The 133,352-nt window shown below is 42.1% G+C and overlaps 2 protein-coding genes across 9 annotated transcripts; both read right to left on the reverse strand.

Moving 5' to 3' along the window:
• Nucleotides 1–47,951: 47,951 nt before the first annotated feature.
• Nucleotides 47,952–81,880, reverse strand: FECH (ferrochelatase). 8 transcript variants are annotated; one of them, XM_001488915.7, is made up of 11 exons: nt 81,521–81,880; nt 76,782–76,908; nt 71,151–71,270; nt 70,175–70,323; nt 62,829–62,963; nt 59,816–59,922; nt 56,385–56,483; nt 53,250–53,357; nt 52,657–52,821; nt 49,723–49,782; nt 47,952–49,253 (listed from the first exon to the last, which is right to left on the reverse strand). In XM_001488915.7, the coding sequence occupies exons 1-11, from the start codon at nt 81,585–81,587 to the stop codon at nt 49,119–49,121; spliced, it is 1,272 nt and encodes a 423-aa protein (XP_001488965.4). In that variant the 5' UTR covers nt 81,588–81,880; the 3' UTR covers nt 47,952–49,118. The 8 variants fall into 8 exon arrangements, with proteins under 8 accessions (XP_001488965.4, XP_023503633.1, XP_070131836.1 ...); XM_023647865.2 differs by having other exon boundaries at nt 76,782–76,905; nt 81,521–81,768; XM_070275735.1 differs by having other exon boundaries at nt 53,250–53,477; nt 76,782–76,905; nt 81,521–81,751.
• Nucleotides 81,881–90,159: 8,279 nt separating this feature from the next.
• On the reverse strand, nt 90,160–112,067 carry NARS1 (asparaginyl-tRNA synthetase 1). The gene is made up of 15 exons (XM_001488219.7): nt 111,825–112,067; nt 110,704–110,786; nt 108,317–108,382; nt 108,124–108,216; nt 107,947–108,036; nt 106,928–107,006; nt 106,074–106,144; nt 103,945–104,031; nt 102,507–102,728; nt 102,198–102,397; nt 101,647–101,782; nt 94,710–94,823; nt 92,250–92,381; nt 91,812–91,943; nt 90,160–91,275 (listed from the first exon to the last, which is right to left on the reverse strand). Exons 1-15 carry the CDS (start codon nt 111,865–111,867, stop codon nt 91,144–91,146), a joined length of 1,680 nt encoding a protein of 559 aa, XP_001488269.2. The 5' UTR covers nt 111,868–112,067; the 3' UTR covers nt 90,160–91,143.
• Between the last annotated feature and the right edge of the window lie 21,285 nt (nt 112,068–133,352).

The following is a 133,352-nucleotide window of genomic DNA, read 5'->3' on the forward strand; positions in this document are numbered from 1 at the left end:
TGCTTAGTAAGACTGCAACTACTTACCTCTGACAGGATGCAAGGCACATTTTTTTTTTTGAGGAAGATTAGCCCTGAGATAACTACTGCCAATCCTCCTCTTTTTGCTGAGGAAAACTGGCCCTGAGCTCACATCCGTGCCCATCTTCCTCTACTTTGTACATGGGACGCCTACCACAGCATGGCTTTTGCCAAGTGGTGCCGTGTCCACACCTGGGATCCAAACCAGCAAACCCCGGGCCGCCGAGAAGCAGAACATGCAAACTTAACCACTGCACCACCAGGCCAGCCCCACAAGGCACATTTTGTAATCAACGAATCTGTCATCCATGTTATCTGTCCCAAAAGGTGAGGGATGCCCCTGTAAAGATTACCTTATTATTAACCCATTAAAGCTTTAGAGGTAATCTATCCTAACCTTATTCTTGAACAGATTCCATATGAGGTCACATGTGGTGAGTCCAAAAGGATGATGTTGTTGTCACTATATAGAAGAATCGAGAAAAACAAACAAATTTGGAACCAGGAAACTTCATATGGAATCTAGGCTCTGCCACAAATTGGGTATATGGCTTTGAACAAGTCATTTAAACTCTTCTAGGCTGGAGTTTCTCCAACAAGGTTAAGGTTAGGATGGGTTTTATCTGAAGTCCCACCTTTTGTCAAAAAATTTTGAATTTTTAGTATAGGTCATATCTTGGCTTATTATTTTCTAAAAGTTAATGAGTTAGAGAGTTCTTTTATTCATTTTAAACTTATATATTCCCTAACTTCAAAGGAGTTCCGTTAGGTAAACCATGGTCTAAGTGAAAAGACCCACCTCTAACCCAGCCCGTGAAGCGCTAAGTGCCTTTATCTAGACTAGGAGTTTTCCATTCTGGATATATGGTAGAATCACCCAGAGAGCTTTTAAAGTATACTGATACTTAGGTCCATCCCAGGCCAATCAGATTTAACAGAGGTGGACCTCAAACATTTATGTATCAGCTAGCTTTTGCTGTCTAACAGACCCCTCTAAAACATAATGACTTAAAAGAAACAACCATGTTATAGCTCATAATTCTGCTGGTGGTCAGTTAGGGCTGTTCTCAACTGGGTGGTTCTTCTGGTCTTGGCTGGGCTCACTCTTGCATCTGCAGTCAGCTCCCTGGATGACTGGCGACTGGCCGGTCTAGGATGGCCTTTGTTTGGACAATCCTTGAGGCCTAGGCATGGAACTGGCATAATCACTTCTGCTGTATCCTACTGAGCAAAGAAATTATAATAGGTCCAGCCCAGATATACTGAGAGAGGAGTAGAAAGACACTCCGCCTCTTGATGGGAAGAGCTGCACAAGCACGTTGCCAAAGGAGGAGTGAAAGACTGGGGCCATTTTTTACAATCTGCCTCAATCTACTACAACCTATATTTTTTAAAGCTCTCCTAGAGATTCTAATGTCCAGCCAAATTTGTAAAACACTTCTGTAAAGCCTACTGTTTGTCCATTTTTTTCCCCACAACTCTAACCCTTATCTGTGCCAACTCTTTCAAATGCCTTCATTGTATAGCTTGGACTCATTTTATGAAAAAACAATCTACAACTCCCAAACTTGCAAAGTGGGTATCACCCCTAGGCTGACTTTATATGGTTGAAAAAGATCCTATGCAAACCGGAACGATTTGGACACTTGTTTGGTTGGCAGATGAACTGCCAGCCCCAGCTACTGGTGGCTGCTCACTAAGCCATTCCATGTGCAGGGCTGGTGGGAAGCCCTGGGAAGGCAGGAGCCACGTGTGGAGTTCTTCCTGTTAGAAGACTCTAGAGGAATCCTGGGCTTCCTCAGGCACATGCAGGGATCAGCACTGGGCCAAGCACTACCTGGAGGCCAATTGTGGAGATCTTGAAGGCCAAATAGCATGACCTTTGGTTCTAAGATGGAATCCCTCTTTTCTGCTACTGGCATCATGCTTCTCCAAATGGTAGTCCTTATTTAGTCAAGCCTCTTAGAGAGCAGTTGAATAAACATGCTATGCCAAGTCTAAACTAGATGATCACTGATAACTCTTCCACCTCACCATCTTCTGCCTCTAATAAACCATCACTGTTACTCAGAAAGGGAAACAGTGGCTAAAACTGCAAATTTCAAAGCTAAGAGAGCTCCAGCCTCAGTTTAGCCCCATTAGGACAGCAAAAACGAGAAATTTCATGGACTAGGTGGACCCTTTGAATTGAGCTCATTGGAGAAAAATACTTTCTCTCTTGGGAAGCTTGTTGGCTTGAGGCCATTTGTCTAGCCTTTGGTTAAAGCCATTTGATGGTATGGAGTATATTTAGTCAAAATACCCAAACTTATTAGCCACAGCCCTTGCAAATCCCTTCTCTTACTTTTATCTGCTCCCTGGACTCTTCCCTCCTTAATTGGGGCATTTTTAAGAACAGGAGGCCCTTGCAAAAGGAAGATAAAAAGAAAGAATAAATCCCTGTAGACCCGTCAAGCACAAGGAAACATTGGTCAGTCCACAACTGTTCACTGAGCATAATTATTTCCGGAAGTAATAACAATGGTGGTAGCCAACACTGGAGACACTGTGCTGTCACCTCCATAATCCTCCTTCGTTGCACTGCACAACAACCCTGTGCAGTAAGCTGGGGCAGGGATCATTATGCCCTTCTGACAAATAAGAAATAGGATGCAAAAACCCAAGGACAAAGTGGTAGAGCCGGCATTCAGACGCAGAGGTCAGAGTTGATCCCCTTGCACCTAGTCACTCTGTGTTGCACCACGGGGACCCTGAGATTAGAGGGGCATGCTTCCTCTGGTTGGAGTGATAAAACAGATACCACAAAATTACTTCTACTGTCAAGGAATCTCTGCTAGATTTCAAATGAGTGGCACAAGCAACCAAAAAATGCCAAGTGTTCAGAAGAAAAGGGGATCATAACAAACTGGGCTGCTCAGAAAAGACTTCTCTCATCTCACAGAGATTTCCAAGCATTACATTTTATTAACAAGCCTCACTGAGCACAATGCAATGCGTGGCTAAGTAATCTAGGTTTGTGGGAGTAGATGACATCCCTCCCCCACACAGCTAACCTCAAATGTGCAGCATGTTCTTCACATTATTAATATTTAGGTGTCTGAATCATGCTTCCATTTATATATCTAGCTTTGATTTGGGAGAGAAACTGGGGTTTTGAGTCAGATTAGAATTTATGCCCTAGGACCACCTCTTACTAATATGTACAAATCGCTTAAATTCTCTGAACCTCAGTTTTCCCACAAATTAGGAATAAGAATATAACAATGTGTTACTGCCCAGCCTAGTTCACAAAGTTATTGTGAATATCAGTGTGATATATACAGATGTGAGCTGTTAAAGATATATACAGATGTGAACTGTTAATGATAGCTCCCATTTTATAAAAAAGAAATCTGAGGCTCAGAGAGGTTAGGTAACTTCCCCTAGGTAACACAGTAGTGGAGCCAGGATTTGAGCCCAGGACCATCAGCTTCAAAGCCCACATGAAAGGGTCTATTAAACACGGATTCCCCAAGTGAAAGGAGAAGAGCCAGGTCATGGCACTTGGGGCAATGCATACCTGTGAATACCAAGTCATAAGGTATTATTTAAGAATTAGCCTTGACAATAGAAGTGTAACTAGTAAAGGAAGAAACTTCCTTGCTCTGCCCCAAAATCACTGTTCATAAAAATTGTCATGAACTGACTAAGCCAATTTGGTTATGCATAACATTTAGGCTCTTCCTGGTAGCTAATGGTAGCCCCCTAGAGGCTTTGAGATGGGCAAAAATTACCCACTTCCCCACAACACTCTGCTAGATTTTAAAGAAAGTGAGTCCAAGTCCAAACACGGCCACATACAGACATTTGTTTAACAAATTCTATTTAGCAGATAAATAGGCCCAACACTGTGCAGACTACTTGCTATGTGAGCTCAGTGAAGGCTGAGCTCTAACCAGCTCCAGATAGACCCAATGACATTCCAGAGGCAGGTTTTTTTGGCCCTTGGGCAGCATCAGGCAACAGGCAACCTCTTAACCTGAGGACGGAACACAGGGTCTTGTAGGGATCAGACCTTCCATGAATTCCATTCCCCAACGGTGCAGGATAAAGTTTTCACTGAATTCTTACACCCTGTGCATGCGAGGGAGGGTGAGAGGGGTTATCTAGCTCTGGTTACCAAAGTCCATGTGTCACGTTCCTCCTAATAATTGATAGGCTGCTATTCTCAACATTAAAACTCCACTTCCGGCATTCAGGATGCTAATTAGTGGAGCCTGGTGTTGACTGAGATGATTGCTGAAGCATGGTGCGTGGCTGCCCTGGGGGTGAGACCCTTCAGAAAGAATGCTCACTGACCAGCCAGGGCTGAGCACCTTTGATTAGGACAACTTACTGTCCCCAGATTGAAGCTTGAACAAACTGACACTCACATTACACCGAACTATGCTAAGATCAGTTAAAATAAGTCATAGCCATTACAACAAAAGGTCATGTTTTATCTGCTTCCTGTGTTAGAAAAGAGGGAGAACATACGTTAAATTTTGATGTAAATAATGATACTTTTGCAGATTAGAAAATACTTTTCTATTCTTCCATTCATTCATTCATCTCATTTTCCCCTGCGACCTGACGAGCAGGTATTATTATCATTCCCATTGAATAGTTAAGTGCTCCTCAAGAGTTTAAATCATCTTTTTGGTACTCTTCTAATGGTAACAGCTTACATGTATAAATATTTACAATGTGCTAGACATTGTGATAAACACTTTACATAGTTTATCTCATCTTGTTCTCCCAACTACCTTGTGAGGTAAGCACTATAATTATCTCCACATTACAGATGAAGGAAGTGGCATTTAGAGAGATTAAGGAACTTGCTGCAGGTCACACGCTAAGCAGCCTGACTCCAGGGCTAAGATCTTATTTATGTAGAGTTTCCTTTAGTTAATGGCAGAGCTTAGACTAGTACTCACAGCTTGGGACTACTCCTGTGTTCTTTCGAAGGGAAGTCCTGATTGCTAAGCAGCAGAGATGGGTAGAAATGAAGGTAAACAGTTCAAGCGCCCTTCTAACATCTCCAAAAAATGCGTTCACAGCTGTGATGCTGTAGTTACTGCTGCTCAGAACTTACTCACATTTCCAAGTCTTCATTTCACCTTTGGGAACTCCCTCCAGGACACGTGCATGGAACTCCGTGGAGCTGACAACTAATGGTTTGGGACTTCCCAAACCACATAGAAGGATGTTGAAGTGAAGGTAAGATTTCACTGTTGACTGTGTGTACTCAAAGTGCCCACAAAAATGAATTTTTAAAAGATGCTAAGAGCTGCAAAACTGAAACCACAAAAAAAGTACCAGGTATCAGTATGAACCAGTTGCTACAGATACATCTCCTAAAAGAATTATTTTTGCATAACCTCATTCGAGTTTTAAATGGTCCTCATTATCATCATTGTCACTGTTATTGTCATCATGACCTTCGGCTTCATCATGCTGACTGGATTTTCAGGAGACCAATAAACAAGCCTCCTGTCTTCTCCTCCTGAGTTCAGAATTAATTGAGAAATCAGACACAAAAATTAAAGTCTCTCTTTTTTTTGATCCATTTTATTGAGCTGAATTGGAGGACATGGATTGGATTTGTGACCAAAGGGGCCTCCTAATATAATCCTCCCGAGTTGAACTTACCCCAAAACTGCCAGCCAACTTTTCTCTCTGATCAGTCCTGCGCTCCTGCCTGCTCTCAGGGGTTGTTCCCAAGACCACTGCCCAATAAACCTCCTGCATGTGGGTCTTAGAGTCCCAGAGTCTGCCTCCCAGGGAACCTAACCCAAGACACTTACCTATCTGTCTTCCCCCACTCCCTCCTCCCTCCCCTAAAAAAAAACAGCATTAACTGGGAGAGGAGGAAGGAAAGAGGAGGAAATCTAAAAGAGTCAGCTATTTCCTAAAACAGATGGTTTAAACAGCAAGAAATTGAGATATGATAAAATGGTGAAACTACGTTTCTACCTCGTTACCCAGAAGAGCTGGATAGAACTCTTGAAGATCAGAAATAGAAAATTAAGAGGCTCTATTCTCTTTAAATATCTAAGATGTAAGCTGAATTAACACTGTGACCTAGCTACACGAGAAGGGGGATCAAAATTTAATGAAGGCTGACAGCCCTAGGTGTTCTGGGCCACCAGTAGGTGGCAGAGCTGTGGGGCAGGACTTCCTACCAAAGAAAAGCACAGCCACCCTCAGCCTGTGTGTAGGTGTTGAGGATGGGTCAGTTTATGAACATGGCATGCAGGCTGAAGGTAGAGACAGAGTTGGGAAATAGTTGTTAACCTGGAGCACATCTTCCAAAACTGGTACCTTTCCAACAACTTTTTTTTAGGTAATATATTAACATGATGGTTAAAACTATGATGAATAGATGTTAAAAGAAGCACTGTGAAAGCAAATTATGGAAGTACAGACAAAATCATCAAAGGAAGTGGCCCCCATTTTTACCTGATCACGCTCCCAATTATCAATGGCTCAGGCCACCCCATCTTGCTCAGCCTGGCTCCCTCCCACTTCCCTGTTGGAACATGACTGGTCATCTGGGAATGCGGATTGGGGTATGAATTAGTATTCAATTGCTGCATAACAAATCAGGGCAAACTAATAAAGAAGATGTGGTGTGTGTGTGTGTATATATATATGTATATATATACACACACACACCATGGAATACTACCCAGCCATAAAAAAGATGGAATCTTGCCATTTGCCACATTATGCTACATGAAATAAGTCAGATGGAGAAAGCCAGATACTACATGATTTCACTCATATGTGGAAGATAAAACAACAACAACAAACAAGCATATGGACACAGAGAATAGACTGGTGGTCACCAGAGGGAAAGGGGGGAGGGCAGAGAGCGAAAGGAATAATAGGGCACATGTGTACGGTGACAGATGGCAGTTCAACTTTGGGTGGTGAACACGATGTAGTCTACACAGAAATCGAAATATAATGACATACACCTGAAATTTACTTAATGTTAATAAACCAGTGTTACCTCAATAAGAAAATTAAAGAAAAATACAATAATAGCATACATTTATTATCTCGCTGTTCTGGAGGCCAGAAGACTAAAGGTATGGGCAGGGCCATGCTCCCTCTGAAGGCGCTAGAGGAAGGTCTGGTCCAGGCTTCTCTCTTGGCTTCTGGTGGTTTGCTGCAGTCTTTTGCGATCCTTGGTTTGTAGACACGTTGTTCCAATCTTTGCCTTCACATGTTCACAGGGTGTTCTCTCTATACATTGGGTCTAAAATTCCCCTTTTTATAAGGACACCAGTCGTATTGCATTAGGGGCTTTCTCTACTCCAGTATGACCTGATCTTAACTAATTATATCTGCAATGACCCTATTTCCCAGTAAGGTCACATTTTGAGGTACTGGGGTTTAGGACTTCATAGGAATTTTTGGAGGACACAATTCAACTCGTAACAGTCAGTATGAGAAAATACTCCTGGGTCGGGACCTCGGTCAAGACCCCTCAGTTCTATGGTTAATTAATTTGTCATTTATACTTTTCTGCTTCACTTTACATAGTCCTGTAGTTTGCTCTTAACATTTTGTGGAAAGAGGATAGAAGAGAAAGAGAAGAGGAGAAACAGGAGGCAGGGAAGGAGGAGGAGGAAGGGAAAAAGAGAAGAGAGTGAAGGAGAGAGATAGTATGTCATTTATCATAGTATCGTAGGGTCTAGAATTGGGGAGTAAGGGCTTGGGTTCAGCAGCCACTTCTGCCAGAGGTGCACCAAGGGTAGCTGCCCCAAATCTGTCTTCAACATTACTCCAACCACAAAGCCCAACATCATCCATATGGATTAAATTTTATGACGTTATATGTTTGTAAGACTTAAATTTCACAAGATCTAAGATCCTCTCCCACTGGCTTTTACGGCAAAGGAAGACTGAGCAGGAGTGTGCTGAAAGGCCTCTTCTCTGCAGAAACTGGCCTATGCTACAATTAGAGACATTTCTTTCCTAAGAAAAATTGTCCAAAGTGAAATACCAATCTTCTCTAAGATCTGCTGTGAGAAGGTCAAATCCAGAGCCACGGGCAGCTTCCAAAACCATCCTCTGCCCACAATTACTCATGACTGGCCACCGCCCCTAGGCTGCCTCTCTCTTGGCTGGGCCTCTGCTTGCTCAGCATTCTACGGCGGGTCCAGCGGAGGAGAAGGAAGGTCAAGAGTGTGAGTTCTGTAGCATTTCTGTTTGGCAGGGTTAGAGTGGCCCACCTCCACCCATAGGGCAGAGCAGAGCAGAAGACAAGAGGCCTTGGGTCCTTGTCCTCAGTAGGCTGAGGAAGGACAATTCATGGCCCACTGGACCAAAGGTGCAGCTCCTCTCCCCTCAGAGAAGCAGCTGCATCTCCCAGACCAAATCTAGCCATGTAGTACTCAGGATAAAGCCACGCTCCGACAATTCCTTCTGGCACAGCTTCTTTACAACACCACCAGCCCAAGAAGCAAAGAATAACTTTGTCCCTCCTGCATGCAGTGGAAAACCTTGTGCACAAGCAGAATGGACAGTGCCCTTATGGCGTGCGGTAGAAAAAATGCTAACTGTTCTGACATTGGTTCCTGAAACTCCACCATACAAATGTATTCTTTGGGTTAAATATTGGCCTCTTTTGAGTGTTTATTTTTATTTGTTTTCCCTTAAGGCCCATCTCTTGCATATACATTTTCATTCAATTCCCTTTATCCTTGCTCTCTATACCAGTGATTCTCTGTTGGGGTGATTTTCCCCCGAGGAGGCCTTGCAACGTCTAGAGACATCAGTGAGTCTCACAACTAGGGGGAAGGGGCTCCTGACATCTAGTGGGTAGACGCCAAGGATGCTGCTAAAGGTTCTAAAAGGCATAAGACAGGCCTGCACAGCAAAGAATCCTCAGTCAGCAGTGCCAAGAATGACACACTCTGCTCTGTCCCCATTCCCTTCCCTCAAACCCATTTTATAATTTTGTTTGTATGTGTTCATACAAAATGTTTATTGTTGGGGGCGTGTATTTTTGATTTATGTAAATGACATTATATTAGAGATCTCATTCTGTTTCTTATAGTTTTCATTCATTGCCCGATTTTAAAGGGGCGTCTAGGTTGCTGTGTATGCTCTGATCCATTGCTTCTAAGTGTCATCCACAGAGTGCATCGCCACATTTAACCATCTACCACCCCCAGAGATAGACCCCAGATTGTCTCCCACTCCTGCCACCATAAACATCGCTGCAGTGAGCATTCTTGTGCATGGCCACGTGTGGCCCCGTGTGAGACTGTCTACAGGGTAAATACTGGGAGTGGAATTGCTGGGTATAATGTAGGTGTATAGTTAATTTGACCAAACATGAAAGGACTGCTGTCCAGAAAGACAATCCCAGTCTACACTCACACCAGCAGTGCACAAGTCTTCCTAGAGCCCTCATTTAAAAGGTATTCTCTTTGAAAATGCACCTCACCTGTGCCAAGGTTAGTATATTCAATCACCTTCACATTCAGGATGAACTCATTTCAGCAGACCATCTTCCTCCCAGGAGATAACTTAATTGGTCTAGGCGCTTTGGACGGAAAGGCTTAAAGCAGGGGAAGCAAATAGAAAGAGGAGGTGGAGGGACCCAAAGACAGACCTTCCACCCCAGGAGAATTGCCTTTGCTCATGAATTTGCTACCATCCATTTTGGTGGGTTGTTTGGTATCTTCTCTTATTAAACTTTTTTCCTTAACTTTTAAGATGATTTCAATTTGAAGGGTGTTTCCTTTTTCCACAAACAGCTTCAAGCATAAATCAAGAGGAACAACCCAGAGAATCAGAAGCACATCTGGGTCGAGGCTCTTTAGAGAGGTGTTGATGCTCCTCCATGATCCTGCTCGTGCTTCTTCAGTCATTCAGCTTGCCCACGGGCAATAGGGATCAATAAAGTGATATAACCACAAATAACAGAGCCCTATCAATGATATATTAGCAAAGAGTGTTTGAAAGCAAATTTTAAAGAAGATTCAATGACTTTCCACACTGAAGTTGGTCATCTCTGATGTCCCGAAGCCAAAGTCCATTCCTTCAGAGTTAGTGAGTGGTGGACAACGAGCCCTGATTGTCAGGCAGATGGGACTACACAGCTGGGGAGGCCATCTAGGGATGTCGGAGGGGCTGGCCAGACAGCAGAGAGCCCCAGAGAGAGGATTATGCTCCTGTCGGCAATGCTTTTGAGGGCCAAATGTTCTCAGAGGTGGGTAGGGACAAAATCTGTTTAGAACAAACAGACCCTTCAGGTAAGAAAAGGGATTTTGCAAAAACTCCAAGTTAGTTTCTAGCAAGTTTTTTCTCTCAAAACAAGAGGTAGCCACTAGGTTATCCCTTTTCATCCATTCCCACATCTTTAGGCAACTGAGCTGAGCCATGGGGATCCCACTGGGCACCCCCACAGGAGTCCAGGTCAGAGGCAGGGCACCTGCTGTCTGCTAGGTACTGGGCTCCATGTTCAAGAAGCAAAAACTAACGTATATAAACCACTACAACTGGCCTAGCGCATGATGTGAGCTGTGTAAGTGATGGCCAATGTTACTGTTGACCATCATCATCATCATCATCATTAGATCCTGAGGATTCAGAAGTAAATAAGACCAAGTCTTTGCCTGTAGGGAGCTGATAGATAAGTAATGGGGACATATGTAATAAATCATTAAGCCAATAAACATGTAGAATAATAATTGAAAGTTATGATAAGTGCAGTAGAAGAAACAGGGCTGAAGAGATGATGCAGGAATAAGGACGACACAGGGAGTTTAAACTGGGATTAGGCGATAGAGAAGAGCGCTTGGAGGAGATGCTAAGGCCTTCCGGTGGATTTGAACTATTTGCTTACATCTTTATTTCCCAGAATTTGCTTCCCTACTTAGTTCTGGGTTAGCCTGAGGCGTAAGAGACATTCTGCATAAAATTTGGAAGACAGAAGGAAAGCAGCTGCCTTGTTTTGTTTTTAATGCTAGGAAGGTCGGCACAGGGCTCCAGCACTGTTGCAGATCAAATGTGGGGCTACCCATCTGCTGACTCTCCTTGCTGGTGCGGGGCGGTGGCCCAGCCTGCAGCGCCTGCTCCAGATCTTCCTTTGGCTGCTCCCATCCCGGGCTGCTGGCTGTGCTCCGTGCTGAAAGGTGCCAGCTTTCCCCACAACACCCGCATCATGGAAGCTGGTGGTCTGCAGACAGTGAGAGACAGGTGTGGGTTCCAGCTCACCCCATGGGTTCTAGTTCATTCTTGCTCCCCCTACTTCACATCATACTTTTCTTCAATTGTTTGTGTTCTAAGAACTCATTCCCTAAATGAAGATCATGGAGATTTACACATTTGTTTTCTTCTGAGTTTTATAATTTTAGCTCATACATGCAGGTCTTTGATCCACTTTGAGTTAATTTTTATATTTGGAGTGAGGTAGGGGTCAAACTTCATTCTTTTCATATTTTCCTAGCACCATTTGTCAAAAAGACTATGTTTTTTCATGAATTGTTTTGGCGGCTGCGTTATCTTACATTCCCACCATCAATATGTGAAGGTTCCGATTTCTCCACATCCTCGCCAACGTTTGTTATTGTCTGTCTTTTTGATTGTAGCCATCTTATTGGGTATGAAGTCACATCTCATTCTGGTTTTGATTTGTGTTTCCTTAATGACTAATGATGTTGAGCATCTTCTCATGTGTACATTTATTTTTTAAAATAAACTTTATTTTCTAGAACAATTTAAGGTTTACAGAAAAATTGCAAAGATAGTCCTGAGAGTTGCAAAATACCCCCTAACCAGTTTCCACTACTATTAAATCCTTACATTAGTATAGTACATTTGCTGCAATTAATGGGTCAAGAATGGCGCATTACGGTTAATTAAAGTCCATATTTTATTCAAATTTCCTTGGTTTTTACCTAATGTCTTTTTCCTACTTTAGGAGCCATTATCTTTAGGTATCACGTCTCCTTAGGCCTCTCTAGGCAAAGACAGTTTCTCAGACTTTCCTTATTTTTGATGATCTTGACAGTTTTGAAGAGTACTGGTCAGGCATTTTGTAGACCGTCCCTCTATTGGGATTTGTCTGATGTTTTCTTGATTAGACTAGGATTATGGGTATGGGGGAGGAAGACCACAGAAGTAAGGCACCATTCTCATCACATCAAATCAAGATTTAAACTATCAACCTGACTTAGACTGTTGATGCTAACCTTGCTCACATGACTGAAGTAATGTTTGTCCATTTTCTCCACTGTAAAGTTACTTTTTCCTGTCCCCATGACATACTCTTTGGAAGGAAGTCACTACGTGCAGCCCACACTTAAGGAGTGGGGTACCTTTCTTCTGACCCCCTCCCTGCCCCCAGTTTCCCACCTTTTCAGAATCTCCAGCTCAGCGCAATTCTAGACTGAGGGCTAAGAGCCCACCTGCAGTGACACGGAGCTGCAACCAGCTTCCCTTCCGCCCTCAGGTCTTTCCAAGCTTGGACTCAAGAGGAGCAGCCCTATCTTTGAGAAAAATTGCCTGTCTCTGTTCATCTCCCATTACAATGGAGACAACAGTCCCAGAGTTCCCAGGAAAGTTCCAGTCTCAGCAGTTTGGTCCAGCATTCCCTAAATATGCTTTAATCTTCAATGCAGAAGAAAAACAAGTCACCAGATCACACACACATGCACACACACTGTGTGTATGCAGAGCAGGCCCTCAGCAAAATTCCAAAGCAGATGGAATTTATCCTTGATGCCCTTTCTCTTGCCTTTCCAGGCTCTCCCCAGGGGCCCTCCAGGCCCTCCTGCTGCTGAGAGCCCATCCTGGCTGCTCTCCACTAGCTTGAGATCTCTTCGCTTCTCCCTCCTAAGCCAGGAGACCATCTCAAACCGATTAGGAGCTGGGCTTGCAAAACTGTATCCAGGACTAAAGGGTTGGACGGAGACACCAAACCCTCTGCAGGGGAGGAAAGAGGCCAGGGAGGGTGGGTGGACCAAAGGATTTTTAATCTATTTACCTGTCATTTCCTGAGAACTTTGAAAGTTACCTGCCTTGGCGCTTTCAACCTATAGAAAATGCAGTCATCAGGCAACAGTGAAAAATTGATTCTGCCTCTAGGTGTTTCTGTTCAGCCAGGGGATGCAGAGGGGGCCCTAGATTTGCATTTCTATTGCTTCCATGCCTGATTAAGGTAACCTGTGCTTCCCAATTGCCCCATTATTTTTCACAACCACCTCTGGCTTCTCACATTCCTAATCAAACTCTGTTTTGGAAATACTAGTCATTGCTCAGAAACTTGAGAAACTTTCTGCTTTCTCCCTGTGTGAAGTTTTAGAAAAAAGTTTATTTTCCCCTCTAGGCTTATTTTTACTTAGCTGAAGTCATCGGAGACAGCATAAACTTTGCATTTTTATCAGACCTCTTTGAAATGTGCTGGCGCTGTAGCTGAATTTCAATGATTGTGTTCAATGATTTGCAATAGAGGGTATCAAAAATGCCCACTCCCAGAGCTTTCTTGTTGATAAGAGTCCAGACAGCACAGCATTTAATTTCTATTTATTCTCAAGACAAGGACTTCGTCTGCTTATTCCTTTCACGAATGATTATGAGCACTCTCATTTGGGCCCAGCATCTATGTTAGCAACCAAAAGTACACAAAAAGTATAAAATAATCCATTTTCCTCCAGAAGCTCCTAATCCAATTGGGAGTCAAGGTAAATACGTAATAGTTAAATAACATTATAAAGTAATGTGAATGTGTTTTAAACAAATACTCTAAGACCTACTAATTGGGTTCTACATCCAAATTCCAATGTGGGAGGGGGTTCCCCACACATCCAACAACAAGCAAGCAATTCTAGAACACCAAGCTGGGTATCCTACAATCTAACTCAATTCTGACACTATCTATGCAGAGATAGTGATGCGGGGTCGGTGAGCCGAGGAGTCGAAAGAAAGATTTCTTGGACTCTCAAGGTCTGGCAGTGGTGCTCTTTTACTTAGAGAATAGTACAGAATAGCATGGGGACAGGACCCATGGGCAGTCAGAGCTCCTGCTGCTGCCCTGAGTTGAGGGTTAGGGCTAAATTTATAAGGCATGGGTACGTGACTTATTTTTACTGGAAAAAGAAAAGATGATGTAAAAAGTCATTAAATGATTTCAGTGCAGATGGGGTCTGGTTATTGTGCGGTCATATAACTTTAGACACGAATCTGGTCATATAGATCGGCATGTAGGTGAGGAGGCCCTAGGTTTCTCTCCCTGGGGCAGCCCTAATTCATACCATAAAAAATCCACTGGGTCATATAGTTCGGCATGTAGGCCAGGTCACCTTGGGCTTCTCTACCTGGGGCAGCCTTAATCCACATCAATAGCATCGGATCTCACAGGTTAAGGGCTCAGTCCTGTAAGACAGTCCCCCCAGCTTTAGCTGCCAGTTAACCACCTGTGCTTCTGACCAACCAGCCATAGGCTGGAGGTTCCCACAACCCCTTCACTGGGTTTGATTAATTTCCTAGAGTGGCTCACAGAACTCAGAGAAACATGTTACTCACTTGACAAACTGCAAAAACAGAAACCAGTTTCAGAGGCAAAGCGTTTATTTGGGATCAAAGAATTACAATTTGGGGATCACAGATTCAGGTAGAAACCCAAACAGTGCCCTGATCACAAGAGAGGGACTCAGGGATTTTATGGGGAAAAGGGAGGGTGAGGCGAGCTGTATTAAAGAAGAGTTCATTGGTGGTAGGTGAGGTAAGGCTGGGTTTGTACTTCATAGATTGGCTTGAGGTTCCAGCATCAGGCAGAACGCGAAACGTGTACTTCACTGATTGGTTAGCAATCTGGACGTTAGTAAAGTCCAGTTCCATCAGTCCTTACAAACAAGATATCCCAGGGCTGGCCCGCGGCCGAGTGGTTAAGTTCGCACGCTCCACTTAGGCAGCGCTGGGTTTCGCCAGTTTGGATGCTGGGCGTGCACATGGCACTGCTCATCAGGCCATGCTGAGGTGGCATCCCACACAGCACAACCAGAATGGACCTACAATTAGAATATACAACTATGTACGGGGGGCATTGGGGTGAAGAAGAAGAAGAAGAAAAAGAATATTGGTAACAGATGTTAGCTCAGGTGCCAATCTTTAAAAAAAAAAAAAAGATATCCTTGTCCTTACTGACTTACTGACTTCTTGGAATGTTAGTGGTTTGGTCCAGTTTGGAAGATAAAGAAAACAAGACGTGCAAAGCGGTTCCTCTGAAATGGCTGCTCTGACTCTATTTTTTTTTTTTTTTAAAGATTTTATTTTTTCCTTTTTCTCCCCAAAGCCCCCCGGTACATAGTTGTACATTCTTCGTTGTGGGTCCTTCTAGTTGTGGCATGTGGGACGCTGCCTCAGCGTGGTTTGATGAGCAGTGTCATGTCTGCGCCCAGGATTCGAACCAACGAAACACTGGGCCGCCTGCAGCGGAGCGCGCGAACTTAACCGCTTGGCCACGGGGCCAGCCCCTCTGACTCTATTTTAATATGGCTCCACTCATGCCATCTTTCACAAACTAGACCCAAGAACAACCAGATGAAAGGGATGCATAAGACAAGGTATGGAGAAAGAGCGTGGAGCTTCTGTACTCTCTCCCAAGGCACCACTCTCTTGGAAACTCTACCATGTTCAGCAACTCGGAAGCTCTCCAAACACTCTCATTTTGGGTTTTTATGGAGCCTTCATTACATAAGCATGATTGATTAAATCACTGGCCATTGATGATTGGACTCAATCTCCAGCCCCTCTGCCCTCTCAGGGGGTCTGAAAGTCCCAATCCTCCAATCACATGACTGGTTCTTCTGGCAACTAACCCCTACCCTTAGGTGCAGTCCAGAAGTCACCTTATTAACGTAAGAGACATCTTTGGGCTCTCATCACATCGGAAATTCCAAGGGTTTTAGGAGCTCTGTGCCAGAAATGGGAGGAAGACCAAATAAATACCTCTTTTTACAAATCACAATATCACACGTACATATCCAGAGTAATCAACCTGACGGAGAAAACTCATTCCAACAGTACTGCCATGGTTCAAATGTGTTTGGATCTTTTGTAGGGTTCGTTCCAGGGCTATTGGAACAATCACAAAAGAAAACCAATTTCTCTACGTCAACACTAGAGCTTGGTTTTTGTGATTGTTTTTAATCCTATAGCTTCCTGTTTGATCACCCACCTTCTTCAGCAAATTTGACTAGGAATGACTTTAAACTACCGTCAAAAATAATATCTATTCTTGAAGGAGCTTTTTCCAATCTATTCTATTCTCTCACTCTATCAGCCTCCTGCCATCTTGATTTCACTTGCTATCTGGTCTAGAGCAGTGAACTTACTCTCTAGTGTTACTCTTGTCAAGCTCTTCAACTCCTTTGCCTCTCTTAGCTTCCACGCCACATACCTTGAGACAACCAGCCTAGAAATCATCCTACTCTCTGCTCTCTCTGCTACATGCTTGGGTCCTTAGGCTGAAGAAGAAAACCACGGAGCAGTGCATTTGCTGCCACCACGCAGTCAGGGTTTCCAAAATCAGCAACCTTCACCTTGGCATGGCACGCCTTCACTATACTTTGGGTCAGCTCCACTTTCTGTACTGTGGCCCAGGTTTTACAAACAGTTTTTACTCTTCTCAAGTCTGTGTACTTCCCCACCTACCCTCACTCTCAGTTTCACCAACATGCTGTAAAGAATTCTCTTGACTAATTGCCAACCTCCAAACTTATCCGTATTCGCTTTCATTCTTACGTTCCACCAAAGTGAATACTACCTATCCGGTCTAAGCCTAAACCGTCCCCTTGGGCTCTGGATACCTTCTCTCCTTCCCTGCATATCAAGATATTTGAAACAATAGTTTACTCTCATGGTCACCACTGCCTCAAGACTCATTCACTTCCTAACCCACTTCAATCTGACATCCATTTGACCACCCTCCTGAAAAACTGCCCTGTCAAAAACTCTAAAGACCTCCTACTTGGTAAACCCAGTAGACCCTTTCAATTCTCATCTTACCATAACGTTATGTGGCACCTGACACTGTTGACCACTCCCTCCTTTTTGAAACACTCTTCTTCTTTGGCTCCCCAAACACCATCCTCCTCTGGGCTTTCGTACATCTCTGACTCCTGCTCAGTCTCTTCTCAGTGTTCATCTTCCTTAGACCAGCCATGAAAACCCCTAATGTTCTGTCTTTTCTAAAGAGTCTTCCTGGCTGATCTCACCCATACCCTGACAACTCCCAACACTTTATATACAGTCCAAATCTTTCTCCTGGGTTTCATATAAATTTATCTAATTCCCTATTAGGTACTCCATAGATGTCTGAAACTCAGAAACCCTACTTAAAATTCAACTCAACATTTTCCTCCAAAATCAGCCCTAATTGTGTTCTTCATCATAGTGAATGGCACCATGCCACTCAATTGCCCAACCCAGAAACTGGGAGTGCTCCTTGCCTCCTTTTTCTCCCTCATCCCTTTACCTAATTGGTCACAATTCCACTTGCTCAATATCTCTCAGATCTGCCCCTTTCTCTGTCTCTCTGCCCTGGTTCAAGGCTTCACACCCATCATTTCATTATTGGATCTTTTAAAAGTAGCTTGTCTAATCTTCTTGCCTCCGGAACTATCTCTCTAATTCACTGTCTACATTGCAGCCTGATCACTTTTTCTAAATCATTAGTGTAATTTTGTCCCTCCCTTACTTAAGTTATTTCAGTGTTTCTCCAATGTTTTAGGATAAATTCCAAAGTCTTCAGCATGTCTTTCAAAGCTTTTCTTGATCTGAAAACTGCCCACCTCTCTAGCCTCACCTCTTACCATCCAGCCTCCCACCCTAGAGCCCAATCTTAGAGAGCCATTTTCAGGTACCTTAAGACCCCATCCACAAGCCCATAGCCCTTTATACATGATCTTCCCTCTTTCTGGAATACTTTTATTGGGCTGATGAACTCCTACTTATTTAAGACACATGTCTGGTTTAGGGGTCTCTGCTGTGCATTTCTGTGTTGCCCTATGTTCCTACTAGCCTGAGACCTACCCCACGACTCGCCATCTTCCTCATGGCCCTGTGAGCTGCCTGGAAGCGAGGGCTGAATATTATTCAGTTTTGTATCATCAGCATCCTGTCTTGCACATAATGGAACATGAGATTTAGAGGCAAGTGGGAAACAATGAGAATGGGAAGGGTCAGGTGCAGGGGAGAGAGGAGCCAGGAGCCACCCAACAAAGCAAGAGAAGTGAGGTCAGGAACTAGCCAAGGGTGAGCAGCACATTCATTGGCAGAGAACCAACTGAAGCAGAGAGGGAGCATGAGCAGTGCTCTGCTGGAAAGAGGGGCCCTAAACCTCAGGTCTGAGCCAAGGAAAGTTAGCTTCTGGTGGAGCACACCATTCTCTGGCCAGGGCAAGTCCCAGTGCTGGCTAGAGTGGAAAGGGAGGGAGTTTCCCTCCCGTGGGAAGGCTCTGAGAAGCGCACAGACACTATGGCCTCTGAGCAGTCATACAACTGAGAACGTTCAGGGGCTACAAAACAAATGAAAGGAGGCAGTTTTAATTGGAGCCGGGAGCATGAGCCCTGGGCAATCTAGAGAGCCCTTGACTTTTCTCCCAGTCCCAAGGAAATGCAAAAGGACACCTATAAGTTTTTCCACGAAGTTTTCCAAAGTCTCAGTGAAAATTTGTTTCCTCTTTGTGTCCATCTCTGACAAATATACTTACAATGGCCCCGACAAGAAAAGTCCCTCTCTCCTGAACTCCCATCTCTCTTCATACCATCCCCCGCGAATGTTGATACAATATTTATTAAGGCTTAAATAGCACTGTTAAGTGCACATGTTGATTTAGAATGATGGAGTGTGTCAATGCAAAGAACAGGAACTCAGCCGCAGAGCAGGGACCCCCAAAGGACAAGTAGAAGCATCATTAGCTAAAGATCCACGCTCGCAAATGTCACCAGCAGGGAAGAACTATTCTTTAATTAGGGCTTTCTTTACACCTATTGTTAACTCCATTTTTTTATAAATAATTTTCAAAAATATTATAAAATAATAAATGCATAGAATTTAAAAATTCAAACAGCATAGACTGGCATTAAATAAACTCTCCATATCAATCGCCCACTTCATAGGAAACTCATTTTAACCTTTTGTTTTTAATTCTTCTGATACATTACCACCATAATTCTAACCTATGTGCTTAGATTTCAATTTCTTGATTTACCAGCAGCAGATAATATCAAGTCATCTCCGTTCTCTTTGATAGAAGAGGAATTTAGCTCACGACATTTCCACTCATCTCTCTCTCTTCTGGGTTTTGTTAGTTATATTAGTGTGTCTAGTTTTTTTGTTAGTTGCCTTTTATACTTTTAAATAATATACATAACCCTCTATTTTTATTCAACTTCTTTACACAATATTTCTTGTCTCACCTGGAAGTAAAATGAGGAAAGTTGCACCCTACACTCACTGCCCACTCCTCCTGCCCTCAACTTGAATTCCCCAGCTACAGCATGACCTTGACAGTGTCAATTATTACATGCACATTCTATTCTACAACTATAATTGTCTTCTGTTTTTATTATAAAAACTGAAACTAGTAACCATTGAATTATAATTATGTAAATGTGCCTGTGTAACTATTAGTCACTGCAGAAATAGTGTGATTAGATCCACTGAAAAAGAAATATGATCATTTGTCACTGATTCTCTCAGAGGAGAAGGCCCCAAAGGCTAAGGTCAAGTGGATTCTCTTATGTTCCATCAGGGGCTCCAGATCAGGCCACAGTTTTGCTGGGTTTGTATTTGAATCAAAATTTTCTTCTCTAACTTTTCAATTTTTTTTTTTGGCATTTCTAATCGTGCTTCATTTTTCTTATTGAGAGAAAAAAAGGTAAGTCTTCCTCCCCATTGGACTAAGAACTCCCAGCTTCTTAATTATCTGAGCTGCTAAATGATCCTCACTCTGAGAAATTCTTTTTAAGGTCCTTTGACTTTGTGTTTTAATTTGAGCTGTGTTTTTAGGTCTGCTGCAGAGGCTTCATCCTGCAGTTCCTTTCCGTTTTACATCCTGGATGCTATCCCTGTTTCGTGGACCACAAGCTGCTTCTTTCTCTACTGTACTCTCGGGACAGTACATCCTCAAATAAGTTTTTTGAAAGAAAAGTTATTTTGATAAATAAAGATTCTAAATTCGTTCTGAATCCAGCATAGCTGGAAAAGTGTTTTTTTAAATCTTCATACTTAATTGATAGTTTGGCTAGATATTGAATTCTAGATTTAAGGTCTTTTTTCCCCCCACTCAGAAATTTAAAGACCATTATCTTCTGTCCTCCAGTGTTTCAATAAGAAGTCTGATGCCTATCATACTCTTATTCTTTTGTTAGTACTCTCTTTCTTTCTCTCTCTCTCTCTGGATGCTTCTAGAACAGCACTGTACAACAGAAATAGAATGTGAGCCGCATATGTAATTTAAAAATTTTCTAGCGGCCACATTAAAAAAGGAAAAAGAAGGGCCAGCCCCATGGCATTGTGGTTAAGTTTGGTGCCCTCTGCTTTGGCAGCCCAGGTTCACAGGTTCAGATGCCAGGCACGGACCTACATACAAAGTAGAGGAAGACTGGTACAGACGTTAGCTCAGGGTGAATCTGCCTCAGCAAAAAAAGTAAAAAGAAACAGGTGGAATTAATTTTGTAGTATATTTTTATTCACTTCAATATATCCAAAATAGAATTTCAACACGTAGTCAATATTTTAAAAGTTATTTAGAGGGGCAGGCCTGGTGGTATAGCGGTTAAGTGCACATGCTCCACTTCAGCGGCCTGGAGTTCACCAGTTCAGATCCCGGGTGTGTACATGGCCCCGCTTGGCATGCCGTGCTGTGGTTGGCGTCCCACATATAAAGTAGAGGAAGATGGGCATGGATGTTAGCTCAGGGCCAGTCTTCCTCAGCAAAAAGAGGAGGATTGGCAGCAGTTAGTTCAGGGCTAATTTTCCTCAAAAAAAAAAAAGTTATTTAGATATTTCACATTATTTTCATAATTCTAAATCTTTGAAATCTAGTGTATATTTTACACTTGCAGCACATCTCAATCTGGACTAACTACATCTCAGGTGCTCAAATGTGGCATTTGGCTCTTCTCTTGGACAGTGCAGGTCTAGAATCTTCTCTTTATTTTTGCGGTTAATTGCTTCACCTAAAGATATGGGTCTTTCTTCACCTTCCTGCTCAGAAATCATTGTGCCTTTTGAATTTTAAAACTTGTGTTTTCCTTTCATTGTTAGACACACGTTGCTAAAATTTATGTCATCATTCCCTCTCCCTTAAGTTCTTTCTTTATGGACCTCTCATTACTTGAATGCTGGATCTCTTGGACTGATAATTTGTCTAGTAATTTTCCTCTTATATTTTTCATATTTTCACCTTTTTTTCTCTGTGCTTTGAGAGATTTATCAAATTCATCTTCAGCCATTTTATTGAATTTTTTTATGTTGGCAGTCATATTTTTAATTTCCAATAATTCTTTTTTGTTTTCTGGAGTTTTTTTTCATAGCAGCCTGTTCTTGCTTTATGGGCATAAGATCTTGGATCTCTCTGAGCACTCTAATCAGATTTTCAAAAATTCTATCCACTCCTGAGATATCTTTTTCCTTTGGGTTTTGTTTTCCATGTTAGTTTTCTCTGTGTGCTGCTTGTTTCCTTTATTGCCTGCTAATCTTGGATTGTCCATTCATATTTATGAATGGAACATGAAGTTGGCTAATGTGGGAAGCCATGATGGGTTTCCTCTAAGAAGATGTGCATTTCCACACATGACCTGGCCTCTGACCTGAATCAGGGCAGTGGTAGTGCCTGATGGTGAACTCAGTTCTTGAGAGCTGACACCTCCTTATACCCTTTCCCCGCTCAGTGCCAAAAATTTTCAAGAGTTCTATTATAGGCACCAGCACGCACATGAGGAAACCTGGCCTTCTCCAGACAGCTCAGTTCACTCCTGCATATCCCTCTGCTCTGGTTTATTAATTGAATGTCTTACAGAAATTAGAATCTCTGGGCCACTGATGCCCTCCCCACTTCCATTCTTAGTGCTGTTATAAATTTATTCTTCACAGTCATTTCACTGCGATTTTGTGTTCATTTGCCATGTTGAGCCAAAAGGCCAATCATCTTTAAGGGAAATATTCCTCCTATCCTAAAGCCATTTTTGCCCATAAGACAATGAACAAGAGTTTGACTTTTGAATTTGATTTTCACAGTGGCCAAAGGTCTATTGGCCAAAACGTAATTTTTTCACTGTCAAATGAAGATCTGTCTCAATGGAAGTTTAAACAGAGCCCCAGCACATGGATGTCTTTTAATTTTCCTCTCCAAAGATGAGACATTTTTAAGCTGAAATATTTTTATGGAGTATGTAGAGACACTGCCAACACTTTCCTCTCCTCTTCACCCTCAACAATGAGGGCTTTGGTGGAACTGAGGAATAAGGGTTTGTCTGTGTTTTGTTATGTACAATATAGCAGGGAAACACTGGCCTAATGGTGAAGAGACATGGATTCTAGTCTCTGTGTAGTCACTCAGTCCTGGCGATGGCTCCCTAACACTTCCGAGCCTCAGTTGCATTATCTGTAAAGAGGGCATAAACACTCTTCCTGCATGTCTCATGGGGCCAATATAAGGAGGAAAAGAGCGACTGCACTGACACATATTCAGCTCTCAATAAATTTTGTTGGTTGGTTAAACGAGGGGTTCAAGGCAAGTTCAAGGGTCAAAGTCTCATTTTAAAGTCCTGGCTGCTCTGTAGGTAAAGGCCAATAGGGATGATCATTCTCCCCACCAGCATCCAGGCTTTGTTATCTCTCCCAGAGAACTTTCTCAAATGACTTTGGTGATCACCAACAAAAGCAAAGGAGGCATAGATAGCTCTGGTCATGGCCTTCGCTGGCTCACTGGCCACTGGCCTTCACAACCAACAGTTTCTCACGTGGTGGAAGGGAAACTGCCACCATGTATAAGATGCTCAGTCACCACCAGGAAGGCTGGGGAGAAGACAGTAGTCTACAGGAAAAAGTGGGAATTATGAAAGGGCCCTTGGTTGTTTAGTCTCATGTCCTCCTTCAAGAGGTGAGGAACCAAGTGGCCCTGAAAGGGAAAGGGACTTGCCCAGTTAGTGACAGGGCCAATCTAGAGTTTCTCAGGCCTATGTGCAATCATCACATACCTCATCACCGGGGACCATCCCCACCCCATGAAAGTCTCATTTTGAAGCAATTCCTGGAGGTCAGTGTCTCTCTCAACATTACCAAGCTGGGTTTGGGGAAACTGACACACACCTCAAGCCCAAGAACGCTTTGGATCCCAAATCCATGCAAGCACCTGCTGGAACGCACAGCTTGTAAGAGATCTCTTGGGCGGGGGAGCAGTTCTACTTGCCCAGTCCCCAAGCCATTCCCCTCCCTAGTGACCTCCAGGGTCCATTCCAACTCTGAGTCCTCACCTGGCAGGAGTGCGCATGCCCACATTTCGTGCCAAAGCCCCAAAGTGCCTGGCACATTCCAGGCTCGCACTGTCTCCAAGGGGCCCTGGGGCCCTGCCAGACAAGGGTAATGGCAGGAAGCCATAATATATTAAAACAGTGGATTAAAACAAACAAGAGCATTTTGGATCGTGTTACACATCACTTTCCTCACGTCTGACAACAGAAAAAAATCAAAGACGGTAAAAGACAATCGTAGACCATAATGGTCTAATAACTTGGTGATAAAAGTGCTTGTGGGAGCAGCATGGGAGTAGTCTGCTCCTGGTACAGGAATCAAAGCTCTCCTCCAAATCCACAGTGGTGTGCTCAGAGGCATTACTGCTTAAGTGCTCGTTTAAGACTTCCTCCAAAATGCTGCGCGCCCGCTGGAGAATCGTAATTAGGCCTCAATTGTGGGCCATATTCACACATTGTGCATCATCCTTAAAGATGACAGAAAAAAAATTACCCAGGGCTATGTGGAGTGGATATTAGATCTCTCACCATTGCCCTCCACGAAAAAAAAAAAAACCCACTTAATAATCCCCTGTCTAGACTCACAGCTTTCTGAATACTGAGCAATATGGCTTTGTTTTGTTTTGGAAGAAAGAAATTCGGGAAAGCAGGAAAGCTGGGAGCACTAGAACCCTGAGATTGGCTGTACGGGGATGGACGTGGTCAAGTCCGTGGGACAGTAAGAGTGTCAGTCACTTTCCACTCCTGGGGTGCTGTCAAAACCCAAGGGAGACAAAAATTCCAGAAAAATCTCAGACCAGGTTTGTCAGGAACATACCAGCCCAGAGCTGATTAAACGTTTGGAGCATGTAATCTTTGGAAAACCACTTTCATCTAATAGTTTGAATGATGAAATGAAACACCACGAAAATGTTCAGCCATTTCTCCATGACTCCTCCTTCTTTTCCTCCCAACCTTCACCCCACAAACCCATCTCCATCCCTAAGTTTCTGCTCACGGGAAATAGCTTTTTAGGAATTGACTAACAAATCTGCCCATCACTCCAGCTCTCCACCCCAGCATTCATCCCTAGCTTCTTGCTGCCTTTCCCTCCGAGAGCCTATTTCCTTCAAGAGAAGAACTCCATTTGCTCTGCTCCCTAGGGGAACAGACCTAACTTTGATTTCAGTCGTCTTTGTTTGTATTCTGAACCCGCCTATGGCCGTCATTTCTTCATCTTCTTTTCTAAACTGATCACACAAACAAAGTGGCATATATTTAGCGGCCATCTTGTTTTTTCTATTTCCCATCACCAGGAGCACTTATGATTCCCATCGGCTCTTCTGTGACCCCATTTGGCCCTTGGCCATGTATTGCCTTAGTTCGCTTGGCTTTTTGGTGGGTTACAGTGTTCTTTCCTTAAACACGCAACAGTCTGTTCCATTTCAGTGTATCTCTCAGAAAGACCTAGTGTACTGCTCATGGCGGAATCTCAGTTCAGTTGACTGGACTGTTGAATCCAGCCAGCTCTCATCTGGGGACCCAGGGGATAAGGATAACGAGAGAGAACTGAAATCTCTAGACAGTGCCCAAATGTAATTTCTGTTGTTAATTTTTTCTTGTACTGTAACTTCCCACCCCTCATCTTTACTCCCCCCCAAAAAACATTCCCTCCCCATCTTTATAAAACTTGGGGTAAAAAGCAGTCCATCCTTTCTTCTCCTAGCTTTGGCAAGATGTGAATATGAGTAAAGAGAGACATGAGCATGAAAGAAGAAAATATGAAGGGCCTTATAACCCTCACAGTGGTTCAAACCCAAGCCAATCAATAGTTGACTGTATGTTATCATGTATGTTTTCTTTAGGAAAATGGTAAGCATTTTGGCATTTATTTTTTCTTTTCTTTCTGTTTCAGCAATTTAGTAACAGAGCTGGACCGCAAACTCCAGTTGTCTCCTTAACCTAGTACCTACTCTGTTCTATACTGAAAGCATGGACGCACACCGGCAAATTCTCATGAGCTGATAGTGCCTCTTTTTGCTGAGGAAGACTGGTCCTGAGCTAACATCTGCGCCCATCCTCCTCTACGTTATATGTGGGTTGCCTACCACAGCATGGTTTGATGAGCTATGCATAGGTCTGCACCTGGCATTTGAACTGGTGGACCCAGGCCGCTGAAGCGGAGTGCATGAACTTAACTGCTGTGCAACCCAGCTGGCCCCTCTATTTCTTAAGTCTTATTAGCCCCCAAAGCATTTGTAGAATGTTCCAGAATTTGAGAAACCAATTTTTCATAGATTTATCTCATTTGATTTTCATGACAACTCTGTGTGCTAACAGATTATTATTTCCATTTTACAGATTATAAAATCTGCACTTTAGTAAGAGCCTCATGGCTAACAAAGGAGGTATTACAGGTCAGTGAGGAAGGAATGAATTATTCAAACGTGATTTTTGGAAAATCGGCTCTCTTGGTGGTGGGAAACCCCTAAATTCTCATTTCGCATCATAAAATAAAATAAATTGCCGATATGTTCAAATTATAATACCACAAAATTATAGAAAATATAAGAAAATATAGGTAAATATTTATTTATCTGATCCCCACAATGAAAGAATGTTCCAAGCATAAAATAATGCAAGAAGTCACAAAGGAAATGACTAACAGATTATATCACACAAAGATTTTAAATATCTAGATATAGAAAATAAAACAAAAGCAAACAATAAACTGGAAAAATATTAGCCATATACAATACAGGTAAAAGGTTAATATTCTTGCTATATAAGACATCTATACAAATCAATAAGAAAAAATAGAAAAATGGGTAAATGTTATAAATAGACAATTTACAAAAGAGAAAATATAAATATCTGCCTAATACACATAAGAAGAGCTATTCAGACACAAAAAGCAATCAAACGAATTAAAAACAAAGTTACCAAATATAGCTTCTTGCTTATCAAATTAGTAAAAAAATAGAAAGATTGATAGTACCAGATGCTACAGAGGTGAAGTGAGAGAGGAATATAAATTATGTGACCTTTCTGTAAGGCAGTTTGGGAATGTGTATCAAGAACCTTGAAAATAATGATATTCTCTGACCTGGTAATCCCTCTTTAAGGACTCTGTCCTAAAGAGTAATCAGAAATGTGGGCTGAGACATAGGTAAGACATTCCTTAGAAAGGAATTTATGCCAATAAAATATGGAAACAGTGTCCCTCAATAAGATAGTAGTTTAAATGATGGCACATCTATAAAATGTAATATTATAAAGGCATTAACATTTTTGAATAATTTTAGTGGCAAGGGGAAATATTTAAGAGATGATGTTAAGTTAAAAATGCTGGCTACGAAATGGCATACAGTGTAAGACCTCAAATGCAGTCACACACAGCATAACAATGTTTCAGTCAACAACTGGCTGTATATACGACAGTGGCCCCGTAAGATCAGCACCATGTAGCCTAGGTGTATAGTAGGAATACATCTAGGTTTGTGTATGTACACGCTATGATGTTCGCACAACCACGAAATAACCTCAAGCATTTCTCAGAATGTGTCCCTGTCGTTAAGCGACGCTTGACTGTATGTAAATATAGGCCTGGAAAAAAGACTGGAAAGCAATGTCAACAGTGGTTACCAGTGAGCTGAAAAACGATTAGATACTTTAAACAACATATTTCTAATTTTCTACATTGAAAGGCATTTATTTTATAGCCAGAAAAAAAACATAATTGAGAAAAAGCCTCTGTGTTTTTAAAGAACAAGTCTCAAAAAGGTAAACGGCACAATGGGACTGAGTCTCCAGTCACGTCCTTCCACGTTCACGGTTCTTTTTACCCGATCACACTTTCTTCATTTCACAAGAGGAAAAAAGACCCCCCACAACTACAAAGCCCACAGTACTCTAAAATCGCTTCTGAGTTGGTGAACATACGTAGTTGCAATTACATAGCCATTAGTAATAGTAATAGTAATTAGTCCTAATTAGTGCTTCTGTGGTCTGCTTTTTCTGTTTAATACAACTTAACATTTGATTTCCCATGTGTCAGCAGAGTCAACACGCATATCGTTTTAATGATTGCCACATGTTCACCAAACCCTGCCACCCTTTCATCCTGGACAGGTAGTGAGACGACATCTCCCAGCCCCTCTGGCAGTTAAGTGCAGCCAGATGACTGAGTTCTGCCCTCTAGAATGTGGGTAGCAGTAATGTTTCCAGGCGTCCAGATCTGGTTCATGAGATCTCCCTTGCACTCCTCTGTGATCCCTCTGTTCCCTCATCCATCTGGCAGATACAAAGAGGAAACGGTGGAGCCACTAAATGGCAGGAGCCTGGGTCCCTGAGTGACTGTAGAGCAGGGAAACGCCTTTCTCCTCCCCACCCACAGGGGATGGGGATGTGGGCAAGAACAAACTTGCACTGTGATAAGCCACTAAGGTTTAGTGTTTGTTAAAGTAATTATCCTTCCTTGACCCCAAAGACTTAGCTACAATCCCACCATCTTAACAGATCATAGTCTGCTTAGCCACTTTCCTGTCTTGGGTGTTTTCATTCTTGCTAAATAATGCCACAATTATCTTTGAACAGGTTATGGTTTTTCATTTGCTTCTTCTGGTTTAGATTCATAAGTATATGGCCCAGAGTGGATTTCCAGGGGCGGTATCAATGCATCATCGGGAGATTAACTATTGCGTGGCTCCTGTTACACTTTCCTAGACTGCTCTCTAGGAATACTGGAGAAAATGGGCGCAGTATCAGCAATGCATCATGTTTCCCCACATCGCCAGCCACACTGGGTTTTATTATTTTTAGTTATATTTGTTAATTCCCTAGCACCAATTAGAAAGTGCCGTTAAAGAGATTTTACTGAGGTTATTTACACTTGCAGTACTTAGTGGCAGGTCCTCTACTTTAGAGTATGTGGCAGATAATATTGTGCTCTACTAACCCCACCCAACTCCTTACCCTTTGGCCTGCCCTCCGATATAGGCAGCCACAGGGACATTCACACGTCCTGCATTAAGAAAGCGATGACATTGCAAAATGCAGTAAAAGGAATCAAGTTTTCGCTTCTACATTACAAAATATGCTTTTGGAAACTCACAGCAGAGACTGAAGTTTTAAGAGGGGAAAAGCTTTATGTATTTCAAAGCCTGGCTTTTGAGCTTAAGAAGCCTCAGGCCTGAAGGACTCAGGGCATACGGGTGAGGCATAAATAATAGATTTGGAAGAATACGTGATCAGTCAGAGCCAGACAGCTCTGCCCCAGGCTAGATAAAGTTTCTCTGGGCTGAGGGAGTGGAGAAGTTGAGAAGGAAGAGAGGGCTTAAATGGCAGTCCCGGAGGCAGAGGTGTGTGACAGCAGCCCTGAGGGGCAGATTGAAACCAAGTCCCCTGAGCTCCGCGTGTGCCCAAGCAGGGGAGTGGAGCAGTCTGTGTGTTCGTGCGCATGCACTCTTCCCAGCACTGTGGCTACAAATAGTACTTGCTCTCGTGGAGCTGACATGCAAATGAGGGGAAGGAGACAATAAACAAACAAATATATGCATATATATATGGGGGCTTATATGACATATACATATATATACATACACATATGATAGGATACATATGATACATGTATCTGTATAGATATATATAGATACATGTATCACGTTAGTAGTGATAAATTCTCCGAAGACAAATTAAACAAGACAGAGTGATGGACAGTGGTGTTATTTAAATAATGTGTCAGAGAAGCCTCTTTGAAAATGTGACATTTAAACAGTAAAGTGGGGTGGGAACTTGAGCATATTTGGGCTTAGAGCATTCTAGGAAGTGAGAACAGCAAGTGCAAAGGCCCTGAGACAGGAGTGTGTCTTGGCATACACAGATTTGCAAGGAGACCAGTGTGGCTAGAGCAGAGAGAGATTGAGAAAAGAGAGAGAGATGGTGGGAGAGATGAAGTCAGAGAGATTGCTGACAGGCAGGGCACAACCAGCCTTTCTGGACAGACAGGATGGAGGCAGCTTTACTTAATACAGGGCCTCTCTCCTCCTTTCCCAGGATAGTGTCTAAGTTCCAGGCTATGAAAGGCCAACGCAATGAGGGTGGGTGTCACAAGGGGAGCGTTTGGGCTGCAGTGACATCAGATGTGACAGATGGTCCCTGAGGTCTCCACACCATCCTCCCGGCTCCCCACTGCCAGGCACCTGTGCCCACTGTCCTCCACCCCCTCCCCCAGGGCTTCTCGTAAGCACGCAGAAGACTGTTGCCCCCTCCCCCTGTACCTTGTGGAGGGGTGCCTGCAGGATGCTGGGCAAAGTCCAGAGAAGCTGGTCTTTGGACCCTGGTGCCCCCTTCTCCCCTGCTTTGCAACCTATTAGCTACTTATGTTCTCGCTGCCACAGCCCTGTCTTACCAGGGGTGTGCACCAGGTTTCAAAATCCCCACCTCTTCCTGGAGCTCAGGAATTCAGACTAAAGCAATTTGATTATGAGATGAAGTACCATGTACATCAAAATATGAATTAACCTTCCATGGAAATCAGTTGCTAACTAACGTAAATAAGCCTGAAATTTGGTGAACATGAAAGAGGAGAGTTTTTTTCTTTTTTGGCAGTTTCTTACCTATTTTTTCACTGGGACAGGTGAACAGAGCCACATACACACACACATACACACACACACCTGCATGCTCTAGAAAAACAGGGATCAGGAATCTGGCCCCAGCTATCGACGGATTGCCACTCGTCTTCCAAATGAACTGCCAGCCTGGGCCTCCTTTTCATCTCAAAGGCCGTTTGGCATAACCCCATTCATCTGCACGGACTGTCAAATTCTCTCTCCCGGACTTCTCCTGTGGCCTTCATTTTATTCTCTGCTCATGTCTGAGTGTGGCAGCTGAACTGGATTGATTAAAGTTTTAGCCCTGTCTTGTTTTAATTCAAGAGCTAAACGGAGCATTTAAATGAACTTGTAGCAGGACCGACTGTCAGGATGCTGAAATCTGGTTAACATTTCTCCCTCGGCAACCCCACCCCCTATTATCACTGCTCTGTCTCCAGGTTGGTTTCTGGGTGATGTTCACGGTTGGTTAAAAATGACATCATTGCAGTGGGTGAGACTAGATTAATGTTCATTTCCACCCATCCATCCATCACTGGAGATCCTGAGTTCATTAACTGTGCTCCAGTCACAATTTCCCTCCATTTCCCATAATTCATCGAGGGGCTAATGAACTAGGATTGAGTTTGTCAGTTTCCCCCAGTTTTGACTAGAAGGGACAACTGTTCTTCGGTGCCAAGTATCTTTTATCCCGGAGAAAGAATGTGAGAAGAAGGGGAGAGAAAGTCCTAGCACCGTGACATAAATGTCAGAGCATGCTCATTCATCATTTCTATTTACAAACCCTCTGAAGGGCTCCCACAAGATCAGGGATGCTAACCTCACACCTTTTCTTCTACCCTGGATCTTCAGTCTGACTGCAATTCTTCAGGGAGTTACTGGTCCCTCCATTCTGTTATTCCACTGTAATTGCCTATGTTCTTCTTATGATGGAGGAAGCAGCATGGGAGAAGAAGTGCAGAAATCCATCACTGAGGGCTGGATCAGGCAGAAAATGTCACACCCATGCCCCCACTGAACTCTCAAGAGTCTGCTCATCCATCCATCCATCTATCCATCCATTTATTCAATTTAACAAATATTTATCACTGACCTTCTATGTGGCAGGCACAGTGCCAGGCGCTGGGGTGTTTTACAATGTACCAAGGATTTTGCTTTTACTCTGTTACGGTGAGGCCAACAGATCAGGAGACAATTGCCACTGAAAAGGTAGTTTGCTACACCCCGTGAGCAAGTCCTATAGGTTCCATCTTGATTCAATGGAATACTACATAGCAATAAAAAAGAACAAGTTACAAATACGTGCAACAGCATAGAAGAATCTCGGAGACATAAGGATGAATGTAAGAAGCCAGGTGCAAAAGAATTTCATTTACATGAGGTTCAAGAACATCTAAAACTTATAGAAGTCAGAATAGTGGTTACCTCTGGGTGGGTGGGTGTTGACTTAGAAGGGGTACCGGGGAACCTTCTGGGGTGCTAAAAGTGTTATATAAGATGCTCTGCATGGTTGTTACATGGGTGACTACAAATGTAAAAAAAAAAAAGAAAAGAAAAGGTAGTTTATTACTCACAGTTCCCAAGAAGAGGGTGCACAACACACCACACCACACCACTCAGGGCCACACAGGGAAGCACCAGGGTTAGTCAGAAGCAGAAGGAGCGAGGGGAAAGCATGGGTAAAAGCCTTTATTGCAGTTTTCATGGGACGGAATGGGGAGGCAGGGTGAGCAGCTGAGCAAGCTTGGCATTGGATAGTTTGAAGAACTTCAGCTGGCTCTGGGCTGCTGGCGGGGTCCCCAGTTGTCCGGGACCCAGCTCTTGTGTGATTTGGGGCAGGATGATAATGTCCTGGACCGCCAGCACTGGATGAAAGGAGGCGGATGGGGTGCATGTATTTGGGATTAGTTGGTTTGCATATCAAAGGAGGGTTTGCAGACAAGTTGTTTGTGTCTCTAGGAATCAGCCAACCCTGGGAGGGGCAGTCCCTCCCTGGGTCTGCAAGGCCCCAAGGTGTCAAAGCATCATACCATACAGAAAGCGAAAAATTTGATTCGTATACGGGGTTTCCCAAATGGCAGCCTCTGCCCTTGAAGAGTTCACAGACCTCAAAGCAAACAATCGTAGTAGAGTTTGATACCATAACGGCAGAAGGAATTGTACCAGTTATCTCTGGGGATGTCTGCCCCGCTCACAACATCCCAGTCTTGGGAAATACACTCCAAATTTAAAGGAGTAGCAACAGCCAGCTTTGTAATTCATGGCTTCACCACCCTTCACTGGACATAGCCAATTGGACCTAAGTGGACACGTGGTCCCAAGCTGAGCCAATCAAATGTCCTCTCCCACTAATCTGGAGTTGATATTCAGAGACAGCAGACCTGTGTGGGTGGGAATTGTGAGGGGTAAAGCTGGGAGCCAGGAGACGGTCTTACCTCACCAGATAGACCAGTGATCCTCAACCTTGGCTACACATTAGAGCCATGCGGGGAGCCTGTAAGAAATACTTATGCCAAGGTCCCAACTTGGACCACTTAAGTCAGAACCTCTGAGGGTGGGGCCCAGGTGTCAGAGCCCCTGTTCCCAGCCTGACCTACCCTTTACATCCATCAAAACTCAACTCTTGTGCCCTAGGCACCACCTGAGGCCCCTGTCCCATCTCGCTGTGTAGAGGTGACATAGGACAGTGCTGTCATTTGTGTGGATATCCTACACATCCATGGACTCATGGAGAACTGCAGGGGGGAAGCTGGGGAGGAGTTTTAATCATTGTTCTCCCACTAAGCTTCTAATAAAATCAACGTCCACCAAAGGAAGATGTGCGGTGCACCCAAGAAGTCAATACAACAATTCTCCAAGACTTTTTTTTAGAGAGGGGATGGATGAGAGGCAAGATGAAGTTCCTGCTCTGGAGGAGCCTTTAGTTGAGCTGCGGAAGGGGGTTAGATGTCGAGGAGGATACAGACACGTAGAAATGCATATGCACATGTGCGGTCCATTTGATGGACAGCAGGAAACCGAGCACAATGCACACTAAATGAATGGTACTCCATGTGATCAGAAAGGGAAGATCACTCTGGAATGGCTGGTCCAGGAGGACTTCCTGGAGGTGGGGGTAATTAACCAAGACTTTTGAGGAAACGTGGGCTTCAAACAGGTGGAGAAGGCAGACGGCCCACCGAGGGCCTACGGACCAGGGTAACCAGCTATGTGGATGCTTGAAGGAGCATCTTCCCCATCCCTCTGTGAAAAACTGGCCCTACCAGAGGTGTTCTCTGCCCTCTCCCCAGCCCGCTTCCAGCAGCTTCCTCAACCTAAACTGTCCTCTGATCATTACTCTCCTACAGCCTTGCAGTTTACTGCCTTCCACCCCACACAAAGTGACTTCCTTTTCCAAATCCCTCCCCAGCTTGAGAAGAAGCAGCCACCCTGGAGAGAGCCACCTGCCCTCTGAAGCTCTTCTCATCCCCTCCAGTGGCCCCATGCCCCCTGTTCTCCCTCTCGCCATCCCTACCTGGACCCCTCATTCCTTCGCTGTAGTCGGCTCTCAGTATTTAGCCTAAAATTCTCAGGCCTTCAAACCCACAGCCTCTGGTCAGCATTTCAGGTCAGGAGGGTCCCCTTCTGTGCCCTTGGGGGGAAGCTCAGATTTCTACACATCCGCTTCTCCTTTAAAAATGTCCCTCCCCTCCACTCGGTGTGGGTGTGAGAATAACATCCGGGGACAGATGTCTCTAGGTCACCTTTGTTGTGGGGCTCGGTATCCCCCTCTGTGCAATCCAGAGTGGACCCTGACCTCTCCAAGGATGCCCCCTCCCTCACCTCCTAAGCCTGTCACGGGCTTTTTTCCACGAAGGCAGCTGATTTGCAGCTGTAGGCTTTCAGCCCCGCTCAGCCGGCTCCTTTCTGCTGCTGTGCAACATTTTCCATGCCACTGGGGAGCGTAAATGCTCCTCACATGCATTTTTGAAAGACCTTGGAAACCTCTGCATAAATCAGTAGAAGTTCATTTATGGTTTTAGAATATTCTGGATAATTTATTTGGTGTCAAGGATCCTGAGCCTGAGCCTTCACTTTTCAACCCGGCCCTACAGAGTTCCATCGCATTTCCCCGGCATGTTAGTTTTGGTTTGCCCTGAAATGCTAGCCAGCCACAAGGAGACCGTTATCATTATTCCAAATAGATTTTTCCCTTTTTTAATGACACACTCTTTGTAGGTTTGACACTGAGCCAGGGCTTCTTCCCCTTTTAAAAAACCAACAGCTAATCTAAAGCTCTTCCTTGTAAGCCACGCAGGCCACGGGTCTCACATTTCAGCCTCGCTTTGCTGTCCTTCCTGAGGGTTCGAATGCCGCGTGCCAGCATATAGGACTCCTCCCGATGACTTCCTGCTGTCTTTAGGCTGGCCCCGGCAGGCAGCACACAGAAAAGGGAGCCTGCTTATCATGACACAATTGAACAAATAACCTAACAGTCTGCTGATCTGGTATGCTTGACATTCTCGGGGCTGTCCCACCAGAAATGGCTGGAGCAAGATACAACTGACATTTGCAGCAATTTGCACAGTGTGCATGCCCTGAGACTCTTTTCTGTCCTTCCTGGCTATAGATTGAGATTCAGATGTGTTCCCTGCTTTTTGCTCTCAGGGTTTCCTCCACCCTGAATCATGTGATCAAGCCTTAAACTCCTGTCCTCAGAGGACAATCAGAATGACACCTTTAGTGTTTGTGCCTGATTTTATGGCCTCATGATCTTGTGCCCTTTGGAGTTCAAAGGTCACACCAGGCAGCAGGCAGGGAGGTTTTTGATGTAACCTCTGAACCCCAGAAAACAAAAGGACAGAGGCCCACAGAGACAATCCATCTAAAAATGGTCATATAAAGAATGCAACTCAATCAGCCCAGGGCATGCAAATCAGCGGACATTTTTATGAAGCACCCCACTAAATCCAAACTCACAGCCAGAAGAAGGGACACAGTCCCCATCATCCCAATCCATAAATCAAAGCACAGGAAAAGCAAAGAAATGAGTTTACGACCACCTCGGAATAGAAGGATTTGCAAGATGTGATTTATAAATTGGTTTCCTCCCCGCCTCCCGCCGTGTCCACACACAAGCACACACACTCACACACACGCTGGTCAATACCACGCCACCATGGGGAAAATAAGGCACTTTCCTTTCTGAAGGTTTGCTCTGTGGCTAAGCCTGCCCTGGATGGATGTGTGAGGCTCGTCAAAGGCCCAGTGCTTTCTCCTCAGCCACCAGAACCTCCCAGAGAGACAGACTGAAAGTCAGTAGAGCAGGAAGCCAATGTGAAAGATGAGGACTCATCACACAGGTGAAAGCTTGGCCCCACGAGGCAGGCCACATTCTGCAGAACAGATGTCACCTCCCGTACTACACAGATTGTCCCTCAACAGCCCTTAATATCTAGCACACAGCCCCCAGGTAAAGGTCAGACTAATTTCTGAATTGATGAGAAAAACTATTCCAATAGTTAGGGAGCTGAGCAAGTCGGGGGTCGGGGGGGGAGGGCTCATATTTTTCATGAGTATTGAAGTTTTATTTCTCTAAAAAGTAAATACCTAAGTGTGTGTATGTAGCTCAGGTCGATAAGATGCTGATGCTGGAAAACAGAGCTTGAGAACTTTGCCAAATAAGTCTGCATGAGCGAAAGTCCTGTTCAGAGACCAGACTGTGGGAAGAAAAACATAGATGTGATTTATCCTCTTAAATCAAGATTTGGTTTGCAAATAAAATATGTGTCCTCTTCTACAGTGAGACTGAAAAATTGTGTAGGAGCGTCCAGATCGTCATCCCAGACCTTCCATTTGGAAAGATTTCCCTCTGCTCTGTCTCATCCAGGCTCCTCCTGTCCTTTGAACTTTGCATCAAATCGTAATTTCACTGGGAAGAGTGAATATATCTTTTAACTATATCTGAAGAGTAGCACAACGGTGTTTAATAAAAATGTGTTCTGACCAGTGGGACCCAAAAATGATTTCAGATGAAATAATCTTAGAAAAAAAGAATTCTGGTCTAAGAGTTGGAAGACCTCTCTGTGTGACCTGGGACAGGTCACCTGACCTCTCTGAGCTTCAATTTCTCAATCGCTAGGTTCCAATCACACTTGTGCTTTCTGAGGAAGAGCTCTGCACAGGCGCTGCCCAGGTGCCTCTAACCTGTTACGATTTCTCTGTTTCTGGACGATCTTATCCGGACACGAGAATGGACTAAATAGAGAATCCTATTCTCTAACTCAGGGATTCCACAACCTGTTTCCTTCTCAGGAGAAGTGAAATGCAACCCACTGAAACCATTTTCCTAATGAAACCTGAGCAAAAAAACATTCTTTTTAAATGTGCTGCGAAATTCTCCATGCTATTTTGGAGGCCCAGGCTATGAGATGGTATGAACTAAACTCAAGCCAGTCAAAATTGGGAGTTGCCAGAGCCTCAGAGGGCTCCTGGGCACTTTCTGCCTGATTGAGGGCTCAAGGCCACTGTGGCGGGAAAGGCTAGAAATCATTTTGTCAGATCACCTCTTCTGTACCCATTCCACAGACACTCAGAGAGGGTGAGGACCCCCCAGAGGTCACAGGCAGGACCAAAGCCCAGGTTCCTCCGTTCCCAGCTCATAATAATGGCTACACGGCGAGGATCGCTCTGGTCCAGAGTATTTGCTTTTTACGTCATCTCGGTCGTCTGCACAACAAGCCGAGGGGAGAGAATTACTCTCTCATCTTAGAACGGAGGAACTGGAGTGCTGAGAGTTTTGATTATTTGCTCAGGTCTCACATCTGGCACAGGGGGAGCCAGGACTGGGTGCCAGGTTCTGCAGAATTCTGTGCTTGTAACCACCCACCTCAGCACTGACCCCATTTCTATGCCCTGACCATTTGATGCTGCCTCATAGGCAGGAGATGTGAGCCCATCAGACCAGGAGTGGTTTCTCAGAAAGGCAAGAAGAAAGTGCCTAGGGGGTTAAATGGTCCTCCCCTCCCCAAGGAAGATACATCCATGTTCTAACCCCCAGAACCTGTGATGTGATCTATTTTTGAAAAGGGTTTTTGCAGATATAATTAAGGATCTCAAGGTGAGATCATCCTGGACTATCTGCGTGGTCCCTAAATCCAATGACAAGTATCCTTATAAGAGACAGAAGAGAAGACACAGACACAGAGGAGAAGGCCACGTGAAGTCAGAGGCAGAGATGGAGTGATGCAGCCACAAGCCAACGCACACCTGGAGCACCCAGAAGCTGGAAAAGACGAGGAAGGATTCTCCCCAGGGCCTTGGAGGGAGCGCAGCCTGGCCAACACCTTGACTTTGGACATCTGGTCTTCGGAACTGTGAGAGAAGAAATTCTTGGGTGTTAAGCCACATAGTTTATGGACTTTGTTAGAGCAGCCCTAGGACACTAAGGCAGGGTGGAATAAGGATTTCCTTTCAGAAGAGCTGTGTGCCTTTTTAGGAGGGGTGGCTCCAGACGGAGTCGACCCCACCTATCTGCCGCATCATAGTTCTCATTAAGCCAGAGTAGTTAGTTACTTAGGCTTCTGAAGCCAAAGCAGTGGGTCCTCTCAAACTGAAATGCCCAAACTTCTGGGAAGGACAAGAGCTGAGAGGTCACCTGGTAAATTAGCACCAACCCCCAGCCCAGACCCCCACCGGCCATCCTCATGTTCTTTACCATTATAAAACTTCCAATAATGGCTTTTGGGACTATTATTCCATCCACTTTTTACCTAATGGAATCCAGTTTCTTTCTCTTAATAAGACATGTCAGCGGAACTCAGACAGGTTCTAGCCTGAGTCAAAAATCTAGACTTACAGATTAGCCAAGGCAGGAGTGTGTTAGAGAAAGATTCTTTACCTCATCGAAGCTCTCCTTTAGATTCCTATCCCTCCCAAATGTATGTTAAATGTAATTAGATTTACAAAACTTCTGTCTCCATGGAAACTTTTAGGAATGTGCCTCTTCTTGAAAGCATGGTCCGTGGTACAGAGGGGCTGTTTGCTCACGATGAGCCCTGGGGTTATGAGATGAAGGGCGGAGGGAGCTGGACTTCCTTATATGACGGCTCTGCGACAGAGCACGTCCGCAGGCAGCACGTCTGCAGGTGGGGCGAGATGCATCTCCTCACTTCACCACTGAGGGACTGAATCACACTGCCGGGTACCTATTCCTCCCATCTATAAGCTGAAAGGACCATCTCTGCCACATCAGGGAGGGTTAAAAAAGGAACGGCACAGGTTAGTTCTCACACAGTGTGCTGCGGACACAGATGTTCATGTGATTTTCATCCTTGACACTTTCTTCCAGCGTTTCCCAACCTTTTCAGGTAGAATGCAGGTCAGATCCTGCTTTGCTTGTGCTGCTCTGAGGAGCATGGAAGGGCACTACTCTGGGCGGCCAGAGGTGAACAGCCTGGGAGGTCAGGCCACCTTGGGCTACACTTGGCCACCCCAAGGGCAGAGGGACCAATAAGCAAGCAGAACACCGAGAAACCTGTCGAGCGCAAGAGTCAAGAGGCTCTGCTTTATAGATGTTATTTTTCTAATATATTTAATATTTAATAAACCGAATTAAAAAACAATGAGTCTCAATCCTCAGAAGCAAATCTTAGAAATATGTAAATAGTTGAAGATACCTCCAAAGCAGGTAAAAGGAGAGTAGAGGTTTTTAAAAATAGAAGCTTATGCGAAGATTTTTGATCAATGAAATCACCATAACAAGAAATTCTCTGGGACTCTGCTTCGACCTGTGAATCATGCCAAGAAATACCGACCCCTCCTTGGACACTGGAAAATCCTTGTGGCTGCGTAGTTTGGGGAATCTATAACAGCCCAACTTTCCTTCTTTTTCAGAACGAAGAGTCCTTTCCTCCACCCTCCAACTCTCCCAACCTTCAGGCGCACACATACGCACTCGCAAGTGCACACACACATGCACACACACATGTACACACAATGAACCAAGAAAGGAAGGAAAAGAGATCAGTAATGAGAGAGCCCACTAATGGATTGGCTTAAGTATAGAACAACATCACATCACTGTTCTAGAAAATAATCAATCAAGCACTTAATTTTAAACATAAAAGTAAGCTGCCAGGAGACTGTTAATAGATAACCAAATAAATTAACAGTTGTAGGTGGGATTTGAAACCAGGTCAGATTCCCCACTCCCCTCGGCTCTGAGCCCACGCACACAAAGCCTCTGCCCAGCTTGGCACTCCATCTCACACTGTTCCAAAGCGGGGCATCTCCTTTTAGCCAATATCTCCTCTCAGCGGGCTCGTCACTTCAGGGAATTGTCCTTTGTGCGTCTTCCATAAATTTTATAACACCGCTACTTTAATATATTGATGGCAACTTGGCCTTGGCCCAGGCCCGCAGTGGGTTAGTGTGGACATGAAAACCTTCAGGAGCGTAAACAGGAAGGAACACATTCCCCGCTGACCCTTCTTAAAGGGACAATGGTGTAAGTGCAGTGGTTACCTGAGCTGGAAGCCTGCCCGGTTTGGATGGACCGCTCTGCCCTCTGGGAGCCGGCTCTTAGCCATGTGGGGACAGGAGGGCGTGCGGGACACACACAGGCGATGCTCAGGGACCTGCAGACCCGTAAGGGCTAAGTCAAATCCGCATAATCCCCCAAATTGCTTTCACCTGAAACTCAACTTTCTCCCAACGTTCAAACTCTTTGCGAAGTTATTGACGAATAAGGATTGACAGCTCTTAGTCTGTTTCTTCTCCCTCTACCCATGACCTTCTCAGGGCAAGTGACCAAAAGCACACACAACAAGGAACATGAAAGGCAGGGCTAGAATTGATCCCTGATTCCTGGAGGCTCTGAACTTTCTGCCACCACACTCCCTTCATAACACCCCCCGAAAAACAACACAGTGAAGCTCCAACTCCTAGAATAAAGCGACCGGCGAGAACAACGCAGCGATAGCCTGCCAACCAAACGCATAACTCAAGTTAGTAACAGCTGCCATCTAACACGCACACACACACACGCATATCAAGCACTGCACTGTGTTAAGCACACTATGCACGTGACCTCATTTAATCCTTTTTTAAAAATCTGCAAAAATATCCTTTGATCCAGAAAATCCACCTTTAGGAATTTTTCCTCTGGAAATGATTGAGGATATGTCCAAAGATTTTGCCAATGAGGATGTTTTTCAAATACAAGCAACGGAAACAATAAAAAGTTCCAATAATTGAGAGCTGGTAAACAAATTCCAATATATCCATACAATATAACGTTGTGTAGCTATTTAAACTATGTTGCAATGTAATGACAGATACAATATGTCCATGAAAGAGTATTCAGTAAGCAACACAGAGTATAGAAAAGTAGGAACAATATGAGTATTTTTATAAATTTAAAGTATGTAAGATATGTATGCATAAAATACGTGGTATGAGATTCATCAAAGTGTCATGAAATTATGGATGACTTTTTCTGTTTTATTTATCTTTCTTTTCATAATTTATAATAAGAAAAATATTTTTTAAATGTATGTCCTCAGTACCATGTCCAAATAGTCATAGATGTTAGTTAACTTATCAGTAGCTCGTTACACACACAGTGCCATCTTACACACGTTGTCTCAGCTGACCCTCACCGCAACCTTTGCGGGTGGACTGAGCAAGTGTTCTTCAAACATCCAGACAAATTAAAGAGCACGCGCGGCGTAAGAGCCCCGAGCCTCCTGTCGCCCCTCGGGCCAGCCGCACTCAGGCCTCTCTGGAGGAGGGCCACCCCTGCTGCGGTCCACAAGCCGTCTCCTCCAAGGTCTCACATCCCCTGTGGGGAACCCAGTTCCAACAGCTGCATCCGAGGCTCTCAAAGGCATCTGCCCCATTCCTCCTTTAGCTTTTCCCTCCATGAGTGCTTAGGTTCTCTGGGATTCTGCTCTGCACAGGACAGGATGGTAGTGGGGTGGAGGAACATTCCAGAAGACATGGTAAGCAAAGTCTCTGACAAGGAATAGAGTCAGCAGTGTGATGGAGTTTGCTCGTGCTGGCTCATAAAAGCCATTTATTGGCATCTCTTCCCAACTCTGCCATCTGTGACATCACAAAGGTAGATTGGAATTGGCCATGATGGGAGTATTTACACCATGGAAGTCGGCCAATGCTATAAATTAGGGTCTTCCCCCCATCCTAGAGAGCCAGTCATTAAGCAGGGACCAGCACACCACTGGATAGTCTCAGAAATAGAAATCTGTATACTAAAATGAGGGTCAACCTATCCAGGCCCCTGCTTTAAACAGGATTCCACCTGCACAGACTAAAGCAGGAAGTGAATATTGTTTTAAAATGATGACATTTCTCAGAAACTGTTTCAATATTTACAAACCTTCCCAATTTGCCTACTCTCCACCCTCCTCACTGTCACTTAAATTTGTTTCCTTTGGCTGTGCCCTATCCAGAGTCAAAGACCACCTAGTGCACGTCTCTTATTGCTAAACTTGATGGGCCCAAACGATGACTGAATCAAGAACAGTGGCCTGCTCGCCACTTAGGGGCCGTGTCTGTGTCAGACACCTCCACAGTCTTGGCCCCAAGACTTCCCGCAGGGTCCCTCAGGTGTGGTGGCTTGTCTGCTTCTGCTCTGCCTCCCAGTCCTCAGGCCACCTCCACTGGTGCTTCAGGAACAATCTCAGCTTTTTCTGGCACTTGTGGGCAAGTCAGCTGGGAGTGAAACTTGATCAGGAGATAATTTGGTCCAGATGGTGCTAATGCAGACAGAAATAACAGGCAGAAGCATTCGGTGGTGCATATCCTTAGTCTGGGGGAATCCATTTAAATTTCTTTGAGAAGTGACTGTAACCGAGCTGCCACATCCCCTCAAAATGCTACCTCGTGTTGCGCAGCCACAATCAAACGTCTGAGCACGCTCCCGAAGACACTCAGCTCTCAAAAAGGGCAGGCAAGGCTAACCTTTCGTATGGGACAGCACCCCCACGGCTCAGCTGGACACTCGGCCTTCAGGGGATATGGAAGGGATCAGACATAAGACCCTGAAGATATCCTGAGCTCGCAAGGATCAAGGGATTGAGGCAAAGGATAACATGGGACTGGAAACAAAAGAAAGCTTCGCAGAAGCCCAGAAGGCCAAGTGGCTGCAGAGAGTAGTTGTCTTATTTTGGTCAAGTTCTGAGTCGTAGGAGGACGTTGCAATTCACAGTTTGACATGGGGTTTTCTTTGCTGGCATGGACTCAACATAAGACACAAATAAAATAAACTGCTGGTCTGCAGAGCCAGTCCTGAGAAAAGATCATTCTGATTCAGGAAAACCAGCAACTGTGAAAGAAGAGGCACTAGGGTACAGTGACGACACTGTGGTGAGTGGGTCGCTCTGGTATCAGTGAGGACCCTGGGCGGCATTCAGGGCCAGCCCTGGACACAGCGCTCAACCTCACTGTCGCCAGCTGTCACGGACATCAGGAGGTTCGGCCTTACGTGAAGAAATGGCCCCTGTGAAACAAGAACCGGCACTCAGAGAACCAGTACCCATCTTAAGAAAGAGCGATTCATCTTCCCTGAATAGCACAAACTGCCATGTGTGGTCCTCCCTTGCTACGATTCTCCTGGGCCGAGAGATGGGGAGAACAAAAGCCCGCTCTGCAGAACTTCGCCACTGGGAAGTCCTTCCCCCTCCAGCCCTCTGCCTGGAACTGGTTGGGAGAGTCACACATTCACTCTTCAGGGATTCTGTTAGTGCAACGGGCCCGTGGGATTTTGCTGGAGACAACTGGAATCTTACTAAACAGATTAAAGTATCTAGTGACCACGAAGAGCTTCCATTCTAAATAGACAGTGATAGAGAGTGAGAGCTGCCTCTATATGACTGTAGAACAAGGTAAGCATGCAATCCACATATTCCATTTCCATCATCCCAGAAAAGGTCCTCTTCAGGCAGCAGTGTGCTGCTAGATAGTCACCAACCAGCCCTCTCAGAAAACAATCTATGCATGTATGTGTGAGAGTACTTTTACGATAAATTTTACCCATGTAAAAGAGATAGGACGCACAATTTACAAATAACAATAAAATACACAATACTCTTTACTGAAAATTCCATACAGTCAACTGATGCTCAAAGAATGCTTCTGTTGATTTTCACCAAGCTCTTGCATCTGTAGCCAATCTACTGTTGCAAGTGATCAACAAGTATAGTTCCGACATGAATGCTGAAGTTTTTGCTTACGTTGATGAGTGAGACAAACATGAAACAACTTCTTTATATGTAGAAACTTCACTTGGATAAATCGGATAGCAGTTGTCAAATAATGGGAGAATATTCCCCAAGTTTTTGTGCTATGCACAATGTAACAGCTACAGACACAACAACTTTTAATCTGTACTATTAACATTTTTCCATCACTTTCTTAAGTCTAGATAATCAGCAAAACCATCAATCAAGTCCTAATTTGTAGTATGTGCTGATTTCCATAGTGTAAATAGTCCTATCACAGCTCATTTCAAGCTACTAACGTGATGTTGCTGAACAAAGTTGGCAAGGGAGGCAGAGCAGTTCATGTAATTTAAGTATTTCCACCTTATGGGTACAATAAGCATAAATAACCTCTAGAATAAAGATAATAAAATATAGTAAAATGATTGGGAACTGATGAATTTTGAGTATTTGTTACTTTTGTTTTTGATATAATTTAATTGTAAGATATAGAATTTTTAATGATTGCTGTGTTTAACAACCTGAAATTTTAAAACGAGCCAGCACACTCCTGCTTCAAAATCTCTTATTTGTTAACATGTCAGGAAAGGAAAGCTTGGACCCAGAGGGGAGACCGGAAGGAGAAGGCACTTGGTCATGTGTTCCCATTTCAGGAGTTCACTGCTACGAGTGACAGCTATCAGGCAACCAGAAACCACACCCGATTCCTGCCCAAGCGCTTATAACTACGGCTCAAACCAGGCTTTTTTCCAAAAATGTTTTTAATTCCAGCATCCATCACGATGGCTTACTGTAGACTAATTTAGCCAGTAGCTGTTATACTAAAAATGGAAGCTAATGATTTCAGCTAAAAACAACTAAGCCGATGCTATCAAAGTATATTGTAAGAAACTGATTGTCATGGCCGCATTTGTTTTCCACTTCCTCTTCTCTGTAGAAAGGCTTAATAAGATTCCCACAGTGAAAGCAAAAGCATTTCCTCCTCTCCGGGGACCCCAGATTAGCAGCGTGTTCCCTTGAGGGCACCCACCTCCCAGAGGTCTTCTAAGACTCACTGCACGCAGGGAGTGGAGGTCCCACTAGGCAGGACCACCCGCTATGGCTCATCACGTTAGTGCCATTCAGCAAACGTTGGCAGCATCAACCTATTTCTCTTGAGCACTCACCCGCAATCACCACTCCGCTCGGTGCCATATTGTTCCGCACACTTTATACTTTCCGAAATAAGTGCATTTTGAAAAGAAACATGAGTTTTAAGACAAAGATCATATAATAGCCATACAATTGTCTGCCTGGAAGGAATTTTGCAAAAAAAAATCAAGTTTTTGGGGTCGGCCTGGTAGCATAGTGGTTAAGTTTGCACGCTCCACTTCAACAGCCTGGGAATCGCAGGTCTGGACTCCAGGTGCAGACTACATACCACTCATCAAGCCATGCTGTGGCGGTGTCCTCTATATGAAATAAAGAAAGACTGGCACAGATGTTAGCCCAGTGACCACCAAAAAAAAAACAAAACAGGTTTCCAGGTGCCACTGTTTGTATTAGCAAGGAATGTTAGAAGGCAAGCATGTGAAACTTCAATATAAGTATGACACGATTAAATTTCTGTATGTGTGTGAGGAAGATTGGCCCTGAGCTAACATCTGCCACCAATCCTCCTCTTTTTGCTGAGGAAGACTGGCCCTGAGCTAACATCTGTGCCCATCTTCCTCTACTTTATATGTGGGATGCCTGCCACAGCATGGCTTGACGAGCAGTGCTAGGTCTGTGCCCGGGATCTGAACCTGTGAACTCCAGGCCACTAAAGCAGAGAATATGAACTGAATCACTACACCACCAGGCCAGCCCCAATTAAATATGTTAACTGGCAATGATTCAAGAAGAATTCAGGTTTCTTGAGCCATTCAATATTCAGATTTAATCCACTGATGTATGTACCCTGAGATCTTACAACGCTAGTTTCCATAAAATGAAATCTCAGTGTCATAGAAAGCTATCTGGACTGAAGGGGCTTCTTAACAAAGAAATCTCAACTATTAAGCAGTTAGAACAAACTCCTAGAAATAATATTAACAAAGTCTTTCTGGGGCACAACCATGATTAAATGTCTCTAATTTTATGATTCTTAGAAATAATAAATGATTAGCTTTTGTCTTCATCAAGGATTTCCATATTACTGAGAAATTGAGGGGGCTGCCCCTTGGCCGAATGGTTAGTTTCAAACACTCTGCTTCAGTGGCCCAGGTTTGAGGGTTCAGATCCCAGGTGCAGACTTTCCACTCATCAGCCATGCTGTGGAGGCATCCCACATACAAAGTGGAGGAAGATTGGCACAGATGTTAGCTCAGGGCTAATCTTCCTCAAACGCAAAAAAAAAAAAAAAGAGGGTTGGCAATGGATGTTAGCTCTGGAAAATCTTCTTCAGCAAAAAAAAAAAAAGACTGAGAAATTGAATGATCTGAATTTAGGGCACTAGTTTTGGTGTCAATTCAGAATTTTCTTTTTCCCGCTTGTGACATCTCAATGAATTTCCCATTTCCAGCTAACGTTGGGAAGCATGTTCCTGGGCCATCTTCAGGATTCTGACAGAAGGGTTTTTACAGGCTAGGTTAAGAGCCTAGAAATGAGGTGCTAAGGACAGGGTCAGAGGCTCCAGCCTTATGCACCTGGGCATGCACACACACACACACAGACGTTAGTTCTTTCTTATGGCTGCCAGCTTTAAATTCTGCCCTCCAGCTAGAGCGACACAATTTGGCCCCCTACACCTTCCCCACCTAACCCCAGCGTGGCGGAGTGAGCACAGCAGGGTTCCTAGGACTGCAGCTCCACGTGGCTAACTACACTCTGGGACCGGTCTCACTGTGGCCTCTACTCAGCCGTGAGGGCTGACCCTCGGGGTATAATACCATATTGTGGATAAACACAATGGCATCAGATTGAGCAAACGATCTCTCTTGCATACTTTAAATTAGGATTTCTTGAATTAAATACCCAATTTATGAGAACAGGTTAGCTGAAGGGAAAAAAAGTGCAGCAACTTTATTCTGAGACTCACCTCAACAAATCAGTGTATTTTTCCCAAAAAGAAATCAACAAAAAAAAAAAGAAAGAAAATGTATTTATGCATTTTTAAGATCAGCTGAATACATAAACGACCTAACGTAAATTTAGATTTGTTAATATAATATGCCTTCTGACAGGCTTAGTTTGGGCCACTTGGAGCGGAAAATCCACCTTCTGTTCATACCTACATAACCACCAGTGTCCAAATAATTTCAGCCATAAAGAAAAACTTAACAGAATCCTAGAGAAATATTACATTCTGCTCATGGGATTACTTGAGCAAGGATGGGTACTTTGAGGTATTACCAGGAAATTAACAGACATTTACTACTTAGTCAGCACCAACAAGCCACTGACAGACATTTAAAGGGAAGAGCTCCCTCCTCCCGAGCTAGTCATACAGGGACCTGGGCCTCCTAATAACCCTGACGGCTACACTGCCTAGCATCACAGCTCCTGCAAGCTAAGTTGACTCACGAGTTCAAGCCAGGTCTGTCCGGGAGTGCCGCCTGAAGAAACTGCCAGCAGTGAGAGCTGACGACCAGGGCAAACTTTTGTATTTCAAAGTCGACAAACAGGACAACAATTCTCAAGACTATTAGCTCTAAAAAGAGCAATCATTGATTTCTGCCCTACCAAAGGCTACCTCGTGTACGACCCTTACCCATCTTTGGTTACTAACAGGCAGAAGTGACACTTATGAGAACAAGAAATGCCATGGACAGTGATCCCAATAAATCCCCCTTTGCCTCTCACTACAAAGGCTGATCTGGTCCCAACTCAGAATCAAGGATATCATTCCAGACAGCTCAGTCACGTTGATCGGGAAGTTTCCTTAGCAAATGAGGGGTGTCAGATACCCTAGAAAGAACTTAATTGTAGTTTTCTGCAAATTCTCCAAAATAATGTATACTCAACTTTAAAACAGTTGGAGTGAAGCAAGCCCTCAGCAAATTTCCTGGAGGAGGGACAATGGCTGCAAGCATAACCCGCCCTCTGGCATCACGCCACTAACCCAGAGAATTCACTGCACTGAGTGACCGGACAGTCAAAGTCCACTGGAACCTACTCCCCAAAACATGAAAGAAACGGATAGAGGAAAATTCTAAACAACTATCTATGCCTTGTACCTTTCTCTGGAAACACAATCTACTAATAAGAAAAGCAATTTGAAAAAATAAAAAGTAGATGCTACTCCAATTTCAGAGCCGTTCTCAGTGTAGGAAAACTATTAATGAAAGTGGATGGCATGGCTCTTTTCTTGTATTACAAAGTAAGTTCCTGTTTAACAACTTTTATTATTAACTAATTTAGATTAGTTTTTCTGTTTAACAGAGAGCATGAATCATGCCGGTTAAAACCTTAATGACGTCATATCTATTAACACAGCGAATTCCGAATACAGAAGATCTATGGCTCCTCTAATACGCCCACTTTATGCACTAGCGTTAAAAAATCAAAGAAATGCTCTTTTGAGGAACAAAGTTTTAGGCAATGAGGAAAGAGAAAGTAACCATTACAGACTCATTATGGATCCATCAGAGACTTTTTAATCCATTCAAACCCAAGCATGGAAGATCAGATTCTGATCCTGCAGTACTTGTACATTTTGGAACACCTTTTCACTCACAAACTCAAGGTTACAGTGGCATCAAAAATATCCACAGGAAAGGAAAAGGCTGACGTGAAACACAATATCGTTAATAGCTATTGCATTAGAGTGGTTAGTTGTCTTTTCTTTATTTTTCAAAGTTCCTATAGCATGTTATATAATTTTTATAATAAAAAATTATAAATGAAGAAAGAATCCAAGCTTACAAAACACAGTTGACTTTATAATTCTTCAAACAAATATGCAGAAAGGAGACATTCAACCAAAAGAAAGATGCTCAATGGAAAGCTCGCTGGGGTCCTGGGAGGAGCTCTGCAGACGAGGCCCGGCATCCTTGTCCTTGGAGGCAGGGAGCAGCGGGAGGCCCCAGGCTGCGCTCCACAGCTTCCCCCCCGGGCGGGTACGACACACGCTGGACTTCCACACGTCTATCAGCCTTGTGTGCCTGGGAATCTCAAAGCACTTTTGAAATCTGTACTCGATTTGGTTTGATGGTGAGGAAAGTGCGGCTCATACACAAGTACCAAAATGGTGACAGCACTGGCAAAAGCAACCACTGCAAGCAACCCCACCGCTCACCGGCATTCTGTGGCCCACAGCTTAGGAAAGGTTAGGTAACACTTCTGCTTCAAGCTATATCTCGTTTACTCAGCTGTGTTCACATAAAAAAAACCTATATGCATGAGACTGTAAACATATTCATAATGACAGCTCACGGAGGGGATTCTGTACCCTTGCAGGAGGTTTTTTAGGTAATAAAAAACAAAATCTGTATTTAAAATACACGTGCATCTCATAAGATAAATTTTTAAAACTCCTTTTTAAAATAGCCTAGTGGACATTCCAAAGTAGTCTCTTTGCCCAGAGCAAGTGACTATAAATGCTTACTGTTTCAGTATATAAAACAGAAAAGCCTCAATAAGGATTTCAGAGTCTGTTCGTCAAGAAATCACACAATTTGTGCCCAAAGTCCGCACATATACTAATGTCACTTCCTTCCTTGATCTCTAAATATGTCCTCCTCCATGTCGGAGGTATCTGGAGGTTGGGCATTTGCCTAATCCCAAGGGTCCTCTGCGGGGTCACAGCTGCTGGTTGGTGAAGAAGGATTTAGTCTGCCTGCAGACAGGATTCACACAGAGCGGACAACTCAGAGTCAACTGCTTGGAGCACAGCTCGTTGGACTGGATGTGTGAGTGCACCAAATCTGCCAGGGCCTGGAGGACGCACGACAAGAAGCAAAGATTCATCAGAGGCAAAAAGTCTACTGTCTCCCCATGCACTTCCCCCACCCATCTGCCCAGATAATCACTACGGCTTGGGGATTCTTTTAATCTGAATTATGAATCCTTTGAACCAAATTCTGTAATATGTTCCTCTCCTAAGAATCTCCTCAGCTTAGAGAAAACTTAAGACAGAGATTTTAGGAAATGAAATCCTCTTACCCCACCTGCTAAACCTTGTCTCTGAAAGGCAGATTTTAAATTAGACATAGATGGGTAGAAATAAGAAAATTGGGCCATCTAAAGGAAAAAAGAGTGAGAGTATAAGGAATTCGATTTTACTTTTGTAATTAATTGGAACTCAAAATGTTCTAATATGTGAGAAAACCAATATTCGGTAGGAGTTTCTCAGAGGATTACTCTCCGATATGTTCTACTGAAGTGGTTGTAACACTGCGGATACCTTAGAGAACAATGGATTTCCATTAAGAGACTCTGCTCTTCTGATGTTTTCAGCTCCACACTGAATCAAATGAGAACAGGGAGGAGAAACACATACACATTTTATTTTTCTTTTGTTTTTTTTTTTAGAGAAACTGATTGCTGCCAAAAAAATAAATACAAACACAGATTCACAAACACAACTCAAAGTCTTACTTCAAAAGCGTCCCCCAACTGCTCAGAAATGAAAAATGGTCATGGGGTGAGCACATCCGTTGATTTCCACCTCTGTTACCGTAAAATTGCTCTTCAATTTCTATTCTTTCCCCACCCCATTACCTTCCCACAGGTGCTTTGTTTCCAAACCGTTTTTGAGGTTGTATTTGATAGAATTCTCAAATAATTTAAATCTACCTACCATCCTTTTGTTACTGTATCTTTCTAATGCATGCATTTACAGACTCCACCTAAACAGAACGTTGCTTTAAATTTTTATGCTTCCAGTGTCAAAAGAAGTAAATTACAGTCAGGTGTGACCTAACAATGGAGATATGTTCTGAGAAATGCGTTGTCAGGCGATTTCATCATGCACACATCAGAGAGTGCACTTACACAAACCTGGATGCTCCAGCCTGCTACACACCTAGGCTGTATGGTACTGATCTTACGGGACCACTGTCATATATGCGGTCGTCACCGATCGAAACATCATTATGCTGTACATGACTGTAATTTAACGTATGCTGAACCTAGATTGGATCCAATTCAGAGTTGGGATTTTAGATAGATCTTACGTAGAAAAACCTGAAATAAAATTCTGAGGATTATTTCATTACCATCCCTGCTTCTCTCTCCAAAAATGTCCAGTTAATTATCCCTCAAATAAGTGAGAAATATCTAATTATCATTTACTCGGATAGTTAGGATCTTCTTTCCCTTTCCAAAATGTTGATGACTTTTCAGTTGCTATGTATTTTAAGCCGGCATCAACACCAGAAGACTGGCATGGGAAAAATGCTGAGATTCAGCAAACACATAGTCCTCAACTTAAAAAGAGACTGTAATCTACAACTTCACGGAGAAGTCAGTGACAGCAAGATAACCAATGCTGGAAACATTTAAAGGAGACACTTCTGTAGGGCAATCCAGTAAAATATGCACCAACATTTAAATTCCGTTTCTAAGAATTTATCCTAAGAAAATACTGAAAAAATAAAAAAGAAAATGTTTACTACAGAGCAGTTTATGATAGTAAAAAATTAGAAATAATGTTAAATGTATACTAATCAAGGATTTGTTAAAAATAATTACATAGATCTAATTATATTTATTGATTTGGGTGCATAATATATTCTTAAGAACAAAGTTACAAAACAGTATGAAGAAAATGCTATTTTTGTTAAACGTGTAGAAGAATATCATTTTAATTAAAATACACATTTAGAGGAGAAATGGGACTTATTTTTATCAAAATATTAACGTATTCTCTCTTTAGGGGTAAGATTCCAAGTGAGTTCTACGTTATACTTCTTTCAACTGTTTGAGATGTTTACTATTTTTATTATCAAAAAGCAATAAGGTTATTTCTATTTGGGGAAAAAATTCAAACCATTTTTTAAATAAAGTTAATTGTTTTAAATACAGTGTATTCTCCCATCAAAATAATGAAACAAATTGTAGCTAGTTGGTCTCCTTTATTCTATGGATTAACTTATTAATCACTAATAATCCATTTGATTACTAAGGAATGACCTTAGCTTAGTAATATGAATGAATGTGAATTATTATTCAATACAAACAATAAATTATTTTCCAAACACTCTGCTATGAACTATATTTGGACTTAAATCTTTTTAGCCAGCTCATAATAAGCCAAAGTCATGGTGGGATACAGGAGGCACCATTAAGTAAAATCCACAGACAACCCTGCAACCTCATTTTAGCCAACTATGACTCTCCCATAAATTCTTTATCAGAACTACTGACAAGTAATTTAGGCACTCCTGAACTTTCATTGATGTTTGATGAGCAGCATGAATACACAAACACCTGTGGGGTTGGGTGTTGGCTAAACTTCCCCACCCACTCTCCACCCTGCCCTGCACCTGCCATGCAGGCCTGGAGAGGGTGAAGCATCCTTTGAGGCCAGGTCTCCACCAATCACACGTGGGATGATCAGGGCCAGGAGTTCTGGCAGAAGATGAGGAGGGAAGGGCTTCTTGGGTCCAAGGCTTCCACAATTCCCATGGAAACAATGCTATAAATCAGACTCAAGTTTCCAGCAGGCCCTCAGAAGCCATGAGATGGGTGGGAAATAGTTTTTCTCCACCCTGACTGACAATTCACATCCATCTTACATTACAAGACACTAAGGATGGTATTTGTTATTTCAGTGACCACACTGATCACAACACAGTAGCAAACAGCTAATTAAGTGAATGTATAAAAGAGGTCAAGGAAATTAAAACATATACTGCTTCATTCATTCCATGCTCTTCTCTTAAATGACAGTGACTCCTACAAGCCTTGAAAACCCAATGAGAAGCAGTGTAACAGCCCGAAAGTAAGGGCACTATTAGACTAAGAAAAGGAATTATAGAACAATAAAAACTTTTCCCTCCAAATTGATGAGAAGTACAATTATTTTTTTTAAGGAAATGTAGTTTTCATTACTTTCAGTAGTACAGTAACTCAAACTAAACAAAATGACATTGCCTGCAGTGGGCCACCTGGTTTTAGAAAGGCACAAAACTGCTTTCCCACTGCTGACATGGAATTACCTTGATGTGTTCAGACCATTACTCAGATTAAGTGTTATTCAGAACAATGAGGACACAGTACATGCAAACAAGTATACCAAACAATATTTTTGAATGATACAATTAGATTATTGCAGAGAAAGTTTTCTTTTAAAACAAATAACAATGGGATTGATGAGCCAGATGGGAGCATTTACCTCTTTGGCTAGAACTTGTGAGTATTCGATATCCAGTTCATACAGTGTTTCAATGTGATCGCTGGTAAACGCAATTGGAACCAAAAGGATATTCTTCCTTCCCCTCTCACAAAGTCCTCTGATAGTCTCGTCTGTTTGAGGACCCAGCCAGGGCATAGGACCAACCTATGAAAAAGGAGAGTGAACACATACTGGGACCCACTGCTCCCACCATGTCTATGACCCATCACAGCCCACTGCCCTGGGCACACACGAACCTCCCTGTAGGAGCGAGAGCCATTCTTTACACCTGCTTTAATGAGTTCTGGTATTTCTACATTAAGCTTGAATACTTCTGGAATTTGGCAAAATATAAATAAATAACAATTTCTGTCATTACCACTAAAAATAATGTATTAAATCAACAGAAATCAACTAGTCACTTGATTTCTCCTCCTACCCAATTTGCTTGCTGAGTTCTTTCTGTCCATGGTGAGCAATCAGGCTACAGAACATTCTGTCTATAAGAGCCAAATCTAATCGTTTTATAACTAAGTCCTAAACTAGACTTCCTCAAAAGAGCTGACTGCCTCCAACCTGTGGAAGCCACCTACCTTGGACTGCCAAACCAGTCGGTAGGGGTTGGAGTAACCCAGCTTATCCATGACTCTCTGCACAGTGGCACCCACCTCCTGAGGATAGGGATCCCCTCTGTTGACCACCTGCAGCAAAGACACATGGGCGTTCAGTCGCCAGCACGTGAAGGGTTCCGGGAGCCTCCAAGTGTGCGGGAGACGATGGGTGTGAGGGCAGGACCTAGTCCTCCCTTTCTGTCTTCTGCACTAAGGAGGACACAATCTGAGCTCAATCACCAAACTTCCTGGGATCCATTTGTTCATCAGCCAGAGAACACAGCACTCAGTCATCTCTGAGGTCCCAAAGAATATGTCAGATTCTCTGTTCTACGTTATTCTTGGGAAACCAACAATGTATAACGCTGGACGATGGTCTCAGTCCCCCATCTGAAACAGGGCAGGAAGAGGCAATGGGGGATGGGACTTCTACCTTAGTAGTCATTTGAGTGGCTGATTTTTAGAACAGGAAACAAGAGTGTTGTATGGACAGTGTACAGAACTACTGAGTTTATGGGGACCAGGTAAACAAAGGGGTAGATGCTAGTGGAATAAGAGGGAGGAAAGCAGCAGCACATGGTTCAAATTCCAGGCTCCTCAAGAACATGACCTGTGCCTTCTAATCCCTCTTCTCTCCCCACTCTTCCCACAATGGACTGTAGTCCGTGCTTCGAGCACAGCGACTGTCTGAAAAATGCTCCTGAGCGTCAGAACAGCTTGTTATAGCTTTAAAATGTTCAAAGAAATTTTATTTCTACTGCTTTAATATTTAGTTGTGTACTAATTCCCTAACACACACACCCTGCTTTATTTCTTCCTATAACACATATTACCTCCTAACATAGCACACTGTTTTCTTACGTTGTGTGTTTATTATCTGCTTCCCCCCCTGTGGGGGCAAAGATTTCTGTCTATTTTGTTCATTCCCATATCCTACGATAGCGGGTAGAACAGCACCCGGAACACAGTAGGTGCTCAGCAAATCCTGTTGCCATGAAATACTGATGAATTCAAAGTTAGTTAACAAGCCATTAGAAATGTAAATATGGAAAGAATGAGGAAAATACGAAGTCACGTGAGAACAGCACAGAAATAACTGCGACCGGCAAGATCCACCGATAGAGGCTAAAATTAGCAGGCAAAAGTCTAAGGAACAACAAGACATTGGCATGGTCTCAAAGCAGCTCTCCAAGATATTTTTAATTAGAAAGAGAAAAATAGTTACTTTACAATGGACAAATCCAGCAGACAGCACTTTAGACAAATGACCAAGGATCACACCAGCAGCAGTAAGACAAAGCGACATCACACACTCCCGGCAGGATGCGCTGAGGAGGACAGATCACCCCTGGGTATTCTTCCCAATAATACATAACCTCAACCTGATCGTGAGAAAATACCAGACCAATCCAAATGGACGAGCGTGCTACAAAATAAGTGACAGCCTACAAAATCACTCTTCAAAAATATCAAGGTCACAAAAGACAAGGAAAGTATGAGGAACTGTCCCAGACTGCAGGATACTGCAGAGGCATGACAACCAAATGCGATGTGGGATCCTGGATTGAATTCTGGAATAGAAAAAGGACAACTGTGGAAGAAGTGGTGAAATCCGAGTAAGGGCTGGCCTTTGGTTAATAGTGTCACACCACTGCTCAGTTCTTCCTTTTCATCACTGTACCATGGTTACGTGAGATGTCAACATTAGGTGAAGCTACGTGAAGGGTATATGGCAACTCTCTGTACTATTTCTGCAACTTTTCTGTAAGTCTAAAATTACTTCAAAATAATAAGTTCTTAAAAAGTCATTAAGGGGGAAAAAGTCATTAGAAAGCAAATGTAGAGGAAAAGAAAAGTTCGCTAGATCAGTTTTCTTCCTCAACCATCCCACTGTCTTCCCTACCCCTTCCCTATCCTCATGACTTCATGGCATTCCTCAGTCCCACACAGGACCCGGGGCAGCAGAAACCTGGAAGCAGTATGCTCAGTCCCTGAGGGGAAGAAAGGGAAATGAGGCCGCGGGTGAGAGAAGAGAAGGCAGCACCTGGAATCGTTCATGTATAAAAATGTGTTTCCTCCCTTCCCAGTTCAAGAGCTTCCCTTCTGGCACTTCAGACATGGCCTCATCACATGAAGGACAGTTATACAAAGGATGAGGGTGGAGCAGGAGGATGGGCATGTGAAGAGGCTCTGCATGACACCAGAAAAGAGAATATGAACCCGTTAAAATCAACAGGCAGGCTTCCAGAAGAGAGAAATTTATCTCCAGAGCCACCTACTGCTTAGTTGAGATATGGGAATGGAAAAGCTGCGAAGGGCTCCACCTTGGTCACCACCAGGTGGCAGTGAAGACCAACTAGAAGAGTAGCCCCAGACATCCAGGTTAACTCCATTAACCCTGGAGTTAAAACCTTAATAACACCTAAGAAAAAGTAATTCTCTACCTTGCTGGCTTTGAAAGTGATGTTTTTAGGACACAATGATAGTTCTGAGCTGATGAAACTAGCTGCTTATATCAAGCACATCTATACTGCACACTAGCTTGATCATTCTTGTTTCCAAAAAGGCAACAGCTATGGCAGATGGAGTATTTTCATGAAGACACAGTATACTATGACAAACCAACGACCAATCAGATCACAACTTGATATACTCTATATTCAATTGCCAAAATGTGATCCCAAGTCTTAGCAAACTAAAAACTGTGATTACTTCCTGGATTTCAAACAGTCCCTACCAAGTCTTGATGAAAGAATGGGATGGAGAGCACTCGTGTGAATGGAGGCCCAACAATTCAACGCACTGAGACATCGGGCGGAGCCCCTTCAACAGGGCAGGCAAAAGCAGTGAAAAGAACTCTTCCACTTACTAAAAATTCCTACATACAAATACATCTTCAAACTATCATTTTAAAGGGGTTTATTAAGACAGTATCTATTCACAATATTATAATCTGAATTACTTGTTATTAGGTTTCAAGAAATGAGTCTAGTTAAATTAGCACCAAGTTAAGTCTGCGATCTTACAGTTCATCCTTGCACAGGGCTCAGGACGACGCGGAAGCTGCATTTAGAAATCCTCTACCCCTAGATCAGCCAAAAGAACGTTCTTACTTACAGACATCGGCAGTGAGTGAGCAGAAAAAAGAATGACCACCTCGCTTCTCTTCTCATGTGGAAAATGGTCCAGTTCTTTCAGAATGTGGTCTGCAAAGCACTTCGCAAATACCAAGAAAGGAGGATAAGGAAGAAGTAGGAAAAAAGAAACAGAAGGAAAAGAAAATATTTTTTAAATGAGAGCTACAAAAAAAATCTCACAGCAACCATCAAAAACTGGAACTCTCTTTTTAAAAAATTACAAACAGTACAGTCTCCGCTTGCTTTGGTTCATCATCAAAATGGCTCATAACAGTTTCAGGGGCCTAGGGAATTTGATGGGAAACTTCTAAAGCTCACTAATGGCTCACTGAAAATGAATGCTCTGGATCTGCTTCCCCTCGGGAGGAACAGGGCACACTTCCAGATGGAAAGGAAACACAGATGGGAAGGAGAAGTTGTTTTAAGACCTCTCATTTGCTCGGTTAGCAGGAAAACAGCTTACAGGGTCTTTCTAAATCTCCGTTAGTCTGGCTTTTAGGTATATCACATTAAACTACATTAGACAAAAATAGTAGAGGAATAAGAAAACACTCTTCTATTTTTATGACCTTTTCGTTCTGAGCTCAGTATCTTCACTAAGTCAATCTTCATAACAACCTTCATAACAACAGATGAGAGGTAGTACAACTCTCAGTAAATTCACGGGGGTGCGGGGAGATGCGGCGACCTGGGGGCCCATTCAGTCACATCTGCAGAACTTGGGCTACAACGCAGGTCCCGCCTCCTCTGAATCTCTGTCCACCAGACCAGTGAGTTCCCATGTCTAGTTGGCACTTGCTGATTCACAACAATAGGTGCTGAAATCTCAGATCTGAAGAGGCTTTCTTTCATCTTACGCTTTAATCATTCTTCGTCACTTAACTTATAAAGCAAATGCTACAAAGGACATATTAATATCAATTGACAAAGCCGGAATATAAATGTAGGTCAGACAAATGTAAGCATCAATGTTAAATTTACTGAAGTTGAACACTGTACCACAGTTATGGAAGAGAATATCCCTGCTACGTAGGCGTAAAGGGTGATTTTATATATATAAGTTACTCTCAAAAGGTTCAGAAGAAAATATATGTATGTATATACAAACATAAACACACAGAGAGGATGCAAATGATAAAGCAAGTTGGATAAATGTTAAGAATATGTGAATCTAGGCAAAGAGTAAAGTTGCTTATACTGTTCTTAGTCTTTCAACTTTCCTGCATGTTTGAAATTATTTCCAAAAAAAGGTTTTTAAAAACTTATAAAGGACAATTTACCAGAACCATGTACATTTGTACTTGTTGTATTTTGATATATCAGTGGTTAATACTACAGGAAGAGAAAATTATTCCCTAATCAACACTGAGACATTATCAATCTTTCTGGACTCTCAAAATTTGGTAAATAGATGCACTAAGGTACAAAATGTGCCTAGAGGGTTAGTTCCCTTTTCAAAATTTATAATTTACCTACAGAGTAAATATGGTAAGATCAGATACAAACCAAAACAATATTTTCTGGTGGTCTTTGCAGTGCTTGGAAACTAAGGATGCTCAGAAAGGACTGTTTCTGGACCACAGCCTAGATCAGAAGGCCCACTGCAAAGTTTGCAGAGGAGCTTGGCACATTCACTTACTCCAATTACTCCTCCAGCTAGACAAATAGCAATTTTAGAGATGACAGTAGTAAAATGACTATTTTGAGTAATTACTACCTATAACAAGTAGAAATGTAGATTAAAAATATTCTTAGTTTTTAACTATATTTCTAGTTTTAGTTTAGGGTTTGTTTGTTTTTAATTTCTGCTAGAAATCAAATCTCCTCGTGTAATCTACACAATATTAAGAATAAGGCCTATTATAAACTTTTGTTTCCAAAAATTTTGGTATTTTTCCTTTTCTCATCTCGCAAAACCACAAGTAGAAACACAATTATTTATGGCTTACAGCAGACTCTAAGCCATCATCCAAACTGAGGAGCTGGGGTAAAGTAGAAGTGCTACTCAACTCATCTAAAATCCATCTGCGGTATTTCCTACACGCAATCCCCCTGCAGAATGAAAGCGGCAGGCGGCTCTCAGAGCCTTCAATCACATCATCTAGGAGGGTGGATAAATGCCTCTAAAACTCCCTTTCATTTTATGAACGGAGATTTCCTCAGTTAAGAGACCTTTCCATCTTTCTGCTTCCCCCCTTTTCAAAGGGCTGAATTTTAATGCAAATCTAATTACTCACTCGATCAGGGCAGGCAGATGCTGTGCAGATCCCTCGTTCTCTGCTACCACATGTCAGTGCTGACCTGAAACACCCCTCGTTTCCAATCACAGGCCTCCAAGAGCAAACTATGGCACTCTGGAGCTTCAGGCGGTACTGACTGGATCCAGCAGCAGAGAAAATGAGCAGGGGAACACCACATCGAGACCAAAACTACACCCATCCCTAAGGGAAGGTGCCTTCTTTTCATTTCTGCTTAACACTGCATTTCAATCTGAGCATTAACCCTTGACATCATCTCCGTGCCTAAGGAACACTGTCTGCTCCAGGGAGAGCTGACCTGCTTTTAACAATGTCTAGCACCATCTAGTGGTTACAGATTCTAAATGACTCCAGGCTTTTTAAAAGGGTAAGCTGGTATTCTGCCAGTCAGAGGATGTCCAAGGAAAGAAACATAAACTGGATGAAATCTAAATCACTCAATATTTCCTCTACGTAAACTAACTCAAAGGCAGAAGATTGTACTGACTGAATAAAACTATACTTGTATGATTTAGGGCAATTACCCGTAGCACACTCGACTCACAGGGCAAAAAGTATACAGTAACACCAATTCAAAGGTATTGGCTTTAGAATTGTAGTTTTAACTGATTCTCCTAAAATCAAGCATCTATTAATATAAACATTATAATTGTGCAGGAGGAATCTGAAATTTCTTCAAATACATGAAACTTCCTCAGTTGAAATGTTACATTTATTTTCACGTTTCAGAACATGTAGACTTATCACCTTTAAATTTTTTAAATCTTTTGACATTTTAAAGGATCTAGAAAATAAAGGATTTATTTGTCCATCATTCAATCTATGAACATAAATTAGGCGAAACACTTGCATAATCTTTAACAGTCCTCTGGTCATCGGCAAACACAAAGCTCAAAATATAAATCTGCTATGGTTTGTGACTAACAGTATTAATCTGAAGAAAGAAAAGAATCTAACGTTTACCATCTTTGAATTTATTTTCTCCTGTCACAGTCTTGATAGACTCTAATACTTTTGTTTAAGCCCCAGCACACAATTTAAGCAAGAGAACTACAGTAAGGCTCAGAAGGACACCTGCAGACCAAGCAGGGACAAGAACCTGACCCACAGCAGAAGCAGGGGTGACAGGGGCTGCCGGCAGCCGCTGACTTACCTGAATGAGAAGGGGATGTGTGGGCCACCTGTCAATAGTGCTCCACTTCATCGCAGGCTTCTTTCCCACTTCATTGTAGTATCTGTAAATGGCATTTAAGCTGCTGCCTGAAATATATAGGGGGCTACTTATTTTTTTTTTAAAGATTGGCACCTGAGGTAACATCTGTTGCCAATCTTTTTTTTTCTTTTTCTCCCCAACACGCCCCCACCCCCCGCCAGTACATAGTTGTATAGTCTAGTTGTAGGTCCTTCCGGTTGTGCTTTGTGGAACACCACCTCAGCATGGCTTATGAGCTGTGCTAAGTCCACGCCCAGGATCTGAACCAGTGAACCCCTGGGCTACCGAAGCACAGCGCACAAACTTAACCACTGGGCCACTGGGCCTGCCCCTATTGGGGGGCACTTAGTAGATGCATGTTGATTATGATGAAAATAAAAAACAGACAGTAAAGGCAGTAATTCTAAGTTCAAAAGAGGTAACGTTTCTATACCGAATCAGCCTAATTACAATCATTTCAAATACTCTAAAATGCATATAGATTTAACTACCCTGCAAATGAACATCACTAAAGAGCAATCAATTTCAATGGCCTTTTAAAAATTATTGAGGCCATTCCTAGTGAGAAACACGATGGAGGTGGATTTACGAAATATAAGTAGTCGTTATTTGCAGGGACCAAGTCTTACACTTGAAAGCACGTTAAATTTTTTTTCCCATTATGAAGATAATCAACCCCATCACAGAAAATGTAGGTGGTGGGGAAAAAGGAAAAAAGAACCCAGCTTTTATCCCAGCATGCTAATACAGTTATTATTTTATTCTAGTATAGTTCTTTTCAATTATTTTTCTTTATAGCTGTATTGTTTAACAAAGTTGTAATTTTAGTACATACGCAATTTTGTATCCTGGGCATTTGGGGCATTTTTACTTAATATTATGAGATGAACATTTCTCACATTACAATAAAAGCTTTATAACTATCCTTTTAATGGCTGGTTAATAAGAACAGCTTATGGAGAGCAGCTGACTGAAGTTCCTATGAGCATTCTCCATTTTTATCTGCTCCTACAAAATTATCATCATTCCCTACAATAAGTTAAATGGATACTAAATCCTTACAGGTGATCTAACAAAATCTGTATTTGCAAGCAAGAGTTAGAAATCAAGTAAATTCAAAGACTAAAGGAAGGCAGATGGTGCCAACCCAATGCAACTCTTTCCTGGCCCAGGGGAGCTGGCACAAGGGCCAAGCCTTAATCCTATGAAACTATTCCTACCACAGGGCCTCTCCCTCAATGTTAACACAGGGCAAACATTCCAAAACATTCCCATGCTTCCAACAGCAATCCACTGGTTTCTCTAACTGTAAGAGCTATTAATCAGTCAGGTCTCTAAATTAAAATGCTAGTTAGGACAAAGCCATACTTAAATCAAATGTCCTCTTAGGCTAAAACTCAATTTTCAAAAAAATAAATGAGTTCCATTTCAGTGAGCAGAATACAATCAGTCAGATAAATGCAAACTGCATCCATTCCAGGTTCAAAAACAATCTCTCTAGAAATCACAAAGTGGTCAACACCATATTCATACTGCAAACCACATTTTACAGGTGAGTATCACTGTCAGATGTTCAGAACAACTTCTGAAAGCACATTAGTTCTCCTGGGTCACTCAGAAACACTACGTGAACTACTAGTAGTAACTCAGGGGCAAACAAATTAAACAATTGCTTGTGATTGATACATAGAATATACCGGCCCTGCCACAACGGTGTGTGTCTAAATGATGTACTAGATAAATGACACTCTAGTGCCCTCAAAGAAAGACTGTGCTTCCCAAAGGCTTTCAAATCTCTGAAGCAAGTGAAGATGTACCTGCCCCTACACACGAGTGTCCTGGAGAACAACTGCACAGACACTGAAGTTTGACACACTAGTAGAGCCAGCTGTGAAATGAAATCTGTAGTCAATCCTTTGTCATACAAATAACCATCTTCTTAACTTGTCTAATTTTGAGAGCAGACATTTACATGTTCAGGTATATTTTTTAAAGCAAGGCAAAAGTAGGGTTTAGAAATTTATAAACTCTGATTCATTCTCCAACAATAGATTACTATTTTGAAGTTGCAGAGGTACATTTCCAAAATAAATCACAGCTCAGACTCTTGAGGGTTTCTGAGAACTCAGGCATTTTCATAGGTGCTTTGAACAAATATTTAAAGCACACAACGGGCTGTGAATATGCGTTCCAGTAGTTTTGATTCTCCTTATAGATACAGAAATAATAGATAATAATATACAAAAGCTATTTGTGAGTAAAAATGAGCTGACCTCAATCCTTGAAATAAAACAAAATGTATTTATATAGAATGAAAATGTATTTGTGTGTGACAGTAGAAGCTTTACCTACAATTAATGATACAGCGATCGGCAAACACAGACTACTCTCCAGCTCCAATTAAATATATAAGAAACAACAAGTAGTAATATTTTCCAAAATCTACACCACTAAGAGAAGTTTACAAAGGGAACCTCACACTGAGCATTGGTTTAACCAGTAAACAACCCATAACTGAAGCATAACAAAAAAACATACCAATATTTCCTACATTGTATGAGCACCTCTGCTTTCAAAATGAAAGCAGCTACCATCTTTGCTACATTAATAAGAATATTAGGGTAGCCATAAAAATAAGGTTTATTACACAAACATGGAAAGTGGCTCAAGGTTCATTACTGATCTATTACACGACTGCATTAAAGCACAGAACACTAGCAGCCACCACCTCCCACCTACCATTTGTAATTCTCAGCCCACTGGCCAATAACTCAAGGGATAGATGAACCATGAGATTTCAAATGGACTGACCTGAACTCTCGTGTTTAAAGCAGACAGGTTGGATTTGCCATTCAAATAGAGAATGATTTATCCTTTCATTCTGCACTCAGCTTCCCTGGTTATCTCTTCCAGGACCATATCCTCCCTCCCACTGTCAAAGAGAAGCCCTTACCTGTGGTAGAGCAGCTGTACTGTGGATACTGTGTGAAAGCAATAGCCCTTTCAAGCCCATCTCTCTCCATCTCTTCAATTGCTTCTTCTGTTAAAGGATGGACATACCGGAATCCAATATAGTATTTGTGAGGGGCTATTAGGAAGCATGTGTGGAAAAGAGAAAGTATTAATCTTTATATAGATTCCTCGGAATTGCCAAACACAATGCAATGCCCAGAACAAAGAACAGTTAACCTAACTTCCTGTGATGCTGATAGTGTGTCTAGTTTAGAATATTCCTTGGATTTTATCCAGGCTTCAGCTAGTACATGGACTTTTAATCACTATTTTCTGGAATCAACCTCCTCACTCCACCAGACACACCTTTACTTAGCACTTTTTTTTTTTTTTTTACTATACTAGTAATAGTAATTATCAAGTATTACTTTTTTTAAATTTTTTTGAGGAAGATTAGCCCTGAGCTAACTGCTGCCAATCCTCCTCTTTTTGCTGAGGAAGACTGGCCCTGAGCTAACATCCGTGCCCATCTTCCTCTACTTTATATGCGGGACACCTACCACAGCATGGCTTGTCAAGCGGCGCCATGTCTGCAACCGGGATCCAAACCAACGAACCCCCCCAGGCCACCAAAGCGGAACGTGCGCACTTAACCACTGTGCCACCGGGCCGGCCCCAGCACATGGTTTTTAAAACTTAAGCTTCTGTGTCTTATTCTCTGCTCTTGGCTGAGACAAGAGAGACTCAGGAGAAGGGAAGAAAGAACCAGCACTTATTCTTCAAGTGCACCTCCTCTTATGTACCAGATACCAGGGTAAAAATTTAACTTTTTTTTTTCTCATTTAGACCCCATTTTTCAGATAAGGAAACAGAGACTCTCAAAGGTTAATGAACCCACCCAAAGTCACACCTGGCAGATGGTGGGGCTGAAATTATAACATGGGTCTCCTCACCCCAAAGCCCATGCTCCTTCCATGCCCCCAGCCTGCTTCCACCACTGGAGTTCCCTCCTCCTGTTCCCTTACACCCCAGATCACCGAGTTTGTATAAAACTGGAGATCCTCAACAAAAGTTTATTGATAACAAATGACTGAAATGACTCTCCTCATTTAATATATGAAAAAAATCCAACAACTTTTTTTTCTTTTTTGAGGAAGATTAGCCCTGAGCTAACTGCTGCCAATCCTCCTCTTTTTGCTGAGGAAGCCTGGTCCTGAGCTAACATCCATGCCCATCTTCCTCTACTTTATATGTGGGATGCCTACCACAGCATGGCTTGCCAAGCGGTGCCATGTCTGCACCCAGGATCTGAACCGGCGAACCCCGGGCCACCAAAGCGGAACGCACAAACTTAACGGCTGCGCCACCAGGCCGGCCCCCCAACAACAATTCTTAAATTGGAGGCACCAACTGGGATTTAAAATAATTGCTCTTGACACCTAAATGGCTCAAGTCAGCACACATCTTTGCATTCCTTCCCCCATCACTTTACCAATCCCTTCTTCTATCTCCTCCTTTATCCTCTTGTATCTTCCCCCCTATATTTTAAAAGCATCTACAACCACTCAATTTCTTAGGCATTTATAAAATCATAAAACTGAAAGTTTCCTAAAGTGACCCAGGCTTGCTTCCTTGTCTTTTCATAGAATTACACTAACTTATACCCAAGGATGATATGGAGAACACACTACATAAACATTAAGTAATAGTAAATCTAAGATGCTAATACTGTTCAAGCATTAGCAGGAGCATTATATATACACACACCCATTATGTTTTATATATATATATAAAATTTCCTCAATAACTTGACCCAGGGAACTGTGAATCAACGGAGCATATTACCAAGGACAGAAGCAGAATACCGATGGAAGAGAGAAGTATGTCTGTGCATGGGAAGGAGTCTGATTAGATATTCTCTGGTTGGGGTCTACAAAAAGAGGAAGGAAGGGTGTAAACAGAATCATTCTCAGCTGTCTGTCCCTTCTAAGTCACCAATTTTATGGTCTCTTGCATAAAATATGGTGAACTGCAGTTAGAACACAGCAGAGTGACCCTGGAAGCCAACTCCAAATGACTGACTGTTGAAAGATTATGGGGTTCATGCTAAACTGCCAACTATCACAATATCAGCAAGTCCATCTTTTTTGGGGGGAGTGGTGAGGAAGACTGGCCCTGAGCTAACATCTGTTGCCAATCTTCCTCTTTTTGCTTGAGGAATGTTGTCCCTGAGCTAACATCTGTGCCAATCTTCCTCTATTTTTTATGTGGGACACTACCACAGCATGGCCTGATGAGCGGTGTGTAGGTCCACGCCCAGGATCCGAACCCGTGAACCCTTGGGCTGCTAAAGCAGAGCATGTAAACTTAACCACTACACCACTGGGCTTGCCCCTCACCAAGTCCATTTTTAAGGAGCTCTTGGTGAGCTGAGCTGAGGTTGAAGTGGAATCTGCTTTCTAACCTATTTTGAGACAATACACTTATGAGACTGATATAAGAAGAGCCCCCAATGCTGCAGGTCAACCAGCTCCCCACATGTTCTTTTCACCTGTGCAGTACTGGGAAGCTGCAGCCTAAATGCCTAGGGTCTGAGAGTTCCTCAAATACTGCAGCCTAAGAAAGGTGGAGAGGCTGCCCTCACACATAAACGCAGGGTGGTGACCACATTTTGAAGTGAGAGACAGTTGAATACTCTGGCAAGAACAGATAATGCTTTCTAAACTGTCCAATTGATGGCCTCCAAAAACACATTTTACAGAAAGTGACAATGTGCTCTCTCTGACTGGGCCTATCCTGAGGAAACAACAAGTGTTCACAGAGGCTCCTTGCTGGTCAGGATAGATTTCCCACTGCAGCTGGCTGTCCCCAGCAGAGCGTGGGGAGAAGGAGCCTCCTGGGTGTTAACCAGCACCACATCTGGCCAGACTGAGTTCAAAACACACTACTTGCTGGCCTGGCCTAGTCTACCCTCAGAGCGGCTACCCAGTGAACACTCTCCAGTGAGAACTACAAAAGGAAAAAAGGACTGAACAGAAAAACCAGATATTTAAACAGCAAAACTTCATTAATTTCCAGTCCATTAATTTAGCAAGTACAATACCTCAAATGTTTGATTTGAACATGACTCCCTGAGACAAAGGTTTGAAATACATATAGCATGATGCCTTTAATTTGTATTAGATCATGAACCCTATGCCAATGACGAATTATAAACAAGCTCACATTTACTGAGTGTCATGTACTATGCACCACACTAATGCCTTCCAGGATTATCTTATTTAATTTTCACAATGATCCAAGGAGTTGAGTTCTGTTATCCCCATTTTCAAGAGGAGCTTTAGTGGGGTGAGTAATCACACAACATGATTTCATGCCTGGAATCAGACAACGAGGCATGGGGAAGCCAGCTCCATCTGAATCTGAACAAGAACCCATGCTCCTCTCTGTAATGCATTTTATAAAGAACAACGAAATTATTCTACTGAGTAGCACTTACCTATAACTTCATTAAAAGCAGTTATAATCTACATAACTAAAATTTTTTATATTTTTATATTTAGACTTTTCATGAAAGGATTACACTTCTCATCTATTTCTTTCTGTAGTCCCTAAATTACTGCAATGTAATGTAACTATATGAAACCAATTCCAAGTTAAATTCCCTCACATACAGTCATGCATTGCATGACAACGCTTCAGTCAACAACAGACCACATACACGACGGTGGTCCCATGAGATGAGTACCACAAAGCCTAGGTGTGTAGTAGGCGATACCATCTAGGTTTGTGTAACTATACTCTGTGATGCTCACACGACGATGAAATTGCCTAACGACACATTTCTCAGAACCATCCCCATCATCGAGAGACACACACAGTCGCATGATGGACAGGCAAGCAGGACAGGACTGAAACTCACTGTATTAGTCAGTTGGTCAATTCTATGCAAAGTCAGTGCAGGTCTCAAAATTTCTATACTGGCTACCAAGCAGCAACTATTTCCCTAAAAAATGGGAGTATTAAACATTCTTATGTTTGTAATCCTCACTTTTTGCCTAAAAAGAGCTTTTCCAAATAGACATAAACAAATAGACATAGTTCAAAAGCAAACTTTATAATTTTGCAGAAAAGAAAATATAAGAAGACAGGAGGAAGAAGAAAGAGATGAAGAGAGGGAGAAACAAAGAAACCAGAAAGCAGGCAGGAAAAGCAGCACGAAGTGGGGAGGGAGGGAACCGACTGCTATTCCCACCCTAAGAAGCACTTGGGTCCTTCATGCCGAGCTTCAGGTCCACTCAGTGGAGCAAGAGCAGGAGGACCAGCAACTTCCTTCCAGGCAATCTGGCGAGCCCCTGAGGGCCACAGAGCCACACCTGTGATCTTCTTGTTCTTCAATGCAAAGTTCTCCCAAAGAAGTTTCCAAACCTTGAGGCTATGTCATGTTTCCTACATCCACACTCTGTGTGATCATCAGCCCTCATAGACGTTTTGTAGAGCATCTCTCCAATGCATCTTCAAACGATTTTCTCTCTGCCCCTTAGGCAGACTGGCCTGCAGCAGCAAGGTCCCACTAAACTGGAAACAACTTCTAAGTAGAAACCAGGCTTTTCGACTCTGAACAGTGCAGGGCACTCACTGGGCCACTGATAAACGAATGAGTGGGTGGTCTTGGGCTTCATTAAGCACCACTACCATACCCTCAAAGCAGGTCTGCCAAAATGATTAGTTAGTCATCCACCATGCAGGAGAAAGTAGTACTTTAACTTGCCTGCCTCAGAGAGTCCCAAGCTTGGGCCACAAAGGATGGTGATTGGCCAAAGGGTCAACAGTACCAATGCCCTCCCAGGACCTGGCCCTGGACAAAGTTCCAAGATCCAAAGAACTCAAAAGCAGCCCCAAGAGAATTTACTTCTTGCCTTTGTGCAAACTACCAGGAAACTTAGCTCCATGGAGGTAAGGACGCGACTTATTCACTACTTTATCCCTCGTCATGATACCTGACATGTGGTCAGTGCTTATAAGTATCTGGTGGCGGGTGGATGGAAGAGGAATGGATGGATGTGGGAATTAATGGATGAAAGAGTGGGTGAGGGAGTGATCAGATGGGCAAGTGAAAGAAGAGAGAAAGATGATTTCTTGCCACATTAGTAACGATTTAGTGACTGGACAGGCAAGCCACCAAGATGATTTGTGCTTCATGGCTTCCCTAAACTTATCCCCAAAGTTATAATGAAGAATAATAGATTTTTGTTTCCATATAGGTCTCTATAAGATAGAATGCTTAATAACTGATTTTTTTTAAAAAAATTACTCTTACAATTTTGACTATGAAAATATGAAGTGGATATTATTATTCTTTGGTCCCTATCAAAGAAGGAGATAACTAATCGTAGAGTCTAGATGCTTGTAACTTCCTCTCTTTGGACTAAATGGCCACATATTAAAATGATCATACGATCATAAAGTCAGAACCCCAACTGATATAAATTTGTAGAACAGGGATTTGCATAGAAAGGAATTACAGAGCAGTTGAAAGTTATGCTCTAAACCAGACTGGCCAGTATCAGGTACAAGTTGTACGACTTCGGTTAAGTTACTTAACTGTGTCTATTTCCTCATCTCTGTAAGGGAGATAACACCTACCTTACCCAGTCATGGTCACAACTGAATTATATTCCTTAAAAACTGCATCTACTAAGTACCATGTTAGATGTTGTTGATCATTATTAACAATTCCTATTAGAATGGGAATTTGGCAAAAATTGGCTTGTTATATAAACTCTGCATTTAAAAAAAATAATAAAATGATCAGATGTTTCATAATAAGTGGGACACTGGATTAAATCCAGGTCATTCCATGGGACTCTTTCCAGGACAACCTGGGAGGCCACGGCCACCACTGGCTTGTCTGACCTGGACAACCCAGCGGCCTCACCAGACAGCGGAGGCGGCGGGAAGCATGCCTTCCATCTGTAATCCTTTTTCAAGTCTGACAACTCTGCAACAGTCCTATATGGTTATGGGCACTATACTAACACATCACAGAAAACATGGCACCCCCCCACCTCCTTTTTCCACTGAAAACAGCATAGCAACTGCAGATCTGATTCACACTAAGCCTTTTATCATGATAAACTGTTAATAACCAGAGAGTTTGTTCTCTATGAAGTAAGCGTGAGTAGAGGTCAGCCAAGTTTCCCCTCAACAAACATTTTAGAAGATTCACTGTGGCATGTGTGCCTGAACTGTATAAGACACGCCCCTGAGCCACAAGGGAAGGCAGGAAGCAAACCTAATATTCAGAAGCACAACTGAACAATTTTCCAAGTGAGACGATCTGCTGAGGGCCAGAGCCCTGTGTCCCTGCGTGTGATGTGAAACGGTGGATCCTGACAGCAACTCGGGCTGACGCTCAGTGTCGTCTTCTCAGAAAAGGAAATGCTTTTGGTCCTGCCTAGTAGGGCTGCCCTTTGCAAGTCTCCACTGTGTCACACTCCTTTCCCAATCCTGAAGCCCTAAAATATATCCGCAATTAATGTATTTCATGTGTCCTAAGATGCACATTTTTTGTTTTAACATTTCTCCTATTGGTCCGCATATACAATAGACACTGTCTTAAAATTAACTGGCAGAGTTTTTTGTGTCTTAGTATTATACAAGGACAATATGTGACCTGCAAACTACGGTGTCTTGAATGCGATTACATATGCGCTTACAGTTCACTCCTGTAGTGTTTCATTCTGCATGTGATGATTCTGCGTTAGAGGTTCTCAGAGGACAGTTACCAAATGCAATCCTCTTTTTAGTGTCACGTCCAACAGGGCACTTAAATGCCTCACAATGGTGGCATTGCCGAGAGCTGAAAGCACTTGCTGAAAAGTTGCTTAGAATCTCATGGCTTCAGTGACAACTAGCTAATTGTGCTCTAAATGTTGATCTAAATAGCTATTCACACAGAAAGAAAAGGCAATAAGCAGCAGCCTCAATCCATTTCCAGAAGATTTCTTCCAGGGCATGATATGTGCACCTTTTATTCATGATATGTAGCCTCTTCCTATTAATCTACTCAACCTAACACACACCTCAAACTTCCTTTCGAAACTAATGTTCCAAATCTCTAGCTTTTTTATTTGCAACATAAGGAAGTAACAGAAAAGGCTACACTGCCAAGGACAAAGGATAATGCCTCAGGAACTGAGTTAAATGACTGTGCGTCACATGGGAACCCCCACAAATCGAGAGCTGCCGGGACAAAGAACTGCATTTGGCATCCAAGAATGTTTTGAATTTCTAACTACTTTGAAAAAGAAACCCTAGTGAGATGCTGATTAAGAAACACTGTACCGGTGTGTGGGGACAACTCGTCCAGCAGCTTTACCATGCCTTCTCCTTGCTTGGAAGTCCACATCTTGATGGGGGATCCGCCTCCAATTCTGCGGTATTGCTCCTGAATTTTGGGGGTTCGGCGTTTGGCGATGATTGGTGCCAGCTTACTAAATCATTTAACATGTAGGGAAGTAAATTTTATTCCACATTAGCAACCTCAGAAACATTTTCTTCTCAATAAAGAAAAGATAAGCAAAATTTTAAGAAGAGCCTGACAAGATCAAGCCTTTAGAAACAGAACCCTGAGGTCACTGACAACAGCCAGCAATTTGGCCTAGATTAGAGACACAAAACTAGACACTATCTGAGGCACAGCCGCCTCTGCCCACAAGTTGTTCCACCAGCACACCCTGAAGATTCAGGACACCAAACACCTGTGCAGAGACGCTGGACATGTGCCAGCCACTATCTTCACACCTCTTGATCCTGAACCTAGCAGGAACTAGGACATAAAAAATATTAGGAAGTACACATTCGTCTTAATTTAAGAAAATGCATATTAATTCTACAGATGTACTTGCATATTTGAGCAAAGATATGTACACAAGAATGTTCACTGTAACACTGTAAACAACCTAAACATGTGTGTGTATGTATGAAGGACTAGATATGCATGGACTATTTCCTCCAGGGTGGATAACTGGGAGACTAGAGGCCAAGGTGAAAGACACATTTGCTTTTTACTTTGAACAGTTTATTCTATTTGCATTTTTTTATCCTATGCATGTATAAACTTTTCATTACAAAAACTTATTTTAAACGAAAAAAGAGCATATCCTTCTTATATCTAATAGAAAATAATAATGCTGCTCTAGCCACTACCAGATATGCATTAAAACCATTTATTTTTTTGAAACTATAGAACTGAGATACATGTAAGGCAAAACACATTGCACAAGTTATGAACAAATGCAAGTGTTTATGTGTATCTTACTTTTGAATAGGAAGTGTCATGAGGTCTCGGTCCAAGAAGAGCCTCAGAAGGAAGTCATGAACTTCTCCAAGGGTTTCAGGGCCTCCCATGTTCAGCATTAATATTCCTGTTTTCGGCTTTCTACAAATAAAATGCAACAGTTGATTTGTAATACTTCTTATTTTCCTTTAGGGTAGAATCTTGGTCCAGCTAGCAAACTCTCATCTAATCTGTTCGAAGCAAAGGTAAAAACATACAGATCTTTTCACTGCCATCACGTGGCTACCTATCTGCAAATGCAGGAGGCCTCCAGTTCTGCATGGTCCCAGCTCAGACTCTGGCCTTCATGTCCTAGCTCCATCCAAGGCACCAACCTTCAGCAGGCTCGAAATGTTTCCCTATTAAACTGGCAGCGCTGTACCAAGATCCCAATCTTCAGGGACTGAAAGTCACGAGAGAAATCTAAAACTGTCCTGCAGCTGAAGCACCTGTTCATGTGAAAGCCTTATGGATACACAGGTTACCTGACCTCTCCAAACTTTAGTATCCTCATCTGTAAAATAAAGAGTCCACCACCAACATCAAAAGGTTGTTTTGAGAATTAAACGGATAATGTCCTTAGTCATTTAGCATGATCTGGCACACAGTAAGTTCTATTAGACACAGAGAAGCCATTAAACCTCCACAGTATACCAACCCATCTCCCACTCTGCTCCTTTCTCTTTAGTCAATTATTTACTACTGACAAATGATTTCTTACTACTCTGCCTCCTTCTCCAGAGCCTGCCTTCTTCTTAGTCCTTCTTCAGTGTCTCCCGCTATAATAAACTACAGTTCTCACTTTACACTCAGCCCTCCATTCTTCATCTAAATCCACGGGTTAGGTAATTCCTGTAAGACACTGCTCTAACTTACTCAAATTAGTCCCAGGCTAAAGAATCAAGCACTGAATGAGTAAGAAGAAATAGCGAAAAGAAAGCAAAACTCTGTAACAAAAGTTTTAGGTCAAGCAGCTTCTGGGAAATTAAAAACACAAAAAGACAGCAAAAATGCACACTTCTAAAATCCAGAGCAGCTCTGGAGCCTACGTAGCCCAAGGTGAGCCAGTCCAGGAGGAGTTCTCTACTCCCTAACCCCACCAGGGGGCAAAGTGAAGCTGGAGCAGAGAGAGAGCCTGCTGTGTGCTTCTGGGAGCCACAGAAGACCACGACTAGAGATTCTGAACTATGAGGTCAGAGCCTGAGACAGTACTGTGGAGAACTGGGGGCCTGTGTGTTCCCATGAACGGTGGCCACTGATGGCAGTGAATGAGTCTGCAGGTGCAGAACTAAAGGACAAGGAGTGTTTCTTCATTCATCCTTTTTTTTTTTGCATTAGAAAATTTAGATATAATTCACACACCATAAAATCTGACATTTTAAACTTTACAATTCAGTGGCTTTTAATATATTCACAAGGGTATGCAACCATCACAACTATCTAATTCCTGAACATTTTCACCACCCCACAAAGAAACCTTATACTCATCACCCATTCTCCCTCAGCCCCAGCAACTCCCCAATCCACTTTCTAGGTCTATGTATTTGTCTATTTAGGACATTTCATAGGAACAGAATCATATAATAGATAGCCTTTTGTGCCTGGCTTCCTTTACTTAGCATAAAATTTTCAAGGGTGTAGGCTGAATCAGTCCTTCTTTCCTGTTTACGGCTAAATAATATTCTGTTGCATGGATCTACTCTCCATTCACTCTCGATAAAGCAGCTGAGAAATAAGCAGCCTGACGTTTATCTAAAACACCATTATTACAAATGCATTTTCTAAATCTCCTCCATCAAGACCACCTCTAGCTACCATAGTAACTAAGCCAATGCTGTCAAGATGGCTCTCTTTTGGAAGATTATTCTTAATGTGTTCTAAAACTAAAGACATGATGACATTCGAATTGCAATTTTTAAACAATTGTTAACAACATTTGGCGATAATATTAGGCAGCACAGTATGTTAAATTTATACAGGTGGAAACCATTTTCCTGATCACACACACTGTAGGTGAATAAAGTGTAAATATGAATTCTTAGCCTAAATTTTCAAAATAAGAACCAATTCATAGGGAAAGGGAAAAGTTCCATTACAATGAAGTCAGGGATTTTCTCATTTAGACCCCATTATAAAGATTAACTAAGTTCACTTTTCACATCATGGTCTCAGACTAGGGTTTCTCAACCTCAGCACTACTCACATTCTGGCTGGATCATCCTTTGCTGTGGGGGCTGTCTTGTGCACTGTAGGAGGTTCAGTAGCAACCCTGGCCTCTACTTACTAGATGGCAATACCACCCACCCCACCCCAGCTGTGACAACCAAAAATGTCTCCAGACACTGTCAAATATGTCCCAGGCTGCAAAACGCTCCCCCACCCTCTCTTAAGAACCACTGTTTTAGAGGAAGGGACTTTAACCTCCTTTTACTAAACTAAGCAACTATTGTGAAGATGTCATTGTTCTATACCTTTTCCACCCCCACTGACCAGAAGTCCCATCAATGAATTAACAAACTGGTATTTGGTTTTCTTTTCTTTATACCTCAAAATTCCAGATTCATTATATTGTGAAACTGTAATATTCCCTTAATCTTTCTACTTAGACCACCAGTGCCCTCCTGGGATCCTGTCTTTCACCCTCAAAATCTGTGACTCACAATAAATTAAGCACATTTTTCCATGGATTGCTGCCAGTTAAGAGATTACTGGTTAAGAAACTCGAGGCTAAGAGACTTACCTAAGCCACGGAGGGTATCAATGTGCAAACGGGATTTAGAACTGTTTTTCATCTATAACACCTGAGCTCAGAACAAGAGTGGCTTTAAATGGGACATTACTCTGCCCTGCAAACCTATGTTTTGCAAAACATGTTCATCTTATACATGAAAGAGATGCACACAGTTTAAAAATATCTAAATACACGTGCACTTAATTCAAAACGGTGTTGTGCATGACGAATGGCGCATTAGTAAGCCGTAGTCTGACACCCCTCTATTCCAGAATGTGAAGAGCAAAGCTTTAGTCAAGAGACTCTGTCCCTTCTCCTCTCCAGACAAAGCACATCTGAGACCAAGGTCTGAATGGGTAAGTTCTCTTTGTTTCAATGTAAAAGTGTATAGAGTAAAACATTTAAAACTTCTCATTTCAAAAGGTTTCAACATTTTGCCATTTTTATATTCTAAGACTCTCAAATATCAGGTTTTTCCTTTGAACTATTAATTGTACATAACAGAAACTTAAGCTCATCAATTAATAAAGCAATAGAGTAATTCTATTCTACCATATACAGTCAGCATCAAGATAAAGAAACAAATCCCAGCTCCTCATTAAACCTACGAGATGTAACTGGCCTGAGGATCTAAGCTGCCTCTAGACCAGGGTCTGGCAAACTACAGCCATATGCCAAAGTCACACCCTCCTCCCCTACTACCTGTTTTTATAAATAAAGTTTTATTGGAACACAGCTCTGCTTGTTTACATATTATCTATGGTTGCCCTCACATTCTAACAGCAGAGTTGAAGAGCAGCAAAAAGAGACCAAATGGTCCATGAAGCCTAAAAAGTTTACTGTCTAGCCCTTTATAGAACAAGTGTGCTGACTCCTGGTCTAGCAGTGTCCAGTCTAGCATCATCCAGTCTAGTCTAGTCTAAGCACTAAACAGCAAAATGCCTTCATAATGTGTAGCATCAGAATCATTCACAAAGAGGAGCTGGCCAGGTGGCATGGTGGTTAAGTTTGAGCGCTCCAATTCGGCAGCCCCGTGTTCACTGGTTTAGATCACAGGTATGGATGTACGCGCTGCTTATCAAGCCCTGCTGCGGCAGGTGTCCCACATATAAAATAGAGCAAGATGGGCACAGATGTTAGCTCAGGGCCGCTCTTCCTCAGCTAAAACTAGAGGATTGGCGGCGGATGTTAGCTCAGGGCTAATCTTCCTCAAGAAAAAAAATTAATTAAAATAAAATAAAATAAAAAAGAATGATTCACAAAGAGACTCACCACTTCATCATCTCTAATACCCAAACATTAGAAATAACCTATATCCCCCATAATATGGGACTGAATAAATTATTATTTATTAAATTACTCTTAAGCTGTTAAAATAATTTATAATATTTATATTTATATGGTGACACAGTAAATAAAGAGGAAGCTATAAAAATAGTAGATGTAGTATTGTCACATTTGGTAAATATCTACTAAGTGAATATTAATAGATATATAGAGACAAAATATTGGGTGGTGAGATTATCAGTGATTTTTTGATCCTTTTCTGCCTGTCTGTATTTTCTAAAATGAACTTATTTCTTCTGTATAATCACGATATAAAGTTACTTAATAGAATTTGCATTTTTTAAGATTCTTATTTAATTTTAATAATTTAATATTAAGGCTACTTATATTATTGCCTTTTGCCACTAGGATAATATATTACTGAAATCATTTTTCTTCCAGGTTCCACATCGAATCAGTTCTTCAGGTTACACCAAGTACCCCAAGTACTTAGAGCACTTTGTACTATGGCTGAGGTGAGAAACGAGCGACTGTGGGGGACAAGGAGGAAGGGTAGCCTGCTCAACATGCCGCCAGGATGGAGACAGTGTCTGTGCTTCTTGTCTTCCTCATCAGATTCCATCGTTTAGGAGGAGAGAGAGTTGAAGGAAGAGGATTTGGGGCCCCGCCCCTAATGCTCTATCCCCTATAAACCTCAGTTTATTTAGTGCTCAATGTACCCATGATTATACAGTGTAAAACAACACAAAATAAGACTACTTTATTTTCAAAGCTGTATAACTTTTACAGAACATCTCGTCTACCAGAAAGATGAAGGTGTTAAGAGTTCATAGCTACTTTCTTTCTTTCACTCTGCCTAGTGTCAAAGTGCACTGTTTTTCTCTATGTTCTCATCCAAACAACTGCCCTTTATAGTCTTCTGTTGCCTCTGTACCTGAGGAAGACTTGAGAACAGATGTGGTTTCTATTAGGGAGAAGGACACCCAGCAACAACACCATGCCTGCTGACGTCCACCCACAAACAGCAGAGCTGAGGTATGAAACACGTACTTTATTTCTTTAATAAGTTATAAATCTTATTACGGCATTTATAATTATGTTCACTGTGTTAACAGATGAAAAATGATGGTAGAGTTTACCATAGAAATTCTTGGTAGATTAGCTATCCTTCATCCTGTACAGGATAATACATTTCTAGGTATAATTATGTTAGGTTCACAAATACATTTCCAGCATACATATAATTTGTGTTACCTGACATATTCCAGAAGTAAATTCCTACACAATTTGCAGACTATACTCAACTCTGTGTCCTTTAACAAAAGCCCTGTGGGATTTTTACTTGTCAATCATACCTCAACAAAGCTGGAAAATAAATAATAACTTAAAAATCTGTAAAAATTCAAAAAAAATCTTAAAAGTCCTATGGGGATGAAATCTGTAGTTTAACAGCTATTGAAAGGAAGCCAAGAAAATAACAACACTCCTTACATACTGGGTTTTCCCAGCAACGTTCCTCCTAAGTCACATGTACCCACTGGTATTTGCATCAAAAAAGAGAAAATCCTTATCAGCATCTAAAATTGGATTCATACCTCTCCCCAGGTTGAACTTGCGGTTTGGGGCTTCTGGCACGTTGGGCTGTTTCTGACGCTCCTGCCGCTGTGGCTGCATTCAACTGGCACCTCCACGGCTGACGGGCCCTTGAGCTGCCATGCACTACTGTGACAAAATTAAAGTGGCAGAATGAAATCTAGCTGGAAAGTAATTTCTTTTGAAGAGGTCCTCAGAGCACAATTCCTGGATTTAAAATTTAAAGAAATGCTACAGCAGAGGTGATTTTCCCAGCATTTCTCTGCAGGCAGGTGAAGGCCCTTAAGGGAATGTGGTGGCGCCCCCTAGGATGACTTATCAGGACCTGCAGAGAGCCTTTTTAGAAACAACACACCTTCTTTCCCCGCTTTGGTCATAAACTTTGATATGATCCCTCATGAGAATCACTGCACGTTATGAAAGTTACTGATGCAAACTGTATGCAAGCATGCAGGCTGCATGCTGCTCATATGAAAGGTGAGAAGCCTACAGACAAGGTTAAGAACCAGATTTAACGCGTGGAAACTGGGTCAGTTTTCAACCAGTTGCATAGGTCCCTGGCTACCTACAAGCCTTCTCCAATAAAGCACCAGTGCTGAGAACCCCAGGACTGACCCTGGACTCTGACAAGTATGTGGCCTGCATAGCTAAGGATTCATGGAACCCTAGAGTCCATACACTACATTCCTGACCAGGCTGCCAGTACTCAGGACCCCAGAATTCCTTGCTCCAAAGCCCCATCCCCACCTCCAGGGTCTGCAGAGGCCTTTTTCCTGGGTCCATCCATCTGAAGGCTCATCATGCTATCAGTGTAAGCAACTCTTGACCTGAAGGGTAGCCAAGAGGTGGCTGTCTGCAGGGTCAAGAATGGAGCTTGAACATACAGACTGGGGTGTCCACACATGTGTATGGACAACTCTTCACAATGCGGGACAGAGCCAGCAGTGGGAAGAGAAGCAGGGAAGCCTGCAGCCCAGAGGCAACTCTCTGAAGGCCTCCACATTCCTGCAGGCACTCAGAAGAGTTTGAGAGCTCACCATTCCAGGTCATTATGAAGGTCTGTTTGTCAGTGTAAGATAAGAGAATATATTTCAGTTTGCTAGCTTACTATTCCATGTATGCTATATGGGTCTCCATTTGAACTCTTGTCCGGGGCTGCACAAGAGTTAGTGGTGGGCTTGGAGAACCCACCTGAATTGAGGAATCCATGGGCCATACTCAGTTGTAGCCCAACACTGTACACATGACCTCCCTTCCTCATTCTCAGACTAACAGGCTCAAAACCAGCTCAAGATCAGTCAGCTTCCCTCCTCCTACTTGTGAGTCAAAGGGGTCCTTTGACGGGAGGAACTTGGCTGTGGACCAGAAGCTCTGACTCTGAATCCAGCTCTGCCACTTACTAGTAAAGTGACTGGGGCCAGGTTATAATCTCTCTGAGCCTTAGTTTCCCCAGCTGTAAAATGATGACACCTTGCTATCAGGATCCTTGTGAGGATCACAGCAGATAAGACCAGAGAAGCATTCTGCACAGTGTCTGCCACATGATTAGTGCTGGCATTAATCATTTATAAGTTTCATTTCTAAGTGTCTAGAGCATAGCGACTACACCTGCTCTGATTTTTATCACCAAGCATGTCTATGAAATACAGGAGAACGGTATCTCCAGGCAACTTAGATTTCCAACTATCTAGATTGTGCACATTCCCAACAGAGCCAATTACATGACCTTGTGCTGAATAATCCTTATCAATTCAAAGTGCAAGTGCAAAGATTGACATATCAAATGAAGTCTCAAAGCAACTCACATCTCCTTATTTTGGACAAGTTCAATTCTGAACTGCATGATGAGATTTAGCCAGGTTCTCAATCACGTCGCAATGCTGCCAGCAATTCCTTATAGGAATGAGATTATATCAGATTCCATGGGGTATGAGAACAGAACTTTGGCATTCCATAATTTGACTGCTGGTTATAAAATAAGATTTCCTCTTGTGAACCTTAAAAAAGGGGTCGGGGAAAATACGGGTGAGACTAGAGTCTCCAAGTAGTACATTAGTATTTCCTAGTACAATTTGGGAGCTGGGAGCTTTTCGATCTGCCGAACTATTGCCATGCCCTCCAGTCACAAAATTCTCTTCTCTGTGGTTGAACAAATCCTCAGAGGAGGGGGATGCTGCTAATAATGGATCCTTTCCGTTCAGGATTTAGGGTTAATACATCCACCTCTCAAGGACTTCTCTAAAACACACCTCTCCCCTAGTGATCTGAAGGTTGTAGAGAAACAATGAGTGTCTTCTGCCAAAAGATTAGTGTTCAACTAGCTGACGGAATTTAAAGTAATCATTCAAACAAAGGATCAACTCCTGAATATACTCAGCTCACAGCTGAAGAGAAATCCAAAGGCAGAGGTAGCATTGTGTGGTTTAGAGTATGTGTTCTGGAGCCAGAGAGATCTAAGCAGAAATCCCAGATAAGACCAACACGCTGTGTGGCAGAGCCTGGGCAACTCCCTGAGCCACTCCTAGTCTCATTTTCTCATCTGTAAAAGAGTGATAAGGCCATCATTGCAGGGCTGTTGTGAAGATTAGAAAAAAATCTACATCCAGCCCCAAGAACAGTGCTCGGCGCACTACATGTGGTTAAACAGGAGGTAAGAATACTTGCCCACTTATGAACTAAGACCGGGTATTTCTAACCCTACTGTTGACATGAACAACCGGTCTACCTTTGAAAAGCCCACAAACAATGAAAGCTACAAAAATGAGGGATCTGCAGAAGAAAAGATGATGTAAGAAATGAAACTTCACCAATCCTGGACAACCCCAATAAGTGAATCATTCAAAAGAATACCTGTGACTTACGAAGTTCACAGCTATCAACTGGTTCTCCAAAACCAAATTATTTAGTATTTTGGATATTTTGGGGTAGGGCAGGGGAGGGCAGAAAGCAAGGTACACAAGTACGTAAATATGATAAAGCCCTTTTCTATCACATAGAAGATGAAGATTACTTCAAAAGGTACTTGGGGGAATTGTTATTTTCTGGTATGGAGCCAAAATGTCCTACTGTCTTCTACTTAAACACTGATACTCTTTCTTATTATTCTAGAATTTTTTTTTCTAATTACAAAAAACCATGTACGCCCAGTGTAGAAAATTTGGAAAGAAAAACAATTCATTTTTCTAGCAACTTTCTAATAAAAAAATATATACATATAGTATATAGCCCACTCTAGGAAGCGTCTCATTAATTCTGTAATATGCTAAAATTGTAGAGTGTAAAACTTTGCTTTCCTTTTACTTTCAGAATTCATTTGCAGAAATACTACTTAATTTTTTCTAACCCAAATAATGCTCATCCTTTCATATCAAACATGATTACAGTCTTATAACTACATCTTAAAATCAGAGTCCATAATACAACTGGATTTCAAATCTACCTCTGTTATGGTTTCTGAATCCTTCCACTTAAGTTATTTATAACCTGGACAGCCAATCATTTAAAGTTTCTCATATTGTTCCATGACCTCAAATCTAGAGCCTGTCAGACTTTGCCACAGAAGGGTCGATGAAAGAAAAGATCAATTTGATCCTTCTTTCAGCCCCATTACGGGCTCTGTGCTTCCCTTTTTGAGAGACAATGCCTTTGGTCTCCTAGTGCCCTTAGTGACCTGATCCTCAATGTACACTGGGTACTTATTATTTTCCTAACAAAAGTACCTGTAATAAGATATGGAGGTTCAGAGTGGATTCTCTCCACCCCCTCTCAGTAGGTGCCAGACTGATGACTTAGAGAACTTCTTAGAAAAATAAGTCAGGTCTGTGTCCAGTCACTGTTCAAATGCATTAATTAAGCATCTTCGTATGTGGCAGCCTTTTCCATAATATCTTAAGATTTTGAGGTCCTGACGTATCTACTGCGTTCCAGGCACTGATACAGGCTTTACCTGGATCCAGTTCATTTTCATGGCAAGCCTATGAGGTATTACCTTTCTCCTTTTACGTTTACCAAAGCTCAAGGCAGGTTGAGTACCTTGCTCAAAGGGTCAGTTAGGAAGGCTGCAGGCTAGTGTCCCAAACAGGTGTGTCTGACCCAGGGTCCCATCAGCTCCTCCTGTGGACACAACTTACATCCCCGGTTTGCATCAGAAACGTGTGGGGTTGTCAATGGGTCTTATTTGTTCTCCACGCAGCTCTAGAAAACACTAGCCCAGGCTGCCCCGGGGTGGGTTCTGAAGCCAAGAGCAAGTGAACACTGGCTGATGCCAGGGGCTAAGGCAGAGCAGCAGTGGGCACAGTGAAACCCCCAACACCAGGGAGGGAATCCCAGGGCAGATGCCCATGGCGATGGAGGTGATGCTGTCTTCGTGACGGTCCCCTCTGTGGCAGGCCCTTAACACACCCTCCCTCCCGTACTCCTCACGCCAATCCTGTGACTATCATTATTCTGGTTGTACAGATGCGAACCAAGGCTCTGAGTTCAGCCACTGCTCGCAGCCACCCAGCTGACGGAAGGGACTCGGGGACCCCTCCTGGCGGCCTCCCAGGGCCCTCGGGTCACCCACGTTCCCCCTCTCGCCCCTCCCAGGAGAAGGCCCCTCGCCCCTTCGAGCGCAGCTTCCTGCGCAGCCCACCGCCAGTCCCGAAAGGCCCCAGGCCAGGGGGGCCCGGCGCGAGCCGCCCAGTGTCCCCGCCGTCGCAGGGACCCGGGCCTCGGCGGCGGCCGCGACACCTCCACTTACGTCGATCGCGGAGGAGGGCGCCCACAGACCGCAGGGCCGCAGCCATGTCGGTGCCGACCGAAATCATTCCCCGGGCAGCCGCTGCCCGGGAGCTGGGTTCCTCCCGCGGCACCGCGCTCAGCAGCGGGCCCCGCCACCGCCGCGCCGCACAGCACCTAACCGCCAACCCACGCCGCGTTATCTCGCGTGGCCGCGCCCTGCGCCCTCGCGGCGCGCCCGCTGATTCGCCGCCGGGCCTCGGGGCGGGGCCAGGCAAAGGCACGCTTCCCGCGGGGAGCCCGCCCCCATGCGGGGCCGCCCCCAGGGCGAGAAAGGGTGGGGGCTGCGCTAGCCGCCTCTCGGCACCGGCGCCGCGGTTGGGTGTCTGAAGACTTCCGGACCCCTGGTCGCCCTGGACGATGGCCCGCCTTGCGTGTGCCACCTTGACCATGGGAGGAACCGCGGCCACAACGCGGCAAAGGACTTTCCAGACATTTCCATTACTATTACTTATGGGGATGCTTTTGCCTTAGTTGTCCAATTTGCTTGCCTAGTTAACGGCACAAATGTGCCGACCATGTTTTGTTTTCAGAATAGGAAAAGGAACTATTTTGTATTAGACACTCATGACATAATTACTCAGTTTCTCTGGAGTATCTCTGTGTAGCGGAGTGTGACAGGTGGGACCAGAAAGCAAGCATTGTACTGTCAACATGAGAACTTTAGGAAAGCGAAGGCCAGTCCGGCAAATGCGTTTTTGGAGGGATGGTATGGTGAGGTTTGTCAGTATCCGTGTCTGTGCACCTTCACGGGGTACCCGCCTGCCCCAACCACGCACGCGGAACTTCCCTCATTTCAGGCCGTTCCTACATCCTCACTCCTCCCCCCGCCACCCTGCCCATAAGTTCAGTGCATGAGTATAAGGCCAACCCTTGGGACAGAAGGGTCTCAGGCATCATTCATTCATTGCGCATGTATTGAGCACCTACTGTGTGCACTGGAAAAACAGTCAACAGAGCAGACTGAGCTTATGTACATGTAAGCAGAAGGGGCTTACATGGAGGTTGGGGGAGAGGCAGAATAGAATCACGATATGTAGTATTTTGACTGGTGATTCGCTTTAGAAAGAAGAATGAACTGATGTAAGGGAGATGGGGGAGGGGACGCCAATGTAATTTGAAATAGGGGACTCAGAGAAGTGCTGACTGACATTTGGGCAAAGGCCTGAAGGAAGTAAGGGGGCAAGCTGTGTGGAACATTCCAGAAGATGGAGTCTAGATTGAATTGAATACTTGTTTTCTGTAGCTAAAATGAGTGCTCTTGACTGAGTTTACTTACTATTAAAGTTAGTCCTTCGTATGGTTATAAGCCCAATATCAAATGTCAAATTAAATGGATTGCCTTCCATATTACAGACATGATGTTCAAATCCACGCAGGAACTATTCCCTGAGAAATGGACGGTGAAACGTGCTCCAAGTATCAAACTGATTTTCTGTACATTTTGCTAACTCTCCACTCTCATAAGGAAAATTACATTAGTTTAATTTGCCCTTTAAAGAGGTGATCTTAATAAATAATACATTTCTCTACGTAAAAGCTAAACCCATTTCTTTTAAATAAACTACACAAAAAGGCTCCACATTTTGAAACATGCTGGAAAAACTGTGGACAAGACCAGAGAACCAGAAAAGGCCAAGGGTTTTAGATGTCTGAGCAGCGTGGGCTCTTCTCAGCTACCCCTGGAGGCTCTGGATAAGTCATCCCTAATCATGGGGGCTGTACCCTTCCTGTGGCGGGGAGATAACCGGGATCTTCTGCCCCTCCCAGGGACACTGATGATTAGTGACGAGGCACAAAGGTCCCAAATGTCACGTAATTGACAGTTGGGATGAGTTAAATTTGTATCTGACCAGAAAAGATAAAGGAACCAGCAAAACCTGCTTTACTAACTATATCAACGTAATAGCATTTTTAGAAATGAGTTGGCACCATTTCACCCATTTTATTCACATCTTGTACTTTCATTTTTACTTTTAAAAAACTCATTCAAGATTCCTCATATATAAAACCTCCTGACGCACATATAAAGACTCACAAATTATAAACGAAAACAAGCTTCGTTATTGTTTCCCCAACAGAGAGTGCCATAACACTTCCCATTTCTAATCTGTGGCTTCTTTCTTACAAACATCAAATAAAACAGCTTTCTGACGAGTAAATTTTTATGTTCTTATGAAATGAAAGGAGATAAAATGTGCTTTATGTCAGTTCTTTTCAAAACTGATAGAAAATCCTTAACCCAGAAATTGTGAACTCTGAATATGGGTTTACTGAGAAAAGCAGGAAAGCTCTTGACAGGCTAAAAGAAACTTGCAAAACTCTATGAGATTTTTATATATATATATATATGCCCAGGTTTGTATATGTGTATGTGTTGTATATGTATATATACATATTTATATATGTATATGAGATTTATATATATATATACACACCAAGATATGTATATGTATTTATACATATATACCAGATACGTATATGTATGTGTGTGTGTATATATATATGCATATATATACATTTTCTTCGAGCTTCCATGTCCGTAACAAAATTGCATACCAATTACCTTAGCAAACAGAAGGCCACAGGCACAGTCTCCCGGCCAAGCCGATAAGCGGCACCCTCCCCGTGAGAGAGAGGGTTTGTCTGAGCCCGGGTGACTTAATTACCGTGGGCAGACGGCAAACTTCCTTGACCTTCTCTGGGCTACAGGGACAGTTTTTTAGATTTCTTTTCACAGAAGGCCAGCCCTCCGAGGCCCCACTTCATGCAGGCAGGGGTCTGGCCCTCACTGCACTTTCCTCTCGGGGTGAGCATTCCAGGAGCTGGGTACAAGATTTTCACTTTGCGAAAATTCATGAAGTTGCATGCTTATGACGTAAGCCCTTTTCCATATGAATGTTATATTTCAATATAGCATTTTTTTATGCCCCTCAGAGCCTTTATCTGGGTTCAACTCTTGCTCTAACCCCCATCCCTAACCTAGTGAATCTGGCTTTGAGACCCTCTGACCTCCCTCCCCGCTAATTCTGATGCCTAGAGATATTCTTTTCACCCTCAGCTAAGATTTGGCGGGGGTGGGGAGGGATGGGGACAGGAGGATTATTATATTTGTCCAGTAAATATACTTGTTTGTAGTGGGGAAGAGGTGAGCAGAAGTTTCCCTGATAAAAATGAGTAATGCTTTCAGGCCGAGTGGAAGAAGGAATGCTTTTTCATCAAAGAGGTGTCAGAACTTACAAGAAGAGCACGACTGGAATATACTGAATGTGGGTGGGCACTATGGAGGCACAAGAGCACATGGCATCAGGACTAATGCATCCACTTGGCCACCGCACAGGGTACAGAAGGAGATGAAGCTGGGGAGAGAAGGCTGAGGGCCAAGCCTGAGAGTGCTAAGGACTTGGACCTTTGTTGGTAAGCTAAGGGATCACTGATAGTCATGACAGTCACTGAGAAGAGCGGCCTGTTCAGGGCTGTGCTCTGAGGAAAATAGTTGAGTAAGCCACGTGTGGGCCCGTGTGTACGAGAGGTGAGGCGGGAAGAGCAGATAGGAGTCAGTGGCCACAGTCACAGAAGAGGTGTTGAGAGGATTGAGCACGGGAAGTGAGGAAAGAGAGGACACCAACAGGCTGTTAATGGCACGCTGGAGGACGGAGGGAGGGCAGAATCAGGTAACTCCAAGGCCTCCAGCCTTGGCAAGGCCAAAAAAAAGAAACATGTTAGTCAGCAAGACAGCTGGTTTGAGACAAAGATAAGGGTACTTTTTTTATTGTGGTTGTTTTCATACTGTTTTGTTTGTTTTTACCTATGTTTTATGTTGCAGGAAGGACAAACAGGTACGGCTATCCAACAGGAAGTTTTACTGGTCATCTACATAGAAATAAGTGTTGAAACTAACTATTCATCCATTCATCATTTTTTTTTTAAGGAAGTTTAGCCCTACGCCAACATCTGCTGCCAATCCTCCTCCTTTTTTTTTTTTTTTGCTGAGGAAGATTGGCCCTGAGCTAACATCTGTACCCACCTTCCTCTATTTTATATGTGGGACGCTTGCCACAGCATGGCTTGAAAAGTGGTGCTAGGTCCGCACCCAGGATCTGAACTGGCGAACCCCAGGCCACTGAAGTGGCGCAGGAGAACTTAACTGCTACACCACTGGGCCAGCCCCTCATTCATCATTTTTTTACAAAACAATTTACAGAGAATTCATCACTCTCCTTGCTAATTTGTCCTTCCTAACAGCTAGTAATTGAGCATTTCTTTCCTTTTGCTTATGTCTACTCCCTTTTGTCTTCAAATACAGAGTAAAGACTTCTGGGTAAAGATGGGGGCTTGAATATATGTATATAATTTCACTCTCTCCCCAAAACCCCACTAAAATGTCAACAGAGGTCTTGTTGGTAGTGGTGTTTTGTTTGTTTTCAAGCACAAACCTAACAGGATGGGGGAAAAAAGGGAACCACAGCAACAGAATTTTGGAAACTGGAAGGCAGGTGGATAAATGCTCAATGATTGAGCAGACCCAAGAAAACTAAATCCTAAGCTGGCCATCCTAAAATGAGAACCATCCAGATTTACACAACCGAATTCCTAGGCAGTTCAGGATTGGCAGCACCAGGTACTTCTGGCAACGGGATGAAAAAGAGAGATGCTAGAATGAGATGGATTCAAGTGGTTCAAGTCTGTTCAAGTGGTCGGACTACCCAGATTCCCCCACTGCAGCAGGCAACTGCCCCCACCCACCCAGCAGCCAACTGGAGGTTTGGTTTCTGGAGAGGGAATGGGGGCTCTGGACTGAAGATACCAGGCACATTTGAGAGCAGGGGCACCACCGAAAAGAGCAGAGTTTGGGCAACTACACTTATTGAAGGCACAGAGACCCAGCCCTCTCCACCTGTTTCCCCCACAGGAGACAGAAAGAGTCCGGAATTCAATCAGCCCAAAAGGAAAGACCTAAGGATACTGACACAGGGACTCCCTCACTCAACAGCCCAGGCAGCTGACCCTACATGGGGCTCACATCTCCCACCCACACACTTAGGGCATTTTAATCCCTATTCAGAATTCCCAGCAGATAACTAAGCGCCACTTGACATCTGAGGAAAGCCTTGTCAAAATTGACTATAGTGGAGCCATTTTAAATGGAGTCGGAACTGCCTTTCCAGAGAAATTCCCTTGCTGTCTTGAACTTCGGACTAGGCCAAACTTTTGCACTGGGCCAAAACGGCAATTGTTTCACAAGAACTTGTTTGAGAAGTCAGTGGGAGAACGGACCATCCTGATCACAATGATTGAGAATTGTGGACTTTCTGTAGAATCAATAGTCAATCAATATTTAGCCTAGACTAGCTCTCTGCCTCCACTGCCAATTAAAATTCTTTGTAATACAACCTCGTTTCTTGACCCTTAAAAGTCCCTGACTTTTACTCCCTAGTGGGACACCATTTGGGTTTCTACCTAAATCTGTGCTCCCTAAATTGTAGTTCTTGAGACCCCCAGATAAACTTGTTGCTTCTCTTGCAGTTCATGCCTCTTATTTGTTGACAGCCTCTAACAGGAAGGACAGAGACCCAAACAAACAGAAGAAAACAACATGGAGGAAACTGTGATGATGCACGAACAAGAAAACTTGGATAAGGGACCATAAAGATGGAACTTTCTGAGACCAGAATAAGAATTTTAAAAAAAAATTTACTATGCTAGCAGAGATGGGAAAAGTTGAGGAAAACTTCCAGAAACTAGCAAGCAAAAATAAATAAATAAAAGAAAATTTAAAAGGAGGTCTAATATCTAAATAATAGCAGTTTTATAAAGAAAACAAACAAAAACACCAGGGGGGCGACTTTTAATAAAACAATTTAAGAATCTTTTTCACAACTGAAGGGCACAACTTTCTGGATTTAAAGGGCCCATCAACTGCCCAGTGGAATGGATGAATAGTCCCAAGAAATATCATGAAATTTCAGAACACCAGGGACAAGATTCCAGAATAGACAGGTCATATATAAAGACCAGGTATGAGAATACTTGGGAATTCTTAATAGCAATGCTGGAAGCTAGAACACTAACACTAGATGCTAGGACTTCAAAATTCTGAGGGAAAAATGCTTTCTAACCCACATTTTCTATGGCGGTATGGTTCAAGGGCAAAGACAGATTAAAAATATTTTTAGATATGGAAGATCTCAGTGAATTTACCTTCCACGAACCCTTCCTCAGGAAACTAGTGGAGGATGTGTGTCACCAAAATGAAGTGAACCAAGAAAGAAGAGAACATGGAATACAGGAAATAGGATGTCCAATACAGAAGGCAAAGTGAATACCTAGGATGACAGTGAAAGAAGATCCCGGGATAACAACTGTGTTCCAAGAAGGGAGGGTGACTAGGACAGACTAATGCAGAACCTCCAGCAGAAGTTTCTATGGGAAGATATAACTGATGGCTACCTGATGTATGACTATCTTTTGGGATTGAATAAATGAAAAAGAAAAATAGGATGACTATAATTATTGGGAAAATAAAAAGTTGGGCAGAAAAGAAAAAGCAATCACAGTATACTACACAGCCAACCCAAGTTATGATTCAACTAAGTTGGAAAGTTGGGGAGATGAGAAGGGTGCACATGAATGGTAGGGGCAGGGACAAGAAGCAGTGAAATCCTTTTTCCATAGAAGAACAGTGGATAATGTCTAAAACTAAAAAATCAATAAAGTAATATGAACATGCTATTTGGCGACATGGAGGTAAATGCCTAAAGACTAAGCTAAAACTTTCGAACACCTCCATTTCACTGAGCTGGGGTACTGAATTGTATTAAATACAAACTTGATTTTGACTCTAGAAACCAGCATCTTTGTCCTTCAGACTGTATGTTTCTTCAAAGATAATGTTCTTCACCTAACCATGTTAGTAACATCCATGAGGCAGAAGGAAACTTTTCAGCATAAGAAACCAAATCAGTTAATTGGTCAGTGATTACCAAATACTATTACAGTATTTGTACATCACGACATCCCTCCTTTTTTCTTACAAAGGCCGAATGAAATACACTAAGTTTAAAATAATTCAAGATTTAAGGTTTAAAACTTCATTCTGCCACTTAACAACTGTGCAGCTTTAGGCACATTTCTTAATCTCTCTCAGCCATTATCTCAGGGATAATAGGGCTAATATGAATTACTGGAGAGGTTATTGTGAGGATTAAAGCACACGATAGTGTGTGGCCTGACACAAAACACTACTGCATTGGTGGCAGCTATCATAATTTCAAGCATTTCTCGCTATGCCTTGAAAGCTATGTGGAAGCACATGCAGTGTTTTTGCAGCCATTGGACAGTCTCAGCCTTGCCCCAATGTTCCCATTCCAATTACAGAGATTAATGAGACATAATTAAGTGAGGACCTACAGTGACAATGAGAGAGGCTTAAGGTTGGATTTAGAAACAGGAGAGAGGTACTCAGCGATGATCAACCTCACTCTGCAACAGCCTCACCTGGGATACTTTTAAAACACATCATGGGCCCCTCCCTGATACTCAGATGCAACTGGCCTGGGATAAGGCCTGGGCACTAGTATTTTTGAGGTCCCCAAGTGATCCCAATATGCAGGAAAGTTACTTCTGACAGAGTGGAACTGTTCTATATACTAAAGAAGAAATGTTTAGAAATTGCTAGAGGCAGCCAGGTGTGGGGAGCTGAGCAACAAGGTGGAAAGCTGGGTGGTTAGAAAAGGCTGCAGGACATTTACAAAAAGCGAAAGTTAATATTGAAGTCATTTAAATTGCCACAGTATTAGCCTTCCATCTGTCTTCAAAACTTTAAGTAGTCTCCTACACAAGTACCGAAGGTGAAGGGAGTTTTTGCGTGAGAATCAACTCAAAAAGTCACATCAGGAACAGGTTTCAGGGAGGAAAGAGCTGAGATGAGAGTCCAGCGAGAGGAGAGTTCCATGAGAGCAGCAACTCAGAACAGGGTGTCTCTAAGCGGGACACTTGGCAGGGATGCGGGATAGAGTTGTGACACCTGGATTACAGCAAGCACCAGAGTGAAGGGAACAAAGTCCACAGGCATGAGGTTTGCTGCTGTTGGCCTGATGTTCCCACGACCTCGACTCCCTAATCCCCACCTAATCCCACCGCTCTCGCTCAGTATTTAAAACTCTCGACCCATTTATACAATTAAAATTTAAGCTGAGTCTCACCTCTTCACCTACATTCTGATCAAATGAATTGCTTAGTTGAATCCAATTCGAGCTCACTCACATTCTTACAAGTATTTTTTATTTAAAGATACAGGCTAAGTATACTACAAATGCCCCATTTCCATCTGTCATTTCACTTAACTGCAAAACAGGACATAATCTAACGCGTTCAAAAATAACATAAAAAAGATTACAAAAATGATGTAACTAGAACCCACACCTAATTTTTAAAAATCCTTCTTTTTCATTACCATGTAATTTTAGTGATACCTACTAAATTTAGTAATATCTCATCTCACATATACACATCATAAAAAATAAAAAGATAAAAAAATGCAAAAGACACGAACTAGTGGGAGACAGAGACGTTCAGCTTTAAAAAAATTAAGGCAGCAAAGAGTTTTTATGTGTGTCTCTTTATTAATTGCTGGGAATACAGCCTATTGAGAATACATGACATGCATTTTTGGGAGAAATTAACCAAATCTGAAATGAAGTCATTCAATAAGCCTGCTGAGAGTTAATAAGGTAGCACAGATTAGATCTGAAGACACAGCGTGGGGTGACTCAAACAGCAACTACAGTTGTCATTAAGATTCTAGCTGCAAATTCTTTTGGAACTTCTTTATTCTTAATTACTTAGGAACTACGAGGAAGGAGGGAAGATCACTCTGCCTCTTTAGCTTACACTAATGCTAGGAAGGATGCTCTTCACTGAAGTACAAAAAGAAAAAATTTGCCCTTACTTCAGACTGTTTAAAACAATTCCATTTTTGCAAATTCTTCCATATCAATTCGTATGCCTTAGAATTAGAAGCAGTGTATAGATTTAGAAAAGATTAGTAACTAATGCAAAAGACTGTCCTCATTTCACTCCAGTATCTACTGCTGAATTATACTCTGTTCTAATTCTAGCAGATTTCTACACCATATCATCAATTGTCCCCCAAGATGTTTGTTTTAACTCATTTTGATACAATAAAGTGATATAAATTAAGAATTCCAGTTACACTTAAAGGGACATAAAGATTAAGTTACTGGAATGTCTTAGACCATAATTAAAAACTGTTTAATTATATACATGGTACATAACGATGCAAAGATTATAACCTATCATTGGATAAAATGCTGTGTTATATGTCACATATAACCCAAACTTTGTAGTGGATATTTTTTCTTAAAATGACAACATCAATGTCACCCGACATTCAAGTGATTTGTTACTTTTTGTGGTAGTAGCAAGAGAAAACAAAAAGAGAAAACAGAAACGAATATACTCCAGCAGGATAAAAACGGGAAGATTTGGGCTTTTTGTTTTTTTTAAAGAGATGGCCTGTTCCTTTCATGAACCGCATTCTTTTAATGGCTCAGGAGGACTTCCTTACGGCGTGCAGCGCTGGACAAACCGAGGGTATAAGCAAACATCCCGGATGTGGTACCTATTCAGGATCCAGGTTAAGAATCGCTCCAAGCCCAAGCCATACCCTCCATGAGGACATGTGCCATATTTTCGCTGTTTAAAAAAAGAGGGAGAGAGAGGAATAAATGCTGACTTTAAATTGTCTAAAACAGTTACAATGATCTACTGTGAAACGAGTTCGTTTATCATGGTTAAGAATTCAACCCTTAATCTATAAACCTTCATGGACCACGTGTGAAGAAATAATTTGGTATGAAAAACAAACTAGGGATTAAGTGCCACCCTGGGAAGAAGAGATTTCAAACTTTAAGTCAATGCCTCTGTTCATCAGAGGAAAATGAAAAATAGCGCTAGATACTGGTAGGATCTAATGACAAATTTTTAAAAACTCAGTAGCAATGAACAAGGCCAGCAGTTACACAGGTTTTCAAATGAAGTTAACATAATTGGCCAAAGACAAAACTAGCAATGTTCACATGCCACATTATTATAACCATGAATCTGAATACAGGTCATTCATCAAATGCCCGAGTACCACCCTAAATTTTCTCCTTTTAAAAATTTCAATTTATACACAACTACTACAATGAAAAAACTTTAAAAAGTGTTAAAAAAAAAATTGTTTTTACCTGATCTGTGTACCAGTAATAGGGAGTGGGGTCAATTCCTTCCCTTTTATAACCTGCTAGCATTTCCTCACTATCCCAAATACGCATTGAGCCTCCCACAATCTCACCAACGTTGGGCATCAACACGTCAACCTTTAAAAACGAGGAAATAAAATGCACAGTTACTACCAGGCTATTAGTCATGGCATTGCTCTAGAGCTTAAAAGAAAGCCACAATTAAGCTCCAATAGCTAAAGGAGCACTATGATCATGCAAAATTCAAACATTACTCAAACTCTGTAATTTAACAAGCTATGTTAAACCCAATCAGAAGACTTCTTCAAATATCATCATTCTAGATTTATAATGAAATATTTGCCGTGAGCTATATCTTATTCCAGTGAGTCCCCACCCCCTTAAAAAGCAAAATTACTAATGCTATTTGGATCACAAACTGACAGATTCGGTGAGGCGGGAATCCTCAGGACATCGCTGCATGTAGAAGGACTTGATCTCTACAGGAAATCGACACAGCAAGATTGGTTCATTAATGGTGTCTGTCATCAGTCTCTCCGGAGCTTCCGGGATATCCTGAGGTTAAACAAGACTTCATTAACCTCTACAACTCGAAACGCAGCCAGACAGAAGCAGCTCTTCAGCCAGGAGCAGCCCTCCTCTTACGAACGCCACAGCGTAGAGAATACACACCTACCCGCAACCCAGGCATTCAGCCGTAAGGACAATTTCTTTCAAAAACAAATGCATTACAAAACTCACATGCAGTTATTTTAAGAACTGTAAAAAGATCGGCCTCTATTCTACAGTATATTGTCAAGTGCCTTGCTGCTTGAGGAATGAAAAACAAAATAACCACCCAAGCTATTATCACTGTGTCTAGATACTGCTCAGGTATTTTTTTCGGTGGCTAGTTTTATCTAGCTCTGAAGCAAACATGGTCCACTCAGTCCTGTAAGGCACAGGATAATCAGTGAATGCCCCAGAACGTCAGTGACCTACACTCAGAGCATGTTGTTAATAACACCAATCTTTAAACGCTCCAGTTATCTGTACTTCTTTCCTGTTATAATAAATCTGTGTGCCTTCAATGGCGGTAAGACGCAGTCATAAGACAAATAATCAATGTCAAATTTGTAAGTGTACCCACACCTGGAATAGTTAGCCAAGAAATGTTAGATGATGATGAATCAAGTAAATCCGTTCCTCTCTCAAAACATTCTTCAGGAAACCACACATAAATTCAAGTTAAAACTGAAAACTCTTGTCCCAGTCAAAACTGACTGAGAGAATTGAAAAGACTCATTGATTTGTTTAACGTAAGAACTGAAACGGATGGGGCTGGCCCCGTGGCCGAGTGGTCAAGCTCGCGCGCTCTGCTCTGGCAGCCCAGGGTTTCGCCGGTTCAAATCCTGGGTGTGGACCTTGCAGTGCTCACCATGCCACGCTGAGGTGGCACCCCACGTGCCAAAACTAGAAGGACCCACAACTAAAAAAAATATGTACAACTATGTACCAGGGGGCTTTGGCGAGAAAAAGCAAAAATAAAATCTTAAAAAGAAAAGAACTGAAACGGAGCATAGCAGTCACTTGGCACAGCTGTTTTCAAGCTCTAGCCCCAGGAGCCCTGCGCCCTCTAGAGGACAGAGAGGAAATGGGAGATGAGTGGGAGAGCTTTGATCTCTCAGCTTTCATTTACTTTACATATTAGAGTTCTGCATTAGATTAAGCAGAGGAAAAGGGGTCTTACTGCACATTCCAAAGTCTGAAGACCATATATCTACCCCAGCGTCCTCATGTGTGTGGGATGACATCAGTGTACAGTAAATGCTGACATGCATTGAGGGCTTCCTGCGCCATGCGCCATGCGCCCTGCTGGCCATTTAGCTCATTGAGTCCTCACAACTTTGCAAAGTGGATGTTACCTCCAAGGTAGAGATAAGGAACCAGAGAGTGGAGTCCCTGGCCTTCAGTTATATAGCAATAAGGACAAAGGTGGGAGCTAAGCCCACCTGGGGGCCTTCTTACTTCAAAGCTTATATTCTTTCCACTCAATCATACTACTTTGCTAAGTCTTAGATAACAGTAGTTCTCAAGTTTTCAGTACAAAATTGTTATTATACATCATCAACTGAATTCAGGAAATACTAAGAGTAATTTATATAGATCTAGTATATTGTTTGTGCTCTCTGTAAATTCCTTCTAAAAACAAAACAAAACTCTAGTTAGCAGCAGTTACCTTTCATCTGTAAAACAGTTAGATTTGCAAATACTATGTGAGGAATGGTTAAATGCACAGGGAAAAGGGCTTAGAAGAAAGTTAACAATCTATACCCCCAATGCATGCCAGGAGTTTGATCCCAGGCAAAACAGACACATGCTCAGTTTACTAGGGGACCAGCCACCTTCCCCATCAAGGTCCCCTCTCTTGGTTTTTCCTTTTAACCAATGGCTATCTTCTTTGAATCTCCTCCACATGAAAGAGTTTTAATTCACTGATTTTTGGGGAGGAACCCTTTTTGGAAAAGCCAGATACTTTCTCCAGAAAAACAAAACAAATATATACACATACCAACATTTTGCCTGTAATTCCAAAGCTCACAACTTTCTGAAGCATCCTGCCATCCTAGAGAATTACAACTAGAGCTTCCAAATCAAGACCATGGATTAATCATGGAAGAAGAAGAAAGAGACAAAGGATGAGATGTGAAGGCTAAGAACTTGCTAATATTTATTGAACACTACAGAAGAGGCACTGTTCCAAGGCTTACTCTATGTCTATTAACTCAATGAATCCTCAGATGACCCCAAGAAGAAGGTTCTGTTATTTATTTGACAAGAAGGTGCTTTCTCCATTACTAGTTAATGTCACCTTAGAAACAATGATTAGAAAGGAATACATACCTCTCCGAATTCATAGAAAGTTCCATCTTCTTTCTTTATGTTGTGTTCTTTTAGCCACAGAATAGCATCTGAATAGTTCATCCGTTTGAAAGGCCGTTTGGGGGGCTTGAAGTTCTACAGTAGAAAGGAAAAACTGTAAATAAAGAAACCATTTACACTAAAATTCTCATTTTAAGAGAAACTATTTACTATTACTGTAAAATATTATTTCAGACTGGAAAACAATGTGGAAATGGAAAACATATATGAATCTCCTCCTACATAAGTTAAAATATTATGAAATATAAGCAATGACTAGTATCAAATTTTATTCTTCAAAATAATAGCCCAGAGGGGCTGGCCCCGTGGCCGAGTGGTTAAGTTCGCGCGCTCCGCTGCAGGCGGCCCAGTGTTTTGTCAGTTCGAATCCTGGGCGCGGACATGGCACTGCTCATCAGACCACGCTGAGGCGGCATCCCACATGCCACAACTAGAAGAACCCACAACGAAGAATACACAACTATGTACTGGGGGGCTTTGGGGAGAAAAAGGAAAAAAATAAAATCTTTAAAAAAAAAAAATAAAAAAAAATAATAGCCCAGAAACGGGCAAAGTGGTCAAAAGGCACAAAATGCCAGTTATAAAATTAAGTCATGGGGATGTAATGTACAGCATGGTGACTATAGTTAATACTGTACTGTAAATTTGAAAGTTGCTAAGAGAGTAGATCTTAAAAGGCTGCATCACAAGAAAAAAATTGTAACTACGTGTGGTGTTGGATGTTAACTAGACTTACTGTGGTGATCATTTTGCAATATAAATATGTATCAAATCATTATGTTGTACACCTGAAACTAATATAATGTTATTATATCTCAAAATATATACGTATACTTGTCACTTATTTCAAAGCTCACTGAGCTATCGCATCTACAAAAACTGAGGGTGAAGACTTCATTGCCAAAAAGGGCAGAGCAAAATGGCGGGGTGAGCTGACCCGGGATTCTCTCCCCTCCAAAATACAACAAAAGATGGGAAGAACTGAATTTCAGAGAATAAACATAATGCCAGCTCGTTAGAGACCTACAATACCAAGAAGGAGGAGATCATAAACCTAGCTTTACACCTTCGGAGGCGCTGGAACGGTAGGAGAGAACATCGCTCCCTCCCCTAGAGTCTGCGATCGCTGCGGCGCAGGTCGGGAAGGCGCGGGGGAGGGGCCGCGCGACCGGGGGATCATCCAGGACTCCTGCCGCTGGTTCAGTGGAGACCCGCTGACGGGGTAAAGCTTCCGTCCGCGGGGACCCCATAAATCAAGGGCCTCGGGAGACCAGAGAACAGAACGGATCTGAACCCAGACCGGCCAGTGTGAGTAACAGCCCCTCCCCCCACGGCAAAGCCAGTGGGCGCAGCCATCTTGCCCAAAGGCGGAGAGCTAACACGCCGCTCTCGACCCCCATCTAGTGGCGACAGGCTGTAACCGCAACTGAATTCTACCACCACGAGAAAAAACCGCTCCTCTACCATCCAGCAATTTATAAAAGCCCCAGACCAGAAGGAAAACAATAAAAACACAGAATTAAGTCCTGAGGACTTGGAATTAGGTAAACTAAGTGATAATGAATTCAGAGCAGCTATAATCAAAAAACTCAATGAGGTAGAGAGAAAGATAGAGAAACAAGCCGAGTTCTGGAGTTACTTCACAAAAGAGATTGAAATCATAAAGAAGAATCAAACAGAATTACTTGAGATGAAAAACACAATGGACCAGCTAAAACAGAATACGGATTCCCTGAGTGCCCGTGTAGACAACATAGAGGAGAAAATTAGCATAATCGAGGACAGACAGGCTGAATGGCACCAGACAGAGGAAGAAAGAGAACTAAGAATTAAAAAAAATGAGGAAAATCTCCGAGAGATAATGGATTCAATGAGGAATAAGAACATAAGGATCATAGGAATTCCCGAGAATATGGAAAAGGAAAATGGAGCAGAAAGTGTGCTTAATGAAATTACTGAAGAGAACTTCCCAAATCTAGGGATCAACGGAGAAATGTGTGTAGAGGAGGGTTTTAGATCTCCTAGATTTGTCAATGTAAAAAGAGCTACCCCAAGGCACATAGTAGTAAAGTTGGCAAATAGGAATGATAAGGAGAGAATACTCAGAGAAGTAAGGAAAAAAAAGAGAATAACCTATAAAGGAGCCCCTATCAGACTGTCAGTGGATTTCTCTACAGAAACCCTACAAGCTAGGAGAGAATGGAGTGATATATTCAAAGCTTTAAAGGATAAAAACCTTCAGCCAAGAATACTCTATCCAGCAAGAATTTCCTTCAGATATGAGGGAGAAATTAAATCTTTTCCAGACAAACAAAAGTTAAGGGAATTTGTAACTAAAAGCCCTCCATTATAAGAAATCCTCAAGAAGGCTCTCATACTTGAAAAAAGAAAAAAGGGAGAAAGGGGACACAAGCCACAGACTAGGGAGACCGATGGATAGAAGCAGAACAGGATAGCAAATATTCAACTATAGCATTAGGGTAAAAATAAGGAACCTACCAAAACAAGGACGATCTTAGCACTCTAACTACAAATTAATAAGACGAGTTGGAATAAAAAATGAAAATAATTATTTAGGAGGGGAAGAGCAAAGGGTCTAAATCAGTATTGGTCGAGTAAGTAAGAGACCACCAGAGAACAGACTATATTATACACGAGATTCTAAATACAAACTTCAAGGTAGACACTAAAATAAAGTACAGAACAGAGTCACAAATCATAGATAAGGAAAAATCTAACAAACCCAGCATAAGAAATTGCAGTATTAAATGGATAGTCTAAAGCACACAGGAAAAGAAACACAGGAAAACAAGATAATGAGCGACAGATTGACAGCATTAAGTCCACATGCATCAATAATCACTCTCAATGTGAACGGATTGAACTCTCCAATAAAAAAACACAGAGTGGCAAAATGGATTAAAGAACAAGATCCAACAATTTGTTGCCTCCAGGAAACACACCTCAGCCCCAAGGACAAACACAGACTCAGGGTGAAGGGGTGGAGGACAATACTTCAAGCAAATAGCAAGGAAAAAAAGGCAGGTGTTGCAATTCTCATATCAGACCAAGTGGATTTCAAAATAAGACAGGTAAAGAGAGACACAGAGGGACAATATATAATGATCAAAGGGACACTTCATCAAGAAGAAATAATGCTTATAAATATCTATGCACCCAACACAGGAGCACCAAGATTCATAAAGCAACTATTAACAGACCTAAAGGAAGATGTTAAAAACAACACAATAATAGTAGGGGACCTCAACACCCCACTCACATCAATGGACAGATCATCCAGACAGAAAATCAACAAGGAAATAGTGGAGCTGAATGAAAAACTAAAACAATTGGACTTAATAAACATATATAGATCACTCCACCCTGAAGGAGCTGAATACACATTCTTCTCAAGTGCACATGGAACATTCTCTAGGATAGACCATATGTTGGGAAACAAGGCAAGCCTCTACAAATTTAAAAAAATTGAAATAATAACAAGCATCTTCTCAGATCATAGTGCTATAAGGCTAGAAATTAATTGCAAGAAAAAAGCTGACAAAGGCACAAAGATGTGGAGACTAAACAACACACTACTGAACAAGCAATGGATCACTGAAGAAATTAAAGAAGAAATAAAAAAATACCTGGAAACAAATGAAAATGATAGCATGCCATACCAACTCATATGGGATACAGCAAAAGCTGTATTAAGAGGAAAATTCATTGCAATACAGGCACATCTTAACAAACAAGAAAAATCCCAAATAAGCAACCTTAAAGCACACCTAACTGAACTAGAGAAAAAAGAACAAATGAAGCCCAAAGTCAGCAGAAGGAGAGAAATAATAAAAATCAGAGCAGAAATAAATACTATTGAAACGAAAAAGGCAGTAGAAAGGATCAATGAGACAAAGAGCTGGTTTTTTGAGAAGATAAATAAAATTGACAAACCACTAGCCAGACTTACAAAGAAAAAAGGGAGAAAGCTCAAATAAACAAAATCAGAAATGAGCGAGGAGAAATAACAACAGACTCTGCAGAAATACAGCAGATTATAAGAGAATACTACAAAAAACTATATGCCAACAGAATGGATAACCTAGAGGAAATGGATAAATTCTTGGACTCCTACAGTCTCCCAAAGCTCACTCAAGAAGAGGCAGACAATTTGAACAGACCAATCACAAGGAAAGAGATTTAAACAGCAATCAAAAACACCCCAAAGAATAAAAGCCCAGGACCAGATGGCTTTCCTGGGGAATTCTACCAAACTTTTAGAGAGGATTTAATACCCATCCTTTTCAAGCTATTCCAAAAAATTAGGGAAGATGGAACACTTCCTAACACATTCTATGAGGCCAACATCACGCTGATACCAAAACCTGAGAAGGACACCACGAAAAAAGAGAACTACAGGCCAATATCACTGATGAACATAGATGCAAAAATTCTAAACAAAATTTTGGCAAGCAGAATTCAGCAATTCATCAAAAGAATCATACATCAGGATCAGGTGGGATTCATACCAGGGACACAGGGATGGTTCAACATCCGCAAATCAATCAACGTGATACACCACATCAACAAACTGAGGAATAAAAACCACATGATCATCTCAATAGATGCAGAGAAGGCATTTGACAAGATCCAACAGCCATTTATGATAAAAACTGTGAACAAAATGGGCATAGAAGGAAACTACCTCAACATAATAAAGGCCATATACGACAAACCCATAGCCAACATCATACTCAATGGGCAAAAACTCAACCCCATCCCCCTGAAAACAGGAACGAGACAAGGATGCCCTCTATCACCACTCTTATTTAACATAGTACTGGAGGTCCTGGCCAGAGCAATCAGGCAAGAAAAAGGAATAAAAGGAATCCAAATAGGGAGGGAAGAAGTGAAACTCTCGCTGTTTGCAGACGACATGATCTTATATATAGAAAACCCCAAAGAATCCATTGGAAAACTGTTAGAAGTAATCAACAACTACAGCAAAGTTGCAGGGTATAAAATAAATTTGCATAAATCAGTAGCATTTCTATACTCCAGTAATGAACCAACAGAAAAAGAACTCAAGAATACAATACCATTCACAATCGCAACAAAAAGAATAAAATACCTTGGGGTAAATTTAACTAAGGAAGTAAAGGACCTATATAATGAAAATTACAAGGCCTTTTTTTGAGAGAATTGGATGATGACATAAGGAGATGGAAAGACATTCCATGTACATGGATTGGAAGAATAAACATAGTTAAAATGTCCATTCTACCTAAAACAATCTACAGATTCAATGCCATCCCAATCAGAATCCCAATGACATTCTTTACAGAATTAGAACAAAGAATCCTAAAATTCATATGGGGCAACAAAAGACCCCGAATTTCTAAAGCAATCCTGAGAAAAAAGAACAAAACGGGAGGCATCACAATCCCTGACTTCAAAACATACTACAAAGCTACAGTAATCAAAACAGCATGGTACTGGTACAAAAACAGGTGGACAGATCAATGGAACAGAATTGAAAGCCCAGAAATAAAACCACACATCTATGGACAGCTTATCTTTGACAAAGGAGCTGAGGGCATAAAATGGAGAAAAGAAAGTCTTTTCAACAAATGGTGCTGGGAAAACTGGAAAGCCACATGTAAAAGAATGAAAATTGACCATTCTTTTTCACCATTCACCAAAATAAACTCAAAATGGATCAAAGACCTAAAGGTGAGACCTGAAACCATAAGGCTTCTGGAAGAAAACGCAGGCAGTACACTCTCTGACATCAGTATTAAAAGGATCTTTTCGGACACCATGCCTTCTCAGAGAAGGGAAACAATAGAAAGAATAAACAAATGGGACCTCATCAGATTAAAGAGCTTCTTCAAGGCAAATGAAAACAGGATTGAAACAAAAAAACAACCCACTAACTGGGAAAAAATATTTGCAAGTCATATATCTGACAAAGGCTTAATATCCTTAATATATAAAGAACTCTCGCAACTCAACCACAAAACATCAAACAACCCAATCAAAAAATGGGCTGGAGACATGAACAGACATTTCTCCAAAGAAGATACACTGATGGCCAATAGGCACATGAAAAGATGCTCATCATCGCTGATCATCAGGGAAATGCAAATCAAAACTACACTAAGATATCACCTGACACCCGTTAGAATGACAAAAATATCTAAAACTAATAGCAACAAATGTTGGAGAGGTTGCGGAGAAAAAGGAACCCTCATACACTGCTGGTGGGAATGCAAACTGGTGCAGCCACTATGGAAAACAGTATGGAGATTCCTCAAAAAACTAAAAATAGAACTACCATACGATCCAGCCATCCCACTACTGGGTATTTATCCAAAGAGCCTGAAGTCAGCAATCCCAAAAGTCCTGTGCACCCCAATGTTTATTGCAGCACTGTTTACAATGGCCAAGACGTGGAAGCAACCTAAGTGCCCAGCAACAGACGAATGGATAAAGAAGATGTGGTACATATATACAATGGAATACTACTCAGCTGCAAAACAGAACAAAATCATTCCATTTGCAATAACATGGATGGACCTTGAGGGAATTATGTTAAGTGAAATAAGCCAGCGAGAGAAAGATAATCTGTGTATGACTCCACTCATATGAGGAATTTAAAACTATGGACCAAGAACAGTTTAGTGGATACCAGGGGAAAGGTGGGGTGGGGGGTGGGCACAAAGGGTGAAGTGGTGCACCTACAACATGACTGACAAACATTAATGTACAATTGAAATTTCACAAGATTGTAACCTATCAATAACTCAATAAAAAAAATAATTAAAAAAAAAAAAAGACTTCATTGCCTCCCAAAACAGAATCACGATTTTGTATTTCCATAAAACACTAGACCCACCGGGTTGAGGTCATACACTATGCTTGCTGCAGGAGATTTCAAGACTCTGTCTACCACGTCACAAACCAAGTCCTCCAATCGGTTCAGCAGCTCCTCAAAGGTCAGGAAGGGGCACTCTGCTTCCACGTGACTGTACCTGAAGAACAAGACACTAGCTCGGAGCTGCTCTTCTCCTCTGCTGTATTTCTCTCAAGCAAGGATTTAACATCGGGAAACTGTCCAGAAAGGCAAACTTCCAACCCTGCTAACCAACGCTCAACTCTGCAAACTAGTTTTAGGCCACCCTCTACCCTCCCCCTTGAATGGTGGCTTCTTGTTTATTCCGTAACACACAAAGGGTCAAGGCAAAGGGAAAGGACAGACCTTAGATCCATGGCCTAAGAGGCAAAGCTTCAGACATGGTTTCCATTAATTTATTCAACTGCCCTTCATGTATACTCTTAATAGATCACAATTACATAGACATCGTTTGCCTACATAAAGATTGCTTCTCTAAACAAGTTTTCTTAAAAAAAAAAGTTTTCAATTAAAATAAAAAGACAATTCCATACTCAGCCAGGTGCCTTCGCGTTCTGGACTGTTCTGCCCTGTATGACTGTGCAATACAAAAAACATCTCCCAGAGCTGGAATGCAGGTCTCCAGGTACAACTGAGAAGACTGAGTCAAAAATGCCTCTTCTCCAAAATAGTTAAGCTTGAAGAGCGTGGCACCACCTTCAACCTGTGTCTGTACTAATGTTGGAGGAGTTACCTGTTCAAATGGAAAGAAGGAGTAAATAAAGGCCTATCGTGAGCACCGCTATTCAGATCTAAAAATAGGAAAAGATACCACTTGCAAAAGGTGATGACCATGCGCTTACCTCGCAGTACCCCCTGTCAAAGAAGTGATCTCTAAAGCACCTGGTGACGATGCAACGTGCTTTTAGGATTTTGGACATGTTTTCTCCCCGGATCATCATGTGTCTGTTGTTGAGCTGGACATCAACATCAGACTCTTCGTTGATCAAGTTATCAGCTCCTCCAGCAGGGGCCAACCCGATCAGCTCCCAGAAGTCACAACTCAGCTCATGGCCCCCAGGAGCCTAAATTTTTAAAAAGAGGGTGGGAGGGAGAAGGAAACAAAAAATTAACATTATTAAAGATTTTAATTTACGTCAAAATTTTGGGTAAGCTGATACTTCTAAGAACCTCGTCATTATTAGCCTACCCTTCTAAAAACAAAGACCCAGTAATTCATTTTTATGTTCATATATTTAATATTTCTTTCAGAGTAAATATACACACACACAATTTTTTAAAAATAGAAAAGCACAAACTAGAAAATAAAATAAGCTATAACTCACAGTAACTACTAACTACTGTTAACATTTTGGTATATCTTTCTAGCCTTTGCCCAATAATTTAAAATAACACTATTACCCACGCTGAAAAACTCCTTAAATGCAAAGGTTTTACTAAAAGCTATTACTCTTTGGAACAGATATATAGTATGAAATTGAATTCTCCCTAATAATCCTATTAAAAGCAATTCATTTTAGAAGCCATATATCATGGAATATATAATTATCCTGATGCTAAACACTGGACAGCAAGTAACATCATGACAACCACTCCATTTTGCAGTCACATTACTTGCAAGGAAAATTCCATGAACTTGAATCAGATATTCATTCTTAATACAGGTTCTCTTAGATGAATCCTGGGAAACTCTCTTTTATCAATAGTTCTAGTCTATTAGGTAGATTCTAGGGGTTCCCTCTGGTGGTTAATGTGTCACATTTGTCTCTTTTTCTTTCCTAGCCAACAAACAGAACCACAGTAGTTATTTGAACAATAATTACCATCAAGTAACTATAACTGGTATAGGTTATGTGTCTGTTGGGGAACAAACAACTGTCTGAATATCAGAGCTATATTTAACTTTTTTTAAAAAGAGGCTTTCAAACTCTATTTAGAAAGTTTCAGATTTATATTATTGTTCTTTCCTGAAATTTTTTGGGTAGATTGTTAAGTTTTTACTTCCACTTAGTTGAAAAATTATTCACACACCCAGAGCAAAGCAGCTACATCATAGACCATGAGGATTATTCAGACATTCTATAAGGTTTGAAATCCCTGAGTTTGTTATATCATATGATCTGCACAGTGTATATATTTCACTGGAAAAGGAAAAGGCATACCAAATTTAGCAAGTGCATCACATTTGCATATTTATATGCCAAATACCAAAAGTACAAATAAAGACCTTGGAAAACAAACAAACATCTATTCGCCCAGAGAGGAACTCAATCCACTCACCTGCTTGCCCTTTGGGGTAAGATTTAGCATTCCATACACTGCAACACTACTCTCGGTGGACAAGACTACTCCATTGTAACACTGACACTACAAAAAGATCAAGTTCTAATTTAGTTATGTGAATATTACATACATACATATGCATAAATGACACTAGCTCACTTCTCTTAAAGATATCTGGAAAGTTCATTTTTCTTTTCTTTAAAATTCAGACTGCTGGGGCTGGCCTGCTGGTGCAGCAGTTAAGTTCACATGTTCCACTTTGGCGGCACAGGGTTTGCTGGTTCGGATCCCGGGTGCGGACATGGCACAGCTTGACAAGCTATGCTGTGGTAGGCGTCCCACATATAAAGTAGAGGAAGATGGGCACGGATGTTAGCTCAGGGCCAGTCTTCCTCAGCAAAAAGAGGAAGATTGGCAATAGTTAGCTCAGGGCTAATCTTCCTCAAAAAAAAAAAAAATTCAGACTGCTAAAACAACACACAGAGTCCATCTAAACTATGATCATCAATACTTGATAAAATCATTAGAAGAAAAGTGATGGGGAACTTTATAATGTAGGGATCAGGCTATCAACACCTGAACCCACTAATCATAGAAAGACAAGTGGACATCATGTGCTTCATGACGAGATGCAGATGGAAGAACACAGCTTTGCCCACAACGTAGTTGTGCAAAAAAAAAAACCTGATCAGACCCAACCTCCAGCTTCTAAGACATACAGAGAAAACAGGACATGTTAAATGACACTACAGGAGGCAATCAACCAAATCTAGAGTGTGAGACGCTCCACAGGACAGAAGACTAGGTTTTTTCCAACAAATAAATGGCAAAGAGAGGGAGACCGAAAAGGGAGAAGTGTTATAGATTCAAAGAGATTTCAGAGATACTTCACCTAAATGGAACATGTAGATCTTGTTTGGGTCCTCATTCAAACTAACCAACTATAAAAAGACATCATGCATCTATTGGGAGAATTTGACTAGATATTCAGAAGTTGTGTTAACTTTGGGGGGGGGGTGTGATAATGGTAGTGAGGTTATATTAAAAACATTTTTTCTTGGAGATGCATATGCAAGTATATTTATATGAAAGTCTGGAGGGTAAGAGAGGGGAGCAGTAAACGAGAATTGGCCACATATTAGTTGTTACTTGTTATGGCCTTAATATTTGTGTCCCCCCCCTACCCTCCGATGTGATAGTATTAGGAGCTGAGGCCTTTGGGAAATAATTAGGATTCAGTGAGATCATGAGGGTGGAGCCCTCATGAATGGGATTAGTGCCCTTATAAGAGTCACACAGAGAGCTTGCTTCCCTCTCTGCTCTGTGCTGTGTGAGGATACAGCCTAGAAGGGGGTGCTCACTAGAACTCGACCATGCTGACACCCTGACCTCACACGTCCTTCCTCCAGAACTGTGAGAAAGAAATTCGTTGTTTATAAGCCGCCAGTCTCTGGTACTTTGTTATAGCAGTCTAAACTGCCTAAGACATTACTGAAGCTGGGTGACAAGCACACAAGGATTCTTATTCTCTTCCATTTTTCCTGTGTTGGAAATTTTCCATAACAGTTTAAAATACATACTGTTGTCGTTAGTGCCAGTGACAGGATTCCGACTCCCAGCGACTAGATATTTAGAAGTTGTGTTAATAGGTATTGCACACCTATCCGTGGACAGCAGAGCGGAACCCTGTCCAGTCTTTTTGCACCATCCTCTCACCTTCTGGGGTTTTATCAGGCAGTGCTCCACTATTATTCATAGGGTTTTCACGGCCAATTTTTTCACAAGTGGCTGGCCAGGTCCTTCTTCCTAGTGTGTCTTAGTTTGGTAGCTCTGCTGAATCCCGCCCACCACGAGTGACCCTGCTGGTATTTGAAATCCAGCAGCATAGCTTTCAGCATCGCAGCAACATGCAGCCACCACAGAATGACAACTGACAGATGGGTGGTGCGGTTCCCCGACAGGGAAACGAACCCTGGCTATGGTGGTGAGAGCACCAAATCTTAATCCCTAGACCACTAGGGCTGGCTTAAAATACATATACAGATCCCAAAATTCCCAAAACTAACAATAAAGGAACATGCTGAAAAAAATCTAATTTTCAGCCACAAATAAGAGAAAATATTTACCAAATCATCTGACAAGACACACTGAAGATACCCTGTACCATCCCGCAGCACCAAAAACATTAAATTCTTTCCTAAAAATGAGAAAAAGAAATTTAGTCAGATGGTTCTTAAGGCACTTAAACCTCCCATGGCCCCCTTCCCCGAAGTGTCCACTGGTAACATTACTATTCCGTATTTCTAAAGCAGTTTATCTTTTTCATTGTACTTTCAAATCCTAAGTGATGCTCACGATCCACATGATAATGGAAAAGTAAGACAGGAAGCACCGGGGGATGAGGCATTAGGTCTTGCTCACCGCTGACTCCCCCACGATGCCTACCATGGTCCTGTGCACACAGTGGGAGGCGCATAAGCACTGTCGCACAGAATCACTCTTTTTCTTATTTATGCCCAGTTCTTTTTACAAAGGACTTGATAACCACTTACAATAAAATACATGTAACAAAATAATAAAAAGAGAAAGCAAAACATCAGGATTGAGGGAGAAGTAGAATGCAAATATACTAATTATAAAAGTCAACACTACTGCTATAAATCAGCTTTGAATGAGGCTCTCACTTCCTGTAATACAGCCTCTGCTGTTCATTAAATAATTAAATTCAATTAGACAAATATTTACTGGATACCTCCTGATCAGTGTGACTGCTTACAGTTCAACAGCACTTAACTAGTTTTTCAGCTTTTAATAGCCATATTAAATAGGAACAAATTTAGGATATAAATCACTATCTCCTTTCAAAAGCCAGCACCCAAAATCACAAATAACCCCAAGTAAATGTTTTTATGTCCTTCTTCATCTAAGACAAGGGATATTTAAAATTAAAAACAGAGAAAAGGAGGGCTATGCCATTTACCTTGCCTGCGCAGCCTGTGGACCCAGCCAAACACCTTTACTCTCTGGCCTCTATATCCTTCTAATGCACAAATCTTCACCTGTCGAGTTGAAATAAATAATATTTGACCAATCAAGTCATTTATCACATGTCCACTTTTTCACTAATATTAGAAGGGTGGCAGCAAAGTGTTAAAAATTCTCAAAGGGTGCAAAACTACAGAGAGTCACTCTACTGCAGGTTGGAACCAAAACATGTCACTATACCGGAGCAGTTAAAAAAAATCTAAGTCTTCTTTCTCTTAGTGGAAAACTGGCAATGAGAAACACCCAGAATTCCAGATATTGCCGTACGAAACGAATGAATAAATGAATTCACAACAGCAACAACCGGAGTCCACACGGAGCCCTCTCCCCGACCTCGCGGTCCCTTCCGACATGCTGGGAGTGGAATTAGCAAAGGGAGCTTGTTGTTTGGGGGATGAAGGAGAAAGGAGATGAGCAGAGGAAGGGGATGATAGATGTAGCCAAGGAAACAGCATCATCACTAAGGAAGCGGGAATAATACGGAAATTCGTCAGCAGTAAGAACTATCCGAAACCTAACCCTGTCCATTCACAGTCCAGCATTCTGTTCTAGAAAAAATACAGAATTTCCTAAAATCACAAAACTCTTCAGGGACTTAAAAAAATCGTGAAAACCATGGATTTTGACCTCCTCATTTTCTGAGGAGGAAACAGATGCTTAGGGAGGGTGAAACCACTTGACCAACACCACACAGCACAGCCAGGCCTGGATCCCAGGTCTGCTGGCTTCTAGTTGGGACAGAATTCATTCAACACGCAATTACTAAACTTTATAATAAAACGAACCCCAAAAAGAATCAGCCTCAGAACTCAAATGTTACTTCTCTTTATCCCTTCTAAAGAGAAAGCAGTAAACAAGTAAAGGGACAAACCACGCGGTGTGCCTCCCAGATACAGAAATAACGGTGGGACGTGGCAAGTCCACAGCGTGTGAAACGATACATGTCACACTCACACATTTCGGCTCTGGAAGACTCGCATCCTTTTTAATGGTGATCTTCTTTGCTTCTTCCAGGTTCTTTTCTCTTCGCAAATTGTCTTCTGCCTAATTTTGATAATAAAGCAATTTGTTAACATGGTTTTCTCGTGTTCTGACTTTAAAATTGTTCACAGTGGCAAATTCATTGTTCACCTCTTTCTTTTCCCGGGATTCACTCTTCATTTGTTCCCTATGCCAAATTTTTCTAATGTTCTTCATCTGTGATTTAGAAATAACATCCCACCTCTAGAGAGAAAAACAGATATTTAATTTTTTCAAGACCTCTACGTTCTGATGAACATTCATTCACAAAATATAAATCTGTAAAGTTTTTGGTTCACCTTACCTCATTTTCTTTTTGTGAATCTACATAAATGGTAGGAAACGGTTCTTTGCCTACTGTCATCAAAGCCTTGGGTGGGGAGGGAGAAAAAGAAAATTTCTTTAGCACTGTACAATATTAGAAATAAAAAATAACACTTTAATTATGAGGCAACTTCAACCATCTAGAACATAATCAAGAGCCAGGAAGAAAGCAGAATGACCCCTATAGCCAAACGTCGACGTTGATAAAATGAATGACTGGTTAAACGTACTATTTTGCTTAAAGTAGAAGCCCTCAGGTCCTTTCGCAAACAATTCCAGCAAGTTCGGTTACACAGTATAGTTTTCCATATAAGCAGACTAGAAGCAACAGATTTTCAGTGGCTGTAGGGACCAGCAGGAGGTATGCTGGCCATTAACAGCAAAAGCCAATTGCAGATCACATCTAAATGGTTAATCCCCACTAAGAAACCAAGGAAGATGTTTTTCAAACTTTCAACAAAATAATGTTAAGAACACAAAAAGCTAAGCTTCATTTAATTTGAAAAATTCCCGTACGCAGAATACCTCTTTTCACTAACACTGGGACACTTTAGGTATTGCTGTGGCATTTAACATTTCATAGTTTGCATTCTTTTTTTAAAAAAATAGATAGTTGGGGGGCTGGCCCCGTGGCCGAGTGGTTAAGTTCGCGCGCTCCGCTGCAGGCGGCCCAGTGTTTCGTTAGTTCGAATCCTGGGCGCGGACATGGCACTGCTCATCAAACCACGCTGAGGCAGCGTCCCACATACCACAACTAGAAGGACCCACAACGAAGAATACACAACTATGTACCGGGGGGCTTTGGGGAGAAAAAGGAAAAAATAAAATCTTTAAAAAAAAAAAAAAAAATAGATAGTTGGAAGTATGTAAGAGATGGATGTTTCACTAACTGCTTCAAATATTCCTTCAAATTTTTTCCCAAGTGATCAAGTCAATCAAGAAATGTAACAAATTACTCTCTCCAGTCATTAAGATCGGAAGCTTGCAAAAACTGACCTTTTCTAAAAGGTCTAGTTTCCAGACCTGAAAAATACTTTTCATCTTGTTTTAACACTAGTCCCAACTCAGCAATTGATGCAGAAGAGGAAGGAGCTTGGATCTTTTACACATATCCAAGAGAATTCATCTTTTTAACAATTAGACTTTGCAGAGATGTTTGTAAATCATTAGGAATTAATTTACTACCTGACACTCTCTACTGAGCCCTCCTTTTATATTATATATATGAAATTGAAATACCCAAACTGTAATTCCCTAAATCAGAATGGAACACTTCTGCTAACAGCGACATTCCGCAAACATTCACCTAAACATCGTTGTCAGTTTTGGAGAGTCACAGGAATCACCCCAGCAACTCACAATGAGAGAAAGACTTCCCTGGAAGGGTTAAAAAGTAAGACCCATGTGTAACCCATACACCAAAGCATAACTCTAAGAATGACCTAAAAGAGGAGAGAATGCTCCCGGGACAGGAACACTTGATTATAACCTAAATAAATGTTGTACCACAGCTAACAAAAAGGGGGACCGGCCAGGCATGGAAACACAGAAAAACGAGTGTCAGGGCAGTTCTTTTCCTGGTGCCGTCAAAGTAGGGCGCTTTCACCATCCTCCTTACGTGGCAGCTGTGGCCACTGCAGGCAAAAGGCAAGCCCATGGCTACTTTAAGAGCGATGTCTGGGCCCACACCCTAACGCGACACAATCAGTTACCTAACACTCATGTTCTGAGTTGATGTTCTCAAAGAACCCCTCGGACCTGTATTTGGCTTTCCATCTAAGTCTGCTTAGAGAGAATGTGGTAAACTCATTTGAGGATTCTAGGGCCTGAGAAATAACAGTACATGAATAAATTCGCATTCTGGCTTCAAGCTCCAGACTCATGAGTTATTGAGCACCTGCTCTGAGAAATGGGCCCGTTCTTGGGGTACTGATATTAATCAAATCTTTGAGGCTCAAGGCTCAGGATCACACCTGGATGCTAGTGGTAAATTCTCCGAGAGGCCTCTTGGGAGTTGATTTAAAAGAAACGTGGGCATGAGCTCAGCGTGACTGAGAGAAGCTGATTTTTATTTCTACAAGAATTGAAAAACTGGCCATCTAACTCACTGGAGAGAAAAATCCCAAGATGCAGTGCCCCATGATAACGAAGAAAAGATGACAACTTTTTAAAAGGTTCAAATAAGTTTAGACTTAGATCGTCCAATACTCTTAAAGCTATATCTCTGTGTACATTCCTTACTTCCCCACTTCTGAAAAATCTCTTCAAATCCTAGTGCTTGAAATAAAATTACTGCCACATCACAGAATAATCGACATAAGTCATTAATAAATGCAAAGTCGTTTTCCTAATGAGAAGAGACAGTACCTTTAGACCTGTTTTAAAAGGTTTTTCCTTGGTTCCATCGCCTGTAGCATCATTTCCCTCTCGATCCGAGACATACAGCTCCGCTATTTACAAAATGAGAATAAGTCACTCATTTGGCCAATAACTGTCAGTCACCTCATACAGCAACTACTTTATCCAGTTCTTTACCTTTGTAAACAGACCAAGCACCTGATCAGTAAGAAATCGCCACAGTCCAAAATAAATTATATCAAAATTATTTTCCCACTCCCATATTTCAGTGACATTCATCTCATAAAAACATATTAGTTACAAATTTAGCTTCTCAAAATAAACTTGGATCATTTTAATTTGTAATATTGCTTCTATCTACTTGAGTCCCCAACAATAAAGAAGGGCTTTGAGGTTGGCCAGACCAGACTGGAATCTTGGATGTCCTACCTTAAAAGCCAGGATGACCCAGGCGAATTCGCTTAACTTTTCTGAGCTTATTTCTTTGTCTATAAAATGAGGAAGACAATACCCATCTTGAAGGGCTGTAATGAGGACAAAATAAAACTAGACATACAAATGGGATACCCCAGTGCCAGTGCACAGATGTCAAATAAATGCCAGTTTCCTCTGGTCTTGAACGGAAACTGAAGCTCTGAGGTTAAACAAACTGCAGAAAGCCTCACAACTAGTAAGTCTGAACAGTGACATCCATCCAGGTCTCCCTTTTCCCCTTTTCGACCGTATGGTCTCCCAGGAAATCTCAATATAAACGAGAATCTGCGAAAAAGAATTAGAATTCTAAAATCCTTTCCTAACGATCACTTTGGAGAGTTACAGATTTGGGGGCTACCCTGACGTCTGACAGTGCCCAAGTCTCAGCTGAATCACGGGACTTTTCGCAGCGGGGCAGGGCCTGCAGCTGCCGCCATCCCAGCCCTGGGACCCGCGGCGCTCGAGAGGAGTCCGGGCCCAGCGTGATCCAGGTCCCTCCCTTCCCCTCTCCCTCCCATGGTTCTGCATATTAGCAGTGGTGGAGCGCCCACTCCGGGCCAGGCACCCACAAGCGCTGCGTTCAACCAGAACGAGGTTCCTAGTCCAGGCAGGAGCACGCGCCACTTGCACACCTGTGGACCCCAAGCCTCACTCACCTAGAACCATCCCGGCGGTCGCCCTGGTCACCTCCAAGGACATCGTCTGCAAAACGCCGCCGCCTCGTCACCCCAACGTGCTCCAGCGACTTCCTAGACTCAGAAGTTGCATCATACAACGTCGCGCATAGATCGCCCTAGGGAGTCACCCGAGCGTCGCGGCACCATTGGTTACCGGAGGATACAGGGCGTGCGCGAGAGTCGCTACAGCCGCCATGTTTAGTCCGGGCAGAGGTAACTTCCGGTCCGGCGCCGTAACCTGCCCCCCAGGATTCCGGGGTGCCGCTTGCCTGGGACTCCCAGGACCGGGAGATTCCCGCTCCCTTCGGTCTCTACCTTCCTAACATTCTGGGCTGAATCTTCCAATTCCCCCCCAAGCTGTAGACGCGCCAGGGCCCTCTTGGAAACCAGACCAAGGATATCTGTCCAGATCCCCAGATGCCGAAATGCTGGTGGAATTAACGTAATCATCAAATGTGACAAATAGAAATGGCAAGCAATAGGATATATTGGAGTATATGAGGAAGCTATTTGGTGTAAACCTAATTCGGCCTGACTTTGTTCTTCCAAAAGGGCCTGACCATGGCGGTTGAGCATGCATTGTATATCTGCTTTAGACACTCCCTATGGCAAGAACAAAGGCCCTTGAGATAAAGGTGCAACTTCCCTCCCCCTCCCAATGTTGGCATTTCCTTAAGGATTAAGCATCTTTTCTTAGGCTAGGAACTGATTGCTGCGCTCACCTGTGACCACCCAGCTCGAGACAATAGACTTGCCTCCTGCTCCGTCCGCCGAGATAGCAGAGCCACTACCAGCTGTGTCCACTCTGTATACCTCACTTCTTTGGTGCCCTTTCCTTCGGGAAGAAAGGCCCCGGGCCATGGTCCTCAGATTTTAGCTCAGAATAAACTCTCCAAAATTTTCATTTAGAGATTGGTTATGGATTATTTTCGTCAACAAATGTATTGAGCATCATCCCAACCCAGGGACGCTGGGATGGGGTGGAGGTAGTCCTAGCTCACATGCATTGCCTGTTTTTGTAAGTGAACATAAGAAGGCATCTTGTTATGCTAAATGTCCCCAGCTCCTCCTCTGTGTGACTACTTGCTGCTCTGCACTATTCTAAAAAAGTTCACATGCTCTCCTGATTTATGGCCTCCGCTTACGTCTGTACTCCCCCATAGCTTGATAAATTAAAACTTTGTCATATGAGTTTCTTTCCAGGAACAGGCTGACCACAGGCAGGAAACATGCCTGCAAGATATCCATCACAGCAGACAGAAGAATGGAACAATGTGATGCCTGGAGCCTGCCATGCCTGGACCTCCTCTTAGCTGCCCGTTTTCCCTATGTAACTGCCTCAAGATTCTGTAATCCTGGAAGATGGTTTTGTTTTGTTTTGTTTTTTGAGGAAGACTGGCCCTGAGCTAACATCCATGCCCATCTTCCTCGACTTTATATGTAGGATGTCTGCCACAGCATGGCTTGACAAGTGGTGCGTAGGTCGGCACCCAGGATCTGAACTGGTGAACCCTGGGCCACCCAAGCGGAACATCCAAACTTAACTGCTGCGCCACTGGCCGGCCCCCAGGAAGACGGGTTTTTTTGAGACTTTAGTCTTCCATCTCCCCAATTATGCTGGCTAATTGAATTAAAACTTCCTTTGTCAGTCTCTGACTCATTGTGATTAATTGGCTCAGACTACAGTGAGCAGAGCATTGCTCAGCAACATTTTGAAATGTGAAGCTGCGTTAACTTTCTAACTTCAATGAATGATGCAGTTCTATATTTATGTCTCAGAATATGGTATATTTTCATTTAAAGTTATAAGGATCACTATTAGGAAGGCCATATGTTGCGGAAAGAACTAGCACTTCAGGATACAAACCTGGTTGGAATTCTGGTTCTGCCTTTTACTAACCGTGTGTCTTGGGGTAAATGACCTAACCTGTTGGAGCTTCAATTTCTATATTTGTGAAGAATGGTATAAGTTTACTGCCCAGCATGTAATAGGTACTAAATAAAGGATGGCTAACATGATCCTTCTCAACTTAATGGAATATCAGAGTTTGTCCTTGAATCAAAGGAAAACATATTTTTGTTATGAAAGAAACTCTGAAAATACGATCATGGGGGCCATCTTAGAAAGCTGCCTACCACAGTGAGCAAAACCTGAGCTGCAGTGCCTTTTTACAACCTAATTGGTGAAGTGACATGTCATCATTGCTGCTATATTCTGCTGGTCACACAGGCAAACCCTAGCACAGTGTGGGAGAGGACCACAGGGGGTGAATACCAGGAGGTGGAGCTCAGTGGGGGCCATGTTGGAGGCTGCTTCCCATCCTGATGAATTTCTCCTCTTCATCCTGCTTTGAGCCCTCAGAGACTGACTATGTGAACTGCACGGTTCTCTGGCTTCTGGTTGGATACAGCCAATGGGGAGCACTGGCAGGAGAGAAGAGGGACGAGAGTGAGGTCGGGGTACCTATTCCTCAGCTCCTTCATTGCAGGCTGGCTGCATCCTCAACTGAAGGCCACAACTCCTGTCAGGTGGCACTAAGAGACTGTCGTCTGAACTGCCCTTCATGAATTTAGTTTGACCTGATCTATAAAATTGGATATAAACAGAAACAGTCCATTGTGAAAAGAAAAGCATATATGGGACTGGGCCTGAGCAGGTCTGAAAGGCTAGAGTAAGCTGCACCAGAAGATGACAGGGTCCCATAGCATCTGCCTTGCCCTCTTTACTGCTTCTTCCTCAATCTACACCTGTAGACTCACAGGATTTCCCTGTGTCCAGTTACTGCAGGGCAAAAAAAGTGAGCCTGGTACTGACATCTGCATAATACGCCAGAAGTGGACAGCTATTGGATTACAGCCTCTCTTGGGTGTAGCACTGAAAAGACAGTGGTGAAGACAGATGGTAGAACTCTGAGTAGGATGACTGGTTTTCCATTTCTTATGTGAGTAGAGATGGCCTGAGGGACTGATGGACACTGGCTAATGGCTTGGCCAGTTGATCAGGGTCTTGGAAAGAACGAGAATGGAGATTAGGGCTTGTGGAGGAGTATGTGGATGGACCTATCTGAATGGACACAGAATGTGAAGATTTCTCGTCCCATGTAAACATCCGCAGAAGTCATTCAGGATGGGGGAGGTTTCTATAATCTGTGGACATTGGCCTTTTTCCAAAAACACCCCAGTGCCTGCTCAAAGAAACCATATAAAAGTGGTGATAGTAACAGGATGGAGGCTAAGCATTGGTCTGACCTCATGGATTGCCCTTCATCAAGGCTGATCTGGCTGGCACTGCAGGGTACCCAAACTGTCAATAGCAGAAGCTAAGTTTGAGAACCTGATTGACACCAATCTTTGGGGGGACCAGCTGGTCACCTGGTGGTGGGTGGATTACTTTAGACCCCTGGAGGAGGCAGCAATGTGCCTCTCAACCAAAAAGTCATAGTCCACATAGGGATGTTGCCCTCCTTGGCTGCAGCACCAACATCTGTGGATTTACAGAATGCTGTATCCATCTCCATGGTACATAACATCTTCTCTAACCAGGGAATACATTTTTAGTGAAGGAAGTCTGACAATGGGCTCATACCTGTGGAATTCACTGGTCTAACCATGGGCTTTATGTTAAATTAGATTATTGTTTAAAATATTCACACATGATCCCCTTTCCTACGTGGGAGAAATATACTTCCCTTCTTCATTTATGTTTGGTTTGGCCATGTAGATTTTCTTTGACCATAGGATATTGGAAGATGTGATGCAAGCAAAGGTTTAAACTGTGCTTATACAGTTGACCTTGTTTTCTTGCTTCTGCCAGCATCATGAGAAGAACATGCCTCAACTGGTCCACTGGTCCCAGTTAGGTAAGAGATGTGTGGGGAAGACCTGGACCCAGTCTGCAGCTTGGGGCCAAGCCCAACTGAACTCAACCCAGATCAGCTGACCCCAAATGCATGAGTGAGAATAAATGATTGTTGTGTTGCCTCTGAGTTTTGGAGCATTTTGTTACACAGCTTTGTTGTGGCAATAGTATACTGATACATGCCCCATTATCCAGAAGCAGCTGGATTAAAAGAATAGCTGAATGGCCTACTGGAAGTCAGTTATGACACCCTGTGAGGGTGCCATATATACCTTAAACCAATAGCCAATGTAGGGTGCAATCTTCCCATAGTAGAATGCATATTATTATTGTTATTTTGTATGTTTGTTGGTTTCAAAGAATTCTTCAAGTATTTTCATTTCCATGAAATAATTGAGATGTCTATGATCCACACTGAGGCCAATAGGCAGGAATCTTTACTGTTCTTTTCCTAAAGGAAAGACAACTTCTCCTAACACCAGTGAAGAGCACAGGAAGTGGGAGAAAAGAACACAGCTCCAGGTTTATTGCAGACCATCCCTCTACCCACCACCCTTAGTCTCTACCCCCAGGATTAAAAACAAAGTGGTCGGGTCGCACCTCCTCTTTCCCAGGGGCATTCTCTCCTCATCTGTCCACAGCTGGCACTGTACTTGCCTGTGCTTGCTGTGTCTACGAGGTGCCCTTACATGTCACTGCTAGATTGTAGGCAAGATGCTTTCCTGGCATCCTTCCAGGGCACTTAGCACAGAGCCCCGCACTCCCTAAGCACTTGGAAGCTATTTCTTAGGCAGACAGTCTCATTTAGTCCAACCTTCCTCCAGGAAGCAGGACTTTGGCTACAGCATCGCTGAAAGGGTCACTTCCAAAAACAAACTGAAGTTTGTCGGTCTTCATGAATGAATGAATAAATGAATGAATGAACTGAATGAATGGCATTGCTCTTCTGTCTCCTCATCCGACTCTGGCCAGCTGAGGACACGCTCTTCTACCAGTCCTTGATGTTCCGCCTCGCACCCACTCAGGACTGTCCTAATCTATCGGTTGACACCGCCTTCACTCCGCCAGGCACCAGATGCGAGTCGCTGTCCTAAGACTGTTATGACCTCCACGGGCCACCGTAGCCCTGAGCTCAGGGCATGCGCCGCCGGCTCCGCCATGTTTTTTCCGGGCCCCTTCCGCATCTGCCACACCTGGTTGTGCCTTTCCGGCTCCTTGCGGCGCGTCCAGGTGTCGGGGGAAACCCCACGTTTCTTCTTGTTGCCGGGGCAGTGCTTTCCGGGCCCTGTCTCTGTGTAAACCCACAGATGTCTTTAAAGAGCTTTCGCGTGCACTCGCTTGTTTGCTCCTCAAAACAGTCTTCGGAGAGGGAAGAGGCCAAATCGCTGTAAGCGCCTCTAGGACCGCTTTCCCCGTCCAGGGCCCTGGAACGGGGCTGGGGCCCGGGGAGGGGCGGTCCAGGGTTCGCTTAACTAGCGAATCGGTTAAGCAATCAAAGAAATCTTAGTACTGTTTAGGACGGACTTGAAACTGCGAAGAAAAAGTGGGAATTATTATGATGAAACTGTTAATTTAAGGAACCGAAAATGTAACTTTCCTTTTCACTGTAGAGTTAAATTTAAGCACTTAGGTTTGCTCGTTAATTTATTTCAGTGATTCCCAGGCTCCTTCATATTTGTGAAATGCTTGCTTGTAAACACTTTATCTATAATCTCTCCCTAAAAAAAATAAAAATGGATGAAATCGTTTTAAGGTCCTGCTGGATGCTCACCCTTTAAGGAGCGTAAATAATAACGGTGCAGCTGGGGCTCTAAAGCCGCAGACATTGCCGTTGGACACAGGACTCTTACTTTCTGCCTCAGTGATCCTGGTCAGGTTCCCTAACCTCTGAGCCACGGATCTTTCAATTGTAAGATGATAATAACTTCTCTGGAAGGGTGGTTGCGAGTTTGACAGAAGATCAAGTATACATAAATGTCCATATACAAAAATTGTGCTTGGCATCCAGTGAGCCTTCTGAATTAGAATATAAATGGTATTAATAGTTAATCATTGTTATTCTTTTAATCCTGCATGAATCAAACCTTCAAGCCTTCAACCAAACTGCTGAGGGCTGCTGGTGGCCCCACCCCATCCTCCACCTTCACCTCCTCCACCCCCTCCTACCCCGCTGTGAATTCTGGCCAGTATTCAGAATGTCTCCCACTCTGCAGATCCTTCCTGTTGCCCCGACTCTCAGCACATGACCTGTCTCTTGCTTCAGACCATTAAATAGGAGCTCTCAGATAGTCCTCCCCTTACAACCCTCAAACTTGCCAGCTTCGACACCCATCCTCTTTCTAGTACAAAGCACGTAGTATCCTCCCTCCTTATCTTCTGGATCTCTCTCAGCTCTCCAACGTAATCTCTACATTCCAACCAGAGCAAACACTTAAAAACATAAACCCAATCATTTTATTCTTCAGCTGGCAACCTTCCATGACTTCCTTTTGCTCTCAGGATCCACCCCAGTCTCCCTGCAGGCTCACTAGGCAGTGAATGCACTGGCCTGTCATTGCTTTCCCAAAGCACAATTAACAGCCTGAGCTAGTTTCTTCACTGAATCATCCTGGGTACCATGTGCAATTTGGGATAGCCTTTAGGAAAGGTGAAGACACAGTCAAATGGAGAAGGAACTGGGGAAACTCAAAGCAGAATTAATTGTGTCTTCTGAAAGCCATGAGGAGGAAGTCCTCCAGGTTAGTTGGAAGACCGGTCATTGTATCAGTTTAGCAGGAGTTGAGGCTCCTAGGGCATCTCTGGGAGTCTCGGAGGCCGAACTGATGATTTCTTAGTTTATCAGGTTTTTTGATGTTAGAGCAGGTCATGAAAGTATTTTCACCCCAAGAACCCTAAGAAATATCCCAGTCTTGGACAAATCCAGCAAATTTAAAAGCTCTTTGGGGTTCACATTCACGCAAGATGTTTGCAGTGATGAAGTTTTGATGCAAGTTTTCCAGAAGCTTGAACCCAAACTCTCCCTTTAGAAATAGTCCTTAGTGTTATCTTTATTAGACTCTTCAATAAGCATAAACTTTTATGTTAGTCACACAAATTTTAAATAAAGAAGCTGAATGTGGGTGGGAATCCCAGAGCAGATGGTAACGGGAAACCTCCTATAGGATTTCCATAGACCGGCTTATTCATTAGGCAGCTTGGCTCAACAGAACTGTCTTATAATGAAACTGCAAGATGACTCCCTGTTGGCAAATCGACCTCTATTCTAAGGGTTGATTCTTATCACCTGAGAGAATCGATTCCTGATGAGAAATGCTAGACTAAAGAAGCTTCCCATGTTGGCTTCACAAGCCAGATCCAGTGTCTTTCATCCTCTGGTGGGAAAAAAACAGGGAGAGGTTCTAGGGCTTATGACAGCGCTTTGAGAGTGGTGGTTGTTGTTTACCAGCGTTTAGGGGCCAAAGGGACATTAGTAATCTCTCCAAGTGAAGATCATAAACAGGTTATCTGGAGTGAGTAGCCTATATCCTGAATTTGGCAGGAGCACCCTGGGTTTTTAACCACCATACTTAGTCAGGAGGTTTGGGTTTCTCTCCATGTTAGAATTTCCTTTCCTCTTATATATACTTATTGTGAACAGCTGCATTATAATTTTACTCAAGTTTTTGAGGCCAAATTCCTGATGATTTAAAAACTATGAGAGTTATTTCTTCCTATGCATCTTACTACTGAGGTCATGTTGGCTAATAATTGATTGGACGGCACAGAGGCAAATCTATCCTGATCTTTGAATCTGCAACATTGTCTCAGATTCTTTTGGAGCTTCCACTTATTTGACAGACCTTAAGATGTTACCCAGACTCTTATGAGGGCAAAGAAAACCTGTTTGCATATACATGGCTGAAGAAAACACACTGCTTTCCATCTGTACCCATGAACAGGAAGCTACCATCTCTTTGGATTCACAGTCTCCCAAGAGGGCAAAGTAAAGAGCTGAGGGCTGCTGGTCTAGTGAGAAATTTGTGGGCTAGGGAGATACTCAGTTTGAGAGGATTTGTAACTTAAGCAGGAAAAATATGAACTCAAACTACCCTTTTTTTGGTTTAAAAATCATTTCTGTTTTTTATTATTTAATTTTTGGAGTAGATAATATATTCAAATGGTTCAAAACTTAAAAATAAAATTTTGAAGTATGAAAAGGTAATTCCAGTTTTAAAAGTTTCACTCCCCACTTCTTCCTTTTATTTCTCTCTTTAAAACAGCTTCTTTTGAAGTATGAATGATATACAACAAACTGCACATATTTAAAGTGTGCAATTTGATGTTTTAAACATGTATATACCTGTCAAACCATCACCACAATCAAGATAGTCAACATATCCATCACTCAAAATAGTTTTCTTATGCCCCTTTGGAATCCTTCCTCACATATTTCCCTACTGACTAATGATCTTGAGCATCTTTTCTTATGCTGTTTTGCCATATGTCTCTCTTTTTTTCCCCCAGTTTATTGAGGCATAATTGACATACAGCACTGTGTATGTTTAAAGTATACAGCATATGATTTGACTTACATATATAGTGAAGGGATTATCGTAATAAGTTTAGTTAACATCCATCATCTCATATAGATACAAAATACAAGAAAAACAATATTTTTTTCCTTCTGATGAGAACTGTTAGGATTTACCCCTTTAACAACTTTCCCGTACATCATAGAGCAGTGTTAACTGTAGTCATCATGTTGTACATTACGTCCTTATTTGTATTATAAGTGAAAGTGTGTATCTTTTGACCACCTTCATCCGATTTCCCCTCCCTGCCTCTGGTAACCGCAAATCTGATCTCTTTTTCTATGACTTTCTTTTTTTTAAATTCCACATATAAATGAGATCATACAGTGTTTGTCTTTCTCTGTCTGACTTATTTCACTTAGCATAATGACCTCAAGCTCCATCCATGTTGTTGCACATGGGAGGATTTCCTCTTTTTTTATGACTGAGTATTCCACTGGGTGTGTGAGAGTGTGTGTGTGCGTGTGTGTATCTCTCACAAATTCTTTATCCTTTCATCCATCAGTGGACACTTAAGTTGTTTCCATGTCTTGGCTATTATAAATAATGCTACTGTGAACGTGAGGGTGCAGATATCTCTTTGATACAGTGTTTTCATTTCCTTCAGTTATATTCCCAGAAGTGGGATTGCTGGATTATATGGTAGTTCTATTTTTTATTTTTTGATGAACTTACATACTGTTTTCCATAGTGCTGTACAAATTTACAATCCCACCAACAGTGCACAAGTGTCCCCTTTTCTACACATCCTTGCCAGCATTTGTTCTCTCTTATCTTTTTGATGCTAGCCATTCTAGCAGATGTGAGGTGATATCTCATTGTGGTTTTGATTTGCCTTTCCCTAATGATGATGTTGAGCATCTTTTCATGTACCTATTGGCCATTTGTATATCTTTGGATGAATGCCTATTCAGGTCCTTCACCCATTCTCTAATTGGATTATTTGTTTTTTTGCTATTGAGTTGTATGAGTTCCCGGTATATTTTGGATGTTAACCCATTATCAGATAAATGGTTTGCAAATACTTCTTCCCATTCCTTAGATTGTCTTTTCATTTTGTTGATTGTTTCTTTTGCCTTGCAGAAGCTTTTTAGTTTGTTGTAGTCCCAATGTTTATTTTTGCTTTTGTTGCTTGTACTTTAGGTGTCATATCCAAAAATCATTGCCAAGACTCATGTCAAGGAGCTTTTTTATTATGTTTTCTTCTAGGAGTTTTAAGGTTTCAAGTCTTACATTTAAATCTTTAATCAATTTCAAGTTAATTTTTGTGAATGGTGTAAGATAAGGGTCTAATTTTGTTCTTTTACCAGTGGATATCCAGTTTTCACAGCACCGTTTATTGAAGAGACTATATTTTCTCCACTGAGTAGTCTTGGCTCCTTTGCCAAATATTAGTTGACTATATATGCTTGGGTTTATGGCTGGGCCCTCAATTCTGTTCCATTGGTCTATGTGTCTGTTTCTATGCTAGTACCATACTGTTTTGATTACTATAGCTTTATAGTATAGTTTGGAATCAGAAAGTGTGATCCCTTCTTTCTCAGGATTGCTTTGGCTAGTGGGTTTTTTTGTTGTTCCATGTGAATTTGGGATCGTTTTTTTCTACTTCTGTAGAAAATGCTGTTGGAATTTTGATAAGGACTGCATTGAACCTATAGATGGTTTTTGATAGTATTGACATTTTAACAATATTCTTCCAACCCTCAAATATAAATACCTTTCGATTTATTTGTGTCTTCTTCAATTTCTTTAATCAATCTCTTATAGTTTTCAGAGTAGAGCTCTTTCACCCACTTGGTTAAGTGTATTTTATTGTTTTTAATGCTATTATAAATGGGGTTATTTTCTTTATTTCTTTTTCAGATAGTTTGTTGTAATGTATGGAAATGCTATTGATTTTTTGTATGTTAATTTTGTATTCTGCAACTTTACTGAATTTGTTGATTAGATCTAAGAGATTTTTGGTGGGGTCTTTAGGATTTTCTATATATAAAATCAGATCATTTGCAAATAGAGACAGTTTTACTTTTTCCTTTCCAATTGTGATGCCTTTTATTTCTTTTTCTTGCCTGATTGCTCTGGCTAGAACTTATAGTACTATGTTGAACAGGAGTGGTGAGTGTGTTCATCTTTGTCTTGTTCCCAGTCTTCGAGGAAAAGCTTTCAGCCTTTCACTATTGAGTATGATGTTAGCTGTGGGCTGTCATATATGGCCTTTATTGTGCTGATGTATGTTCCTTCTAGACCTCATGTGTTGAGTTTTTATAGTGAATGGATGTTGAATTTTGTCAAATGCCTCTTCTGTGTCTTTTGAGATGATCATATGATTTTTTTCATTCTATTAATGTGATGTATGACAAGGATTGATTTGCACATGTTGAACCATTCTTGCATTCCAGGGATAAATCCCACTTGATCATGGCAAAGGATCCTTTTAATGTGCTGCTGAATTTGATTTGAAGGTATTTTATTGAGAATTTTTGCATCTATATTCATCTGGGATATTGGCCTGTAGTTTTCTTTTCTTATAATGTCCTTTTCTGGCTTTGATATCAGGATAATGCTGGCCTTGTAAAATGCGTTAGGGAGTAATCCTTCCTCTTCCGTTTTTTGGAAGAATTTGAGAAGGCTTGGGATTTATTCTTCTTTAAATGTTTGGTAGAATTCACCAATAAAGCTGTATAGTCCTGGACTTTTGTTTGTTGCAAGGTTTTTGATTACTGGATCAATTACTGAGTCAATCTCCTTACTAGTAATTGGTCATATTTTTAATTTCTTTGTGATTCAGCCTTGGTAGTTTGTACGTTTCCAAGAATTTTTCCATTTCTTCTAGGTTATCCAGTTTGTTGGCATATCGTTGTTCATAGCCTCTTATGACCCTTTGTATTTCTGTAGTATCACTTGTAATGTCTCCTTTTGCATTTAGGATTTTGTTGATTTTGAGTCCTTGTTCTTTTTTCCTTGGTTAGTCTAGATAAACGTTTGCCGATTTTCTTTCTCTTTTTCTTTTTTGAGAAAGATTAGCTCTGAGCTAACATCCGTACCCATCTTCCTCTACTTTATTTGTGGGATGCCTACCAAAGCATGGCTTGATAAGTGGTGCATAGGTCCTCACCTGGAATCCAAACCAGTGAACCCTGGGCCGCCGAAGTGGAGTGTGCAGACTTAACCTCTACACCACAGGGACGACTCCTTATTTATCTTTTCAAAGAACTAACTCTTTGTTAATCTTTTCTGTTGTTTTCCTGTTATCTATTTCATTTTTTCCCTCTAATCTTTATTATTTCTTTCCTTCTGCTAACTTTGGCCTTGGTTTGTTCTTCTTTTTCTAGTTCCTTAAGGTGTAGAGTTAGGTTGTTTGAGATCTTTATTGTTTCTTAATGTAGGCATTTATTGCTATGAACCCCTCTATTAGCACTGCTTTTGCTGCATCCCATAAGTTTTGGTATGTTGTGTTCCCATTTTCATTTGTCTCAAGGTACTTTTTTATTTCCCTTTTAATTTCTTCTTGGATCTATTGGTTGTTGAGAGTGTTGTTTAATTACCATGTATTCATGAATTTTCCACTTTTCTTCTTGTAATCAATTTCTAGTTTCATACCATTGTAGTCAGAGAAGATACTTGGTATGATTTTGATCTTTTTGAATTTACTAAGACTTGTTTTGTGGCGTAACATATGGTCTATCCTAGAAAATGTTCCATATGCTTTTGAGAAGAATGTGTATTCTGCTGTTGGTGGATAGAATCTTCTGTATATGTCTGTGAGGTCCATTTGGTCTGTAGTGTTGTTCAAATCTGCTGTTTCCTTGTTGATTCTCTGTCTCGATGATCTGTCCATTGTTGGGAGTGGAGAATTAAAGTCTCCAACTATTATCGTGTTGTGTTTATTTCTACTTTTAGCTCTCTTAGTTTTTGCTTTATATATTTAGGTGCTTCCATGTTGGGTGCATAAATACTTACAATTGTGATATCTTCTTGATGGATTGAGCCCTTTATCATTATATGATGACCTTCTTTGTTACTTTTTACCATTTTCAGTTTAAAGTTTACTTTGTCTGATATAAGTATAGCTACCTCTGCTTATTTTTTGGTTACCAATTGCTTGAAATACCTTTTTCCATCCCTTCACTCTCAGTCCATGTGTGTCTTTAAGGCTTAAGTGAGTGAGTTTCTTCTTGGCAGCATATTGTTGGTTCTTGTTTTGTGTTTTTTGGTTTTTTTAAAATCCATTCAGCCCTTCTATGTTTTTTGATTGGAGAATTTAATCCATTTACATTTAAGGTAATTATTGATAAATAAGGACTTACCATTTTGTTAATTGTTTTCTGGCTATTTTGTAGATCCATTGTTCCTTGTTTCTTATCCTGCTATCTTTTTTTGTGTTTTGATGTCTTTTGGTATCAGTATGCTTTCACTTCTTTATCATGTTCTTTTTCCCTTTTCTCATACAGGTTTTCCCCTTGTTGTTACCATGAGGTTTACGTAAAGTATCTTAAAATTATAACACCCTTTTTAAAGCTAACAACTTAACTTCGATAGCATTCCTAAACTTTACACTTGTACTTTTCCTCCCCCTCACAATTTAGGTTATTGATGTTACAGCTTACATGTTTTTATATTTTGTAATGAATAACAGATTATTGTAATTATGGCAATTTTTACTATGTTTGTTTTTAACTTTTCAACTAGAGTTTTAAGTGGATTACACACCACCATTACCATATTACAGAATCTTTGCCTATATATTTACCATTGCCAGTGAGTTTGATGCTACCTTCTTACGTTTTTATGATGTTAATTAGCATCCTGTTACTTCCATTCAAAGAACTCCCTTTAGCATTTCTTGTAAGATGGGTCTAGTGGTGATGAACTCCCTCAACTTTTCTTTGTTCAGGAAAGTCTTTCTCTCTCCTCCATTTCTGAAGGACAGCTTTGCCAGGTAAAGAAGTCTTGGTTGACAGGTTTTTTCTTTCAATATTTTGCATATATTATCTCATTCTCTCCTGGAGTGAAATCTGCATATAGTCTTCTGGGGGTCCCTTGTATGTAACTTCTTTTTTCTCGTGCTACTTTCAGAATTCTTTCTTTGTCTTTGACTTTTTTTTTTGAGGAAGAGTAGCCCTGAGCTAACATCTGCCAATCCTCCTCTTTTTGCTGAGGAAGACTGGCCCTGAGTTAACATCCATGCCCATCTTCCTCTATTTTATATGTGGGACACCTACCACAGCATTGCTTGCCAAGCGGTGCCATGTCCACACCCAGGATCCGAACCGGCAAACCCCAGGCCACCAAAGCAGAACATGCACACTTTTTTAACTGCTGTGCCACCGGGCCGGCCCCTGTCTTTGACTTTTAATATTTTAATTATAATGTGTCTTGGTGTAGCCCTGTTTGGGTTCAACCTATTTGGCGTCTTTTGGGCCACATGGGTCTGGATGTCCTTTCTTTCCCCAGGTTTGGGAAGTTTTCAGGCATTATTGCTTTAAATATACTTTCTGCCCCTTTCTCTTTCTCTTCTCCTTCTGGAATTCCCTTAATGAGGATGTTGTTTCTTTTGATTGTGTCCAATAAATCCTGTAGGCTTTCTTCACTTTTTTTCATTCTTTTTTCGTTTTGCTCCTCTGGCTGGATAATTTCAAGTATTCTGTCTTCTAGATCACTGATTCTTTCTTATGCCTGGTCAAGTCTGTTTTTGAAGCTCTCTAATTCTTCAGTTCATTCATTGTATTTTTCAGCTCTAGGATTTCTTTTTTTTTTTTTTTTTGAGAGTATTTCTTTCTTTGTTGAACTCATTTTGTTCATGCATTGTTTTCCTGATTTCCTTAGTTATCTGTCTATGTGTTCTTGCATTTCATTAAACCTCTTTAAGGAGACTATTCTGAGTTGTTTGTCTCACTGCTCATAGATCTCCATTTCTTTAGGGCAGTTATTGGAGCTTTATTAGTTTCCTTTGGTGGTATCATGTTTACCTGATTTTCATGGTCCTTGATTCCTTACATTGTTATCTATGCATTTGAGTAAGAAGTTTCCTCTTCCATACCTTACAGGTTCATTTTGGCAGCAACATTCACCAGTCAGCTCAGTTTGGGTTTCTGGATGTCCCTGCTGGTAACATCCTTGGGCAGGTGGAGCTTGCTATCAGAGTCTAATTTTGTGTGAGGCCATTGCCCAAGCTCAGAGGCCAGAGGGGATCGTGCCACTGGCTGAAAACAGTTGGATAGGACTGCTGACTGGTTCCCTGCCCAAATGAAGTTGTAGGATGGGCTCTTCATTTGCTTGGGTTCTCTGGTCATGGTTACTAGATAGTTGGGACTGGGTACTACACTCAGCAGATGGCACCATGAATTAGCTTCCCTGCCCTGGTGGAGCAGCAGGACAGGTCCCAGGGGCTGCTCAGCTTGTTGTTTGAGAACCTGAATCAGGCAAGATGGTGCACTGAATTCCCTCGCCAGATGGGGCCACTGGTTTTGTTCTACAGATGGGGAAAGCCACAGGCCGTGCTCTCTGTTCAAGAGTCACTGTAATCAGGGCTGTTGGATAAACTATGCATCTTCCTGTGTGCTCTAGTTAGGTTCCCTTCTCTGATGGGCTGAGGCTGTATTCAGCAATGGACAGGGCTGTGACTTAATTCTCCTGCCCAAGCCAGGTCCAAGCAGCCTTACAGGTGAACCACATCAGGCTTTCTGGTCTGGAGGGGCCAGGAGCTACAGTCAGCACTATGCTGGGCTATCCCTCAGCTCCACGGCCTGGGCGGGGCAAGGCTGGAAGAGCTCTTTGTTTGAGGATCCAGACAAGACAGACCTGTACCCTGCTGAGTTTCCTGGTCAGACTGCACCACTGTCTTGGCTCTGCAGATGAGCAAAGCTGTTGGTTTTGACCGCTACTTGGGTACTGCAGGTAGGGACTCATTCTGCCAAGATCTGAGTGCTGGTTGTTGCAAGCCCCTCCCTCACTTCTCTGTCACAATCAGATTCCCAGTGGTCAAAGCCTGCAGATTCCCCCACAATCACTGTTGGGAAAGTCTGGAGTGGAGACTCCCAAGAAGTGACCCAATGCTGGGGGAGCTAGATGTCCACCCTGGGCTCTCTTTTCCCACTGGGGGAACTGCAGGCACAGGGGAGACCTCTTGGCGTGGTGCTGCTCTGGCCTGGGGGAGGGGCAATGTGGTCAGCATGGAGCTGCTCTTCTTACCTCTCTAAAGGTCCGTCTTGATCCCCGTGGTTTATGGGGGTGCATCAGCCTCACCCCCACATTCTAGGATTCTCTCAGTGATGTCTTGTTCATGAATAGTTGTTAGTTGTTCTGGTGATGGGGAGCAAAGTCAGGAACAACCTATTTGCCATCTTGGTGACATCACTGTTATATATCTTCTTTGATGAAATCTGTTCAAATCTTTTGCCAGTATGAGGTGTGGCTCCAAGTTCCTTTTTTTTATTTTGCATATGGATATTAAAATGTTCCAGGAGCATTTGTTGACAAGGCTGTCCTTTCTCCACTTCATTGCCTTTGTACCTTTGTCAAAAATCAGTTGTTCGTAAACATGTGGCTTGATTTCTAGACTTTTTATTCTGTTCCCTTGACCATCTTGCTATCTTTAGGCCAACACCATGCTGTTTTGATTACTATAGATTTACAATAATTCTAAAGATCATGTCGTGTTAGCCCTCTGACTTTATTTTTCTTTCTCAGAGTCATTTTGGCCATTTTAGGTCCTTTGCATTTCTGTTTGCATTTTAGAATCAGCTTATCAATGTTTGCAAAAAATATCCCGTGGGATTTGGGTTCTGATTGGATTGATTCTATGGGTCAGTTTCGTCCCCTCACCCTCTCATGTTTTTCACATAAAGGGTGGCGACCACACACACAGTTCTGCACTTGGCTCTTCCTACTTCACAAGGACACGTGGAGCTCTTTCCTCAGTCTCCATTCAGTGTCAGTGTGTCCCGTCAGTGGGATGTTCTTCACTTCCTTTAACCAGTCCTCCGTGATGGATTTCTCGCTCATTGCCAGTGTTTTGCTATTACAAACAGTGCTGCAGAGTAACACTTGTACATGTCATTTCCCTTGTGGGCAAATACATCTGCAGGATAAATTTAAGAAATGTGATTGCTGGGTCAAAGGGTGTATAGATTTGAAATTTTAATGGATATTGCTAAATTGCTCTCCCTAGAGTTTTGTCAATTTATATTCCTGCCAATGATAAAATAGAGGGCCTGTTTTGCCATGATCTCCACAGCACATTGCCAAACTTTTTCTTTTTTGCCAAGTTGATAGGCGAAGATGGTCTATGAAAATCATTTTGATTTGTATTTCTTTACTACAGGGAAGTTTAAACATCCTTTCAGGTGTTTAGGAGCCACTTGTATTTCTTTTTGTATATTTCTATATTTCTTTGTTCATATCCTTTGTCCACTTTTTTTCTCTTGGATTGTTAGAATCTTTCAGTTCCAAGGAAGTTTTTATATAATAGGAAGATTAACCCTTTGTCTGATATGAGTTGCAAATATTTTTCCCCACTTTGCCACTTGTCTTTGTTTATACCTTTTTTTTTTTTTTTTTGCTGTAAGGAAGGTTTTTATATTTACTTATTTGAACTTACTGCCTTTTCTTTTGTCTTTTTTTTTTTTTGGTGAGGAAGATTGGCCCTGAGCTAACATCTCTTGCCCATCCTCTTTTTTTTTTTTCTCCCCCAAGCTCCAGTATGTGGTTGTATATCCTGGTTGTAGGTCATTCTCATTCTTCTGTGTGGGATGCTGTCACAGCATGGCTTGATGAGTGGTGTGCAGGTACATGCCCAAGATCCAAACTGACCAACCCTGGGCCACTGAAGCGGAGCATGCAAACTTAACCACTTGGCCACGGGGCTGGCCCCCTATTAACCTTTTCTATGAGGCTTTATAAAGGCTTTCCCTACTCCAAGGCTATATTTGAATTTTCTCATGTTTTTTAACTACTTCTATGAGTTTTTTTTACATTTAAATCTTTTATTTATTTGGAATTTATTCTACTACTGTGTAAGGTATCCAATTTGTTTTCCTCTTGTTCCAACACCATTAATTAAAAAGCCTGTCTTTCCCCCATTGATCTTTGATGCCACCTTTATATATAGTGTCTGGGTCTATTTCTGGATCTTATATTCTATTCCATGGAATGTGTAATCGTGCATCAGAATCACACTGTTTAAGTTACTTTTTAAATTATAGAATGATTTATTATCCGGTAGGGATAGTGTCCCCTCATTGCTTTCTTTTCAGTTTTCTGGCTCTTATTAATTTTTCCAAATAAACTTTCGAATCAGCCTGGCTACCGAAAAAAGCTGTTGGCACTTTTTATGAGGATCATATGCCATTTATAAATTATCTTGGGGAGAATCAACTCTTTATGGTGTTATGTCTTATCCAGGAACAGGACATGCCTTTCATTTGCTCATCTCTTCTGAATTTGCTAGTATTTTAAAATTTTGTTCATATAGGTTTTATTTGCAAAGTTTATTCCTAGATATTTTGTCTTTTCTGTAGCAACTGCAAATGTGATCTTTCCCCATTATGTCTTGTTTGTTGCTTGTACAAATGAAAGTTATCTTTATTTTGCTACCACTATCTTGTAGAATTCTTCCATAGGTTTTTTAGTTGAATCTCCTGGGTTTTCCAGGAATACCATCATGTCACCTTTAAAAGTGATGGATTTATTTCCTTTCCTGCAATTTTTATACCTCTAATTTTGTTTTTTGTCTAATTGCATTCAAATTATTCTCCCCCTTTTAACCTCTTTTTTCCCATGGGTTTGCTGTTATTTTAAGCATTGTAGTATTTAGAATTTCTTTCAACCACAAGTAACAGAAAACATGACACAGCTTAAACAGATAAAGATTGATTTTTCTTGTATGGAAGCAGTCTAGAGGTAGGCAGTCAGTGAGCAGTTCAGCCATGTCAGTAACCAAATTTTCCTCTCTGCCATCTTTCATGTGTTGGCTTGTTGCTTCTTGGTCACAATATGGCTGCCAGAGCTCCAGGCATCACATTCATATTCAAAGTAGGAAGAAGGTGGGGGTGGTGGTGAGATGAGGGGAAAGGCAGTGATAGGCATCTCAGGAAAGTAAAAGTCCTCCCAAGCACACTTCTTTCGTCTCATTGCCTAGAAGTGGATCACATTGCAACCCCTAGCTGCAAGGGAATTTGGGAAGATAAGTATTTAGATGGTCAGGCTCTGTAGTGGAGGTGGGCAAGAAAGAAGAGGGTTGGCAATGGTTGGGGAGTTAGCCAGTCACTAGTGTCCATCGGAGGCATCATTACTTCTTCATGTTTACATAGAGGAGTAAAGGAAGACCTGTGAACTGATCATAAATAAGCACTGTAATCTTGAAGGCCTGGGTGGTTTTGCTTTGTTATTGTTTTCTATAAAAAGAAAATCACGGGGGCTGGCCGCGTGGCTGAGTGGTTAAGTTCGCGCTCTCTGCTGCAGGTGGCCCAGTGTTTTGTTCGTTCGAATCCTGGGCACGGACATGGCACTGCTCATCAAACCACGCTGAGGCAGCATCCCACATGCCACAACTAGAAGGACCCACAACGAAGAATATACAACTATGTACCGGGGGCTTTGGGGAGGAAAAGGGAAAAAATAAAATCTTTTAAAAAAACAAAATAAAATAAAATAAAAAAAGAAAGAAAATCAGGGGCTGGCCCGGTGGAGCAGCAGTTAAGTGCGCACGTTCCACTTTGGCAGCTGGGGGCTCACTGGTTCGGATCCTGGGTGTGGACATGGCACCACTTGGCAAGCCATGCTGTGGTAGGCGTCCCACATATAAAGTGGAGGAAGATGGGCACGGATGTTAGCTCAGGGCCAGTCTTCCTCAGCAAAAGGAGGAGGATTGGCAGCAGTTAGCTCAGGGCTAATCTTTCTCAAAAAAAAAAAAAAGAAAAAAAAAGAAAAGCAGTTTCTCTTGTATTTTTTTATTTGATGTGAAATTCATTTAACATAAGATTACCCATATTAAAATGTATAACTCAGTGGCATTTGGTACATTCACAATGTTGTGCAACCATCACATGTATCAAGTTTTAAAACATTTTCATCACCACAAAAGAAAACCCCATCCCCATTGTGATGGTTAATTTGTGTGCCAGCCTGGGTGGGCTGTGGTGCCTGGTTGTCTGGTCAAACACAAACCTGCACATTGCTATGAGGGCATTATTAGCACTTAAGTCAGCAGACTTTGTGTGAAGCAGATTACCCTCCATAATGTGGGTGGGTGTCATGCAGTCACTTAAAAGCCTTAAAATCAAAGAAGAAGGAGGAATTTGGCCTCCAGACTGCAACATAAGAATTCTGCCTCAGTTTCCAGTGTTTGGACTCAGAATTGCAACATCAACCCCTACTAGAATTTCAGCCTGCTGGCCCCCGCCCTGCGCATTTCGAATTTGCCAAGTCCTGCAATTGTGGGAGCCAGGTCCTTAACATCAATCTCTCTGTCTCTCTTTTTTCTCTATTTCTTTGTACATCCTATTGGGACTGTTTCTTCTCTGGAGAACCCTAGCACATCCATTAAGCATTCACTCCCTCCCTATTCTCTCCTACCCCCAGGCCCTGGTAACCAGTCATCAGTGGTCTCTATGGATTTACCTGATCTGGGTATTTTATATAAATGGATCCATAAATATGCAACCTTTTGGATCTGGCTTCTTTGACTTCACATAGGTTTTCGATGTTCATGTACCATGTATCATGTATTAGCACTTACTTCCTTTTTAAAAATTTTTATTTATTTTTTCAATTGCTATAATTGACATAAAACATTATATTAGTTTCAGGTATACAACATAAAGATTTGTTATTTCTATATATTATAAAATGATCTCCACAATAAGTCTAGTTAGCATCTATCACCATATATAGTTACAAAATTATTTTTTCCTGTGATGAAAACTTTTAAGACTTACTCATTTACCAACTTTAAAATATACAATACAATGTTATTAACTATGGTCACTGTACATTATATCCTCATGACTTATTTATTTTACAACTGGAAGTTTGTACTTTTTAACCCTCTTAACCCCTTTTCCCCACCCCCGACCTGAGCCCTCGCCTCTGGCAACCACCAATCTGTTCTTTGTATCCTTGAGCTTGGGGATTCTTTTGTTTTGTTTTTTTTTCTGTTTTAGGTTCCATATATAAGTGAGATCATATGGTGTTTGTCTTTCTCTGTCTGACTTATTTCACTTAGCATTATGCCCTCAAGGTCCATCCATGTTGTAACAAATGGCAATATTTCATTCTTTTTTATGGCTGAATAATACTTCATTGTGTGTGTGTGTGTGTGTGTGTGTATACCACAACTTCTTTATCCTTTCATCCATCAGTGGACACTTAGGTTGCTTCCATGTCTTGTCTATTGTAAATAATGCTGCAGTGAACATGAGGGTGCAGATATCTTTTTGAGTTTGTATTTTCATTTTCTTTGGATAAATACCCAGAAGTGGAATTGTTGCATCACATGGTAGCGTATTTTTAATTTTTTTGAGGAACCTCCATACTGTTTTCCATAGTGGCTGCACCAGTTTACATTTCCCACCAGCAGTGCATAAAGGTTCTCTTTTGTCCACATCCTCACCAACACTTGTTATTTCTTATCTTTTTAATAATAGCCGTAATAATAAGGATGAAGTGATATCTCATTGTGATTTTGATTTGCATTTCTCTGCTGATAAATGATGTTGAGCACCTTTTCATGTACCTGCTGGCTATCTGTATGTCTTCTCTGGAAAAACGTCTATTCAGAGCCTCTGCCCATTTTTCAATTGGATTATTTTTTGGCTCTCGAGTTTTATGAGTTCTTTATTTTTTTTGGATATTAACCCTTTATCAGATATATGATTTGCAAATATTTTCTCCCATTGAGTAGGTTGTCTTTTCATTTTGTTTGTGGTTTCCTTTGCTGTGCAGAAACTTTTTAGTTTGATGTAGTCCCACTTATTTATTTTTGCTTTTATTGACATTGCTTTTGGTGTCAAATCCAAAAACTCATTGCAAAGACCAATGTCAAGGAGTTTGCCACCTAATTTTTCTTCTAGGAGTTTT

The sequence above is a fragment of the Equus caballus genome, chromosome 8 (assembly GCF_041296265.1).
Source record: "Equus caballus isolate H_3958 breed thoroughbred chromosome 8, TB-T2T, whole genome shotgun sequence".
NCBI lineage: Eukaryota > Metazoa > Chordata > Mammalia > Perissodactyla > Equidae > Equus > Equus caballus.

Coding starts and splice junctions, on each gene's coding strand:
- FECH (XM_070275740.1), bottom strand. CDS start 81,587: ATGATTTCGGTCGGCACCGACATGGCTGCGGCCCTGCGGTCTGTGGGC. Junction 59,923..62,828: donor GTACAGCTGCTCTACCACAG/GTAAGGGCTTCT, acceptor TATATATTTCAG/GCAGCAGCTTAAATGCCATT. Junction 49,254..49,722: donor GAAATCCATTGTTCTCTAAG/GTATCCGCAGTG, acceptor TGCGTCCTCCAG/GCCCTGGCAGATTTGGTGCA.
- NARS1 (XM_001488219.7), bottom strand. CDS start 111,867: ATGTCCTTGGAGGTGACCAGGGCGACCGCCGGGATGGTTCTAG. Junction 108,383..110,703: donor CTTTTAAAACAGGTCTAAAG/GTACTGTCTCTT, acceptor TCCCCACCCAAG/GCTTTGATGACAGTAGGCAA. Junction 94,824..101,646: donor TAGTGTATGACCTCAACCCG/GTGGGTCTAGTG, acceptor TTTCTACTGTAG/AACTTCAAGCCCCCCAAACG.